The sequence below is a fragment of the Theropithecus gelada genome, chromosome 2 (genome assembly GCF_003255815.1).
Source record: "Theropithecus gelada isolate Dixy chromosome 2, Tgel_1.0, whole genome shotgun sequence".
NCBI classification, from domain to species: domain Eukaryota; kingdom Metazoa; phylum Chordata; class Mammalia; order Primates; family Cercopithecidae; genus Theropithecus; species Theropithecus gelada.
This window is the reverse complement of record NC_037669.1, coordinates 35,514,141-35,658,319: the sequence shown is the minus strand read 5'-3', so window position 1 is coordinate 35,658,319 and position 144,179 is coordinate 35,514,141. Positions and strand designations below refer to the sequence as shown.

At 39.0% G+C, this 144,179-nt stretch overlaps 1 protein-coding gene across 2 annotated transcripts; it reads right to left on the bottom strand.

The window, feature by feature from the left end:
- Nucleotides 1-23,495: 23,495 nt before the first annotated feature.
- Nucleotides 23,496-122,599, bottom strand: GAP43 (growth associated protein 43). 2 transcript variants are annotated; one of them, XM_025377436.1, is made up of 4 exons: nt 122,179-122,587; nt 80,547-80,941; nt 68,845-69,442; nt 23,496-24,197 (listed from the first exon to the last, which is right to left on the bottom strand). In XM_025377436.1, exons 2-4 carry the CDS (start codon nt 80,682-80,684, stop codon nt 24,109-24,111), a joined length of 825 nt encoding a protein of 274 aa, XP_025233221.1. In that variant the 5' UTR covers nt 80,685-80,941; nt 122,179-122,587; the 3' UTR covers nt 23,496-24,108. The 2 variants fall into 2 exon arrangements, with proteins under 2 accessions (XP_025233221.1, XP_025233222.1); XM_025377437.1 differs by lacking the exon at nt 80,547-80,941 and having other exon boundaries at nt 23,498-24,197; nt 122,179-122,599.
- Between the last annotated feature and the right edge of the window lie 21,580 nt (nt 122,600-144,179).

Here is a 144,179-nt window from a genome sequence, read left to right as displayed (position 1 = left end):
TCAAGTAGGGGACAACAAACATGTGTTCCTTCTCCTATGTTCAGGTATATAATAGCCCCTGCTTTTGCTAGGAGTCTCCCTCTAACAAAGGAGTAGTACTTTCTGGCATGCTTAGAAAGGCATGTGAAAAGGGTAAAGTTCCTCAGTCACAACTTAGAGGCTGGGAGAAGTATCTAGTGACTGTCTGTCCTAGGATCCCTCAGATAGTGACAGATCTGGAGAACAGTTGTCCAGCACAGGAAAGTAAGACAGAGAAGGCTGCGCCAGTGTCCAGGAGACAGTTAACCTCCTGGCCCTCAATGGTCAAGCATACCAGAGGCTCTGTGAGGATGATGGCATGAGCTGGTGCTTGCCCTGGGCACCCTCAGTCCTCCTGCTGGATCATCTGGTTAGTGGCTTCTGACTCCAAGGACCTTCATTCCCTGGGGCAGTGGGATTCCTTTGACATAAGGGAATGGTGATTCCAGTGATTCCTTTGACATAAGGGGCATGGACAAGGGGACAGCTTATTTCTATTCAGACAATCTTTTTTAAAGTGTCCTTGTAGACCACACTGAAAGCAAGCCCTATTAGGCATTCAATTTGCCCAGTCTTTCCCTTTTCCAGAGCCTCCAAAGTCTGCCTGCCAGAGGACCATGACTTCTTTATCTTATCTTCTTTTATCTCTTGTATCTAAGGTAGTACAAATGTTTAATAGGTTTTTGTGGATTCAATTGATGATGTCTTGAACTAGTACTAGTTTCTAGGCTCCTGTGGAGTACCTATAAAACAAAAATTGAGGCCAGATGTAGTGGCTCATGCTTGTAATCTCAGCATTTTAGGAGGCCAAGACAGGACAATGGCTTGAGCTCAGGAGTTTGAGGCCTGCCTGAGCAACATAGAGAGACCTCATCTCTACTGAGAATTGAAAAAATTAGCTGGGTGTGGTAGTGTATGATTGTAGCCCCAGCTACTCAGAAGACTGAGCCAAAATGATCACTTGAGCCGAGGAATTTGAGACTTCAGTGAGCCGTGATCATGCCACTGTACTCCAGCCTGGGTGGCAGAGCAGAACCCTGTCTCAGAAAAAAAAAAAAAAAAAGAAGAAGAAGAAGAAGAAGAAAGAAAGAAAAGGAAACAGATATTGAGCACGTATAAATTGGAGAAGTGAGTCCATCCAAGTTGCCCAGATCATAGCTTTAAAGCAGCAGATGAAGACTTGAACTTAGTAACACGCAGCATGATGTGATAGCTCCAATTTAGTGCTCACAAGGGTTATCTGGAGAAAAAGAGCAAAAGTAGGTGGGGACAACAACAACATGACTTTGCCTCTTCAGAAACATAATAAAACCCCTTTCCAGGGCAATCATTGATGCTGGTTAATGATCCCTATTTTTAAAAATTCTCTAGTAAAATGAGCTCTTCCTGTATCCTAATTCCTTTGAAAAAGATTCAACATAAGTGCAAGTGAGACTTAATTCTGTGTTATAAATGTTGACGTGAAGCTTGAAGGTTCGATGGCTTTATTTTGTTTTCAAGTTTGTATTTCTCATCTCATTTTTCTGTATCTCATCAAATTATACATGTATATACTATGTATATATACATTTTTATATATGTACCTGCATGCATATACTCATATATGTGTATATATGTACATAGATACATAGTGTTTTCTACTCCAAGCAACAAAACCATACCAATTTTCATTTCATTAAACACCCACTCTATTGTGGCATAACATAAATATATCCAGAGTAAATATTTAAAAATATTTGTTCAACATAGTTTGCTAATAGGAAAGAATTCATGTTCATTAAAATGTATAATTACTTTTACACCATATGCTCTTCTGATGTAAAATAAACTTAGAGTTTTTAAAGAGACACCTATGGCTTCAAAATTAGATTGCATAGACTATCCTGTTCTTCTAACCATAAAATGTGCTTTATGACTTTCGCTGAAAGTCTGGAGAGGGGAGAATTGTCATTGGTAACACCTAACCTCTGTTCCAACTTTAGTTGTATTTTACTACATGTTCCCTCTTCTGTAGACATAATGCTGCTGTCCTTCAGCATTTTTAGTTTGTGGATTCAATCTTGAAAAAATATTGGACGACAATCAGCTGCAGTTGGAGGCTCCCACTGAGAAGAATGAAAACGGTGAGTGAATCCTGCATCAGCAACTAAGGTATCTAGGTTCTCTCACTGGGACTGACTGGGAGATTGGCACAACCCAAGGAGAGCAGGGAAAAGCAGGGTAGAGTGACGGCCCATGCAGGAGCCGAATGGGGCAAGGGGACCTCCCACCCCCAACCAAGGGAGGTGTTGAGTAATTGTGCTGCCTCACCCAGGAAACCATGTTTTTTCCATGGATTTGTGCAACCTGTGCATCAGGAGATCCCCTTGTGAGCTCATGCCACTAGGTCTTTGGGTCCTAAGCACAGAGCAGTGCAGATTCTTGGTAGCTGCTTGGCTGGAGACTGCCTAAGACTACCCAGTTCCTAGGGGGATGGGTGGCTGTCATCACTGTGGTTACCTGCTGCCTAAGATGACTGAGCTCCCGATGGGAGGGACAGCAGCCATCACTGTAGCTCCAGTTGGCCATTTTCCCCTGCCAGTGCTGGGGAGACTGGGCGGTTTGGCCCCAGGAGGAATTTCCCACAGCACAGCACAGCTGTTGTGGCAGATTCGTCAGACTGCCTCTTTAAGCTCTACCAGGACCCATCCCTCCTCATCAGACAAGGCCTGGGAATTTCATCAACTACAGCCAGGGGTTTAGGGACAGAACTCTAATCTCCCTGGGATGGAGGCCTTGTGGGGAGAGACAACTGGAGTCTTCATGGATCAGTGGACTTAGTCTTTTCCCTTGCTGGCTCTGAGGAATCCAGGAAGTCTAGACAAGTGGGATTCTCCTAAGTGCAGAGCTCCCCCTCCACCAAGGGGCAGCCAGAGAGCTTCATTAAGCAGGTCCCTGATCTTGTGCTTCCTGACTGGGTGAGACCCCCCAGCAGGGGTTGCCAGACACCTTATACAGCAGCATTCCTGCTGGCATCAAGCTGGTGCCTCTCTGGGATGGAGCTCCCAGGGGAAGGAGCAGGCAGCCATCTTTGCTGCTCTGCAGCCTCCACTGGTGACACCTCCAGGTGTGGGAGGGACTCAGGCAAACAGGATCTAGAGTGGTCCCCCCAGCAAATCACAGCAACCCTACAGACGAGGGGCCAGACTGTTAAAAGAAAAACAAACAAACAGAAAGCAACAAAAACAACACCAGCAACAAAAAAGTACCCATGAAAACTCCATCCAAAGGTCAGCAACCTCAAAGATCAAAGGTAGATAAACTTGTGAAGATGTGAAGAATCGATGAAAAAACACACTGAAAACTCAAAATCCAGAGTTCCTCTTCTCTTCCAGATGATGACAACACGTCTCCAGCAAGGATCCAGAATTGGGCTGAGGCTGAGATGGATGAACTGGCAGAAGTAGGCTTCAAAATGTGGGTAATAATGAACTTTGATGAGCTAACAGAGTTTGTTCTATCCCAGTGCAAAGAAGTTAAGAACCATGGTAAAATATTAGAGGAATATAAATGACCTGATAGAACTGAAAAATACAACATGAGAACTTCACAGTGCAATCACAAGTATCAATAGCCGAATAGACCAAGCAGAGGAAAGAATATCAGAGCTTGGAGACTATCTTGCAAAAATAAGACAAGCAGACAAGATTAGAGAAAAAAGAATGAAAAGGAATGAACAAAACCTCCAAGAACTAAGGGATTATGTAAAAAGACTGAACCTGTAACTGATTAAGGTACCTGAAAGAGACAGGAAAAATGGAACCAAGTTGGAAAACATACTGCAGGATATCATCTAGGAGAACTTTCCCAACCTAGAAAGGCAGGTCAATCTTCAAATCCAGGAAACTCAGAGAACCCCAGTAAGATACTCCAAGAGAAGATCAACCCCAAGACACATAATCATCAGATTCTCCAAGGTCAAATGAAAACAAAAATGTTAAGGGCAGCCAGAGAGAAAGGCCAAGTCACCTACAAATGGAAGTCCATCAGACTAACAGCAGACCTTGCAATAGAAACCCTACAGGCCAGAATAGATTAGGGGCCAGTATTCAACATTCTTAAAGAAAATAATTTCCAACCCAGGATTTCATACCCAGCCTGTGAAGGAGAAATAAAGTCCTCTTCAAGCAAGCAAATGTTGAGGGACTTTCACACCACCAGGCCTGCCTTGCAAGAGCTCCTGAAGGAAGCACTAAATGTAGAAAGGAAAAATCATTACCAGCCACTATAAAAACAAACTGAAGTGCACAGACCAACATCACTATGAAGTAACTACATAAACAAGACTATAAAATAACCAGCTAGCATCATGATGACAGGATCAAATTCACATGTAACAATGTTAACTTTAAATGTAAATGGGCTAAATGCCCCAGTTAAAAGACACACAATGGCAAGTTGGATAAAGAGTCATGACTCATTGGTGTGCTGTGTTCAAGATACCCATCTCACATGCAAAGACACACATAGGCTCAAAATAAAGGGATGGAGGAAAATCTACTACACAAATGGAAAGCAGAAAAAAAAAAAACAGGGGTTGCAATCCTAGTTTCTTACAAAACAGATTTTAAACCAAGAAAGATCAAAAAAGACAAAGAAGGGTTCAATTCAACAAGAAGGGCTAACTATCCTAAATATATATGCACCCAATATAAGAGCACCCAGATTCATAAAACAAACTCTTAGAGACGTTAAAAGAGATTTAGACTCCCACACAATAATGATGAAGGATTTAACACTCCACTGTCAATAGTAGACAAATCATCAAGACAGAAAATTAACAAAGACATTCAGGATTGAACTCAGCTTAGTCAAGTGGACTTGACAGATATCTACAGAACTCTCCACCCAAAAACAATAGAATATACCTTTTTCTCAGTGCCACATGGCACTTACTCTAAAATTGATCATGTAATTGGAAGTAAAACATTCTTCAGCAAATGCAAAAGAACTGAAATAATAACAAACAGTCTCTCAGACCATGGAGCAATCAAATTAGAAGAAGATTAAGAAACTCACTCAAAACCACACAACTACATGGAATTTAAACAACCTTCTCCTGAATGATACCCGCTGGTGATACCCAGGCAAAAAGGGTCTAGAGTGGACCTCCAGCAAACTCCAACAGATCTCCTGGGTAAATCATGAAATTAAGGCAGAAATCAAGAAGTTCTTTGAAACCAATGAGAGCAAAGAAACAATGTACCAGAATCTCTGAGATGCAGATAAAGCAGTGTTAAGAGGAAAATTTATTGCACTAAATGCCCACATCAAAAAGCTAAAAAGATCTCCAATCTGCACCCTAACATCACAACTAAAAGAACTAGAGAACCAAGAGCAAACAAACCCCAAAGCTAGCAGAAGACAAAAAATATCCAAGATGAGAGCAGAACTGAAGGAGATAGAGATATAAAAGACTCTTCAAAAAATCAATGAATCTAGTAGCAGTTTTTTCAAAAATCTAATAATATGGATAGACTACTAGCTAGATTAATAAAGAAGAAAAGAGAGAAGAATCAAATAAACACAACAAAAAATGATAAAGGGAATATCACCACCGACCTGACAGAAATACAAACTACTATCAGATATTACTATAAACACCTCTAGGCAAATAAACTAGAAAATCCAGAAGAAATGGATAAATTCCTGGACACATACACCCTCCCAAGACTGAACCAGGAATAAGTTGAATTCCTTAATAGACCAATAAAAAGTTCTGAAATTGACACAGTAATAGTCTACCGACCAAAAAAAAAAACAAAACAAAAAAAACCAAACCCAGGACCAGACAGATTTACAGCTGAATTCTACCAGAACTACAAAGAGGAACTGGTACCATTTCTTCCAAAACTATTCCAAACATTTGGAAACAAGAGAATCCTCTCTTATTTTATGAGGTCAACATCATCATGATACCAAAACCTTGCAGAGATACAACAACAAAAAACTTCAGGCTAATAACCCTGATGAACATCAATGCAATAATCCTCAATAAAATACTGACAAACCGAATCCAGCAGCACATCAAAAAGCTTATCTACCACAGCCAAGTTGGCTTCACCCCTGAGATGCAAGGCTGGTTCAACATATGCAAACCAATAAACATAATACATCACATGAACAGAACCGAAGACAAAAGCCATGTGATTGGTCTGTTCCAAGATGGCCTAACAAGAACAGCTCCAGCCTGCAGCTCCCAGCATGATCAATGCAGAAGACGGGTGATTTCTGCATTTCCAGCTGAGGTACCTGGTTCATCTCATTGGGATTGGTTGGACAGTGGGTGCATCCCATGGAGGTGAGCCAAAGCAGGGTGAGGCATTGCCTCACCCGGGAAGTGCAAGGGGTCAGGGAATTTCCCTTTCCTAGCCAAGGGAAGCCATGACAGATGGTACCTGGAAAAATGGGACACTCCCACCCCAATACTGCACTTTTCCAATAGTTTTAGCAAACGGCATACCAGGAGATTATATCACACTCCTGGCTCAGCAGGTCCCATGCCCACGGAGCCTTGCTCACTGCTAGCACAGCAGTCTGAGATCCACCTGTGAGGCAGCAGCCTGGCAAGGGGAGGGACGTCCACCATTGCTGAGGCTTGAGTAGGTAAACAAAGCAGCCAGGGAAGCTCGAACTGGGTGGAACCCACCGCAGCTCAGCCAGACCTGCTGCCTCTGTAGACTCCACCACTGGGGGCAGGGCATAGCTGAACAAAATGCAGCAGAAACTTCTGCAGACTTAAGCGTCCATGTCTGACAGCTCTGAAGAGAGCAGTGGTTCTCCTAACATAGTGTTCAAGCTCGGACAATGGACAGACTGCCTCCTCAAGTGGGTCCCTGACCCCTGTGTAGTCTAACTGGGAGACACCTCCTAGTAGGGGCTGACTGACACCTCATACAGGAGGGTGCCCCTCTGGGATGAAGTTTCCAGAGGAAGGATCAGGCAGTGATATTTGCTGTTCTACAATATTTGCTGTTCTGCAGCCTCTGCTGGTGATACCCAGGCAGTGTCTGGAGTGGACCCCCAACAAACTCCAACAGATCTGCAGCTGAGGGACCTGACTGTTAGAAGGAAAACTGACAAACAGAAAAGAATAGCATCAACATCAACAAAAAGGACATCCACATCAAAACCCCATCTGTAGGTCACCAGCATCAAAGACCAAAAGCAGATAAAACCACAAAGATGGGAGAAACCAGAACAGAAAAGCTGAAAATTCTAAAAACCAAAGCACTTCTTTTCCTCCAAAGGATCATAGCTCCTCGCCAGCAATGGAACAAAGCTGGATGGAGAATAACTTTGACAAGCTGACAAAAGTGGGCTTCAGAAGGTCAGTAATAACGAACTTCTCTGAGCTAAAGGAGGATGTTCGAACCCATCACACAGAAGGTAAAAAACTTTGAAAAAAGATTAGAGGAATGGCTAACTAGAATAAACAGTGTAGAGAAGACCTTAAATGATTGGATGGAGCTGAAAACCATGGCACAAGAGTATGTGACGCATGCACAAGCTTCAATAGCCAATTCGATCAAGTGGAAGAAAGGGTATCATTGATTGAAGATCAAATCAATGAAATAAAGTGAGAAGAGAAGTTTAGAGAAAAAGAGTAAAAAGAAGCTAGGTGGGGTGGCTCATGCCTGTAATCCCAGCACTTTGGGAGGCCAAGGCTGGTGGATCACGAGGTCAGGAGATCAAGACCATCCTGGCTAATACGGTGAAACCCTGTCTCCACTAAATATACAAAAAATTATCCGAGTATGGTGACAGGTGCCTGTAGTCCCAGCTACTCAGGAGGCTGAGGCTGGAGAATGGCATGAACCCGGGAGGTTGAGCTTCCAGTGAGCCGAGATAGTGCCACTGCACTCCAGCCTGGGTGACAGAGTGAGACTCCATCTCAAAAAAAAAAAAAAAAAAAAAAGTAAAAAGAAATGAACAAAACCTCCAAGAAATATGGGACTATGTGAAAAGACAAAATCTATGTTTGACTGGTGTACTTGAAACTACTTGGAGAATGGAACCAAGTTGGCAAACACTCTTCAGGATATTATCCAGGAGAACTTCCTCAACCTAGCAAGGCAGGTCAACATTCAAATTCAGTGAATACAGAGAATACCATAAAGATATTCCTCGAGAAGAAAAACCCCAAGACACATAATTGTCAGATTTGCCAAGGTTGAAATGAAGGAAAAAATGTTAAGGGCAGCCAGAAAGAAAGGTCAGGTTGCCCACAAATGGAAGCCCATCAGACTAACAGTGGCTCTCTTGCCAGAAACTCTGCAAGCCAGAAGAGAGTGGGGGCCAATATTCAACATTTTTAAAGAAAAGAATTTTCAACCCAGAATTTCATATCCAGCCAAACTAAGCTTCATAAGTGAAGGAGACATAAAATCCTTTACAGACAAGCAAATGCTGAGACATTTTGTCACCACCGTGCCTGCCTTACAAGAGCTCCTGAAGGAAGCACTAAACATGGAAAGGAACAACCAGTACCAGCCACTGCAAAAACATGACAAATTGTAAAGACCATCGATGCTAGGAAGAAACTGCATCAACTAAAGGAAAAAGTAACCAGCTAACATAATAATGACAAGATCAAATTCACACATAACAATATTAACCTTAAATGTAAATGGGCTAAATGCCCCAATTAAAAGACACAGACTGGCAAATTGGAAAAAGAGTCAAGACCCATCAGTGTGCTGTATTCAGGGGACCCATTTCACATGCAGAGACACACATAGGCTCAAAATAAAGGGATGGAGGAAGATCTACCAAGAAAATAGAAAGAAAGAAAGAAAAAAAAAAGCAGGGGTTGCAATCTTAATATCTGATAAAACAGAATTTAAACCAACAAAGATCAAAAGAGACAAAGAAGGCCATTACATAATGGTAAAGGGATCAATTCAACAAGAAGAGCTAACTATCCTAAATATATATGCACCCAATACAGGGGCACCCAGATTCATAAAGCAAGTTCTTAGAGATCTACAAAGAGACTTAGACTCCCACACAATCATAATGGGTGACTTTAACACCCCATTGTCAATATTAAACAGATCAACAAGATAGAAGGTTAATAAGAATATGCAGGACTTGAACTCAGTTCTATGCCAAGCATACCTAATAGACATCTACAGAACTCTACAACCCAAATCAACGGAATATACATTCTTCTCAGCACCATATCACACTTATTCCAAAATTGACCACATATTTGGAAGTAAAGCACTCCTCAGCAAATGTAAAACAAAAGAAATCACAACAGTCTCTCAGACCATAGTGCAATCAAATTAGAACTAAGGATTAAGAAACTCACTCAAAACCGCTCAACTACATGGAAACTGAATAACCTGCTCCTGAATGACTACTGGGTACACAACGAAATGAAGGCAGAAATAAAGATGTTCTTTGAAACCAGTGAGAACAAAGACACAACGTACCAGAATGTCTGGACACATTTAAAGCAGTGTTTAGAGGGAAATTTATGACACTAAATGCCCACAGGAGAAAGCAAGAAAGATCTAAAATCAACACCCTAATGTCACAATTAAAAGAACTAGAGAAACGAGAGCAAACAAATTCAAAAGCTAGCAGAAGGCAAGAAATAACCAAGATCAGAGTAGAACTGAAGGAGATAGAGATACAAAAAAACCCTTCAAAAAATCAATGAATCCAGGAGCTAATTTTTTATAAAGTTCAACAAAATTGGTAGACCTCTAGCAAGTCTAATAAAGAAGCCAAGAGAGAAGAATCAAATAGAGGCAATAAAAAATGATAAAGGGGATATCACCGCCAATCCCACAGAAATACAAACTACCATCAGAGAATACTATAAACACCTCTATGCAAATAAACTAGAAAATCTAGAAAAATGGATAAATTCCTGGACACATACACCCTCCCGAGACTAAACCAGGAAGAAGTTGAATGTCTGAATAAACCAATAACACGTTCTGAAATTGAAGCAATAATTAATAGTCTACCAACCAAAAAAAGGCCAAGACCAGACAGATTCACAGCCGAATCTGCCAGAGGTACAAAGAGGAGCTGGTACCATTCCTTCTGAAACTATTCCAATCAATAGAAAAAAGAGGGAATCCTCCCTAACTCATTTTATGAGGCCAGCATCATCCTGATACCAAAGCCTAGCAGAGACACAGCAAAAAAAGAGAATTTTAGACCAATATCCCTGACGAACATCAATGCAAAAGTTCTCAATAAAATACTGGCAAACCAAATCCAATTCTCAATAAAATACTGGCAAACCAAATTTGAGCACATCAAAAAGCTTATCCACCACAATCAAGTTGGCTTTATTACTGGGTTGCAAGGCTGATTCAACACATGCAAATCAATAAACGTAATCCATCACATAAACAGAACCAATGACAAAAGCCACATGATTATCTCAATAGATGCAGAAAAGGCCTTCAACAAAATTCAACAGTCCTTCATGCTAAAAAATCTCAATAAACTAGGTATTGATGGAACGTATCTCAAAATAATAAGAGCTATATATGACAAACCCATAGCCAATATTCTGAATGAGGCAAAAACTGGAAGCATTCCCTTTGAAAACTGGCACAAGACAGGGATGCCCTGTCTCAACATAGTGTTGGAAGTTCTGGCCAGGGCAATCAGGCAGCAGAAAGAAATAAAGGGTATTCAATTAGGAAAAGAGGAAGTCAAACTGTCCCTGTCTGTAGGTGATGTGATGGTATATTTAGAAAATCCATCATCTCAGCCCAAAATCTCCTTAAGCTGATATGCAACTTCAGAAAAGTCTCAAGATACAAAATCAAAGTGCAAAAATCACAAACATTCCTATACACCAATAACAGGCAAACAGAGAGCCAAATCCTGAGTGAACTCCTAGTCACAATTGCTACAAAGAGAATAAAATACCTAGGAATCCAACTACAAGGGATGTGAAGGACCTCTTCAATGAGAACTACAAACCACTGCTCAATGAAATAAAAGAGGACACAAACAAATGGAAGAACATTCCATGCTCATGGTGAGCAAGAATCAACATCGTAAAAATGGCTATATTGCCCAAGGTAATTTATAGATTCAATGCCATCTCCATCAAGCTACCAATGACTTTCTTCACAGAATTGGGAAAACCTGCTTTAAAGTTCATATGTCTTAGCATTGCCAAGACAATCCTAAGCCAAAAGAACAAAGCTGGAGGCATCACACTGCCTGACTTCAAACTATACTACAAGGCTACAGTAACCAAAACAGCATGGTACTGGTACCAAAACAGAGATATACACCAATGGAACAGAACAGAGGCCTCAGAAATAACACCACACATCTACAACCATCTGATCTTTGACAAACCTGACAAAAACAAGCAATAGGGAAAGGATTCCCTGTTTAATAAATGGTGCTGGGAAAACTGGCTAGCCATATGTAGAAAGCTGAAACTGGATCCCTTCCTTACACCTTATACAAAAATTAATTCAAGATGGATTAAAGACTTAAATGTTGGACATAAAACCACAAAAAACCCTACAAGAAAACCTAGGCAATACCATTCAGGACATAGGCATGGGCAAGGACTTCATGACTAAAACACCAAAAGCAAATGACAACAAAAGCCAAAATAGACAAATTGAATATAATTAAACTAAAGAGTTTCTGCACAACAAAAGAAACGACCATCAGAGTGAACAGACAACCTCCAGAATGGGAGAAAATTTTTGCAATCCACCCATCTGACAAAGGGCTAATATCCAGAATCTATGAAGAACTTAAACAAATTTACAAGAAAAAAACAACCCTATCAAAATGTGGGCAAAGTATATGAACAGACACTCCTCAAAATAAGACATTTATGCAGCCAACAGACACTTGAAAAAATGCTCATCACACTGGTCATCAGAGAAATGCAAATCAAAACCACAATGAGATACCATCTCACACCAGTTAGAATGGTGATCACTAAAAAGTCAGGAAATAACAGATGCTGGAGAGGATGTGGAGAAAGAGGAATGCCTTTACACTGTTGATGAAACTAGTTCAACCATTGTGGAAGACAGTGGGTGATTCCTCAAGGATCTAGAACTAGAAATACCATTTGACCCAGCAATCCCATTACTGGGTATATACCCAAAAGATTGTAAACCATTCTACTACAAAGACACATGCACACGTATGTTTATTGTGGCACTATTCACAATAGCAGACTTGGAACCAACCCAAATGTCCATCAATGATAGACTGGATTAAGAAAATGTGGCACATATACACCATGGAATACTATGCAGTCATAAAAAGGATGAGTTCATCTCCTTTGCAGGGACATGGATGCAGCTGGAAACCCTCATTCTCAGCAAACTATCAAAAGGACAGAAAACCAAACACCACATGTTCTCACTCATAGGTTGGAATTGAACCATGAGAACACCTGGACACAGGGTGGGGAACATCACAACCTGGGGCCTGTCATGGGGTGGGGGGCAGGGGGAGGGATAGTATTAGGAGAAATACCTAATGTAAATGATGAGTTAATGGGTGCAGCAAACCAACATGGCACATGTATACCTGTGTAACAACCTGTACGTTGTGTGCATGTACCCTAGAACTTAAAGTATGATTTTTAAAAAAGGGGGAAAAAACCATGTGTTATCTCATTAGATGCAAAAAAGTGACTTCAATAGAATTAAAAATACCTTCATGTTAAAAACTCTCAATAAACTAGGTATTGATGGAACATACCTCAAACTAATAAGAACTATTTATAACAAACCCACATCCAATATCACACCGAATGAGCAAAACCTGGAAGCATTCCCCTTGAAAACTGGCATAAGACAAAGATGCCCTCTCTTACCACTCCAATTCAGCATAATATTGGAAGTTCTGGCAAGAGCAATCAGGCAAGAGAAAGAAATAAAGGGTATTCATATAAGAAGAAAGGAAACCAAACTGTCTCTATTTGCAGATGACATGATCCTATATCTACAAAACTCCATCCTCTCAGCCAAAAAGCTTCTTAAGCTGATGAGCAACTTCAGCAAAGTCTTGAAATAAAATATCAGTGTGCAAAAATCATAAATATTCCTATATACCAACAATAGACAAGCAGAGAACTAAATCACGAATGAACTCCCATTTACAATTGTTCCAAAGAGAATAAAGTAACTAGGAATATAGCTGACAAGGGAAATGAAGGACCTCTTCAAGAAGTACAAACCACTGCCCAAGGAAATCAGAGAGGACCCAAACAAATGGAAAAACATTCTATGCTCATGGAAAGAAAGAATCAATATTGTGATAAAGGCCATACTGCCCAAAGTAATTTATAGATTCAATGCTATTCCCATTAAATTACCATTGACATTCTTCACAGAATTAGAAAAAAAAAACTACTTTAAAATTCATATGGAACCGAAAAAGAGCCTGAACCACCAAGACAATCCTAAGCAAAAGGAAGAAACGCTAGAGGCATCACGCTACCTGACTTCAATCTATATTATGAGCCTACAGAAACCAAAACAGCATGGTACTGGTAGAAAAACAAACACATAGACCCATGGAACAGAATAAAGAACTCAGAAATAAGACCACACGTCTATAACCATCTGATTTTCAACAAACCTGTCAAAATCAAGCCATGGGGAAAGAATTCCCTATTTAATAAACGGTACTGAAAGAAAAGACTAGCCATTGCAGAAAATTGAAACTGGACCCCTTCTTTACACCTTCTACAAAAATTAACTCATGATGGATTAAAGACTTAAATATAAAACCCAGAACTATAAAAGCCTAGAAGAAAATCTAGGCAATATCATTCAGAACATAGACACTGGCAAAGATTTCATGACGAAAACTTCAAAAGCAATTGCTTGTTGCTTTTGTCAAGCAAAAATTGACAAATGGGATCTAACAGACAACCTCCAGAATGGGAGAAAATTTTTGCAATCTCTCCATCTGATAAAGGTCTAATATCCAGAATCTATAAGGAACTTAAAAAAAATTTACAAGAAACAAACAAACAAACAATATCATTTAAAAGTACATGAACAGACAAAGGACATGAACAGATACTCCTCAAAAGAAGACATTTATGGAGCTAACAAACATATGAAGAAAAGCTCAACATCATTGACCATTAGAGAAATGCCCATCAAAACCACGATGAAATACTGTCTCACACTAGTCAAAATGACAATTATTAAAAAGTCCAGAAACAACAGATGCAATAAGGCTGTGGAGAAATAGGAACACTTTTACACTGTTGGTGGGAATGTAAATTAGTTCAACCATTGTGGAAGACAGTGCGGTAATTCCTCAGAGACCTAGACCCAGAAATGCCATTTGACCCAGCGATCCCACTACTGGGTATATAACCAAAGGAATATAAATTATTCTATTATAAAAATACATGCACATGTATGTTCATTGCAGCACTATTCACAATAGCAAAGACATGGAATCAACTCAAATGTCCATCAATGATAGACTGGATAAAGAAAATGTGGTACAAATACACCATGGAATACTATGCAGCCATAAAAAAGGAACAAGATCATGTCCTTTTCAGGGACATAGATGGAGCTGGAAGCCATTATCCTCAGTAAACTAACAAAGGAATAGAAAACCAAACACCACATGTTGTCACTTGTAAGTGGAAGCCAAACAATGAGAACACATGGACACAGGGAGGAGAACAACACACACTGTGGCCTTTTGCAGGGGTCGGGGGAGCAAGGGGAGAGAGAGAATCAGGAAAAATAGCTAAAGCATGCTGGGCTTAATACCTAGGTGATGGGCTGATAGGTGCAGCAACACACTTACCATGGCACACGTTTATCTATGTAACAAAACTGCACATCCTGCACATGTATTCCAGAACTTAAAATAAAAGAAAATATAAATAACAGCAAAAAAAAGAAAATATATTATCAACCTAATGGGGGAGAAATGATGATATGCTATGCTCATTGCATTAGACAACAAATATTATTCTTATCCTACAAATATTGTGAAAATGTCCAGGAGCCAAGAAGTCAGGACCAGCTGGGTGGGAGCTTCCCTGGAGAGTCACTTATGCATAGAGGTTTACTGGGACTGGGGCAAACATGGAAAGGCTAATATATCATGAATCTTTTAAGTTGTAAATGACAGAAATACAACTTAAGCAAGCTTAAGCCAAAAAGGGTATCAACACACATTACCAAGAGTCCAAGAATAGTACTTACTTCAGGCATTGTTACATCTAGAGGACAAATGTTACCAGGTGTGTCTTTTTTCTTTTCTTGGAAAGGCTCTCTCCATGTGGTGAGCAAATAGCCATTCTCTATGGAAGACTCACATTCCCTTGTTTAGAAATCCTACCAAAATGAAAGGGGGGTTTTGTTTTGTTTGTTTGTTTGTTTTGCTAGCTTTGGCAGAAAGCTCCAAGGGAGAGCATGTCTCAAGTCATGTGTCTGTGCTTAAATCAATCATTGCACCAGGAGATGTGATGGTCTGATTGGCCAGACCTGGTTCTTGTATCTCTTCTATGTTGAGGGTGAGGAGAAGAATCAGAGTCGGCTCCACTGAAGCTAAATAGGATAGGAAGAGGTAACTTATCATCAGAGGAATGTGAAAAGATGCTGAGTTGGCCCGAACACAGATGCCTCCTGCTAAGGAATGTAACAAGACAGTACTCCATGGATGAATCTACAGTTAGAAAGAACGAGTTTTAAGGAGCAAGTAAAATACTTAAAATAAAAATTGTTCATTTCCCATTTATTGAGATCCTACTGGATGTCAGGAAGTGTCTTAAGAGCTAGAGATATAAACATAACAGGGAAAGTTCTTACTTTTGTAAAGCTTATATTCTAGTAATGGAAGATGGGTAAATAAAATAATTGAGTAAAGGATATAGTATTTTAAATAGAATTAAGGTCTACATCTATTTGAAATATTTTTATAGGAAGGGTAGTAGAAAATACTAATGGGGTGGTCTTTGAAGGCTTCAATGGAAAGGTAGTATTTGAGAAATGACCTGGAAAGTGCCATGTGAATATCTGTGGAAGAGCATTCCAACCAGGAAAAAAACAAAAAAAAAAAAGCAGAAAGGCAAAGGCAGGGATGAAGTAATGGAAAGCCAAAAATACAAAGTCAGGAGTGGAATAGACAAGGATAACAATGAGGTCATTGTGGTTGAATCTCTCGGCTGGTCGTTTAGTGAATGAATACAACTTAGATTCATGTGGTAGTTTGTTGCCCCAAGTTCATCATCAGGTATGATATGTGAAAGCGCTGAGTTCTCAGGGAAATATTTCTCCCTCTTGGACAAGGGGCCTGAGTTGTATCTTTGTACCCCTATGAAAAGTTTGTGAAGCCACAGGAAGGGAAAAAGAGGATAGAGACTAATAGACAAGAATTAGAAGTCATTTATTCATTCATCCATTTATTGAGTTTGGCCTGCTATTTTCAGATGCTTCTGGAGTACAGAACCAAATAGGACAAAATATCCCATGCCATGCCTAAGGAATTTACAGAGTACAGAACCACATAGGACAAAATATCCCATGCCATGCCTAAGGAATTTACAGTCCGGCAGGAGCCATCTAAGCAGACAGGGTGGGTTAAATCAAGGAGAAGAAGGCAGGATTCACAAGTCTAGGCTGGCAGTGTGGTTCAGAGGCAGGAGGTCAGAAAGTAGGCAAAGGCAGCACTGTCGAATCCTATTGGTGGCCTCTGATGCTAAGGCAAAGGCTGCTGTTGCCCTTCAGGTGGAGGTAATGGTTACAACCTTCACTGAATCTTGAGACTGCTAAAGCTGGAACAGGGGTGCTGCCTCCCTCATGCTGTCTCTCCATTTCCCCTTACTTAGTGAACACTCCAGTGTCCCTAGGCTGGAGATCCTGTGCTCATTTTACATACTCTAGGAAGAAAGGAGAAAGCATAGGGGAAGATAGAAAAAGAAAAACAGATGCCATTGTTCTTCCTTTCATTTCTATGCTTGTTCTATTTTTGCAATGTGGCAGAAAAAAATTTTTAAAGCATGTTTTCCCTCCTATGCTTCTTTTCTAATTCCAAGAGAGAGTTATATTCTTTTTACTTCTAAATGTAAAATGAAATAGCCATATTCTTCTCTATCGCTTAAATATAAATTTGCACCCATGGCGAGTTAATTAATTAGTACTTGTTTCCCACAACACTCCAATTTATAAAAGGTTCTACTTGATCAACTTCTTCAGGAGTACAATTTTTCTTTTTCTTTTAAACTTTTACTTTAAGTTCAGGTATACAAATGCAGGTTTGTTACATAGGTAAACTGGTGTCATGGAGATTTGTTGTACAGATTATTTCATCACCCAGGTATTAAGCCTAACATCCATTAGTTATTTTTTCCGGATCCTCTTTCTCCTCCCACCCTGTACCCTCCGAAAGGCCCCAGTGTGTGTTCCCCTCTATGTGTCCGTGTGTTCTCACATTTAGCTCCCACTTATAAGTGAAAACTTGTGGTATTTGTTTTTCTGTTCCTGTGTTAGTTTGCTAAGAATAATGGCCTCCAGCTCCATTCATGTCCCTCTGAAGATATGATCTCATTCTTTTTTATGGCTTCATAGTAAGAACACAATTTTTCAAATGATCACATCTAGTTTCATAACTGTACTCTTCCCAAGTGCAACCGTGAAGAGTGGTTGGCATTATAAATTGGTGCTTTGGTTTGATAGACCCAGTTTTATTCTTGTTTAGTATTTAATGTATTTTCAGAGGGTTTAGATAGATCATGAATTCTCATTTCTCCATAGCCCAAACCAGTTTCTAACCACTCCTTGTTGTCTGTATCTAGCTGTTTTGTAATCTATACTTTCTAAGTCAGTTTGGGCTGCAGTAACAAAAGTGCCTCAGATTAGGTGGCATATAAACAATAGAAATTTATTTTTCACAATTCTGGAGGCTGGAAGTCTAAGATCAGGGTGCTAGCATGGTCAAGTTCTGGTAAGGGCCCTCTTTCAGGTTGCAGAGGCCGCATCTTGCCTGTATCTCCACATGGAAGAAAGAGAGAGAAATCTCATGCCCCTTCCTCATTTAATAAGGGCACTAATTCCATCGGGGTTGGGGGGTGGTCTACCCTCGTGGTGTAATTACTGCCAAATGCTCCACCTCTACGTACCATCACATTGGAAATTAGGCTTCAACATACAAATTTTAAGAGGACACTAACAGTCAGTTCATAGCAATGGCTTCTCTAAAAAGCAGGGAAATTTCTTAGTTATCTTGTTAACTTTCTAGGAATATTAGATATTTAATTCCCAGGTCCGCATGCCCCATCTATTCTCAAACATTACAGTCCATGCGTGTCACTAAGACCTCACATAATCACAGCTGCCTAATGGTCCTCAGAAAATGTTTGGGAACCAATGATTCTACTATTCCCTTTGGGAGCAGCAGGGCCAGGATTGGGGTGAGGCAAGTTAAGGTTACTTGCCTTAAGTGCAAAATGTAAGGTTACATCAAAAAATTAGTAATCAAGATAGTATTGGGGCCGGGCACGATGGCTTACACCTGTAATCCTAGCACTTTGGGAGGCTGAGGCAGGCAGCACTTGAGGTCAGGAATTCGAGACCAGCCTGGCCAACTGGTGAAACCCCATCTCTACCAAAAATTACAAAAATTAGCTGGGTGTGGTGGCGAGCACCTGTAATCTCAGCTACTCAGGAGGCTGAGGCAGGAGAATTGCTTCAACCCATGAGATGGAGGTTGCAGTGAAGCGAGATCGCACCACTTCACTCCAGCCTGGGTGACAGAGTGAGAATGTCTCACCAGAACAAAAAAAAACAAAAAAAGGATTTGAATATAATATTTCAAAATTCAAAATTAATACCTATGGAAAAACAAAATACCAAAATTTTAAATAGAGACAGACTGTTTGCTTTATGATGATATTATTGTGCAATAGAATAAGTCCCTTCCACTCAGCCCTCAGTTTACTGGTCTGGCAAAGCAATACAGTCCACTAGTCAAACAGGAAGCATGTTTATGAGGGTTGACAACAGCACATCAACAGTTTGGGCAACACAGGGTTTTATATATAATCATGTTTTTGTTTGTAGATCTGTTTTTAACTTTCTCACTTTGTTCAAACTATGGGACAATACTTTGATAAGTGTATGCAAAAGGTCTTCAACTTACAATAGGTTGACGTACGATTTTTCAATTTTACAATGGGTTTATTGAAACATAAACCAATAAACCAATCATAAGTTAAAGAGCATTTGTATAAAGTTGCACATTTTTCCTTTTGTCTCAGGCTTCTGAGGCTTGGCATGACACTGGAAAGTCACAATGGAAACCACAAGATTTAAAGTCCTCTGTCTCTAATATGGTAATCTATATAAAAAGCGTTTAAAGTACTCATGTCCTTTGACCTAATTTTTCCATTTTTATGGATCTGGCTAATGAAATTATATTATAAACACATTATTAAAAATTTGCAGTTAAATGTCTAAAGTTATTTATAAAACTACAGGTATAACATGAGTCCATGTTTGTCTTAAATAGATAAGAGGATGATATATGGGAAGAGAGGAGGCAGTTAGGCAGGTAGACATATTATCTAAGGCTGAATCTTTAAATATAAATATGGCTTAATTCTGCATAGTAAACCTTGGATTATTTTTATCTTTTTCCTTATTTGTATTTTCTACCTTTCTATAATAAAACAGTATTGCTTGGATAATTAAACAAACAAATTAACTTAAAATTTCATTACAATTTATGTACTTCCATAGCCAGATCTTATATAATATGAGATTAACTGAAATTTTTCACTTCTATGGAGAGGCATCTCACTTCATTGAAAATGCACTTAGTAAGGTACATCTATAACACTAAACATGCTGTAATTACCAACCATGACACATACCTGTAAGAAAATAAATCAGGTAACCAATCTGCTGGAAAATGTACATTCAAAATGTCTCTGCCACCTTGATAATGTTCTCCAAGAGGATTTAATAACTCATCATTCTCATAGCTCAATCTTGTACTCATTCCTGATGATGGAATTTTTATCCATGAAGAAAGGGAAAAAAATGAGATTATAGCAGGGTAAATATGTGGCTGAAAATGGTGGCAGACATGGATGCGGGCCTTGCCTATATGACAGGCAGACATAGGCTTTGACCCCTCAGGAATAAAAATTAGGCCAGAGTTCTATCTAAAATTAAAGACGCTCATGTTTCTAATGCTCATTAGCTGACATTTATCTAGGAGGATCACCAATCATTGAGTTATTTTTATAACCAGCTTAACAGAAGCTGTGTTTCCATGACAACAGTCAATGTTGGGAAGGTAAAAAAAAGAAATTAATGGAACTTGTGGTGATCTTAATAATGCTGTATGGAACTTATTCATTAATCTGGTTTTCCTATTGTCTGGGCTTCCATGCCACTGCAGAACTAACTGGCTTCTAGGGGCTGTCTGACATTGGGAATAATGCATTTTCGAGAACGCCAAGTGCCTCTAACCCAGGTTACTGACAGAGTATTCTAATTCTTCTGTGATTTTTCTTTTGAACTGAGTATGGGGTGGAATCATTGTAAAAGAACCCTTAGATCACCACAAACTGACCAAGAAAAGTGCAGGATTGGTCGGCGCAAGAGGCACAAATTTTATCTTTATTCTCTTTTGAAATCCGCAGCAGCAGATTTGCTCTCATGAATTAAATGTTATGTGAAAAGAAAAAGAGGAATCAAGTTTCTTTCTAGATTTCTGACCTAAGCCACTGGGTAGATGATAGTGTAAAAGACAGGAAAATCAGCCAAATGTGAATTGGGTGATGGAGACAAAGAGTTCTATTTTAGAAATCCTTTTATCTTCAAAGAGACTTAAATTGTATTACATCATAACTGAACATTTTAGACACAAATAATACAGCTCAGTCAAAAGACCTTATTTCATACAGACAACGTGATGGTTTTGCTATCAATGAGATGTTGGGTCTGGAGCACACTATTGGAAAAAAATCACCTGTCAGTGTTGAGGTCTTTTTTACTTGTCCTCAACCTATTTTTTATTTTTCAAAGTAATCCAGATTTAGGTGTTTCAGAATCAACAACTTAGGTTGCTTTCTGAACAGAATTTAGAACCCATATGTTTCTGTGTCTTGAATGGCCTATGCATCCCAACTGCTCCCTGACTTTGTGTGTTGTCTGTAAGTGTGAGTCACGTTGTTTTGCGTTTAGTGTTAGGGCTGCAATGATTCTTGGTATGTCTTTTGGGAGCCTCTCTATCGTGTCTTAGAGGCTCTATTACGAGCCTCTCTAATGCGTATTCCTCCACCTTTACAATTCTATTAAGGAACCAAAAGTTTATAAATGAAATAAATTTAGATACTAATAAGTTAAAAAAAAAAATTCCCAACCCTAACACAAGTAATAAGACCACTAAACAGTATATATTAATATATGCCTAAAAGATCATACACTACTGTTTTCAGGATAAATGTGGATTCAGCAGAAGAAGTTTAGAATTGTGTTTTGAAGAAGCTGAATTTTTCCAAGCCATAGGAATGTTGCTTTCAGGTGTAGATATGAGAAAGGGATTATAGCATTTCTTACCAAAACACAAAAACAAAACAAAAACCTTTGAGGTAAAATAGAATTTTTAAAGCAGTATGTAGACAGATATGCTATGTGATATAACTTCAATCTATGAATGATCTTTTCAATAACTTATTCCACATCTGATGAGACTCTAAGCAGATCATGACTGAGCCCCAGACATTCTTGCTTCCAAGTCTTCCATGAAATTCAGACCAACTCAGAATGAAATCAAACTCTTAAACTATTTTAATATGTTATTGATACTTTCTAACTTTTTTCTTTAGAGTTGTTTCTCCCAGTGAAAATTCAACTTAGTGTCAGTGACCAAGGAAAGACCCTGTTGATTCAGTGAGGACTCATTTTTCATTTTTCACCTTTCTTTGATTAATTAAGCACTAGCTCTACACAAAGCTGAGCATAGTTACCAAGGTACAGGTTGAAACTCCGAGGATGACTTATTTCATTGATCTTCATTAGTATGAGGACTTTCTCTTTGACTTAGTTTTCTCTTCCTAGCTAGGAGGTTCTATCTGCAGATGAGGGTAGAAAGCTGAAGGGAACCCCCTGGCCATGCACGTCTATGAGAGGAGACTCAGGGCCAGAGCAGAACATGACATGTTCCGAATCTGCACCAGAATTGATTTAGAAAATGTAGGAATACAGAGCATAGATACTTCAGATATTGCTTTGTTTCTTATAAGAACTACTTACCTTCTAATAGAAGGCATTTTAAAAACTGAAACTGGAAAGAAATTTGAAATGGATGTGCAAAATGTATACCTTTTCTTTATATACTATCAACATCAGCAGTGATATCAACAATGATTATAACTAATCAAGAATCTCATAGCTGCCCTGTGTAGGAATTGTAAATTCAACATAAATTTATAAGCTGATAAAGATGCAATGGACTGGCTCAATACTTGGGTTAAAATAAATTAATTAAAACAAAAGCCTGGAGGTTTCCAAAAGTTGTAGACATTTCTATAATGAACGTATTTTTTATAGACAGGGTCACTTTAGGTTGCTTAGGCTGGACTTTAACTCCTGAGCTCAAGTTATCTTCCCACCTCAGCCTCCCAAGTAGCTGGGACTACAGGCATGTGCCACCTTGCCCAGTTCCTCTTTGTAATATTTATCTTAGTAAAACCTAGAATAACTTTTCATTGGATAAACTAAACTTCTCTTAAATAATGAAAATGCTCTGAGGTTATTTTAGTAAGAGTGAGTCTCAGTGTCCTTTTTTTCTTTTTTTTTCTTTCCAGATGGAGTCTCACTCTGTAGCCCAGTCTGGGGTGCAATGGTGCAATGTCAGCCTCAGCCTGCCGAGTGGCTGGGATTACAGGCACCCACCACCATGCCAGGCTAAGTTTTTGTATTTTTTTGTAGAGATGGGGTTTCACCATGTTGGATAGGCTGGTCATATATTAGTGTCTCTTGTGGGCTGAATTGTGCCCTGTCGCCCAAAGTTATATGTTGAAGCCTTAAGCCCCAGTACCTCAGAATGTGACCTCATTTAAAAATGAGGCCTTGGCAGAGGCAGTTAAGTTAAAGTGAGGTCATTAGGGTGGGTCCAATTTTGTATCACTAGTATCTTTGTAAAGTGGGGAAATTTGGACACAAAGAGAGGCATAAAGGGAAGCTGTGAAGAGGCACAGTTAAAAGATAGCCACACATAAGCCAAGGAGACAGGCCTGCAACAGATGTCTCCCTCGAGGGCTGGAGCTATTGGTCCTGACAACAGCCTTAGGCTTCATCTGTGTTTTCTTTATCAGGGTTGTTGGTCTCAAACTGAGAGGAGAGGAAAAAGATGAAATGTAAGACCCTAGCATGTCCAACCAACTAATGAGAAGGTAGAACAGAAACACAGAGCCGTTGGACCTTGATTACTCTCATGATTTATTAATATTCAGGTTGAAAAAGGAGCCTTAGAGCCGCAAGTTTACGCTAATTGGCACATTTGCTTTATTTATTTATTTTTAAAACAAACTGGGTTTTTTGAATTTTTTCCTTTTTGTTCATTCCATCACATTGAAAAGGAGGAAAACAAAAATGGTTTTGAATTCACTCGATATTTTGGACTCCTCAGATGAACGGAACATTGCACACACACTTGGAACAGAGAGAGAGAGAGAGAGGAAAGTGGACTCCCACAGGGCCACACGCACCAGATCAAATAACTTGGATACAGTGCAAGAATTTCCCAAAATGATTGAATCATCATTACCAAAAACTCGCCATAACAACACCAAGAAACAAAAAATGTTAAGCCACACTGTTTGACTTGGGATCTTTCCTGCTTTTTTTTTTTTTTTTTTTTTTTTTTAAATGTTTGCCACACAGAGAGAAAGAGGGCTAGTGGGTGGGAAAGGACAGACTCACAGACGTGAGCAGGACAGGAGGGGACTTTAGAGTGGAGCTGAGAAGAGGGTAGGGAGAGACAGGCTCAGGAGAGGGGAGGGTGGGGATGTGGAAAGCCATTTCTTGGAGTTCAGGCATGTTCTTGGTCAGCCTCGGGTTCCTCTTCTTTACCCTCATCCTGCCGGGCACTTTCCTTAGGTTTGGTTTCATCTACAGCTTCTGAGAAAGAAAACAAGATAGGGTGGGGGGAAAAGGAGAGAGTTAGTATTTTGTCTTATCTGTTCATACAATGGTGCAATGCATTTCTTCTTTTTATGTCATTTCATAACAGCATTAAGATTAAAAGATTATTAATATCCCAGTTAATATAAGTTCCAAGTTCAGAAGAGTTTACCTCAAGGAAGCTGTTCAGTGGCACCTATGGAAGAACTCAGGAGCAAAGGTATGTGAGTGACAAGGAGCCCACTTAACAACAGAAGGTACTGTGGTCGTTAATCTCTCAGCCTTACAATCGAGGTATCCACATACAGGATCTTCACATAGGGAATCAATGACAATCTTGTATTGCTGTTCTATTAGTGTCAGAAGAATTGTGACAGATAATTTATGTGGACCATCGAGCATCCATTCCAAATTTCTTACCACTCATTTCCAGTACTGGAAAGTGAAGTAGTTGAATTTTCAGCTCCTGCGGGACAGCGCTGGTCAATTCTAGAAGTAGAAGTCCCTAGAGAGGGCAGAGTTGGGTTTTGCCCTTCACATTCTTCTATTCCTGATCACTTGGACCTCAAACAATACATGGCACTGTAGCAGCTGCCTTGTGACCATGAAGACAAAAACTACACACTAAGGATGGTGGAGCAAAAAGAAAAACTCATCACTGAGTGACTGTACTAGTCCTAGATACCTTCCCTCAGAGACAAGTCACTAGCCTCTTTAAAGCATTGTAATATAATAGTTTTCAGTTTCTTGCAGCCAAGCACATTCCAACTGAATACACTTATCCATAGGGAAAGTACTGCTTTGCTTAACAAGGAGGATATCAAGTATTTTTGAAGAAAAATATTCCCTTGGTTTCCCGACAGTACTCAGTCAACGAGTTTAACACTACCTGATAGTTTACTAATATGCTAGCTTGTAGAAAAAGAATTCATTTGCTTTGAAACAACTTGTGTTGCCAAACAATCAACTCCCTGTGTCAGGGTCCCCCAAGACCACCCCTAGGTTCAGTGATTTGCTAGGAGGACTCATGGGACTCAGCATGCAGTCTGCTTCATAACTAAAATTTATTGCAGTGAAAGAACACAAAGCAAAGTAAGCAAAGCAAAAAGTTGCTCATAGGCAAAGTTTGGAGGAAACCAAACAAGTTTCTAAGAGTCTTCTCCCCATGGAGTCATCCAGGATGTGCTTAATTCTTTCAGCAATAAATTACCATAACACATGGAAGATGTCATCTATTAGGGAAGTTTAACTGAGTTTGCATTGGTAATTGGTCATGTAGGCACCCTCCACCTAGCAGGTACAAAATTCAGACTCCCAGAAGAAAAATAGTTGTTCGGCATAAACCACATTGTTTGTACTATGGTTTTAGGCACCTGGAACCACTCTTATCAGTTAAGGAATGATGAGAATCTTCTCAAAATCCAAGTTCCCAGATGCCAGCCAATGGTCAACTTTACAAACAAGCTTTTCTAAGGACAGCAGTCCCAGGCCTATTATATTAACTGTTTTTTTTTTTTTTTCCACCTCAATCCCTTATATTGGCGATGCCTGTGTCTTAAAATGAAGCTATTGTTATTGCTTGTCCTCCTCTTAACAGCTACTAGGTGCTAATTATTCTTGGAAAGCTAAACTGAAGTCCATGGAATTTTGTTAGGCTAACAAATTTGTGTTTAATTAGAAGACAATAGACAGTTTGAAAGCCCTTGAGCAAGGAATATAATACAGCTATGCTTTGAGGAGATTAAACTAGGAATATTAAATAAAATAGTTTTGCTGTATGTAGATGTTGAGATTAGATAAATGGGGTCATTAAGGAGACCATTAGAAGAACTCATCAAAATGTATGTCTCTTTTAAATCAGCCAGCTACATATTTACATTCAGATAAAGCTGAATGTTTATACCCACCATTATTAAACACATTTCTGGAATTTCTTCTCTGAAACATCTATCAAAAAACATTCTTTTAAAGCTCTTCAGTAGCAGAAATGCTTATTTTTTGAAAATAGGTTAGACTTTTAAAATCTAACTAGACTAGTCTGGTATATAAAGTAAGCAGCTACGATAGGTAACTTTACCTTATAATACTCACTTTTGACCAAGGTTTTAAAGTCTGACTTATTTTATAGGGTTCATAACTCACTATCAGCTATTCATAAAATATAGTTATTCTAGTGATGCTACCTACTACTACTCATAAGGTTTTTTTAAGGCTACGGCTTTCCAAAGTGACTATGATTACCTCTTGAACAACAGTGCACCTGTATAAGTTTTGCATGAAACTAACTCAATTCTGATCATTCTAATACTCTATGTATTCCTCAGGAATTATAAAAATTTTGGTGTGCTAATGAGTTATTTAATTTTCTACCAGAAGAAAGATTCCAGATTTATTTCAGCGAAGTTCTTCTAAAACAATCAGGAATTCTTTTGCTTATTTCCCCAACCCTGCTCAAACCTTTGGTATCACAAGTATGCCCAAGGTAGTTTACCATCCTTATCAGTTCCAAGAAGCAATGTTTTTAGTGCCCTTTTCTTTTTTCTTTTTTTTTTTTTTTTTGAGACGGAGTCTCGCTCTGTCGCCCAGACTGGAGTGCAGTGGCCGGATCTCAGCTCACTGCAAGCTCCGCCTCCTGGGTTCACGCCATTCTTCCGCCTCAGCCTCCCGAGTAGCTGGGACCACAGGCGCCCGCCACCTCGCCCGGCTAATTTTTTGTATTTTTTAGTAGAGACGGGGTTTCACCGTGTTAGCCAGCATGGTCTCGATCTCCTGACCTCGTGATCCGCCCGTCTTGGCCTCCCAAAGTGCTGGGATTACAGGGTTGAGCCACCGCGCCCGGCCTTTAGTGCCCTTTTCAAACTGCAAAATAAACATAATATTGGTTTACACAACCCAGAAACATATAGAAAGATAGTAGCTCTACGAGCAAGAGAAGACTTCAAATCTCTCCTACCAAAATAAAGATATGGGAGCTATTCTGTATGCTTAGAGGGAGATCAGGAAATGAGAGAAAAAGGGAAGTAGACCGGGAAAGGTGAGAAATGCATGCTTGTTGAATAAAGGGAACAAAACTCAAAAAATGCAGAAACAGAAACTTGAACATTCAGATGGTTCTAAGACTTTCTGTTCCCTTGTTGGAATACAATCAAGTTAAATCCTCCCAATTCTCTCACTTTCTCTGGTCATCCATTGCCTGGTCCTAGGACAAAAGATGAAATTTGGCACAAATCTGTTTATTATGACAGGAAATTATTGCTGTCTGTTCCCTATTGAGAGAGCTTCAATACATATTCATTTTCTCCAATCCTTCAAAGTATTTTAAATGTAAGTATTTATTAACTTATTTGTTCAATAAGTTCTTACTGGACACCTGCATTGTGCCAGCCATTCTTCTAGGTACTGAGAAAAAAAACAAAAAAACAAAAAAAGAAAAAGCAAAATCCTTGCTCTCCTTAAAGCCTTTCATAACATACCTTTAAAAGACAATAAAATTTGGGCTGGGTGTGGTGGCTCACACCTGTAATCCCAGCACTTTGGGAGGCTGAGATGGGTGGATCACCTGAGGTCAGGAGTTCGAGGCCAGCCTGGCCAAAACGGTGAAACCCCGTCTCTACTAAAAATATAAAAGTAGCTGGGCATAGTGGCACATGCCTGTAATCCCAGCTACTAGGAAGGCTGAAGCAGGAGAATAGCTTGAACTTGGGAGGTGGAGGTTGCAGTGAGCAGAGATCCTGTCTTTGCACTCTAGCCTGGGGAACAAGAGTGTAACTCTATCAAAAAAACAAATAAACAAAAAAAGACAATAAAATGTGTAATAATAGAATGTTACAAATGAATGGACCCTTTAAGATCATCCAGTCACCAAACCATGAACTCTTCAAGGGTAACAGCAGTACCTACTTCAGCTCAACCTTGAATCCCATGTCCAGCATAGAACCTAATTCAGGAAAGACCCTCAGTAAATATTTGTTGAGTGAAGGAATGACTGGACAGCCTCATTTTACAGGTGATGACACTGAAGTCTAGGTGCATAAAGGAACTTTCCCTAAATCATATGACTTGCTTATGACTAAGCCAGAACTAAAACTCAGGTCTATTTGTTCAGGTTTTCTGATTATATCAGGTGGCCAAACTCATTTTACCAATTCAGCACTAGAAACTAAGCAGCTAGGGTCCATAGGGTTTTAGTAACCTATAAAACTTCAGAGATTAAAAAATGGTTGGCTCCAAAGTATAAAATAAAAACCGTAAAATTAAAATTGATGAAGCTCGATTAGATGGCTACAAAAGGAAATGTTAGTTAGCTGGAACACATAAAACTCTCTATCTATCTATCTATCTATCTATCTATCTATCTATCTATCTATCTTTGTCTGAGATTAAAGTAATTTTTTACTTGATATTATTGAATATTAAGCAAAATATTTGCTTTGTTTTAAGTGAAGGGATGACTAGTTGGCAGAAAACAAAGTGGATCAAGTCAATGGATGCAGTGAAAGTTTTATAGACCACCAAGAAATTATGGGGAGGAAAATAAAACATGGACGGAGGAAACAATGTAAAGAAACAATCTTTTACAACTTCCAAAGTAAGATAAACTAAGAACTCATGATAACATTTTGTAAAAATTCTACATCCAAATGAGGGAACAATAGCCAGATATGGACAATATGCCTGCTCTAGCTAGCTCTACTTTGGTAGGAGACTGCATATGAGTTTGGGAAAGGTTTTAGCCTCTGACAAAGCAGAACTTATTATAAACAGAATCCAACTTTTGTATAAATAGGTCCATTTAAGCCTGAATACCAGAGGGAACATTTTGATATTGCTAGCTTATTCTCCCACTGATGTCAACCCTAGATAAATCATTGCAGTGATAAATCATGTTGACCGTTTAGTTTACATCTACATTTTCTTACCTGTTCTATTCAGCAGCTTAAAAAAAACTGCCTGGAAAGAATTATGAATTATGACTTACCTGGTCCTTTGTATAAAGTATTTAGCTATAGTTAACATTTTGGAGCTCTTACTATGTGCTTAGAATAGTGCGAAGTATACTTGTATCATTGCATTTGATTCTCACATCTACTTTAATCACCCCATTTCACAGCTGGGGAAACTGAGACAGAGGGAGACTGAAGGGTTTACCTAAGGCCACACTGTAAATTCCAACCTAGGACACAGTTATCACAGCAGCTCTTCCTTTAGTTGCTTTCCCTGGTTTTACCTTTGCCCAGAAAGAATGGGTGGTTCAGAGTGATAACTAAAGCAGGGAGTCCAGTCCACAGCTATGCAGGCCTGAAGCCCACAATATTTAAAAATTGTCCCATTAAAAGCAGCTAAAAATGAAAGGAAGAATCCTGATTAGTCTTCTGTAATATAAAATCTGGTCTTGGCACTTTCCAGCACTAATTACATGATTTGTAAATGCTAGAGATGAGTTAATATGTAATCTTTAGTATTTTGTGCAAAATCTTTGATCATCATGGTGAATGTCAAAGACAAATGAATGACTGAGGCCAGCTGGTCACTCCAATTACCATGATCCAATTAGAGTAAATAGTCACATTCCTCATCTAGCAGATCAACCTCCCTCTGAGACAGTTATTACTTAGGAAGAGGCTACAGAGGCTGAAAGATTGCAGTGTGATTTTCAACACCAAGTGACATAGAACAAGTGAGTAGAAGCAATGACCTGGAGCTGGCAAATGAAAGCCTGGAAGTGCTAGTGTGAGGGCTGAAATCCAGCAAGGTGAAGCATAGAATATGCTTGTTCTTTTTCAGTTTGCCTCTAAATAGTACTTTTACTTGTATTAAACATGAAAACCTAATATTAGTACTGTTATTTTGTTTAAGACATTACAGGGGCTGGGCGCGGTGGCTTAAGCCTGTAATCTCAGCACTTTGGGAGGCTGAGACGGGCAGATCACGAGGTCAGGAGATCGAGACCATCCTGGCTAACACGGTGAAACCCCGTCTCTACTAAAAAATACAAAAAAAAACTAGCCGGGCGAGGTGGCGGGTGCCTGTAGTCCCAGCTACTCGGGAGGCTGAGGCAGGAGAATGGCGTAAACCCAGGAGGCGGAGCTTGCAGTGAGCTGAGATCCAGCCACTGCACTCCAGCCTGGGCGACAGAGCAAGACTCTGTCTCAAAAAAAAAAAAAAAAAAAAGACATTACAGGAAAAACAAAAATGAGTCACAGTATTATGGACTAAATGTTTGTGTTCCTTCAAACTTCATATGTTGAAATTCTAACCCCCTAAGGTGATGGCACTAAGAGTAGGAATCTTTGGGAGGTAGTTAAATCATGAGGGTAGAGGACTCATGATTGGGATTAGTGTCTTTATGAAAGAGACAACAGAGAACTAGCTAGTCTCTTCCACCATGTGAGGACACAGCAAGGTACAGAGAAAGCTGGCCCTTAGCAGAATTTGTCTGTTGTTTACAAGCTGCCTAGTTTATGGCATTTTATTATAGCAGCCAAAGACACTTGGGCTATGTGTGTGTGTGTGTGTGTGTGTGCGCGTGCGTGCACATGTGTATGTATATAGCGACCACTGAATGAATTTCCTAAGGCTATTACTATTATATACCTAGTGATGGCTTCTCCCCAAATCCATCTTTACCAGGGAAAAATCAATCCCCCAAATCCGGTTCTATTATAAAACAGAATATGTCTAAAACAAAAACAATAAACAAAAACTGATTATGTGTTTTAGTTTTAGATTTAGTTTTAGTAGTTTAGGCTTTTTTTCCTTTTAGGGGAAAAAAGTTTTTTCAAGACATAAATTTTTCAAATGGAACATGGTCCTATTTTCGGGAGTAAATAACCTTATTTATATGAGAGGCTTAAGCTAGAGGCTCAAAAACTTGATTAAATTATTTAATTAAGTTGATTAAATACTCTTGCTGTGCCATGATTTAGTCTCAAAAATTATATTCAGTCATTTGGACGGATAATGTTAGAATCTGATAGAACAATGGCATTTTAGCCTTGACAAAAACATTGCTCTTCCAAGCCCAAAGACTGCTTAGAGATTACCACCACGTTCACTGGCAGCCTCCATGAATTTTGTCATTTCTGTGTTAACTTAAAAGGAGAAAGTTAACATCACAGAAAGTAAATTCATACATTATTGATGCATCGTAGTTCAAGGATCCTTCAGAAGGGAAGAAAGAAAATGTTTTCGTTCATTCATTTATTCATCCAGTGAAAGAAATTGAGTCTTACTATGTTCACACACTGCTCCATGAACTGCAAATATAGCAGTGGTGACACAGCAATGAAAACACAAAGCAAAAACCTCTACGTTCTTGGAATTTATATGCTAGCAAATTACTGTAACAATGTGTTGTTTATTGGAGAAAGAATGGTAAAGGAAAGAATAGCTAGATAAGAAGCACTCAGCCCTAAGGAGCATAATTTGTCCTGGGTAACTTCTCTTGGATTTGCAAAGCTGACTAACTTGAATGAATCTCAGAAATTTTGAAAAATGAAAAAACCATAGTAGTTTCCATATTCTTGATCCACAACCACAATTCCTAAGAAAGATCAAAACCACACTAAGACAGCAATAAAGATCTGAGTTATCTCTGCATGTGTTTGCAACAATGTAATGGTAGCCTTAAAAGACTCAGCGGATTAGGTGGACAATTTCACAGTGGTCCTTGAAAGATATATGCCAGACTTGCTCTCTGATTCTTGCTAAAATAGAGTCTGGAAGCAGTTCTTGCCTTTATGCATTCCATTCATTTCCTCGAAAGGGTGAGAATAGCATGTCGATGCATTCTGTTGGTGAGCAAATACCAGAAGCATATGCAGCAGCGGCTGCTTGTGTGCTCAGCCAGGCAGCCTGGTTGCAATGCTGCTGGAGGGATGGCGATGTTCCCAGCTGCCATTGCCTACGCTGAGCTCTAATGGCCCTGTTTTCTGGCTCCAGTCCAGGCCCCTCCACAGCCCTACATTACTGAAATTAGGTTGAGTGGATTTCCGAGTAAAACATTACCTCTTGGGACCTGCCCAGCTCTCCCCAGCCTTGTCAACATTGATTAAATAGAAGCTGCTATCATCCTGGGGCCATGCCCACAATTACTCTACCAATCACCAATGGGCTGGGTGTTTGCTTCCTTTCCCTTTTTATTTTCATCTTTCTTGAATATCAAGCATCATCACCTCAAAAGCTCAAAGGAAAGTAATAATAATAAAAAAAAATATTTGGCAGCTAACTCACATATGGCCCTTTTGTTGCTCACATAGTCTTTTTCTTTAGCTATATACCAGATGTCCATCTGGAGCCTGGATCATGGCTTTCAGTGGTCACTGTAATCCACATTTTGCTCATTTCATCACCATGTTTCACATTTTAAGTTTCTTTCAAAACACTGAGCCAGTATATTTCATTTTGATGTAAAGAGAATTATGCAAATAACCCCTCTGCCCCCATTCCTTCCTTACTTTCCAAGCACTTGAAAGAGAGAATAACCTTTTTGCTAATAACACTATATACTTAAGGATTTCAAAGAGTAACCAAGAAGAAAAATCAGAGGCAGCATGATGGGGTCCCAGCGACATCTGCCATATGTCATCTACATGTCTACTTTTTTCCTCAAGTTTAGGCCTAAGACCAAGCTGATTCCTATTCTAGCCTAGACTTTGCCACTAAGTAATCATATGACCCCAGAGAAGAATGCTTTCCCTTTCTTTGTCTCAGTTTCTTAATCTACACATAATGTGAATAATAATGCCTACCCTACCTTATCGTAGGTTGTTTGGAGCTTGAGGGGAGGTATTTGAAAGTGCTTTATAAAATCTAAAGTGCACAACGTAGTTTGTCGAGATTTTAATCCAATTTATGGGGTTTGAGATTTGCTGAATTTTAATCCAACCTTCAGGAAACGAAGGATTTGGGAAATTGACTCAACCTAATTCTAGCTGCCAAGTCTTGAGAGGGAAAAAGCAATTCTTCCCCTTCCCCCAAAAAAAACTTCTTTCCCAGACAGATGATTAAGATACTTTCTCCCCTAGAATGTTTCCATAAAGTCTGACTCTGATGAGAAAACAAAGATATGAGTGACTAATTAATTAGAGAGCAGTACTCAGAAAATAAAGATATGAGTGACTATTAATTAAAGACAGCTATTCTTATAAAAGCTACGACACAATATAATATTTCTAGTCTACAGAACAAAAGACAGTGTTTTTATCTGAATGGAGAAAAAACCCAGAGATATTTTTTTAAAAATTAAAACTAAAGCCAAAGAAGGTACAAGTTGACTAGCCTTGAAAACTTCTTAAAACATTATTTACAAAGAATGTCTACCAAATCATCAAAAATTAGTGTTCTCTCTTCTTCCCCAGCTAGAAATATGCAGAAACATCAATCATTTACATGGCTTGCCTACTTGCCCTCAATAATTTTTGGAATAAGATGAAGTAAAGATGTTAAGTTAAATGATGTTAACTTTATTTCTTACCATTACAACGAATAAGTCAACTTCTAAAGGTTGAAAATGAAAACAAGAAGTTAGGGGTATTTTCACTTTAGTATAACAGTCAAAACCACTCCTTCATTTCTGCTCCCAGCTAAATTACATGCTGAGCTGGCAGTGGAATCTGTGGGTCTATTGAGGCATTGCTTCATTGCTTCAGTTTGTTTGGGGGTGGGAGGGAAGAGGTAGAATGCAGAGTCAGCCTAAAGATAAACACTGATGGCTCCGATGGCACTGAGAAATTATGAGAAATGCCATGTCAAGAATAGAAAAGTAATGTGATAGTGAGTGTTGTTAACTAATAGTGATGATTAGAGGCATTTCAACCTAGGATTTTTTGTTTTCCTCCTTTCTGTAGAAGTGTGTGTGTGTGTGTGTGTGTGTGTGTGTGTGTGTGTGTATTTAGAACTGAAAAATCCCATGTGTGCCCAAACTTTATCATGGACTTCTAAAGACCTGAGTTTCAGGAGCTCTGTTCTCTCAGCATTTTCAAGTTCTTATGAGCTTGTCATAAATTGATTGCAAGTGGCCATTATCACAGTTGCAGTGTTGGCTCACAGCACTTGCCCTTCAAATAATTTCCTGAATTCTTTTTGAAATAAGGACTATTCTATTCTCCCAGGGGAATTCCAAATACATGTGTGCGAGTGCACACACACACACACACACACACACGACCATGAAGAATTTATAGCTTTATTTAAGAAGTTTGATATATGGTATAATCACAGAACCCTAAAGCTTGAAGGAACGTAAGAGATACTTTAACACTCAATTTCTTGATAAGAAAATTGAAGCTGTAGGAGATTAGGTAATTTCTCTATGGTCATAAAATTGAAAAAGGCAGCACTGTAATCCAGGACTCCTGACTCGTAGCCCAGTACTCTTTCCTTTATCTTACGATACTTTTCTAGGGGACTGGTGCAGATGACATTCAAAACCCAAAAACGTGCTTTATCTTTATGCTTTGACAGGCTGGATTCACTGAGACAATGAAGCTGATAGTTTGGTTTAATTATTTTACCAAACATAAAAATGGAAAAGAAGGAAAAAAAAAACCAAAAAAAACCAAACATAGGCTATATTCTTAAATAATTTGAGTAGACATAAATCGTAGAACCTAGGTTTCATTTTGGGAGGGTTCATTTTTAACAGAATTTTATTATTAACTATGTTTTTTTAACCCAGTTTTCACTATGAAGGGCATTAAATAATGAAAATTTTTTGCTATGAACTGTAACCATGGACACAAGCAAGAGGTTGAAGAGCTAATTGGTCTCAATAAAAAGAGTTTATATATCCTAGAAATTTGGTTCAAAACAATTTTTAATGAGTTTTTCAGAGATTTGAACTAAACCAAATTATAAAACAAAGACTGGAATAAGCAGAACCATCTCACTGAAATTCAACTATAGAAGTGCTTTTTTATATTGATCAATGACTCAGAAAAAGATTTTGTTATTCTCTTTCTTTAAATACTCCACAAATCAGTTTAAATCAGGTTTAAAACCAACAAATATGTTTTAAATATTTGAGTTAAAATATCTAAATTATTTTCAAACAAAATTTGAATTTAACACTTATTTCACTCAGTTCAAACTTCTCAATTTTCACAGCAAAAACTGGGTCAAGGTATAGCCTATGATATCTACAGAAAAAAAAAAGAGTAGGTGAATAATTTTTCTAGGTTGACTTAGAATGTGATTTCCTAGAAAGCAAACTTTTGGGAAACTTTTATTTTATATGGTAACCATAAGTTATCTACATTGCTTGGCACATTATAGTGAATCAGCATTTTAAATTGTAGTTCTCAAACCATACACATGAATCCGTGGGCACTACAGTGAACTCACAGGAGTGCCAATATATAGTTTTAAATTTGAGAGAAACTATCTGTTGGATACTGTGCAATATACTATTATTAAGCTCCTTGAACCTAACTACCTAATAAGCAGAGGTTTAGGAGTGCTGTGAAAAAGTTATCGACCCATAAACTGAAAAAGTTTGAAAACATCTGTTTAAAATTAACATTAAAATCAGTTGCTCATATATATATATGTATATGTTCATGTATACTTGAAAAATGCAGTAAAAATTGAGAATTCTGTTTGAGACTTTAATCTGCTATAAAGGACAGTTACAATATAACTGATTATCCAGTAATAACCTTTTTTCATATTAGCATTTTAAAAAGCTACTTAGTCAATGTTTGTACATCACCTTGAAAATCAAAAAGTGATTTATGATTTGGTTCATTAGCATATATTCTTTGACATAGGCCTTAGAGTGAAATAAGCACATTTATGCTATTGTTTTAGAACATGATCAATTTACCAACCTTTAATTCTAGGAGGTCAATGTTAATTGTATGTACTTAAATGTGTTTAACACTCTGAAAAGAAGTTTACAAGAAACACATCAGTAATTTCAACTCTACATCTCCCTGTTTTACTCCACAGGATCCCAGTTAAGAAGAATCCCAGCTAGGCAAAAAGCTGAGCTGGGATTTCAGTCTCCAGCCTTCACAAACTCAATTGCCTAAGAGGCCAGGCAGACAACATTAATGTGAAAATCTGGCCAAGGGTAAAATTGGCAGTGGGGTCTGTGGGGAACTGGAGAGTGCAGGTTTTGCCTAAAGGCATGAAAAAATGCTAAATAACTCTCCTTGGAAAAGCAAGAGGAGGCAGGGTGTCTGGAGTAAGACATGTAAATCTGTGGACTCTGACTTAAAATGAAAGAGGTTCCCATTAATCAAAATAAAAGACAGTCTCATACTTGCCTCCAAGAATTAACTGCAAATCTGGGGTTCTGAATGACAGTGCTGCTTTTTCTATTTTACTAAATTTAAACTATTGGCATTTAAGATTTTTCAGTGAAGTAAAAATAAATAATACCTGTTTCAGATTTTATAAATGTCCCACTAAGCAAAAAGAAATAGAAAAAAAAAAAAAAAAAGCGAGTTGTCAGTATCATCTGTCCCCTCACTTGCCACTCAAATATTCTACAACTCTACATCCATCCCTCCACATGCCTTTCAGATGTTCAACATTCCTTGTAGTAGATGCTGTTGATGCCCCTCTCAGATCTTCTTTACCAGGTCCATGCTCTCATCCCCCAGCTGCCGGAGGTGTTGGCTGCTAACAGCCCCACCTAACACGTGGGTAAGGGATAGAAAATAGGAGCCACCTCAACCTTGTTCCTGAGGGGTCATGCCCCTCTGCCTACTGTGACTCCACTCCAGTACCCTTGTTTTTGGACAAAACAACTGCTGTGGTGCAATTTGTGCTTCAGAGCTCTCTGTTGGATCAGGCTGAGACCACATTTCCCCCACACTCTCATCTTTGCCTGGTGTCTTCCTCTGCCCTGTCTTCTTTTCTCACTCTCTTATAAGTTACCACCAATAAATTACATTCACAAGAATTCCCTTCTTGGACTTCGATTATGGAGAACTGGACCAAAGATATCTCTTTAACCAAAAATTAAAAACTGGAGTTGGGAGGCAGACCAGCCAATGATTTCAGAGAAGGATGTAGTAAATCGTCAAGGTTGACTCATTTGGATATACTGCTTATAATTCCTATGACCCAGCTCAACTACATTTGCAACCTCCAAGCTTACACTAAACAGAATTCATCACTTCATTCTCATACGGAAGTTGTATGCCTTGCACTATATCACAGTTTGCGGTATCTTTTTAGTCTTCAGTTGACTGTGGACTAAATTCTCAAAAGAAAAGTATACATTTGTTGGTGTTTTAACTCCACAAAAGCAGAGATTTTTTTTTTTTAATTTTGTTCACCAATGAATAACAAATACCTGGAAACATGCCTGGAGAGTATGTTTCCAGGTACTTGGGATATGTGTGTGTGTATGTAGATAGATAGATAGACAGACAGATAGAGATATAGATATATATCTTGAATGCTTTGTGACATGTAGATGTCACCAAAGTAATTGAAGTAACCTCAATTACCTCAGGCAGAACATCTGTGGTCCTACAATGTTACCATGATCAAAGGAAATAGCAAAAGTTTGTAAATTTAAAAATATTGGATTATAAAAAGGAAACCCAATGCTATTCTGTTTCATAGCCATGAAAATCATTATCCCATCATTCTCCATTTTTTTGCTAACTTTAATTTTATACCTATCTTCTAATTTTATAACCAAGTATTCATATATAAAAACAAAATAAGAAATAGATATCTACTATAAGCATAACTATTTTTAGATGTACAGAGTAGTAGTTAAGAGAGTTGATTCTAGAGCCAGTGTGTTTATGTAAATTCTGTCTCTCAGGCTGAGTGCAGTGGCTCATGTCTGTAATCTCAGCACTTTGGGAGGTTGAGGCAAGAGGATCACTTAAGCCCAGGAGTTCAAGACCAGCCTAGGCAACATAAGGAGACCCAGCCTCTACAAATAATTTAAAAATTAGCTGGGTATGTATCTGTGGTCCCAGCTATTTGGGAGGCTGAGGTGAGAGGATCACTTGAGCCTGGGCAGTCAAGGCTGCAGTGAGCCACTGCACTCCAGCCTTGGTGACAGAGCAAGAACCTGTCTCAAATAAAAACAAATAAATAACAAACAAATAAATAAATAAAATCTACTTCTGACACTATGACCTTGAGTAAATTACTTAACCTCTCACTGCCTAAGTTTTCATAATATTGGTACCCACCTCACATGAGGTTGTTATGACAATTCAACATGTTCATTTAAACTCCATATAAATAAATGACATATTTAAGTAAGTGCTTCTAAGTGTTGGCCATTATAATATGACTAGAAGGAATCTAACATTGGTTAATGTTTACTATGTGCCAAGCATTGTGCTAAGAGGTTTCACATATAGGTAATCAATATGCATCTTCGCTGCTTTCCCATTTCTTCACAAGTAAAATAGGAATAAAAATATCTACCTCATAAACTTGTGATGAACATTAAATGACAATAAAATTTTAAAAATGCCACTTCTTTGCTCACATGAATGCGTAATAAATGAGTTATCTTCAACATTTTCCCCTCTAATTTATGCTTATCCAATCATAACTCACAGCCAAAGAGAAACTGTCTTCAAATATCCTGACAAAGAAAGAGAAGAGTCTCTCTGACTTGTAAAGTTTCTGCTTGTGGAGTGAAAAAAAAATAGTTTTTTGAAAAAGGCTTTGAAGTCAGGGACCAAAGTCCAAAAATGATCACAAAGGCAAAGGTGACCACTGGCCAAACTTGAAGGGCAGCAAAGAAGAAAGTCATGATTCAGTGATACAAGAATTAAAGCTGCTAAGCAGTAATGCCTTCAAGGGCAAAGACTTTTCTGACATCGATGGTATTTAAAAGCAGAACAACCTTCTCTATTTCACATCTAAAGAATAGCAGCCAGTTGATTAAACAAACAAAAACCTTATCTTTGAGCTTAGCTTCATTTGTAGAAAAACTATGTTTACCATACTGAATGAGTAAGAGGCCAAGTCGCAGCCTACCCCCAGCTGGGTAGTAAATCTTACATCCAATAGGCAAGTTACAGAGACAATGGCAATTCTCCAGGCTTAAGATATTCCATCCAACTTCAAGAAAAATTCCCTTGTTCAATCATAATGCTGGAATCCTATACTTGAAAAGGACCCTAAGATTTCTTTTTAATAATTGATCCCTTAAGTTTCAGGAAAATGGTAAGATGCAATGAGATTTTTCGGCTTTTTTGTGAGAAAGTTCTTCTCATTTCCAGGAAGTACTGAAGTTATTTGGGGACAGGCATATGATGAAGGAGAAATCCTTTGAGAAGACTGCGCTGATGGAGTTACTCTTTCTACTTATGCAAAACAATCTCTCGTTTCTGGACCTTCTCAAATAGGGAACCCAGAAGACTTTGAAGAATAAAGAATCCGAATGGGATAGGAAGTGGCTGTTCTCTTGAAAGATTTCTAGACAAAGAGATGTCATACTTCTTTTGGAATCTTGTTCAAACATGATTGAAGTTAGCACCGACCCCCACCCTCCACAAAGGATTTTCTATAATTCCTCCTGCTGCATTCTGGAGGAAGTTAATAATTTTCAAAAAATTATACCTCCTGTATTTGATGTTAATTATTTCGGTCCATACTTGAGAGGTGAGGAAAAATTAAACAGGCTAATCATGTTTATTGGTAACTTTTTATTGAATCCACTTTCTTAGCTTTTCCTTCTCACAGTTTTTCACATTCATTGAATGATTGCTTAGGCATTGTACCAGCCTTTTCAAAAATTTGGGTTTTTTATGTTTAGGTATTTCTATTATATCCATTGTTTTCCACAATGTCACCCTAGATCTCATCTAATGAGGTCAGTCATAAAAGTGTTACTGTAGTAATTCGTGTCTGCCAGACTTTGAGAAAGTTAATGAACTATCTTTCAGTTATACTGATTTCCATTTTAAAATTCAATAAATTATTTAAAATGTTTTAATATATGATGAGTTAATATTCTTTATTATAAAGTTGGTATTTCCAATATTTACCTTTAAAAGCAAAAGCAGACCTAGGTTTGCCAAATCCCATGATCTGGTATTTGATTAAATGATTTAATTATCTGACACCAGGGTTAAAATACAGAAACTAAAGCCAGACATAATTTTAGCTCTGTAAGAATGACACCAATAGTGACTACAGCTGCCTAAAAATATTTCCTATTTATATCTATTGCTTGGGTAACATTTAAATTTTTAAATAAAAGCACTGCATTTATGAGTCATATTCATTCAGCTCATGCCTTGCCACGGTTCGGCATGATGTGTTTGGGTAGTACTTGAGATTAGCCAGACAATTATTTATCTTTGTTGTTTAATTTTCCCTTATGGCTGTATCTACACAGCACAAAGCAAACTAGAGACTTGGCAGTTGTCTTGTTAATTTTATCAAAGCAAATGGTTAAGCCACATAAATCAGGACAAAAATACAAAATCTGTATATACTGTCACAGACTCAGCTTGTAGTTGTTCATGAAATTACAAAGTAACGGAAGCTGAAGGAGACCTTAGAGATTATCTGATTTCAGTTCCTTATTCTCTATGAGAAAAGCTAAAGATGAAGAGTTTTTGTGACTTGTCCAAAGACACACAGCTAATTAGAATTCAGCGATCCTCCATTAGATCATATTGCCTTTCATAGCCTTGGGGAATGAGTATATTACACTGCTTGATTTTAACTTGCATCTCTTCCCAGAGTCCTAAATGTACTGTATTACTCTACTCCTCTCTCTCGTCTTTCTTCCTTCCCTCCATTCCTATTTTCATTTGAAAAATGCAAGGTAATTCAATATAATTTTGCTTTAAGGCCTACCAAAAGTAATTTTAGATACTCCAGAAGCTTGCAGAATCATGGCTGAGGATTACTGTTTTATCAAATTCTAACATGTTATGTTCAAATTGTGGGAGGTGAAGTGGATATTTTATGCAGAAAGAAAATAAGTGGAGACCTCTAAAATTAGTAACTTAGGTTGAATAGTTAGCATTCGATTATGGTAGGCTTCATAGACTAAATGGCTTAAGAGTTACTGGAGAATGAAAATCCAGAGATAGCTAAAATTACTACAAATGCTGTCATATCTAAGAATTTAAGAGATCATTTCACTATCCTGAGGAAGAGGAAATAAAAGTGTAGCTAATTCTTCCCATCTACCACCCCCTTCACCACCAGTGCCAGCAGAATGTTAAAAAGCCAACTGTGAAGGTTTAACTCAGTTTGGGAGTTAATTTTTAAAATATTATGATAACAAAAAAGCCTTGTATTATATGCTTGCATGTGTGTAAATAAATGCAATCTCCATCTCTTACTGGGACAATTCATTTTGCAGTCATTGTGTGCCTTGGCTTCCTGGGGCCTGTCAAATTATGGCGCTGCTTTTGAGTAAAAAATTACTTTAGGAATCAATAGCACTCACTGGAACACAACCAGAACTATATTGAAAAAGTGATATTAGTATTTGTACTGATTTTTCATTCTTTAGTCAAAGATCTCCAAGCTCTTTACTTACTTTTAGTGGCAAAGAATGTTACAGATTTGACTATTTGGGAACACTGAAACAATAAACAGTTAAAGAACAAAGAGTCATGGAGAGTCCGTGTTTTTAGAGGATAGCACTATAGAGTCATGTACGCTCTGCCTATCATATAATACAGCCATTTGAAAAATCATCCTTCACTTTTCTCAACCCAATGTTTATTCCCTCTCCAATAAAGCCATTTTCCAAGACATACTTTACATCTAGAAACTGCCTCCTATTATCTACCTTATTTCAAAATCCTATTTATTTGAAAGCCATCAGAATACGTACAGAAACTTCAGAGTAGAAAGAGGTTGTGGAGATCCTCTAGCATTTCCCCACCTAATGCAGGAATCCCCTATGATACCCCAGGCAGATGGACAGCCTCTGCTTTAATAGGCATTCCAGCTCTTCTGTAAATTATTCAGATACGCAGCTGAAATCTACTCCCTCTAAGTTTCTATGGGGTTGTGTTGTCTGGAATAACACAGAACAAATATATCTCAAATATATTCTCTTGAACATGATAGCCCTTCAAAAAGGCAAAAAGTTACAAACATCTTATTTTCCTCTTCAATCATCAAACTTCACTAAATAATAAACTGGAATTGTGCCATCTTTTCCTCACCTCTCCTTCCTTATTTCTCTGTGAACTGAATTTTAGCTTTACCGTTTTTAATAAGTGTTCTCCTTGATTTCATAAATATATATATTCCCAATCCTAAGGCCTTTTCTCATTTACCATTATTCTTTATCTTTCCTTAAGTACTCTTTATTTTGACTGTTCACCTTTACCTGAGCATTGTACTCCAGAAAACAGGAACAATTAGGAAAGTCCCTTAGCCTTTTGCTTTCTTAAATCTCCCGCATCTTTTTGTACTCCAGGAAATGGTTAACCTTGAAGAACACTCTTCTCCATATGACTTGCGTTAGCTCTTTCTCAGGACTCCTGTAAGACTCAAGGATGATCCCCTTCTTTCCCTGTAACAAGTGCAAATATAGACCTTTCCCCTTTTGCCTGAACCTGATGACAAAAATAGATACAGATACTCTAACTTTCCATTCTTTGTCTCATGGATGTTTAGCTGAGATTAGAATTGCTTTTTCCTTTGAAATGAGCTACACAGAGAGAGAAACAAATCCTGTTATAGTTGACTAGACTTCCCTTGATTGCAAAACAACACAAAATCACCTCACCTATGACTTGTCTACTCCTTCCTATAAAAGTCTAATGGAAAACCACCCTGCCAAGACATGATCTTGAGACCTGGAGTCTCTTGCAAAAGATTAAGTAAAATCATCTCCTTAACTGTTGGTGCATTTTGGCTTTGACACCTTCTTAAAATATTCCTTTTTTTAAACTTCAATGAGCACTATATTCTGGATTTATTTCTGCTGTTTTCTAGATTTTCTTTTGCCATTCTGGGTCTAGTTTTTCTCTTTCTGTCCCCTAACATGACTGCAATCCAAGATTCAAGTCTACATTATCCTTGTAGACTCTGTACCAGAAAACTCATTCCCTCTAATGACTTCAATCCTGACCTCTATCCAGGTAACCACCTGATTTATATTACCACTGTCTTATCATTAATCCTTAAACATCACTGTAAGCATATTACTTTCTTTATCATGAAATCTTAACTCCTTGTCTCATATCCATCAAATTCCAAATTCTACTTCCAAATATTTATGTACAATCTTCACTCCACTCCTGGCTCCAATCCTGTATCTTTATTTGAGACATCACCTGACTATTATCAGTACAAATGTAACCAAATTGGCCTTAACATTCTCTCAGTGGTCCAAATTTAAAACCCTCTCTCCCAAATGCACCTATATCTGTTGATTCTTCTTTGTCAGAGGCACATCTCTCTAACTGAGGCCAAGAAATGGAAAGAAAAGATTTAAAAATAAGAATTGCACTAATACAATTGATGTTAAATATATCAGACTCAAAGAGAATTGAGTCTAGCAGTACTACTACAGTTTGGGCACGGAACCAGTAATAGCCAATGGGAGGAAGGACAGGTGTGGGGCGGGGAATGTCTGAGGTTTATGATTATGGGAAATAGTAAAATAGAAGGTCAACAGCAGAAGTAGTCAACATACATTAGAGGTTGGTAGAACACAGCAACTAAAAAAGTCCAACGTAAATCAACCATGGACATTTGGGGAAATCTGTCAGCCAACAATAGAGCCTCCTAATTACAGGTCCAAGAACAAGATTACCATCTCCAAGAGAATGGATGAGAATAAGACTAGGCCTCAGTCTTGGAGAAACCAGAAACTAAAAGAGATAAGATAGGAATGTAGGTAATGTAAACCAAGCAGAAGTCTAGTTAATGGAACTGTTCCCAAGTAAGAAACCAATTATTGGTGTGAACCATTTGACTTGGTGTTGAGTCAATTGTGTGTAGGGCTCTTTAAATGATCCTACCCCAGGAATAACAATGATACTGATTCCAAAGCCAGGTAAAGAACTCACCTGAAAGAGATGGTGAGTGGTGAGTGATCTTACAGAGGGGCCGAGAGGATATATAACAGTACGCCAAACTGGCATTTCAGGGGGTGGCAGAGAAGATACTAATATCAGAACAAGTAGAGTCATATCTTAACATGTCATTCTGTTCCCAAGGTGGACTTCTCCCAAACTTCTTCTCTGTTGTGGATAGTGGTAGCTAAAATAGTCATCTAAAGCTGATAGATCATAATATGAAAGGGAGAGGAGATGGTTGCTCCCCCAACAAATTATCTGACACTCTTGAGTCTGAAACAGGGAACATAACTTTCCTTGGGATTTAAGGAAAAGTGTACTAAATTTAAACATTTTGTCATAGTCTTACTGTCATTTGAGTGGGTCATGTTTGATGTCTGCCGTCAGTCTGATCTACATGTCCTTGTCATCACTGCTAATTCAGGTAGTAAATTTCTCAATGAGTAGTAAAGATAATTATAAACTCATCTGTGCCCTGAGGCATCCTGTATAATTATTGAGATCAAAAATGGGAAAATATTAGAGATAGAAAAAATAGAGTTAATTTTGTTTTCTGTGTTAGGTTTTCATGAGATTTCAGAGGGAGAATTAGTGAATTCAGGAAGGTGTAGCAATAAATTTGGGGTAAAGATGGTATAGAAAATATTTAGATGTGGAAGAAAATGAGAAAAAGACCTTTTCACTGAAGTTAACTTCAGTGTACATAATAATACAGAGAGAAATTCTATGGAGCATCAACCACTTACAGCCAAGACTAAAAGGAACACACATAGAGTTGAGCAAAGGTGGGCTTATTTACATGTTACAGCTAGGAAGACTCTATGCCATGGAGAATCATGAGGTGTCTCACAAGAAGGGATTAGAAAGGGCTTTATCTGGGCAGGTGTTAGGTGATTTGGAGGTGGTTTTAGGGAAAAAGAACTTTGCTCTGGATTGGAATGCTGTCACAAAACAGGAGTAATTTTATTTTTAGGCATCTCAATAAATATCATCTAGGAAGAGGCAGGAATAAAGTAAGCATCATTATTCATATTGGCCAGGCTGAGGAAATATTCAGACATTTTATGGTTTGGACAATGTGCATATTTAGTCTGCGTTCAGACATGATTACTATGGTGGTCTTGTTTTGTCCTGATCCATCACACAAAGTGCCCTTGTCTGATGCTGGTGTTCTGCAAAATTGTTTATATTAACAGGAGAACACTAAGGCTAACTTGTGAGCTCCAGGACAGCTCCTGGCTGTCGGAGGCTGCTTTTCTCTTTCTTGAGACAAATAAGGAACAGTTAAACTTGACTTTTCCAGATCTGAGGTGTCATTTAAGGCCCTTTCTTATACTTGCCTGTATCCCATTGCATAGTTTCCCATCTAGTAATACTACGGGCATGTAATTCCCCTGAGCATCATAGAAAGAGAAATTACATTGATTGCCCAGACACAGTGAAAAAAATTTTACCTCAACCCAGTGCCATCAGCTCAAGCTCTATCCTGAAAATGCTTTTACTGGCTCTTAAAGATGCATATGACTCCCAATGGACTAGTGGCACTGTTTCCTAATTTAAAATATTTTAATTAAATAAAATCCTTCTTAAAGGAGAAAGAGCAAACCAGATCAGAGTCTGTCACCTCGGTTGTCTTCTCACGGCACTGATATGACAAGACAGTAAGTTGGGGGTTTTCACCCTCTCTCTCATCCCCTCCTTCCTTTAATGGCCTGTCAAAAGGAAACTCCATCCAGTGTTGGCATTAATGCCTGCTGTAAATAAAAAGGAAATGGGAGGAAAGAGGAGGAGGGAAGAGAGGGGGTGTTTGATAGAAACTAGATTTGCAGCTCAATTGCAAGGCATCTCTCAGAGTGTCTAGACACCAGCTGCCTGGTTACCATGGAAACCCACTAACTTTGGCTGATGGGCTGAGTAGTAACGACTCTCAGGAGATCTGGGTGGGCGCATAGTGGTACGGGAAGAGGAAGGAAGGTTGGGAGTGATGGCACAGAGGGTGTTAGAGCAATATGGGAGAGAACAAGTAAAAACAAAATTCTCTTTGTGAGAGAGTGGCATTAACCCTGTTACTGTTTCTCACATGCACATCACACATGTGGTGACAAGGTACAAATCTGTCTTACTCAGCAGGTGTCAGGATGCAGCATGCTGAAGATGAATAGCGGAGGTAGAACGATTGTATTCTCATCAACCTCCTGCCAATGCCAAAGTACTTCCTCAGTAAACCAAATCTTTCCACAGTAGACAGACACAATCAACAATTGTCCACCTAAGATCAGGAGCAGGGATTTCCAATCCATGAGAATGGCTGCCACTTTTACAAGGACTCAGCAGTAAAGATGAAACGCAGCCTTTTATGCCTAAGGTGTCCTGCCTTCCTGCTCCTCCCATTTTCTCTTGTCATAGGTAAGGGTTGGGCAGCTGTTCCAACAATGGAGGATGGTGGTGGGAATGTTGAGGCTATGAGCAAGAAATGAAGGATTACCAGTTCAGGGCCAAGTCATTATGTGTACAAACATATTTTGTTCTCTTACTTACAAACAGATTCCTATTATCAGGAGTTCTGGTCCGTAGATTTTAAAGTTTTATAGTTGCTTGCTGTCACCCTGGTCCCTTCCCACTTTCCTTTGGGACTGGGATTTTTCAGGTAGCACAGACACTCCCACACCCTCACCTCTCTCGTCACCTAATTATGTGTTCATTTCCTCCCTCTACCCACACTTTTCCACTCCACTTTCTAAATTCCACCACATACAAACATAGCCCCAAAGACATAAGAAGCAGTCTTTTCTCACCAAAGATTGTCTACAGCTATACGAACTAAATTTGTTTGTCTCACAGTCTTCTGCCTTTATTCTTACCAACTACAGTTAGAATCTAAGAGAAGACCGTTTTACTGGAGTAATCTGAGTCAGAAAACTATTTTTTTTTTTTTTTTTTTTTTTTGAGACGGAGTCTCGCTGTGCTCCCAGGCTGGAATGCAGTGGCGTGATCTCGGCTCACTGCAAGCTCCGCCTCCCAGGTTCACGCCATTCTCCCGCCTCAGCCTCCCAAGTAGCTGAGACTACAGGCGCCCGCCACCACGCCCGGCTAGTTTTTTGTATTTTTAGTAGAGACGGGGTTTCACCATGTTAGCCAGGATAGTCTCGATCTCCTGACCTCGTGATCCACCCGCCTCGGCCTCCCAAAGTGCTGGGATTACAGGCTTGAGCCACCGCGCCCGGCCCAGAAAACTATTTTCTAATTGTGCAAAGCTAATGGATGATATGGGACTTAATCCTTGGACTCTGATCATGACCATCAGAACTGATTTTATACACACACACACACACACACACACACACACACATTCTGTGAATTTTTATGCAGTGGTTCCTTTGAAGAAATGCTCCAGTATGGAAAATCCCTCCAATCACATTGAATTATAATCAATATGTAAGCAAATTTAGCATACTAAAAAAGGGTTACTAATAGGTAAATGCTGAGTTAACTATAATTTATATGTGGAAAATTTTAATCTGCCAGAGACTCTTTGTTAGACATTAAAGTTTCTATGATTTTGATTTGATGATTCAACATAAAAGAAAGGCAGCTCACTGCTAAGCAAAAGTGTGTTTTGCCATCTATTTCCAGTCTGGGCAGAATTCCCAGTGGTTTTGAATTTGCTAAAATGGTTCTCTGCTTTTAGAGATATATCCTTTGCATTGAAAGATAAAACAATTTCCTCCCTGTGGCCTGGACTCCGTGTAGGGAGGGCTTGTGAAGCAGTGAGGCTACAACAAGGAGCTGGTGCCCTGATGCCACAGACACAACCTAGTTATAGTTGCTGTCCAGCGACCACCATCTTCCAGTCATTAGGAGGATGGCATTACATGTAAGAACTCTATGAGTCACCAAAGAATGTACAGGGACAAAGGAAGGTGAGGAAACATGTGCTTAGGTGGTGGAGAGGAAGTTCCTTCAGAACTGCCTAATACATGTGCTTGGTATCTTCACTCATCGAAAGAATTGATATTTATTGAACATTTACTGCTTGTTCTAGTTGCTGAGAATACCATAATGTACGAAATAATAATAAAACCAAAAATACCCTGTCTTCATGAAGCTTATATTATTGTTATAAATAAATAAATGTAATGTATAATATATTAGACGGCAGTAAGCGCTATGAAAATAACAAAATTGACTGGGTGTGGTGGCTCACGACTGTAATCCCAGCACTTTGGGAGGCTGAGGTGGGTGGATCACTTGAGGTCGGGAGTTCGAGACCATCGTGACAAATATGGTGGAACCCCGTCTCCACTAAAAATACAAAAATTAGCCGGGTGTGGTGGGTGCCTGTAGTCCCAGCTACTCAGGAGGCTGAGGCAGGAGAATCACTTGAACCCAGGAGGTGGAGGTTGCAGTGAGCTGAGATTGCACCACTACACTCTAGCCTGGGCAACAAGGGTGAGACTTTGTCTAAAAAAAAAAAAACGAAAACCAACCAACAAACAAAAAAAAATCCTGAAAATAACAACATTGGGAAAGAGAAGGGCAAATGCTGGGATAAGGGTGGGGTGACAATATTAAACAAAGAGAAAGTTGCTTTGAGAAGGTGATATCTGAACAGATAGCTGAAGATGGTTAGAGGGTGAACTCTACAAATTTCTAGAGTAGGGAGGTTTTGAGGCAGAGGGAACAGTAAGTTGCAAATTCCCTAGACATGAGCATACCTGTTTGTTGGGGTGGGGGTGGGGGGCAGCAAGGAAATCAGTATTGCTAGAAAAGACCAAAAAATGGAGAGTAACAGGAGAGGAAATCCAAGTGCTGACCTGGACATGGAGCTTTGAGGCCACTTTAAGGACTTGACTTTTACTGAAGTGAGATGGGTGCTAGAAAAAGTGAGATGTGCTGAGATTCTGGATATACATTGAAGGTGGAGTCAATAAGACTTGCTCATAGATTTAATGTTGTCAAGGGAAAATTAAGGAATAATTTTAAGACATATGGCCTAAGTATCAGGAAATGATGGACTTGTCATTTCCTGAGATGGGAAAGACTGGAGAAGGAGTAAGTTCAGAGAAAAAAGACAGAAGTTTGGTTTTCAAGGATTCAGTTTGAGGTATTGATTAGATATACAAGTTGAGATTTAGAGTAAGCAGTTGTCTCAAGTGGGGAAAGAGGTCTGGGCTATAGATGGGAGACTGGGGCTTATCACATGGTAGACAGTATTTAAACCCATGGGCTCGGGGAGATCACCAAAGACATAAATGTAAATGAAAAAAAAGAGAATGTAGATGAGAGAAGAGGAGAGGACATCCAAGAACTAAGCTGTGGGGTAACTCAACATTTAGAAATCAGGGAAATAAAAAAGGAAGGAAATCAGGAAACTGAACGGGATTAGCCAGTGGGTTGGCAAAAATAATCAGAATAGGTAAAATCCTGGAAAAGCAGTCATGAAAGTGTTTCAAAGAGTGGAAAGTGATCAACTATGTGATGCTGTTGTTAGGTCAAAGATGAGGCCTTAGAATTGGCCATTAGGTTCTGGCAATGTGGAGGTCATATGTGAGTTTGGCTAAAGTTGTTTCACTGGATGGGGAGTGGGGGAAGTGGGTAGGAGGTAGATGTGATTGTTGTGGATTAAAAGCAGAATAGGAAGAAACAAATTGGAGGGAGTATAGACAACTCCGGTTGAGAACACGGACTCAGGAGCTAGACTGCCTGAGTTTGAATGTGTTTCCCAAATGTGATACCTCAGGCATGTTATGTGTTCTCTGTACTTTGAGTTCTCCGTCTATAAACTGGGGTGTACTTACCTCATAGGGTTGCTGCGTATGGATGACACACGTAAAATGCTTAGATTATATGCTCACTAAGTATTAAATAAAGCAATCCATATTGTCACTTCTCTTAATTCTTAAAAAGTTGGGGGTCCTTGGAAACAAGTTCTGTTTTCACTTCTGGAGACTAAAATAATAAAAAATGTTATTTGAGAAACTGTGATGAAACTTCTGGAAATGTTGGTCTATTTTAACAGTGCTTTATGACAGACTTGCATTGAACCACCTCAAGGGTGTGTCACATTCCATTTTCCAGTTAGTCTAAGGTTCCAGTTTTACAAAGCACAGTCTAAGGATCCAGAGTATTTAATGCATTTAAGGTTTTCCAAGCACTAATATTCTTTAACTCTGAAAGATCCTAAAATTTTTCTTTTCTGATCACATTGAACTTCTGTGGTAGTTTATGTAAAGCACTTTGAAATCTACAATATTCAAAAGTGTTAAGGCACTGATATTTCCATGCTATAAAAACAGTTCAACTGGCATTCTGTCAAACAGAAGTCTTTATCAACGAACACTTCTGCACTACAATAAAAATTCATGTTTGTATAATGATCCTGAAGCATTTTATGACTGTGATTACTATACTTCTAATGTTGTGTATGTTTTATTATATCCCAGATCTTTCCCATTGGAAATCCAATCATGACATGGATAGCAATTATTAATCAAAATATTTGATAAACCAGAATGTTTCATTCCCCAGTTAACATCGGATAGCACAAAATTTACTGTAAATGTGCTGTTCCTTTTCTATCTTGAGGATACCCATGTTGAATAATAAAAAATAATACATAAAGGGAGCAGAAATGAGACTCCGATATACTCACTAGCCCCGTGGCCTAAGATAAGTCATTTAAGTTCTCTTGCTTCTGTTTCCTCATTTGTAAAAAAGGAGCAGTGATACCCCTCATCACAGGATCATTGTGAAGCTTAAACAAGAAACTCCATGTGGAGCTTTTAGCAGAAAGCCTGGCACGAGATAAGTAAATGTTATCTGTATTTTGATCATCATCGGTATTATTGTTGCTATTGTGATTATTCTATGGTGAGGGCCTAATAAGTGAAGCCAAACCAAAGACTGAGTAATTCAAAGCTATCAAATATGCATTAGGTTGGCTTCACATTTTAATTAAGGCTTGAGTTAATATTAGAAATATAGAGTCACCATTGTCTTTGTGAGGAAGCCCCGATTAATTATAGAAGCTCAATAAACATACAGGGCGTGTGATATATTCATATGGATTTATTCCAGATAGATGGCTTTGGGGTAGAGCTGGAAAAACAAGCTTTGCTTCGATTTCTAAGCTGCCTGTAACAGCAGCCGCAGCCACTCAGGGCTTCAAGAGACGCTCTCACAGCCTCCTGAATGACTGCTCCCCCCCGCCCCCCTGCAAGTGACAGGGGGACAAATGGCTGCTGTCTCACCACACATCTCCTCTTCCCATCTCCTCCACCCTCCGCCAGCCCACCGGGCACGTGCCAACAATGAGCTGCCTGCCTCACTGGGATGCTCAGCTCCATTAATAAGCCCTGGAAGGCTGATAATTGGGAATTCGTGGAGCCTGCAGTCTTTCAATAAGCCAGGTTGTTATGGAAACCAAAGGCAGACCTTCATGTCCATATTATTGATCCTAAACAAAATAAAATAAAATAAAAGTGAGGAGTTGGAAAGGATCGTCTCAATCCATCCTCTCCCCTGCCCCGCCCCAGCCCCCACCATTTTATTTTAGAAGTTCACTACCAATTTGCACACATGAGAATTCACAACTCTTCTCTCTTTTGGTTTCCTTCTTAGCACTCCCCAACCCCTTTCTTAATAACAACTGAATGTTTTTTCACCTCTAGCAGAAAAATCAGCTGAGCAGGGTACCAAAGGCACACCAGAATAGACACTCTAAATCGAATTTAACACCATAGCATTAATGCTGTTTATTTGAGCCAAGAAAATCAGCAATGAATATCAATGTGCTTTCCTCACCATTAAAATAATAATAATAATAATTCAACAGGATTTTTTAAATGGCCCCAGAGTCTCCCGTGGCTCCTACTATATATTGCTCTGTAGCAAGATGGCCAAGCCACCACCCGAGATGAGTCGCTGCGTGTGTTGAAAGCAGGGCCCAGCTCTCAAACCGCGGGAGGAAAGGGGGTGGCATTTTCTTGGACTACTTTTAAAAATTAGCTGACAACCTTCTTACAATAAAAGCCCAATTACTCCTTTTGGTTAATAAATTCAGGCATGATGCAAAGAAGACACCTGACAGGGAGGCCTGGAGAGAACACTAAATGAATCCAGCCTGGAGGCTGTGGTGGACCCGGAATCTCCACCTCGGTTTCTACGTTGAAAAGACGAGGACACCATTGTTTCCTGATGAGCTTCCCATTTCATCCCAGCAGAGGGCACCAGTGTAATTCTGTTCCCAGCTGTGGAGGCTAAGTGGAAGGCAGGCACGTCAGGCGTCACTCTCCGGAAAGAAATGACCTCAGGCAAACTGCATAGCAGTGCAACAGGAACAACTATTGTGATTGGGTCCTATTTTGAAGTTAATCCTACATCAATTTTGATTTTTTGGTCCTTCATATATGACCAAAAACTCAGTCTAGAAGTAGATAAAGTCATTTTAACAAATAAGCTGAAATAATATTAATAGTCTTTGAACTGAATTCATTAAGTGTGCACTGTGCTTTGCGTACGCTTCATAGAGACATCAGGGACATTCCGGGAGCAAAAACAATATGGTGAAGTAAAAACTTTAACCACCTTCTATTTGCTGTTGGACCAAGACTGAAAACTTCTGACCACTTCAAGGTCTAACATGCCCTACCTTCTCCTCACTGGCACAAACTACTACCGCTGGTATCCTCACCAATGCTTCATCATAATGCTCACTTCTTTTCTTCAGACCCTACCCACTATCGTAGCCTCTGAATTCCTTTGCCACAACTACAGACTGCAGTTTGCAAGCACTCACAAACTTATTTTGTTCTGTATTGGTCCGGAGTCTTTTTTGTTTGTTTTCTTTTAAGAGCCTTACTTTTCTCCCCATCCAGACTGTAACTTTCGTGACAACAGATATTCACTTTTATAATCTACATCCCTCACAATGCCTGTGTGGAATTTATACATATTAATAAGTACAAATTAATTGAATGACAGTAGAATACAGTCCTTGAGACATCTGGGTTTATTTATCTCCTCTATTCTGATGTTAACCCATTGTGGGACTATGGCCAGATCATGCAACTGAATCCCAGAACATGCTTCATTGTTCATTAGAACACAGGCACACACAACTTCTCCTGGAGGTTGTTCGAGCATAGTGGATCATATTTTTGTGCAGTGGTCCCAGTAGAGTATCTGACGAAAGACAAGGTCATTTCGCCAAGAATATCATCCATATGCACACACAGTATAATATTTTGCAAATAATCTTAGGAGATTAAAGAACCCTCCTGAAGCCCATCCGGTTCCCAGACGTAGGCAATTTTTAAGTTTCCTTTTAGGTCTAAGACTGTAGGATTGAAATCCAAGATGTGACAAGTTATAGCTGGTATCTACCTGGAAAGAGTGTGTTAGCTATTTCCCTTAAGGTATCCCAACGTTTTCTATTGAATCCCTAGATTGCAGTTTCTGAGGGACCAATTACATGAAGCCCAAATTAAACCCAACATCACTACCTGGTGGCCTTGGCTGACTTCCAGGCTCAATCATTACTGATAATGTAAGAACTTGGTAATGTTGCTGAGCTACAAGGTAGGCCAAATAGAATAGTCTCTGACTCCCAGAGGAGACTGCAAATCATTATGTGTCTCTCTTGCTGGCCATAAATCATGTCCTATTTGCACATTAATTTCCTTCATAAAACCAAGTGTAGTACCAAAGAAAAAAAAGTTTCCCAATAACTTCAGCTGAAAGGAACAGGAACAATGGTGACTTTCTATTAGGCACTTACTATGTGTTCAATAAAATACCATAATAGACACTTTTTATGCATGATCTATTTAATACTGACAACCACCAAGTTCAGCAATAAAGATATTTTATTTCACGATGACAAAGCTGATGTTGAGTTAATGGCATAGAGCTGGTTAGGGACTGGACCTTTGATTCAAACATAGATAGGTCTGATTCCAAGACCTCTCTGATATTTTTCCTGCACTGCAGGCCTCCAAGCAAGAGATTTGGCTAAATTCATGGTTGTTGCAATTTTGTCTATTGTTGCAGTATCCATTGGATAATACATTTATCTTTTGTATTACTTTGAATACAAAATAATACTTTGAAATACTTTACTTTGGGTCACCAAGAAATCATTGTTCTCTTTATTTGCTGGATGAAATAATTTCTTCCACTATTCTACCTGCAGGAAGATGACAGATTATCCATGCTTTTACCATCTTCAATTTTAAGATTTGCCCAGAGGATCTTCATATGGGGAGAGAAGAGTATGAAGATGAGAAGTGATTATTTCAGATTATCAGAAAAAAACTAAGGCAAAATTATATTAATTGAGGACCTACTCTATACCTGATTCTTTAAATATGTTACCTCATTAAATCCTCACCACAACTGTTTAAGGGTAACATTTTAATCTCCATCTTATAGATGAAGACATTGAAGGTTATACAAATCATTAAAACCATGCAGTGAGGAAGCTGGGGTTGAACTCAGAACTGTCCAGTTCCAAGACTGTTTCTCTATGAGGTGTTCAAAGTTAAAAATGTTTCTGAAACATGCCTTGTAATCTGAAACTTCGCAGCGAAATAGGCCTACATTTAAAATCGTGACATTTTCTTTTCCTCTCTGGAAGCAAGCAGAGACAACATCTCCTGGTTTGTTGAGGCAGCGCTGGCTAGGGACTGAAGCTGCAGAAGGGCTCAGACAATGATGGGCAGGGGGTGGAGGGGGTCTCTCCTAGGGGAGCTGTGCCCCATCTGCCACTTAGATCTGCTCAAAGAGAGAAAATCCATTTGCCAAGGAACCCTTTAGGGCCTGCTGTTTGTGAAGCCAAGAACAGAGAGCGCTAGTGCTGGAAGATCCTGTAAAACCATCTTCTTTTACCAGCAAGGAAAGTAAATTGGCCTTGGCCATGGCCAGAGAGCTTGTCAGAAACAGAGCTACAAGAAAACCATGGCCACCTCTTGGTACTCAGCTCAATCAGTGCCTTCCCCTGCTCTTCAGCGCCCCTCTAGTCCTGTTTCTTCCACACCTCTTGCTTTCTCGCCTATTACCCCTTCTTTCTCTTTTCTACCCTCTATTCTTTCTCCACTTTCCCCTTGCTTATTCTTTCTGCCTCCCCTGATCGATTTCTGGTTCCCTTCTGCTTTTATCCTCCCACTTTTTTTCTCCATTTTCTATCCCATTACTCTTCCCTCTTATTCTCCCTTTTCTCCATAGGAAATGAAGAATTTCTATCCACATCCCTACCTTGTTCCTCCTAAGGGCCCATCTTCCTTTTTCACATTCTGACCAATTTTCCTTCTGAATCAAATACCCTCATTCAAACTCAGAGTGTCTGGGTGCCTGGGAAATATTTAGAAATGGGTCACAGAAAAGAAGTTGCTGATGTATAAAATTCCAAAGAACTGGGCTGCAAGCAATAAAAATGGACACTTGCCTGAAAAACTCTTAGCTTTTCTTGTGGGACTTCAAATTTTAAAAATTAAATGGTTCTTTCCTTTTCAAGCTGTTTATGAAAAGAAATCTCTCCATAGGTGCAATCCATATTATTGGCCAGTCAGTGGATGTCTATTGAGAGCCTTCTATGTGCTGTGCTCTTATTCTGAGCACTGGGGCTACCACGCAGTCTTCAAGAAATGAAAAGTCTACTGAGAGGGAGAGAAACTGAGGACAACACAGATAAACACAGTCATCTTAGGCACTAAGAATGCCATGGAGAAAATAAATTGGGTAATGTGATATAACTGTTGGCACTGGTAGGGGTAGTGCTGTTCTGACCAAATGATCAGGGAAGTCTTCTCTGAGTAAGGGACATTCAAATGGAGACCTGAGTGCCAAGAGGCAAGGGCTAAGAGGTGACCATGGGAAGCTCAAGGGAGAAAGCAAGTGCAAAGGCCCTGGGACAGGAGTAAGCTGTATGCATTCAAGAGACCTTAAGAAAGCTATCAGGGCTAGAGAATGGGGAAGAAGGGCAGAGTAGAAGGACATCTGATCAGAAAGCTAACACATGAGATCACATGAGGCCTCCTAGGCTGTAGAAATAAGTTAGATTGTATTCAGGTTGCAAAAAGCAGGCAAGCATTGGGAGGTTTTATGTGGGGCTTTGATATGGACAGGTATAAATTCATAGCTTTGTATGAGTGATTTTTCAAGTAGTCCCCTCAAACCCTAAGCCTACAGTGAGCATGGCATCTTGGGACCTATCCCTTTTACCCAGTTGAGTTGTGTCACTTGTGATGTTAATCACTGAAGAGGCATTGAGGATGTCAGTCCGTGGAGTTAAATAAGAATTGGCCCCATTGCCCATGCATGTTTCCCTTTGGGGCACTTGCTTCAACAGAGGCACCAACAGCTATCGTCCACTAGGGCTAAGGAGTGGCAGAAAGAAAGGCAACAGATTTTTTAGAATTTTTGAGATTGATTTTGGCCTTTAACCTTCTAGAAATATTATTTTTGTGGGTATTTCAAAATTGTATAGAATTTTTTAAGCTGTATCCCATCAGAAGGAATGCATTATTTATACAATTATGTTGCACACTGGAGTAGAACTAAAAAGTATTACTGCATTATTAGCCTATTTTTTAAGTTAAAGACCCAGTACCCATGGATATAATAATTTTAATAATTTGGGGCCAGGTGCAGTGGCTTATGCCTATAATCCCAGCACTTTGGGAGGCCGAGGAGGGTGGATCACTTGAGGCCAGGAGTTTGAGACCTGATGAAACCAACATGGCGAAACCCCGTCTCTACCAAAAATCCAAAAAATTAGCCAGGCATGGTGGCACATCCCTGTAATCCCAGCTACTCGGAAGGCTGAGGCAGGAGAATCGGTTGAACCCAGGAGGCGGAGGTTGCGGTGAGCCAAGATTGCGCCACTGCACTCCAGTCTGGGTGATAGAGTGAGACTCCATCTCAAAAATAAATAAATAAATAATAAAATAATTTGGTTAGTAACCCTGGGTGAGTCATTCAAATTCCACTTGTTTATGATTTATACTACAAGTCAAATTTTAGAATTTGAGCAGTATCTGTTTATGAAATAAACAATTCAAGCTAAATACAGAGTGGGTGCCTGCCTGAAAAGATGAGTTTTGAATTATGTTGAGTTTTAATCTTGCCAAGATTGAAGACCTTTTGAATTTGGCCTTAAGCTTAAAACAGTAATTTTTAATTATTATTAGTTAGAATGTCAAATCAAAGTTTAACCAAGATCAAGAAATAGTTTGGTAGAGGTGTAAGGGATTGTGAGATAGGACTCCAATCCTTGTTAACCTGGCCTCTGCAAAACAACCCAAATTCCCAGAAACTACTGCTGAGATGCTGCTCCATGGAATTCCAGGCTCCAGCAACACAGCTCAAAGTTCACTGATTGAGGATTCTAGAAAATAAATTTTCTTTGGGACTACTATTTGTAAAATATCATTTAGAGAACAAATTCTGCATGGTTTTAATACCAATGGAACTAAAATTAAATGGAACAGTGCTTAGTTACCTAAAACCATGGTTAGAAGTTACCTAAGACCAGTCCTATCTGCAACTAAAAAATAGGACTGTAATATGAATCAATTTTCTGTTGACCTTATAAGTAATACACGGAATCTACTATATCATCAATATGGGTGCAGTTATCCATACTCATTGTAAAGATCAGCTTAGAGTACAGTAAATGAGATCGACTGGCACTGACTATTTTGTTTCTGTCCACATGTACACAATAAATAGCTGAGAAATTTCTTAAATGTGCATTTTTCAAACTGTACTTCAGGGCTCAGAAATGATCCACTTAGAGGGTAGGGACAGATGCAAAAAAAAAAAATAGGGATTTCTGGGCATTTTCAGTCATCTCCACTTTCCCCTATCATTCTCAACCAAAGCAGCTCTCCTTTGGGGTTTAGTGTATATATTTTAAACTCATTTGAGCAAAGAGTGCCTAGGCTAACAATTTTGAAAATGTCTGCCTTCAGCAGTTAGTCACTCATCTGATTCTACCTCTGTGAAGGCATTGTTTCACAATGTTCCTCCTAGCACTGAAAGCATCTTTCTCACTAAAAATTAGTATGAGGGAAGGAAATAGTCAATTCTTCCTCTGCATTAAATGTGAAATGGTTGTAAATCAATCTGAACCCTGAAATCATCTCTGAAAAACCAGCTGAGAAGAACTATTGCCTCCATCAACATGTCTATTTTTAAATTTTCCTTCTTTTCTCATGAAAGAACATAATAATTTTCAAACTATGTTAATCATGAGAAAGAGGTTGTAAGAAAATTCTAAAATTTAATATTTTGGGTTCCAAGATTTGAGAATTTTATATCTGATAATTACTTTTTACTCATGTTTAAAGTTCCTAAGTATCCATTTTATTATAACCTCATAAATGTAATAAATTATGCACTTTCCTTTAAAAAAGATAAAAAGCCTTTCAATGCATTAAAAAGATACAGCTCAGATCAAATTTTGAGGACAATGTACGAATTCCTTCAGTAGCAATTGTTTTTCTAATTGAATATAAGAATACCAATTCTAAACTTTACTTTTTTTCCTTAACCTTTAACAAATGTACAATGCTCAACAGAAAAGACTGAATGTTGAAAATACTTCTCATGTGATCACATATATATGTACATAACTATGTGGTTTTACAAATGGATATTTATATGCTTTTATACTGATACGTTATTTGGAAGTTGATAATTACTATTCCTAGTATTTTAGAATTATCAAAATAAAATTAATCAAATTGCTAAAATATAATTATTTGGGGTATGCTGGAGCTGACTAACATTGGCTGCTGAGAGCAAGATATTAGCACCTCTTCCCAACTGCTTATTTGGAAATAACACATTAGTAGCCTGAAATCAGCTAGGATGGGAGTATTTATACCATAGAAATTGGCAAAAACTACAAATCAAAGCTTTTAGAGTTTTGTTTCATTTTTTGGAGAGCCAGTTTAGCAGCACGCCGCTGCAGATATCTGATAAAATCATAATGAATGGTTTACACCTTGGTGGCAAGAAAAATAAAACTAACATATCTTCCAATAGGGGCCAGGTTCTCTTATGAATCTATTATAATTAAACCACGAGTATCAAAAGAAGAGGAAGGAGGAAATCAAAAATCTTCTACCACTGGTTTTCCTTCTAAAAGGATTTGATTACACCAATGGGGAGAATGCTGAAACCACATTACTGAACTCTGTGCTTTCTTAGCCCTTTAAACTGGAATAGAATTTCACAAAGTGGGGCACTTTCTGTCTTTTTACCAGATACATGAGGGTGACTTTAAGTTGCAGTTTTTGTGTGGGGAAGAATTCTTTCAGCCTCCCACGGCAATGTCCCTCATGGTCTGTAATCTGAATAGCCCACAGGCTGTACACAAATTACATTTGCACTAAGGAGTGGGAAAGCCTGTTTACTGGTCTGTGTCCCAGCACTGTTGGTTTGGGAACACATTAACAATTCACCCTATAGTGGAGCAACAGCAGGTTCAGTAGACTCTTACACACCTTGCAAAGATTACTTAATTGTGTCAGATGAGGAAAAGAAGCCAAGGAACCTGGCAGATCATTTCTTCCCTGGGTGTTCCTGTCACACACTGGCAAGGGCCACCCACAGGTCATTCATGTGGCTGGAGTGAAATTAATCACCTGCTTTCAGTAGGAAGCAGCCTTGACTTCCTCTAGTTCTCAATATGTTTCTGAATATAATGCAAAATGCTCACACTGGTCTATGAAGCCCTAAATGGTTTGAATTCTGGCAACCTCAGGGATGACATGGGCCTGAGTAACAATGGAACTTTCCAGTGAGCTTCCTTATTCATTTTCCTGGGTCAGTTTAGGATTTTCTCTACGGCATAATATTATTCATTCAAATTATTGTCATAATGCAATAATAAACAACAGGAAATGCAATAATAAACAACACAGACATGAAGCTACTTTTTCCACTGAAGGTTAAAAAGCTGCTGCAAAATTATGACCTGAATCAATTTATTTATATGTGTGTGTTAATTTGAATGAAAGGTGGTTTCTGAAATTTTTAAATAAACGATATCCCTTTTCATTGGATGTATTTTATCCTTTAAGATTCAGTTGAGGCAACCTCTACACCAAGAACTCTTCCTGGATAACGTTCCCCTAATTAGCCAAACCAGGGTTTTAATTTTTAGGCACTATAAATTTCATCTTAGATAACTTTAGTCCCAACTCCTAGCTCTCCCCAACCCACTGTTGGTTCACAAACATACCCTGATTACATGACCAGCCGAGAAAGGACCATTACTCTTCCCACACACCCTCAGAGAGACGAGGGGTGTTCCTGGAGCCATTTTCTACTTCTTTTGGGCCTGAAGGGTGACGAAAATGTGGAACTTACCATTCTTCCAGATTTTCCCTATAGTCTAAATTCTTGGGCAGCCCTTTCCCTACACATTGAATGTGAGTGTATACATATGTGCCTGGAAATTGGCAGAAGGGTATACTACAGGCATGGATACAGTGCTTAAACATACCTAAATTATATTCTTCACTTTGTCACACACCATAGAAGAGAACATTTTTTCCAAGGCTACAGAAATGTTCATCTCCACTTTATCTGAGAGACACACACATTCATCATGCCCCAGTAAGGAGGGATCATTTTAGGTAAATGGCTTCTTGTTTCTATTCTAAATTCCAAAAGATTCTACTAACTCATACTGGAAAAACAAAATAAAACAGGGTAGCCTTCAAAAGTTATTTCACGTGTATGTGCCACCAGGATAGAACATTTATGTTGAGTATGATTTACAAAGAAAGGCAAAAAACCTTCCTAGAATACTTTCTTCCCCTGAAGATATGTTAAGAACTACAATTTCCCTTCCAAGTAGAGGGGTGTGAGATGATCAACCTGAAATATTTTAATTCTCATAATCCTCTAATTTGTGATTTGGAGATTACAAATTAGTGGGAGGATTGCTGAGTAATCACATCTAACTTGTATATCTTCCATACTACCTTTTCTCAGGACATTTGATAGCCCAATTCACACACTTAGGCCTGTTAGCCAATTTCACTAATCGTCAAAGATCCAACTACTGTGAATGTAGAGTTAAAAAAAAAAAAAACAAGAATTGGAAGAGGCTTGTACTAGCTTGTCTATATAATACTTTATGTTTTAATGACAGTCTACTGACGAAATTTTAAAAAGCTTATCAGATGTCTATCAGATGTATCCATTGCTCTACATAAGCATCCAAGGTTTTATTAAACCTTGAAGCTGTTTAATTACTTTAATGAAATAAAAGCATATAGAAATACACTGATATTGAATTAAGTGTAAGATGGAAGTGAAACTGCTGATAGCAAATGATGGCTGTCTATAGGCTATAGCCACTGTAGCTATTACAGCTAGAGTTTTCCATCCAGAGACAGGGTTAGGAGGATTATAAATCAGGAGTCCAGTCATATCAGAAAACATCATTTTCAACTCTTTATATTCAATCTCAAGTGTAAGATGGGGTTACAAACCTCTACTGAGATATTCTTGCTGTCTTCTGGGTCTCTAGTCTAATAACAAACTTTCTTAGAATTGACTCTTCCTAGATTCTTTGCCCCTCTATCTAAACCTCTCTACTATCAACCCCATCCCTTAAGCCCATTATCTAATAGTTAAGAAAATAAAGGACTATGGAAAAGTGAGGATGGTTGGCTAAGAAGCCCTATATCCCCCACTTCAAAGATGCCTCCCTGGTCTACCATTGCAAGATTGTCGTGTGTGTGTGTGTGTGTGTGTGTGTGTGTGTGTGTGTGCGTGCGCACGCGTGCACATGTATGTAGAGAAAAATGAACAATATTTTATGAATGTGTATTAATATCTGAATAATAGTCTATATTTTAAGAAATATTAATTTTTAGTTCCAAATATAGTTTCACAACTTTAAAATTGGGGGAGGGGGCCAGGCGCGGTGGCTCAAGCCTGTAATCCCAGCACTTTGGGAGGCCGAGACGGGCGGATCACGAGGTCAGGAGATCGAGACCATCCTGGCTAACACAGTGAAACCCCGTCTCTACTAAGAAATACAAAAAACTAGCCGGGCGAGGTGGCGGGCGCCTGTAGTCCCAGCTACTCGGGAGGCTGAGGCAGGAGAATGGCGGGAACCCGGGAGGCGGAGCTTGCAGTGAGCTGAGATCCGGCCACTGCACTCCAGCCTGGGCTACAGAGCGAGACTACGTCTCAAAAAAAAAAAAAAAAAAAAAAAAAAATTGGGGGAGGAACATGTCTTTCTGTTTTTCAGCTTCTTTTATGAGGTGATAGTAACAATTTAATATAAGCTATGAAAGAATGAATGAATGGCCTCAATAATTTGAGTTCTGTGACTCTGTAACACATTCCTTCATCTTGTCTTTTTTCTACTTACTCTTTTTAACTAAAGAGTTAATGAAAGGGCCAGGCGCAGTGGCTCACACCTGTAATCCCAGCGAGGCCTAGGCAGGCAGATCACCTGAGGTCAGGAGTTAGAGACCAGCCTGGCCAATATGGCGAAATCCCATCTCTACTAAAAATACAAAAATTAGCCGGGCATGGTGGCGGGCACCTGTAATCCCAGCTACTAGGGAGGCTGAGACCGGAGAATCACTAGAACCCAGGAGACAGAGGTTACAGTGAGCCAAGATCGTGCCACTGTACTCCAGCCTAGGCAACAGAGCGAGACTCTATCTCAAAAAAAAAAAAAAAAAAAAAAAAAAAAAAAAAAAGTTAATGATTGCTCTCTAATTTGTCTCTTCTATTAAATTCTTTAATATTTTAGTTATAAAGGTACCAGATCCTTTGGAAATGCTCTTGCAAAGGGGGGTAGACCTAAACAAGAATATAAAAATGATACTAATTCTGATAAGCTAAACTTAGGGTAACAATTGCCTACAATAAATAAAATGACTTTCATCTGATTAAGATATTAAAATTTCAATTTTTAATTTTCAGATCCTCCTGGAATAACTGATGTATTTGATGGAGTCAGTAATACACCTGTTAGGAACAATCAATTTCAACTGATCTTTATAGCTCTCTCAGGTCTAATAAAACAGTCCTTGGAGTGTTTTTTGAAATAAGAATCTAAGACTCAGAACTAGTTTAATATCCCCAATAATTCTGGGGTGATAGGGCTGTGAGGGAATTATGATCAGGAATTTTGGTAGTTACTAGATACCCATCTGTAAATGCTATCCCTAATAATTCCCAGAGAAGAGTCTGGAGTATCCAATTATCCAAAGGAGAGATGTTCTTATATTATAACACATTGCTGGGGTCCTTAGACATTTCTCTTCTCTTTGTTTCTTCCAGAATATCACTTGGATAAGTGTCAGCATTCAGCATGTGACCTCTCAGACTCTCAGGGTTAGGCTTCTAGTTCAACATTGCTAGCTGTCAACAATGATTAAGTGCCATAGTCTCTCTAAAGCTAAGATTTCTCCTTGTAAAAAGGAAAGGGAAAATTACACTATTACGTTACTACCACAGAGTGGTTATGATGATTAAATGGAACAATCCCCACATAGCACTCAGCACAGTACCTGGCAGTTAATAAATGCTCATTAAGTGCCACCTATTATTAGACTTTTATATTTTAACTCTTGAAAGAAAACCTTAAAAACCAACTATTGTAGTCCCTTTTCCTGAGGATGACACAAATGAGGTCCAGAGAAGCAATAATTCTCCTAAAATCTCTCATCTTGTTGGTAGAAATATTGAGACTAGAACCCTGGTCTCTTTATTTCAGTTTAAAGATCTTTTACCCTTATTATATTACAGGGCAGGTAGGACAGAGAATGTCCTTGTAAGGTCCTTGTTGGTATTTTCCAATAGCATCAGATCATCACAACAGCTAAGAAAAAAAGAAAATGAAGAAACTGAGATAAAGCATAACACCTTAATAGAAAGAACTGTAGGGCTACAGTGAAGGTGAGGATTTAGAGTTCTATCAGTTTGACCCTTGTTTTGTCACTGGCTGTATGTGTGGCCAGAATACCCACTTACTTTGTCCCTATTCTTGGAATATAAAAATAGAAAGAAAAATGCTATCAAATGACATTGGGCTGTTGTCAAGAAAAGCCAATAAAAATGATTACTCTAGCAAAATGAAAGTGCTCCATGAAAGCTTAATAATCAACAGTATTTAAGAGGTATACCACTATCTGACAGGGTGCCATGTTTTATAAACAGCATTTATGGACTTCCACAACCAAAATTTTCATTCTTTGTGAGCTGTGTATAAATTCAGGAAGTGGTTGAAACCACATTTCAAATCAAAACTGCTCATGAGGCACCCTGCCAAATAAGTGTAAATATCCTTGGAACGTCTCACATCTAACACACAGCTTGGTAGAAGTGGACCTATCTTTTGGAAAGCTGAAAAATAGATGGTTACCTTGGACCTTAGGGAAACTATTGTTCTGGGAAACATAAATAATTTTTAATCCAGAAATATGAGCTGGGTATTTCATTTTCTTACAAATAATTATCATTCTAGAAATTATAAATTTTGCTTCCATTCTCTTCGTTAATCATTTGAGTATCAGGACACACATTCTATAAAACATTTTTATAGTAAGTAGTAGACTGCATCTTGGCCCCTGAAGCACTGCTTCATTCATATTTTGTCCAAAGTGCATTGGTAGAGAGAATACCCCATACCAATTGCAGAATTTAATTGAGATTATAAATATGATTGTTTTCAATGTCATTCCCTGAATTTCACACTACCCCACTATCAAGTAAGAATTCATTAAGGTCAAAAGACTATATCTTGTTTTTGTTTTGTTTTGGTTTTTCTGAGACAGGGTCTCACTCTGTCACCCAGGTTAGAGTGCAGTGGCACACAGTCATGGCTCACTGCAGCCTTGATCTCCTGGGCTCTGGTGATCTTCCTGCCTTAGCCTCCAGAGTAGCTTGGACTACACCACCACACTCTGCTAATTTTTTCTATCATCTGTAGAGATGGGGTCTCCTTCTGTTGCCCAGGCTGGTCTCAAACTCCTAGACTCAAGTCCTCCTGCCTCGGTCTCCCAAAGTGCTAGGATTACAGGCATGAGCCACTGCATGAGGCCAAAGGATCATATCTTACTCATCTTGGTGACCCGAATACCTAGCACAGAAGAAAGTTAACATAAAGAGAAGGGGAAAAAAAAGGAAGAATAGAATAAAAGGAGAGAGAATGGGAAGGAAGGAGGGAGGAAGGAAGGATAAAAAAGAGGAGGAAGAGAGGTAGGGAGACACTAAGTTAATTTTTCTATTCAGGGAATGGCAAAAGGAAATTCCTCCCTCTTTTCTTGATCATTACTGATGGCATCAATTTGCAAGATGTACTGAGACCATGAAAATACAATGCAGCCAAGATCAACATGCAGAACATATGAAGTCACTCAGAACTCCACTTCCAACTAGCATCAGTCAAGGACCCTGTGGCAGTCACCCAATCAATATCACTGATTGATAGCCTTCTGGATAGGTTACCTTGGTAGTACCACATCACTGAATATGACCACAGTAGAGTCCTCTATTGGGGAAAATCAATAGGCTACCATGGAGAAGAGGAGACATAACAGAGAATTCCTTCACTGAGAGCCAGTGAGCACAGTGGCACTGCTCGGCAGGGGACCCCAAGGACATAATCATTAAAGGGGGCTTGAAAGTTCTCTACTCATGGCTGAATGGGGCAGTGTCCCACAGATGTTTTAAATCCTCCTCTCCCTCTAAAGGAATCATTATCAGAGGTGCACTGAAATGTTTTGGTTCAAGGCACATAAAGAGCCGGGCAGGCAGAGTGGCAAAGTAGGGCGAGGGGGACATACTTGGAGAATTTAAAACAATGACAATAATCAACCAACCTCAAAGATCAAAATACAAATGACATCCTCCCATAACAAACAGGTTGGTAGTAAGTAGTAAAAGAAGTAAAATAAATAACATTTATAATTCCTGCAACGTTTCCATAGGTATTAAAGTAACAATCATATCTGATCTAAAATTTTTAAGCCTGATACTGACAGAAATTATTTTCTTGGATTCTCTCTTTGTACCTATTTTGCCCCTTACCCTATTGCACCCTCTTAGACTGTCTGTCCATGCCCCTCCAGGCAGCTGTAGAATCCTAAAGTAACCCATGGTAGCCACACATTTCCAAACAGTACAGCCCAGTGGAAAATGCTGCTACTTTAACCCAGGTTAAAATGAAATACAGTGGAAGAAAGAGGAAATGCAGTACAGGGCACCGGGGAATTTGGACCTGATATGATGTGATAGATAACCTTGTCATCTCTACCTTCTGTGATCCCATGAGATTCATCACAGCGGGGTAATTTGTGCTTGTCACATAGAGCAGGCAAGGCTAATAGATACCTCAATCCAGAAAGAAACGACAGGCAGCATTTCTGAATCTAACCAAGAGGACAATACCTACCCAACTCTAAGAAATAATGTAAATTGCCCTTTGTGATTACCTTCAAGTTGAACTTCATCTATTTTTTCAATCACCTTTGAATGCACACGATAAAGTCTGATTAACTAAGATATTTTTCAGTCAGAAACTGTAACATTTAGGGCAGAGAAGAGTGCTGTTTGCTTTCACTGGCCAGACACATTTTTAATCAAATAAATGAACAGAATAAGCAAATATGCAAGAGAAATATATAAATGAGTGAACAAATTATTATCTATAATTTAAATTTCATCAATTTATATTCACTATTTGACATTTGTTGACAACTTACTACATAAAATATTTCATTAATTCATTTGGAGTTATCATAACCTGAAAAATAATAAAACTTAATTTCTTTTAAAATATATATTAGACTTCTTACTGATTCAAGAAATCCTTCTATCAACCCAAATCATAAGCATATACCTAAAATAACATCATGTCTCTGTTTCTCACAACTTTAGAAATCCCAGTTAAAAAATATGGTCTGTGCCATGTCAGATCTGTTCTGTATTTAAAAGCATGATTAATTTCTAAGATTTATGAAAATGACACATTACGTAACTTGTCTATATGCAAAGTGATTTCCAGACATTATATCTGAGGCTCAAAGCTTAAATCTAAAGAAAAGTAGTTAAGTTTTGCTTTGCTGAGTAAATTAAAACTCACACCCCACTTTTTATCACATGCCTTACCTTTTCCAGGGAAAAATTCCCATCTTCTAAACCTCAATGTCTGGCCCCTGGGACAGTTGTGTGGTTAGAATAAAGATTCAAAATGAAAAGAAGCATATGATTTATCCAGAGCTGGAATATGCTAATAACAATGTTAATTAATATTATCTGGCATCTTATTCACAGAAATTTAGGGATAAGATGAAAGAAGTGTAGACCTAAAATATCTAGAATACCACCTACCATATTGTAGTATCTGATTTTGGAGAAATGTATATCAAAGTAAATGTCCAATCATTACTTTCTCAATCTGATGGTCAGATATCAAAACATTTCTCAGACCATTCCCATGGAATAGTTTTTCTCCCAAGGAGCACACTGTGGCTCAGTCCGTATTTGGACTGTTGGATGACAAACATCATTGGTTAAACCGAGGCGCTTCCAAAGGAGTAAACCCAATCTTTTAAATGGACGTAGAAGAAACTTTATCTTTGAGGATCTTTGGGGCTGGAAAGTATTTATGGGTCATATTAGACTAGAGAAAGATCATGGAAACTGTTGGCCTCCTTTACCACTGTGGATGTGTTGGAGATGAGGGAAGGATCTAGTCTCCAGGGACAAAGCTCTGTTGAATTTATCTTGCTCTGGGAATATTCTATTCCAATTCTGCACAATTGAGCAGTAATAGTGAAAACACTCCAACTTTCAAGTTACAGTTCCAAACTGAAGAGAATCCAGTACCTTTTTGTAATCATAGGAACCCTCAATTATTTATGCATATTGTAGAAAGTTGTGTCTTCAATAATAAAATGATTATTTATGTTTGACTTCACAACATATTCTGTATTTGGGGTTTTTCTTTTGTTTTTGGCAACATCGACAGACTTATTTTCCCAATTATGTTTGACCCCAATTAATGTTACAATTAACATTCTCTCAGCATACCCACATATACACACACTACTCACCAACTGATGGTGGAGAGAATGCCCAGAAACATAATGTGAGATAGGGAAGGGTGGTCTGAGATTATACATTTGCTGCCAGCAATTCACACACTAGATAATCTGGATCAAGAAGAGGATGGCTGTATTTATACCAGGCATTTTCCAGAGCCAAATAATCACATTAGCTAATTCCCATCCATATAATATATGTAGCCTCAGTAATTACTTATTAAACTAAGTCTATCAGCACACAGAATACTTTTTTAAAGCAGATTTATCTAGTTTGACTGCATATGTCTATCCAATTAAGATAATTGCCAGATCTTTCTAGTACTGGCTGCTACATAGACCTGCCTGAGTCCTCTCTCAGGCATGGAGATATTTGGGAATGTAACCTTAGCTCTTAGTCCTGCCACTTTGGGAAATTAAGCACAGCTTCCCTTGATTTCTGGAAAACACCTTCTAGACTTTTTCCTCTCCCTTGATGACCCAGGTGGCCTGGCCTTCCGAATAGCAACTCCCCTCCCCATCCACCCATTGCATCTGACCCTCGCGGTTGCTCACCTATGTTCTCTTCGGCTTGGCTGCTCTCCCCAGTCTCCGTTGGAGGCTGGGCTGTTGCCTTGGCAGCAGCATCCTCTGCAGCAGGGGTGGTGGCAGCAGCAGCAGTGACAGCAGCAGGCACATCGGCTTGTTTAGGCTCCTCCTTGGCTGGGGCATCTTCGGCCTTGGAGGACGGCGAGTTATCAGTGGAAGCTTTAGTGGCACTTTCTGTCTCAGCTGAGCCGGCCTTCTCCTCTGAGGATGCAGGAGCCTGAGGGGCTGCCTGCTCTGTGGCAGCATCACCCTCTCCCTTCTTCTCCTCGGAAGGAGTTTCTCCTGCTTTGCCGGGTTCATCAGGCTTGGAGCCAGTGGCTGGGGCTGCTTCGGTAGCAGTGGTGCCTTCTCCCTTCTTCTCCACCCCATCGGCAACAGGGGCTTCATCCTTCTTATTGGCTTCAGCCTCAGCAGCTTGAGCATCATCCTTCTTCTCTCCTTTGAGCTTTTTCCTCGTTATGTGTCCACGGAAGCTAGCCTGAATTTTGGTCGCGGCCTTATGAGCTTTATCTTCTGGTTTGATACCATCTTGTTCAATCTTTTGGTCCTCATCATTTTTTTCAACCTTTGTGGAGAAAAGAGGGGAAAAAAAGGAGAGGGCTCCAGTGATGTTCTTCTCCTTTAAATCTCAGCATTCAACAAATATTTATTAAGTGATTTCTTTTGTGCCAGGCACTGTTTGTGGAGTTAAGAATTCAACAGTACTCTGGAAGTTCAAGTCAAGCCTCATCTTTTCCCCACAGTATTGTATGAGAAAAGTAATGTCCTTTGGACCTTCCAGAATCACTGGCAACTTTTTTTTTTTTTTTGAGATAGAGTCTCAGTCTGTCACCCAGGCTGGAGTGCAATGGCATGATCTTGGCTCACCATAACCTCCGCCTCCCAGGTTCAAGCAATTATCCTGCCTCGACCTCCCAAATAGCTGGGATTACAGGAATGTGCCACCACACCCAACTAAGTTTTGTATTTTGTAGAGACAGGGTTTCACCATGTTGGCCAAGCTGGTCTCAAACTCCTGACCTCAGGTGATCCACCCACCTCTGCCTCCCAAAGTGCTAGAATTACAGGTGTGAGCCACTGCATCCGGCCACTGGCATTATTGTCTATGTATTTCCTTTCCCCAGCTCAATGTTGCTCCACGTCAAACTTAAACCAGCCTTTTTTTTTAGATGTACTTTGACAACTCAAATCACATTTACAGGCTGGGTACAGTGGTTCACACTTGTAATCCAAGCACCTTGAGAAGTGAAGGCAGGAGGAACTTGAGCCCAGGAGTTCGAGACCATCCCTGGCAACATAGTGAGACCCCATCTCTACAGAGCTGGGTGTGGTGGCATGCACCAGTGGTCCTGGCTACTCAGGAGGCTGAGGCAGGAGGCTCACTTGAGCCTGCAAGGTAGAGGCTGCGTGAGCTGTTGTTGTGTCACTGCACTTCAGCCTTGGTAACAGAGTAAGACCCTGTCTCAAAAAGCAAACAAACCAGAAACAGAAACAAAACACGAATCACATTCACCCCAGGTTTTTATCACAGACCTCTGAAAGATACAGGGTTTTCAGGGTTTTTGAGAAGGACTTTGTATAAAACTTTATGGCTTAAAAAAATAGTATGCAAAAGTCTACTTTCCCCCCAAGTTTTAAGCCTGATAAGGAAATTAATAAATTCAAGACAAAGAGTATAGTAAAAGTTTAAACCATAAATCCCATCAGGATTTTATGCAAAATGCAAATGAGTTCCACGTCTTTAGGGGATTTGTTCAGAATGTGACAACTTACAATGCTGGTCACAAAATAACGTCTAACTTTCTCTTGCATGTGGTCCAACATTAATAATAAACATACCAAACCTTCAAAATCTGAATAAAAAAAGACTATTATTCCTGAATTTTAAAAAATGATGGGAAACACTGTTTCTCCTTTTGAAAAAGCAACATATATTCACTAAGTCACAATTCCTTATTCCCAAAGCAATTGGGAACCTAAAATGTGTTCATATTATCATCAATAGAGCCATCTTAGTACTAAGAGACTAGCATATAGAATTTTACCTTTTGATGGCAACATTTGTAGCTTAATGTATGCTGCAAATGACTATTTTCCACATGAAAATTAAATCAGAGGATAGGAATAGCAGGTATGGTCATAGAAAGAATTGTGTAGGCAAGTACACAAAATTCTATCCAGTTCCATTGTTTACCATGGTGCCCCAACATGCCTACTGATAGTCTCCATTCTTAAATTTCTTTAACTTTCGAGCATTGAACTTTTGTTCACTTTTGTGAACACTGTTCTAGCAGAAATAATAGCAAAGAACAGCATAGCAACTTTCCCTCAAAAGACCACTAATAAAAGAGTGTTTATCATGTAACATGTTCGGAGCCTGTTCTCAATCTTGGATTGGCCTTGACCTTTGCTCCATTTTAGGAGGTAAGCTAATATAGAACCACTCAGGACAAGTTTTCCACCTGTCAAACCAGCTCTGCCCCACTGACCCAGCTCCTGCTAATCATGATGTGGGACTGTTAGACATTCTTTGGACAAGCATACAGACCTGTTGCTGCATACGACCATCAACATACCAGTGGATACACAAAAGTATTTTTGAAAAAGAGATACATGTAAGAGTAAAAGCAGGTTTGATAATTTTCTCAGTCAAATTCAAGTCAACTTTTCCTTCTTCCTTAGTTAACCATGCATGTATATACACGAAGATTAAAGGAGTAAGTGAAAAGCACTTTGGAGAGGCCCGTGCTGCTCCCTCCTCCACTACTCAGTTCTCTGATGTACTATCACCTTCTCGCTACCCTGCTGCTCTTGATGACACCTACTGGGATGAGCACAGCCCAATCTGAGACACGGGAGCAGCTGTCCCTGCCAGGAGCTCCCTGCTCAGAGATGGAAGCATAACCCTGTAAAATTAACAGTTGTGAATGGAGCATGGAGCCAAGATGTTGATAATTTATTTTACTCTATCTTGAGTCTTCTGAATGAAGCACCATCTTATATGTTAGGACACCTGCACTTGGGTATTGATGCCAACTGGTTCTTTAATACAAATACTGTTCTTTGTGAAAGTAGACAAGTCAATTGTTTCAGAAGGGGCAGGTGTCCACAAAAGGCTCCCTAGTGACTCAAGAAAACTAAAATTTTAGATCTCTGTCTTTTCTTTATGAACATAAGGCATAGGGGGATGAAACTCTTGAAAATCTGGAAATCACAAAGAGAAGGAAGCTGAGAGTCTACATGATATAAAGAAAGAAATTACATGGATAAAAAAAGGGCTCTCAATTTTCTCTCTCCTCCTCTCTCTCTCTCTCTCTCAATTTTTTAAAGCATCTGCAACTCAGATTTTCTAAAAAATCAGAAATTAAGCTTCTGAACACAGAATCTATGACTAGGGTGACAAGATTGTGAGACAAACCTCACCTAAACAACCCAGAAGTATAAGAAATTCAAGGGAAGCAGGAGTGAGCAGAATGGGGGAGAATCATGAAAAACAAGAGTTAGGAGAGAGAGGGGAAGACAGTCTTATAACAGCCAGGTACCCAAATAAGTGACTATCCCCAAAAAGATGCTCAAAGTACTCCACAGGCATGTAGCTCATCCTGGAGAAACTGCTGGACTTCATCATTAGAGATTTAGGAAAACTAAATTTTACAGATTAGTTGTGGGGGAAAAAAAGACAATTAATAGAAGTTTTTCCAGATAGCAGTAAAGAAACAGACCCAGGGAAAGGAAAGGAAAGGCAGGAGAGAGGAAGAAAGGGAAGGGGGGAGGAGATGAAGAAATGAAAGAAGAGGGGGGAGGAAAGGGAAGGAAAGAAACCAGGCTAAGAAGAGGGCAGACTTCAGTGACGGAACAGAGACATCCATAAATAAAAATACTTTAAGGTAAAACTGGGTTCAAAGCTAGACAGCACTGGATTGTGTTTGTGTGTCTTTCTTTTGTATTTCTAATTGATTCTATTAATACTCCTTAAATTACAGGTTATTTCCTGGTAAAATTCTTTTCACAGTACAGTATAAAGGAAAGTGGACTGGGAGTGTATTTTGTTGTGTATTTTGTTAAAGAGAAAAAGAACATTTCCCAAAACTGGCTATGTGGAGTAGCCCCAGGTTCTGAGAACACTTCGACCCTTTCCCCACTAGAAATAGAAGAGCTTACTTAAGATGAAGGACATTCAAGCCCAGAGAAACCAGAGACTACTCAGCACATTCAGCACAATACTTTCACTTTCCAAAAGGGGCAGCCCTGGCTCTGAAAAGTTAAGTGACTTGCCTAAATTCACAGAGCAAGTGAGGGAGGCAGCGGCCCAGCTTGTATTCGACCTCAACTCTTCTCCCCTCCCACCTACCTTCAAGTCCAATTTTATTGCATGACTGACCTGGAATAGCTTGGACTTACTTGTAGTAGATAATCCACAAGGCTTCACGTCAGCATTTTCATTCATTTATTCATTTAAAAATATTCAGTGCCTCTGTGAAGCACTGTACAAATGCTACTGAATGGAAGGATACTGTGTCTACCCATATAGAATCCTTTTGAAAATACACTTAAACCACACCATAGTACTTTAACAATCAGTTACTTCCCAGGAATTTGCAGTAGACACCTGATCTTACACTCATCTTTTCAAGTGAGGACAACACTCTAAAACTGTGAGTTACAGATGAAATGTCCAGAAAAAGAATCCTGGTATCTAAATGGCTAAAAAGTCAGCTCATAAATGTCACTAAAGATAGATTTATTTTTTAAACTAAGCCTTACCACAAATAAGCTTTGTAATGAACTCAAATGTTTCTGAGGGAATTTCAAAGTTATTTAATTTTTACACAGAATTGTTGATATCTACGAATTAAGTAAAGAGGACATTCCAATGCAGTACATTAGAGGTAGGAAGGGTGTCATTATGAGTTACCGTAAGTTTTTCAGGAATCTTTATTGTTATGGCTTAATAGTTCTTTGATTTGTTTGAGAGCTCTGCAATTTATGATGTCTTAAAGGAAACCAAGGTATAGAACATCCCTACTTTTTAAACAAACATTAAAATCTCAGATGAATATTGGTTGGAAAATGAAGAGTACCATTATACTAACTTGTTGACACTAATGAAATTTCTAAATCCATTAGACGAATAAACAATAATTTTAACTGATATTTAAAAATTACAGATAAGAAAGCCAGAAATAAGAAGTAATTACTTAAATATCCAACATTGTTGCTCTGGTCTTCTTTTCCTTTGGGGAAAGGAGGAATGGACAACTTAAGATTTATTCTAAAATGTCCAAATGTTTGCATTCAACATGTTACAAAAGAGCTCTAGGCAAAAATCCATGAATGGCTAACTTTCAGAACTAAAAATAACATCATCCATTCATCTGGGATACCTCAATGCATTTCACTTTTCCCCATTATCATAGGAACGCCTCAACCTTCCAAGCAAATTAAAACTTGGCCCTGTATCTACTTCTGCTAGCTATAAATAATACTATTATAATACTTAAATTTTTAAAAAACAGGATTGAATTTTAAATGTATTACAAATCATTGATGTACACAAATTCTTCTTTCTGAGAACATCTTTAGTAAACCAAAATATAACCATTTGATCAAGCAAAGTTATTTTTGAGAACAAACTTGAAAGGCCGGAGATATCCTAAGCAATATTTTTTTAAACATCCTGTAGTTTTCATGCCTATCAGAATCTTGTACAGCCTGTAAAGGAACCAGAATAAAGCGCTGATAAATATAAATGAAATCTAGGAAGTACCTACTTATGGCTCACTCTATTTTTTTATTAATAATTTATTGAGGTGAAATTCACATAACAAAATTTCACTCTATTTTTAAGCATCATTGATACCATGGCAATTGACTTTAGGGAAAATGTGCAAGTATTAAAGTAGTTCACAGTGGAGCTTCTGTACTTTCTTTAAACCTAGACAAAGATCAAAAACACAGTAAAATATCCCTTATGGAGGAGAGAGAGGACGGTGGGCCAGCCTCCTCCAGTTCTATAGATGGAATGTCACTGCAGGTTTCGGTGCAGGTGTAAGGAAGAAAGTGTCCTTTAAAAAGATGAAAAGGCACAGCGGGCATACACCGGATCCCTCAACATGAAGTCTGGTTTGAAGACCTAACTAAGGGATGAGGAGAATGGGGAGCAGGATGCACAGAGAAGCAATGAAACTGTAAAAGGAAACAAAATGTCTCATATTGGAAACTGCGGTAGTAATGTTAACTTTTCAAATAAGAGCTGGTGATCAAAAGCTGGGTCTTCAGTCCACTTTAATGTATTATTTATTCAACATGTACAATCCACCTGCTTCCAAAATAATATGAGGTTATATCTTCAACATAGTATAAAGCATTATCAGAGTAGAACTCAGTTTCCACTCTGAAAAGTTATGTTTTATTTTATTTTATATATCTATAACCCTATTATGTCCCACAAAGACATAGAAGAGGCAAATAACATATTGCAATTTATGTCTTCAAACAGAAAAAAACTCAGCCTTTGAGAAGTACCTTGCCTATTTTACTCACAGCTGAATGCCCAGTTTCTAGAATGGTGCCTGGCACAAAGTAGATGCTCAATTAATATTTGTTGGATGAATCCAAAATCTGAGCATCTCTATTAGTGCCATTTCAGAAAGATAGTGATAGATGAAGAAATCTGGATTCGATTTTGTCAATTTTGTTAAAATCCTTCACTTCTCTGGTGGAATTCAAGAGCATCTGACTACAACAGGTATATGATTCCCCAATTATAGAAATTAGTAAGCAGAGGTTTAACAAGGAGAGAAATAGCAAAACTGTAGAAATGCCATTGATCATAATAATAAACAAGCACTTGAAAATAATAATACATCTAAGATAAAGACAACTGATTTATATTTATCTATTGACTTGTTAGAGTCATATCAATAAAACTATTTTTCCTGTGTGTCTGTTTACTTTTTCTTTCTTTCTTTCTTTTTAGACAGGGTCTCTCTCTGTCACCTAGACTGGAGTGCAGTGGCACTATCTCAGATGACTGCTGCAGCCTCGACTTCCCAAGCTCAAGCAATCCTTCCACTTCAGTCTCTCAAGTAGCTGGGACTACAGGCATGTGCCACCATGCCCAGCTAATTTTTGTATTTTTTGTAAAGATGGACAACATTTCACCATGTTGCCCAGGCTGGTCTCAAACTCCTGGACTCAAGCCATCTTCCTGCCTCAGCCTCCCAAATTACAGTGGGAGGGATTACAGTGTGAGGCACTGCTCCCTGCTTATATGCTTTTTCACTAGCAAAACTGGTGAAAATGGCCGGGTGCAGTGGCTCATACCCCTAATCACAGCACTTTGGGAGGCTAAGGCGGGCAGATCACCTGAGGTTGGGAGTTTGAGACCAGCCTGACCAACATGGAGAAACTCTGTCTCTATTAAACAAACAAAATTAGCCAGGTGTGGTGGTGCATGCCTGTAATCCCAGCTACTCGGGAGGCTGAGGCAGGAGAATTGCTTGAACCCAGGAGGTAGAGGTTGCTATGAGCTGAGATCACGCCATTGCTCTCCAGCCTGGGCAACAAGAGCAAAACTCTGTCTCAAATAAATAAATAAAATTGATGAAAATATTCATGGGAGATTGCTGGAGAATCTCTGCTCCCCTCTATTTACATTTAATCTGTGTATTGCTCTCCAAGGCTTAAGGGGAGTGGGCTGGGAATAACTAGTCCCTTAGTTATTCAAGAAAGGAAGTCTCCTTCCTTAAACTGGGGTTGGAAGGGCCCAGTGTTGTGACGAGGCACATTAATCATGCTGGTCATGTACCAAGGCACAAGCCAGACAGAATAACTTGACTAAACTCGTCTAGAAAACTTTGGGGTATAGCAGACATAGGTATAAGTCATGTAACTGAATCAAGGGTCAAAATCTCTGAGACTCAGGAAAATACCTACGGGAAGTCAGCCCTGGGAGGAAGCATCTCCACTCTTGAGCAGCGGGAGCAAACCCTCTAATGAACACTGCCCATTGCAGAAGCACACGTTGACTCCCTCAAGAAATGACAGGCTCAAAGGACAGAAGGGCTGGCAAAGTGAGGGGGACACTAGACTCTGCTCTCAGAGAGGTTGCTATGCCTTTAGCAGCCACTGTGAGCTAGAAACAAAAGGGTGGAACTCCCCACCACTCAGGCAAAAAGGCTATCACAGACCAGTCCATGAGAGGGACTGTGAGGCCTCTTCTGCTAGCAACTGAAGACAGAAGAAGAGCTGCAGGAAGCCAATGCATCAAGAAAAAGACAGAAAAGCAGTCTACCAGCAGACAAACTCCTGTACTACCACCTGCGGCAAATCCTTCCCAGTTGAGAGACCCCAAGAGCAAAGCACATGCCAATCTCCTGAAGATGGTCAGAGCTCACCAGCAGGAAGAGAGCCCCAGAGTCCAGGGAACTTAGCATAAAACAATCTTCCTTCCAGGTAAGACACTGTGAAGTGTCTTTTGTTGGATACTTAAAAATGTGAGATGCAATAAGATAAGTATTTACTTAAATTACTATAGTCTTCCTACTATAACAAATAATGATTGTTCATCTATTTTTTCTTAATTAAACCCCCTTCACAAGTTACAGTCTGACTCAGTAGGTACTTGAGACATTTTGTTCAATGAACAAATGAACGAGAGACTTTTCTCACCCACTCTACCACACACCCTTCTTCAAATATTGTCACTCGGTCCACTTCTCTGTCTTTTCCCTCTTAGTTCTTATGATCATCTGCCATATGTTTTTATTTTATTACTAACTGAATCTTCCCTTGGACTATAAACAATCTGAGAGCAGAACTTTATCTGGTTTTCACAATCTTCTAAGCTTCAGTGGCTAAAATACTACTGGCACATAGTTGATACTAAAAAAAAAAAAAGTTATTTTTAGTTGCTGCATGACCACATGCCACACTGCGTTGGAGCTCAGAGAGTATAAATGGGCAGCACTCAGCTCACTGGCTGGGTGTTCTCGCTCCAGGTTACTCATGCTGGAGCCTTCATCAAGCCACTCTCCAGCTGTCATTCTCCTTTCTCTTCTTACATGTATAAGTGCACAGTATGTACATTTAGTATTTCAATTCAATCCTCATCATGATCATGTGAGGAACACATCACTGTGCCTGTTTTATAATCAACACAGATGAGGAACCAGGAAGGAGCCCAGTGTCATCCAGCTTCTGAATGACAAAGCCCACGCTTAGTCCTCCTCCCATAAAAGTTAATATTCCCTGGTGCTTAAGAGCATAGGCTGTGGAGTTAAGACATGTGTAAGTTTAAATTCCTGCTCTGCCAGTTACTTGGTAGATCCTGACCTTGGGCAAGTCAGTTTTAGGTTCCTCATCTGTAGGCTGGGGGAATAATAAAACTATCCCATTGGGCTGATAAGAGAATCAAATGAGTTAATGTACATAAAGCACCCAGCACAGTCTCTGACACTTTGTACATACTCAGAAAGGGGTGGCTGCTACCATTATTCTCATCATAGTTATTGCCATCACCATTATTCTCTCAGAGTAATTTCTGCATCATCATGACACTAAGTTAAGGCATGTTGATGAGATAAATATCAGAGGAGATTTGGTCACGAGACTGTATTCATCTCGATGGTTGTAGGTATTATCACTCAGAGAGTGGAAAAGCTGTTTCTTAACTCTACAGTACTACTGAGCTATCTATTCTCAAAGAGATAAGCAGAAAACCATGTAAAATGTGCCACAATACTCAACTCTGTTCTTTCTTATCTTGGGAAGGGGGAAGATCTGTTTACATTGTCAAAGTAAAATCACAGTCCCACTCCACTATCACCTGACACACACCAACTGATTCTTTCTCAGTGTCAGAATGCATGCTAAAAGTCTGGTTGGTGGGAGATAGAAGGAATTTAAGACCCCATTTGCCAAAGGCTGTGGTGGGGGGAAATGACAGTGGTTTAAATTTAAGCATTATAGGTTATGAAGTACTTTCAACTTAAAATGGTTCCTCTGAGAACTATAATGAAGAAGGCTAAACAAGTGTGCCATCCCCTTTAAAAAAATAAGGAAACACAGATTGTGGAAAGCCTCACAATTAGTAGAATGGGTCTTAAACTTAGCCCTCCATTCTCTTACATTTTAAGGAAGCTAATAGAAAATTCAATCTAAGAATTCAACACTAAATACTTGAAAAGTATTACTGAATAAGTAGCAACCCTAATATCAGCTCTAGGACTACTTGAAGTAGTTTTAATGAGCAAAATTGGTCTATATTTCAGATATTCTGAAGGGGGTGGCTCCAGAATCTCTGTGTAGGAGGCATTCGGGGAAAGAACACATTTGCAAGGGAGAGCTGAGTGATTTTTCTTAAAACTGTACTTGGATAGCAAGCATACTGCTTTTTGAAGTATACCTATTTATTTGAGGGAGGTCTATGGGATGATTTTGCAGGGACAGTGCTATCTATCAGCAGCAACTTGTACACACCTTAACATTCTATAATAATCACCAGGTGAGTAATTATCCTTGTAGAACAGTATTTGAGAAATCTAAAAAAAAAAAAAAAAAAGAGCAAGTACATTTCTGCATTTTCCCTTGATTCTAGAAGGTATGTTGTTATATTCTTCCACTTGTAGAAGAAAATAACTGAATGCCCTTTTTTCGGGACTGGGGTGGAAGCGGATTGTATCAGGTACAAGGCATGTAGTTTGAGCATGCATAGACTTCCATTTTAATTAGATTTCTGTCCCCAAGCTGCTGGACAGTTTAAGGAAAAATACGCAGTCTTCTAGAAAAATCTTTAACTATTAATTTTGGATCTAAGTTTGTTCTGGTTGCTTATGTTGCTATTGTCCTTGTTCTTATTTTCTTGACACCCTCTTGATTTTTGGCACTGAATTCTCTCTCGATGATCAGTCATTGACACTCATTGATTACTTGTTACCTGGCATGGTTTTGGGGTCAAAAGATCAGAGTTTGAATCCTGGCTCATTCATTGCTTAAACGTATGACCTGGGATAAATTACTTAATTTCTCTAAATTTCAGTTTTCTCATCCCCTGTATTAGAATCCTAGTACCTATTGTGCAGAATTTTTTTGAGGCTGAAAGAAAATAGTATTTGTAAAATGCCGGGAAGAAGACAATACAAGTGAAGTAAAAACTGCTACTTTCTGGAGACTGGGGAGTGAGTGAATTACATGGTAAATATTTTATAGTTTTTATATATTTTATAGTAAATATTTTATAGTTTTCTTTTATAGCTCCATAGAGGGATGTTTCAGTGATATGCACACTTAAAAAAATAATAAATGCCTCCCACCAACACATATAAAAAAGTGACCTTTAAAAGTAATGACAAAATACCTTCATATGCTTGGAGAACATAAAAATAATAACAAATTTTAAAATTATATGTCAAGCACCCTTCTAAGCACTTTTATATGATATAGACACACCCCTAAACATATTTATAACATATAGTTTTTATATTAACTAATTCAATTCTAAGAACAAAACTATGCAATGGGTACTATTATCTTATAAATGAAAGACTAAGTAGAAGGACATTAGTTAAGTAATTAAGTAAATTGCTTAAAGTCATACAGCTAGTAAGTGTCAGAGCCAGGTTTTAAACCTAAAATACTTGTATAGGTTACATGTGAGGTAAAATTACCCTGGAAAGCCAGAAAGTCAAGAAGCCAAGTGAATGAGGACTAGGCCAATCTGCTCTCTGAAGGTTTTTCCTCAAGTCTCCCAGGCAAGGTAAAAAGTGGAGTGCAGGGTGGGATAACTCAGAGCAGGACTTTGTCATCGTCAGTGTCTGCCAATGCTGGCCTAGTTCACTGTCTAAAAGACTAGGCTGCAGAGTTGTCACTCCAATTTTATCTTCCTGTTTTGAGATCTCTTTACAATAGAAAAGTAGAAATAAATTTTTTAAGCAAGGGCTGAGGTGTTATGACCTCGTCACCTAGGTGATGCTGTGACTCGTTTTCCTTGTGAAGATTTTGACAGGGAAAATTCACACTTGAGATGTTGAAAACATCCCAGAGACCAGGTTCCCTTTTAATTCTGAAAGCGAGAGAGAAAAATACCAGAGAGCAAGGAAAGCAATACTGGGAGAAGAGGGAGGGAGAGGGCATCAGGTCAGGAACTATGGCTATTTAATAAATGAGAAAAGCAAATGAATGGACTAGAGTCAGACTTATGCATTCTTATCAGAAGGAAGGGGTTGAGCAGGTGGTAAAGAGAAGGTTCTGCAATTTATTCCTGAGTGTGAGGATTTAAATTCAGCCTGAGTTCCTGAATTAAACATTGCTTTTTACTTGAACCAACTATTCCTGTTCCTTTTTTCACAATCATAGTGAGGTATATAAGGAAATCCATTTAGAGCTGTTTCATGCACGCCATACAAATTGCTCTGAATCGAATGATACTCAAAAAGTATCATATTATTTATGCAGCAAAGGTTGTGGGGAAAATGTTGTATATGTTCGATGACTGTGTAGTTCATGGTACAAAGCACCAGCACACCTCCCAAACCCTTTGGAGCCATCAAAGAAAGAAAATTCCCTTTTATTTGGTTTGGAAAGCTGGCAAGCAAATTTTACAACTCCTGAATTAATTTATATGAACCTGCATTCAGTGATTAATAATAATCTAATCTTTGAATGAAAGAATTTGGCTAAATTGGATAAAAATAGGGAGATACTGTCTAATTCTGCGGTCTTGAGGTCAACGAAAATAACTTTCCACTTGATATATACACTACTATGAGATGTGCCATCACCCTCTTATAAGTGACATCACACGGCCCAAAGGGATGTACAGAGCACCAAATTAGTGAAACTCCAACAATGGGGAACTTTACAGATGTGTTGCTGCATGGTGGAGACTCTCCTGAGTTCAAGAGGTGATGTCGTCACTCTTACCGGGATTCTGATTTACTCATCAGAAACCAAGGATTCCCCATATTACTGTATCAGCTTAGTATTATACCCAAGACTAGGAAAGTTGATTCCCAGAAAAATCCAGTATCCAACTCTCCCTGTGGTTTGCAATTTGACAGTTCCTAGGTAGAAAATTCCCTAATTTCTCCCCAAGCCTAATTTGCAATTCAAAGTCATATCAAAGCCCAGTAAGCTGAACCAAAGTGGCCTGATACCTCTGCAGCCTCTGGTAAATGAGTATGCATCTGTGTGACTATGCCATGATATGGAAGCACCCAAGAAACATACAACAGAAGATTTAAATCACTGCAGAGAATCAAGGCAATAACAGAGGTAGCTGGTGGCAATAGTGCAGTGGGTATGCAGGGAGGACCTAGACAAAGATTCTCCTTTTACCAAATGTCAGAAATTCTACCTAGGAGTACTGTTCTCATATTTTAAGGTTTAAAACTGACAAGAAAAGCTAACACTATAACATTCACTCTAAGAAGCTCTCCTCCTTAGTCTGTCTTCCACTCTGTGCAACATATTTTATCAGAGTAAGCTAAAATAGAATTGTGGTTTCATTAAAATATGCCCTTCCCCTTCCCCTCAACCCCCACCAAAAACAAACTTTAGACATTCCCATTGCTTATCAAGCTAAGAAGATATTCATTGCTTTGGCATTTAAGAAATTCATGAAATGGTCCCAATCTGCCCTTGCCACTTCTCTTGTGAGCACGCTCTGTGGTTTGCAATTTGACAGCTCCTAGGTAAAAAAAAAAAAAAAGCCCTAGCTTCTCCCCAGGCCAAACTTGCAATTCGAAGTCATATCAAAGCTCAGTGGGCTTGACAAACCAAAGCTAAGTCAAACCACCCTTCCAAAGCAGGCAAGCTGCAGAAAACCGAGAAATGGGTGACACTGAAGTTTGCCTGCCTTAGAAGAACCTCTGCCCAGTTATATCTTAGTGGCTTGCTCAACTCAGATGCTGCACAAAGGCACTTAGAGCTAAATCTAGACATCACATGCAGAAGTGCAGGACAGAAGACAGTGTTGAAAAAAAAGCACAAAAAACTCGCTGGGTTCCAGTGGAAGCGCCAGGCCGGTGAGCTAGCAGCATGCCAGCTGCACTCCCAGCTGCAAGGGAGTGCAATAAGCTGCAGCTGGGAGGACACTTGTGGAGGGAAAAAGAGTTTTTTTAACCATCTGAGTTCAGTAAATTGCTTATGTGTGACAGAAACATTTTGTGGAACCAAGTTAAATGATGCTAAGTCACTAGACAAAGGATCGCACCCTCCAGCTCAAGACACCTGTCTCTAGGGACTATTTCTAACAATATCTCAGATCTGGATGAAGACAAGGCACTGAAAGGTATCCAGATTAGCTAAGGGAGCACAGTGACCTGGTAACAGAAACAAAAAGGGCTTCTTAAATCCCCAGGGCTGGCCGGGCGCGGTGGCTCAAGCCTGTAATCCCAGCACTTTGGGAGGCCGAGGCGGGTGGATCACGAGGTCAGGAGATCGAGACTATCCTGGCTAACATGGTGAAACCCCGTCTCTACTAAAAATACAAAAAATTAGCCGGGCACGGTGGCGGGCGCCTGTAGTCCCAGCTACTTGGGAGGCTGAGGCGGGAGAATGGCGTGAACCCGGGAGGCGGAGCTTGCAGTGAGCCGAGATCAGCCACTGCACTCCAGCCTGGGAGACACAGTGAGACTCCGTCTCAAAAAAAAAAAAATCCCCAGGGCTGTTCCCTCAGCAAGAAGGAAAGGCAAGGAGGAAAGATGCTGTCTACAGCCTAGCCGTTCCACATGTGGACCAGCAACATCTGCACTAAGGGCAGTTTGGGCTGGCCATGCAGACTGTTGCCGCGCCCAGGCCCACTGAACCAGGATCTGCATTTTAATAAATCTTTTGCACATTCAAAGATGAAATACACTGGCCCACAACACTCAGACTAAACACACCCATTCTGAGAAATCTACAGTTCTTTTTGAACATCTCTTTAAATGAAAAGTTTCAGACAGTTTCAGAGGTGCCTCTATTATAAAATTCAGAGAAATAATTAGCAGCAAGAAATAATTAGCAGCAAGGCGGCCAGGCCTGACATATCCCAACCTGACTCCGACTTTATGAAAGTCTCTTCACTTCTCTGGGCCTGTTTCTTTGTCTGTACATTAAGGGAGTTGACTAGGAGATTTAAGACAGACATTCAAAGTGTAAGTTTGAATTGTGTGCAAATGTATATGTGTTCCGTTTCCCTACTTCCCTAGAAAAGAAACATCTAAGAAGTTATCTGTGATCTTATTCTAGTATCTGGAATGGACAGTGTCTCCCCCACACTTTGGCCTGTATTGTCACTTATCTTCTAAAATTTTACATATATATGTGAAATTACATATATATAAGTAATTATATGTATACAATTACTGGAAATTTTGGAATACGTATACAACATGAGGATCACCAAACTGAGAGAGCACAAAACTTCTCCGCTGGCCAGCCTCCCATGCGGCAAGACCCTTGACTCCGCACAGTTCAGGATGACTTGACCGGCATGCTTCTATGAACTGCTAAATAAACCACCTCGACAGGAAAGCAGACACCTTTCTCTAGGCACCTAATTCCTACACTCTCAGAATGCAGTAACAAACCCTTCATGATTCAGCAAAAATCTAAACATTCCCCCAAGCCTCTGCGATGAAAAAGTGAAAGATTCTAAAGAAATGCCTTCCTTCACAAATTTTAAAGCCAAGTTTTCAGCTGTGTTGAAAATCTGAATGGAACTCACTGTCCTAGTTGCGGGGGAGGGGGCTGCTAAAAATAAATAAATAAGATATGCGAATCACTGTTATCCTCTACCACAGTTGGCTTCAACCTATTTAAAGAGGAAAAGAGGTCAGTAAACTGAGAGGGAAGGTTCTAACCCTCATGAGCTTCCTACACTCATCACTGGCAGATGCAGTATTGTCTCTCCACTGCCCGTCTACACTCGTTGGTCTCAGTTGTTCAGTCATCAGCTTTTAGGGATGGCGACCCATTCTGACCCTAAGAAGCTTGCTGCCTGACACCTTGCCGCTCTTCCCTTTTCTCTCTCTCTCTCTAATGTTTTATTTTCATTTTTGGCTCCCCTTTCATGTGGACCTGAAGCCACTTACAGCCTGTGACAAAGCCCATCACATCGTGGTGTTCAATGTTCATTCACATTATTGAATGAATGAACAAATGCATGCTGGTGCCATGTGTTTCCAAGCGAAGAGGAAATCTCACACCAAGTCTAAATTTGGCCACGTCTACAATCATTTCACTTCTTTCCACCTGTTTCATTTACCCTCTTCCCCTGAAAAAGAAACTTGTGTGTAATTGTCTGTAGAACCTACATTTCATAGTGAGAAATGGAAAGTTCAAATGAAAAAGCTTAGAAAACTTTTCAAAAATTGTAATAATCATGAAGGGCCATTGTTTTCCAAATGGAGTCTCTGACCTTGACTCCTTAGCTGTTTTTCTTTCCTGTGCTGTCTTCTAAAGACAGGGTATTGCTGTTTAGTTTCCAAAGGTCCGCTTTTGCTGACAAAGAAACCTTCCTGCCGGCCGCTCTTCCTCTCCCTTGGCCCTGCTAGAGAAAGAGGCGCACAGTCCGAGGAATGCTAAAGTGCCTTTTGCCGCCTCCAAGCAAGGAAAAACTGGGCGGGACGAGAAGGTTACTTCCAATTGACCCAGCTTTCTCTCCTCTTCCCCACCCGCTGCTTAACCTTGGCTGACCCAGGGCTGCTCAGTCCGCGGAAGCCGGCTGCAGTGGCTGCTGCGGGTGGGAGGTGAAGGCCAGCGGGCCAAGAAGGGCGAAGGCGAGAGCCCGGTGCATCGCCCCTGGGTGCCCTCCTCCCGTGGAGAGACCTGGGGCTCTGGGCTGACGCTTTTGTTCTCCAAGAAGCAATTATCTCCCAAACAAGAGATTGTGGAGGTTCGTTAAAATGAAAGCGAACTCCCGGGTGTTCGGGGAGCACGAGGCCTCTCCGGAGTTCTGCAGAGTTGGAGGAGGGGCCTCGCGGACTGCGAGCACCCGGTGGCTGCCTCTGGGGGTCGCTCCGGGCAGCGGGCGGAGGCCGCGCCACGCCCTGCGGTCCCCAGGGTCTCTGCGGCCGAGGCCACGCCCGCAGCACGGCCCCGAGCCCGCGCGGCGGGGGCGCAGAGAGCCGCTGACTGACGGCAGCCGGGGGTAAACAAAGAGATGAGATCACACTCTGAGCCGCCGAGGGAACGCCTAAAGAAGGCAGAAAATGAGACGCGAAGAGGGGCTCATGGAGTCAGAACGCAGAAGGCGGGGCAGGAAGGCCAAGGCAGAGAAACGAAGCCCTGACTTGGAGAAGGGAAACCAGACAGTTTGTAAGTCCAAGAGTAAGAAGCAAAGTGGGGAGAAGGAAGACAAGCCAGAACTAGCCCTACTTAGGGGGGAAAAAAAAGTTTGCTTCAACCCTGACCTCTCCTCTGCAGCCCGTCACGTTGTTCTCTAAACTCCCACGATTTGTGTCAGTTCTTTAAATCGTATTTTGTTTTGTTTGAGTCTGGGTCTAAGGATGAGCTTCAGAGTATCCCTGAAGTAGTATGCAGTATATTTAGTTTATATGATTATTTCAGTGTTGAATGTTCATAGCTTTTCTATATGTCGAAGGTACGTAATACCCTAAAGAAGGTTAACTGTTACTAGGCCACACCATTAGGGAAAAGAAAAAACAAATAGAAAACACCTAACATGGAAATGTTACCAAGGATGAGGAATTTAGTAATACTTTGTCTCTTTGGTTAATCAGATTAATACCAGTCATCCAATCAAAATAAACGTTTTTGGCTGGGTACGGTGGCTCACGTCTGTAATCCCAGAACTTTGGGAGGCGGAGGTGGGGAGGATTGCTTGAGCTCAAGAGTTCGAGACTAACCTGGACAACATAAGGCAATTGTGTCTACAAAATATATTATTATATATATGTTATAAATATGTGTATATATAAATATATATATAAAAGCCAGGTGTGGTGTTGCACACCTGTGGTCCCATCTACTCAGGAAGCTGACAGGTTGGAGGATCCCTTGAACCCAGAGGTCAACGCTGCAGTGAGCCATGATGATGCCACTGCACTCCAGCCTGGGCGACAGAGTGGAGACCCTGTCTCAAAAAACAGACAAGCAAAGATAAACATTTTGAAGGCAAGAGGCCAAAGGCAAATACGTTTTTAGTTAAGGGAAGACTGAAGATTGGATTATGAAAGACCAAGGGGTAGGGAAGAGAAGCCTGCCAGGTGCTGCCCTGAGGTATGGGCTGGATGGTAGAGAAAAAGAACTCCTGGGCCTTTCTTTTGGTTTTGCCTGGGGCTCCTTCAGGTAAGTCACCAAAGGAGCAAGGCCAAATCTCATTACATAAGATTATTTACTAGAAATCTAAGACTAATTTGTTCTAGGGCCATACTTGTACCTGATAGCTTCTCACCCAACTGTAAGTTGATTGAGGGCAGTGACCTTATCTGGTTTGTCATTTTAACAGCAGCTCCTAGCATAGTCTGTGGGACTTAGTAGGTACTGAAAAAATATTTGCGAAAGAAATTAATGAATTAACAAGTGAAAGACAGTCTTCTCCCCACCTCCCCATAAACTGATCAACACCCAAGAGGCCCTGGATCAGTTTCACCATCTGGTGGTAACTATGGGTAGTTGACACATTCTCACCCAGTGTTCCTTTCTTCCGCCTGTGGGTGAACACACACCCAAGCAGTCTTTCTCCTTAGACCCAAGCAGCTCACCTCTCCTACACTTCCACTTTAGCTCATCACCTGCTCACATAAGCCACTCATTTCCTCTTTTATTCTCTCTTTATCTGTTTTATCTTTGCCCTTTCCCCACATGGTGTTTCTTCCAACCTTTGCCCATCATGAGAAATAATTTTCTCCATACCTCTTTTCATTTATCTTGAGAATCTCATTCTGACACAAAAGTAACTAATACAAAAGAGTTTTGCTATAATTTTCATTCTCAGTACTGTTGAGGGAGCCTAGCACAATACTTGTAGACTAGAAAAGGGAAATTATATATACACACAAATATGTGTGTATATAGTTTTTTATATATTTGCATTTTGAATGAAGTTATATATGAAGAAATGGTTCTATTACACTCCAAAGCCCAGTAACATTATTTTCTTCTATGTTTCCATTACAAACACATAGAATTTCAGTTACATTTTGGATCAATCTGAGTTTTACAGACAGGTCTGGAAATTTTAGGATATTTCTGTAGGGAAAGTGTTTTATGTTTCAAGTTTAACAATTTATTTTTAAAATACAATCAATTTTTTACTAGGAAATGGCTTGTTTTTCTAAGAAACTTCTCTAAGGGGCTGTTCCACTGATACTCACACTTTTACTTTCTGAGAACAATGGAAAGATAACATTACTATTACTACAGAATCAAAGTTTAGGTAGATTACATAATTTTCTCCCAACCAGATTTCGGATTAGCAGAAAAAAGTCCTCTTTTACCTAGATCAGGGGTTCCCCACTCTCAGTATACATATTTACACTAAAGAGGCTTGTTTAAATCCGATTCATAGGTTCAACTTTCAGAGATGCTGATTGAGGGAGCCTGGTATAAAGAGCCCAAACTGTATTTTAGTAAATGTGCTACTGTATTTTAGTAAATGTGCTAGTGGGCTGCATCTGTGGTCCTTAGACCTGAACCACAGTCCTGTTTGGAAACAGCTTCCTTGATCTTATTTCAAACATTTCAGAATTTTCTATTTCTACCCTATTACCTCTTTACTTTCAAGTCATGTGGATACCCAGCAGCCGCTATCCCACACAAATGACCAAGAAACGCTATTCTAAATTCCAGCATGCACAGACCCACTGAACATAAGACACAAGGCCTAGAAGAGACCATCACACCATGTCATTTCATAGCCATTGAAACTGAGACCAAGAGAGTTAGTCAGTAGAGCCCCAGATAGATCTGGGGCTACCCTCACCACCTTCTGTGTTTTTGTTTAAGTCCCCAGGGCATGGAGTATGAGACGGCTGAATTTTGGACAAAGTAGATAACTGAATTAGATCATTAGTGTCAAAGGCATGCTTTGGACTAAGGCATGTGGCAGGTCTCAATTTATTAACCTTCCATCCCAGGCCTGAAAAATCCAGATTAGCAGACTAGACTGTTCCTGTTGTATTTCAATCATTCATGCCTTGGTCCTCCTGGGTAGTTCGTGTGGAATTATAAAAGCATAGCTTGAAAAAACTAGATTATGCTTTTCTGTCCCAGAAGCAAAATCCCCCAGTTTTGCATAATGTCATTGAATATTATAATATTCAGTGTAAATGCAAATTAACTTTCAGTGTTTTATCACATTTACTAAGTTATGAAATACATATTGGTCTTATGCAAAGTTTTGGTACATGTGAAGGTACAGATAGCCCAGTTCAGGAGAAATGCCATCCTTTAGGCAGACACTAGATCCCTGTATATAATATTCTGCACATATTTGACATAATTTAAGAGAATTATACAGAGAGAAGATAGTGAAGCTTATAGTGATATGCATATTTGCAATAACAGACCTGTTCAATAGCTATTCTAATACAATAAACTGACGTTAGTGTTATGTTTTAAATTTTAGGGATAATACTGATTACCGTATAGTCACATAAATATATATTCTGGGGAAAAGCAAGTATCTACAACAAAATAAATTCATTAGTAGAAAGGATTTCATCTAATTATGTGCAAGGTAACATTGACTTTTTAAATAAGGAACCATTGACTCTAGTTTCAGGAACCCTAATCCCTGCCAGACCCTTCAGCAATGAGTTTAGAAATATTCTGGTGTTCACAGATCAAGAATTTGACCACCTTGATGCAACCTGACCTCACTAAAGTTTAGTTCATATCTAAGTTACACAGATCTCAGAGGTGTGTGGGGCATGAGAAGTTTCCTAATCCTTCCCTCTACTCAATACGTATTTCTTTCCTGGAAAACTTTATAATTGAAGATTTTTACTACTTTCTTTAGATGTGGAGATTTGCCCAATATCACTAGAAATTTTTACATATACCAAAACATCTGAATCATTTCCTAGGTGTCTCTGGACTTCCCTGCTAGATGCCACCCCATGAATTTCCATATTCTTTAAATGTCACCTCACTCAGCAATAGATACTAAGGAGACCTCTGCACAGAATGTTACAGCTGCACTGTACTGTGTACATTTCTGGAAAATGGACTTGGTATTATTTTCCCCCAAGAAACCACCAATTTACACATCTGTTCTTTGCAGCAGTGGATATAATTATCATGATGCTGTTTATAGGAACATGACCCTCTGAAGGGGCACTGGCTAAACATCTGTAAACAGGGATAAACATACTGTGTTTCTTTCTCAAGCAATTGGAGTAATTTTTGCTGGAGGGGAAAAAAAGCCATCTTTTGTCCAGCCAACGTTTGGCAGGATTCGCCTTTCTGAAAGTGTGACTGTGTGTGATTCGTTATGCCCCAGGAAGGCGGATTTACTGAAGCACTCTTTTGACTCAGGAACATAGTGTTCAATTAAAACAGGGCTTTAAAAAAAAAAGACTGCTAAGAGAGGTGAGCTGAAGTAGCATTGGGTCTGCTCATCTTTTCCTCAGATCTTCCTGGGATGAGCTGGGCTCTTCAGTAAGGACCATTTGTATTTTCTAAGTATCTTTCTCCAGAGAAGAACTTTTCAGATAAACTCTCCTCCTTTGCTGTTTCATCTACTGGATAAGTGGACAAGTATGTGACTTGCTTAAGTTTATATTGAAATTGAATAGAATAGTCAATATTTGAATCACTTGGTACTTTATTCTGAGCACCAGGCAATTGTGTTTTATACATATTGTGGCCAACTGATAAATTAAAGTGAAAACAATTGAAATACGGATGTATTTTTTATACCACAGCAGAAAACTTCAAATCTGTGAGAGTCAACTGAATTGAATTTTTCAGCCTTAAAAGAGGCAAAATCATCCTATCACAGAAGGAATGCATAAATGCCTATAGACAGTGGATTTGATGTTGGGGGAGTGGGAAGGGGAGATGTGGAGACCAGTATTTTCTCCCTACTCTTGATCCACGTATTGTAGAAAATGTTCATTAGGGCTCAATTTTTTTTTTTTTTAATTTCATATGTTAAGTATCTGAAAAGTGATACATGAATCTGTCTTTCATAGGAAAATTCATTAAACATGAACAAGGCAAAGTGTTATTTTTAATATAATAGCAATATCTACATTTGGATGGAATTACTCAAACTCTAGGGCCAGTGCAGAGTGGGGACTTCAGAGATAAGGCCCAGAGGCAAGATTAGAAAACCTAACATACAACCAGGATTAGGAAGCAGGTGGCAAGTCTCTAAACAAGGGATTTGAACCAGATGGCCAAGTCTTTTTCAACTCATTAATTCTAAGAATCTATAAACTTAGTCTTGGGAGAAATAAAAGTTTAGGAGGCAGAGGTTACCCTTGGTGAAATAGTGGTATTTCACTCTGCCACACAAAGTGGAGGCAGACACCATTCTTCAAAAACTTTTTCTAGTCTCCTTTGACATTGGAAAAATTACCCTTTTGTTTATTTTATTTTATTTTTAAGACAGAGTCTCACTCTGTCACCCAGGCTGGAGTGCAGTGGCAAGAGCTCAACTCACTGCAACCTCCGCCTCCTAGGTTCAAGCGATTCTCATGCATCATCCTCCCGAGTAGCTGGGATTACAGGCATGCACCACCACACCCGGCTAATTTTTTTGTAATTTTAGTAGAGACAGGGTTTCACCATGTTGGCCAAGCTGGTCTTGAACTCCTGACTTCAAGTCATCTGCCCCCCTCAGCCTCCCAAAGTGCTGGGATTACAGGTATGAGCCACCGCACCCAGCCCAGTACCTCATATTTTGGGCAAAAAGACAAAAATTTATATGCCCTGTTGTCAGTATTCTCCCAGATGAGGTATAGAAACCCAGTCTTGAAGTTTTAGCTCAGCCTTACCTCTCATTTGAGTGTCTGCTTAGTCTAACCTAACTAGATCCTTCAACTTGCCTTATAATTTCTTTGGCTGGTAACTTCCTCTTTCAGAAGTTCTGAATAGCAGAACACATTCAGTTGCAGGGGTGTATAAAATTGTACAGAATCCACTGTTAATAAGTTATAGAAATTCTCCTGTCAGTACATTTAGTAGCTACTGTTTGTCTCAAGATGGTGGTCTGAACCAAAATTACACTTCATATCTATTCATTTTCATCAAAATCTGTCAAGCCTTTCAAAAATTACCACAGTGAGAAGTATATGGAAGATATTAGGAACTTAGCTGAGACATCTTAATAAAAATAATTTATTGAACACCGCATAGGAGGCTGGGTGCAGAGGCTCATGCCTGTAATCCCAGTGCTTTGTGAGGCTGGCGTGGGAGGATCACTTGAGCTTAGGAGTTTGAGACCAGCCTGGGCAAGAGCGAGAGCCTGTCTCTGCAAAAAAGTTTGTAAATTATCTGGGCATGGTGGCACATGCCTGCAGTCCCAGTCACTCGGGAAGCTGAAGTGGGAGAATTGCTTGATCCCAGAAGTTGAGGCTGCAGTGAGTTATGATGGTGCCACCACTGCACTTAAGCCTGGACAACAAGCAAGACTCTGTCTCACACACACACACACACACACACACACACACAAAAGAGTGCTGGATAAGAATCATCAGGAATACGGGAATACAGAGATGGAGAAAATACAATTCTTTCCCTCAAAATAATTACTGTTTACATATGGTAACAACAAATGAAAGAATTCAATAAATAATACAAAAGATAGTATCTTCAGAATTAAATGAGCGGCACAGTTTATTTGTGGAGAATTCAAAGGGAAAGATGGATTTTGGGGAAAGGTGATGGACTCAGTTTCAATGGTGAAGGTTTGGAAGGAACTAGACACCTGGTAAGCAACTAGAAGCATCTCAGTACAGGAAATATAAACTTGAGTGTCTTATGAGAAGGTGATAGTTGAAGCTATGGAGGTGGAAGAAAATTCTAATGGAGAGAATTAAAAATAAAAGATCAGAAAAACTAAGATTGTGTTTTTGTATCGCCTCTATTTAGAAGACAGAGGAGAAATAAAGCCAGCTTAGAGGAGGGGAGTAACAATTGAAGAGCGCCAGAACAGGGGCCAAGAGTAGAGAGGATCCTAAGAAGGGGTGTTCAGCAGAGTCAATGCAAAAATGTTAAGTGAAGGCTGAGAATTTGCAAATGCAAATTACAAGGCCACCAGGGACCTCAGGGAAAGCAATTTTCGAACAGTGGGAGAGGGAGGGAAGAACAGATTACATGTGTTTAAGAAAAGCATGGGCCAGATAAAAATGGAGGAAATTACTATATTCTTTTGAGGTGTTTATCAGAAAAAGGAAATAGAGAAACTACAACCTTCTATTTCTATGTTGGTAAATAAAATGGAATGCAGCAAGAGGAAAGAAAAATATAGAAACGTACATATGAACTGAGTTTAGGATAGATTTTTCTCTTGATGCCAAGGTTAGGCAACAAGTGAGGGTTCAAAGTTGACTCCCTCTCATCCTAGATAACTGGTAGTAAAATTTATCCTGCCAAATGAACAAAAAAATTCATACAACAAATTAAAAACAAATGATATACTTTTCAAACACTTAACTTTTCAAACAACAGGTCTTTCGTATGTGCATGAGTTTGCATGCATATGTGTGTGTGTGTGTGAGAGAGAGAGAGAGAGAGAGAGGGAGACTTGACTTCATTTAGCAAGAAACTCATAATGTTACAGAACCCCACCTCCAATGACCGTGCTTTACTGAGGGCCTCCTGGCATATGGGTTCCAAACAATAAAAGGTTTCTCGGTGTGACAGAATTGGATTTTACTTTCTTTATTATTATTATTGTTATTTTTTTTTCCAGACAAGGTCTCTCCCAGAGTGGAATGCAATGGTACCATCACAGCTCACTGTGGCCTCCATCTCCTAGGTTTAAACAATCCTCCCACCTCAGCCTCCCAAGTAGCTGGAACTACAGAGGCATGCCACAATGCCCAGATAATTTTTTGATTTTTTTTTTTTTTTTGGAGAGACAAGGTCTCACTATCGAGGCTGGTATGGAACTCCTGGGCTCAAAAAAATCCTCCCACCTTGGCCTGCCAAAGTGCTGAGATTACAGGCGAGAGCCACCATGCCTGTCCAGATTTTACTTTCTTCCACACACCTTTTCCTTCCCTTTTAATATTTAGAAGGAGTAAGACTAGAGTAAGAAATGGTGACTTGTAAAAATAATAGTTATATATCAAAGTTATGCTACTAGAGATGGTTATGTTAGCAAGAAAGCACCTGTGGATCTTCCACATGTGCAGATTCTAGTGCTGACTAGTGTCTGCAGAATCTAGTGCTGAGTCTCTAGGGTAGAGCTCAGTGCAATGTGCAGAACCATTAAGATCTAATGTCCCCACTCAAGTCGAAGATGGAAGTGGGATTGGGGAGAAGGAGGAACAGAAGAATAGGAAATGGTATGGCAGGGAAAGAGAAAAGAAACAGGGCTCACAGAGAGAAGGGGATCCCATATGGCTACCCCAAATAAACTCTTAATGGACTGAAAGGTAATTTCAGTATAAAAAATACATGGTTTACATTCTTCTGAAACTTCATGTGTGCACATAATAAGTACTGAGGTTTTCTTCTGGGTTGTAGGTATACTATAGTGCCCTCCCTGATATTTTGGACCTAACCAAGAGCTTATGCTGGTGTATGCTGGGATAAGTTGCACTCTTTACCATAGAAATACACCCAGTGAAGGGAGCCCTGTGAGGGATGTGAAGAGAAAAATAACCACAGGATGAGAGACAATGTAGCTTCCCGCTAGGTTCCTAAATTAGTCAGTGTTTTAAAGATGGCTCCACCTCCAACAAGGCACTCACTCCTGGACGTTTGCAAGCATCATAATCATCTGAGGACCTTGTGAATGAAGTGTCTCCTCCAGAGATCATTTTAAAAACCTTCTCCAGGAGACACTGTCAGGTGATCCACAGAACACTTGGGAAAATGTTGCCTAATTCATTCCTGTCAGTTAGTAAACTCCCCTGAAGGTTTTTGCTTTCCCATTTTTACTCTGAACAGCCAACCAAGGTTCTTCACTAAGGGAAAAAAGAGGGGAGGGTTTCAGGATTTTCTTTTTCTTTTTCTTTTTCTTTTTTTTTTTTAGAGACGGGGTCTCACTATGTTGCTCAGACTGGTCTTGAACTCCTGGCCTCAAGCAATTCTCCTGCTTCACCCGACCGAGCAGCTGGGATTAAAGGTGGGAGTCATCACATGCAGCATCAACATTCAGGATTTTGACAGGATCCCCTGAATATAAACCATCCCATTTCTTGTCCTCTTCTTTTTCCTTTCTGTTTCAAAGCTATATCATTTTTCCACAAGGAACTCTGCTGAGATCTCAACATTTGAACTTATCCCTTCTCTAATGTCACATTGATTTCTTCTGTTACCCTTTCAGTCTTCCCTTCTCTATTATTCCCTTTGCTTTAACACAGGTTTCTCCCCACCTTGAAAAATAGCACCTTTTCATTACAATCACATTTCTCTTTCTCCATTCAACACTGATATGGTTTGAATGTTTGTGTCTTTTTAAAATTCAAGTTGAAACTTAATCCCTAATGCAATAGTATTAAGAGGTGGGGCCTTTCGGAGGTGATTAGGTCAAGAGGTCTCAGCAAGTGTCCTCATTAAAAGTATTGAGAAAGTGAATTTATTCCTTGTTGTCCTGCCATGTGAGGATGCAGCAGTAAAGCACCATCTTGGAGACAGAGACCAGGTCTTTACTAGACACCAAACCTGCCGGTGCCTGGATCAGCATACAGAACTGTGAGAAATAAATTTCTATTACTAATAACCAATCTGTGATTATTTTTGTAGCAGCAGGAATTGACTGAGAGAAATACCGAATTTCTAGATTTGTGGTCTATGCCGGTTATCTGTATTTCTTCCACTTCAATCCTCTTCTAAGCCTTTGAAATCTGGCTTTCATCCTCACTACTCTACAAAACTACCCACTTGGAGGTTATCAATGGTCTCTTTATTCCTATATTCAATGGTCTATTCTCCATTCTCATCCTTCTTAATCACTCTGATTTAATAGTACTGACCATTTATTTTAGAGCTTTCTTTTTGTTGGCTTCCCTGATCCCATATGCTTTTACTAACTTCTCTTTCTTTTTCTCTTAATGAAGTATCTTCTGCTATTGAAGGGTGAGTAAGCCCTTCTCTCAGCTCTTTTCTTTCTAACCCTTCCTCAACTAATGCCATGAAGATGAATAAGTTCTCAATCAGTCTTTGAGTCATTTGCCCCCTGTACCCTCTGCCTCCACTTCCGGACCTTCAGTTAGTCATTTCTTTCTGGACGTTTTCCTCATGCTGGCCATGCTGGAAATAAAAATCATTGTCTTCCTCACCAAATCAGTTCTTTCTTTTATCAGTTCTGTGAATAGCCCATCCATTCCAGTAAATCTAAGCTAGAAATATTATAATCATATTTATTTCTCCACCCATCATAGGGCAAGTTAGGGGGATTCTCCTGGCTTATAGGGTGCAATAGGTTGGAAATGGGACAATGAAATTCAATGCTGAAGATGGTGTCCACGGATAGAGAACAGAGCAGGAGATAGAGTCCAGTGGATAGAGGAGTCCCAGTCCCAGAGGCAAGGACAGCATATCAGATAGGGTCTACCTAAAGGAGTCAGAAGCAGAAAAGAAGGTTGAGGTATACAGCCAGCAGTCCAAGAATTAGGGAAATAAAAATGGAATGCAAGTAGATCTGCAGAAGGGCCCAGTGTATTGCATAAAAGAAGGATTACTTCCATGACGAGCCTTGTCATACCGTCATACAGCCTAGACTACAAGACAACTGGTTAGCCAAACTGAAAGGGTCATGGACCACATGTATTGGCAGAGACTTTTCTTCATGTGTCATAGGCACTGAAAATGACCCATTTTTCTTCAAAAGATCTGCAATTCATTTGACATTTATATTTCAATTATGAACACTCTAGTCCATGGTTTCATTTTCCCTTCCATACACGTTTCAAATGATAACCTCTTAACTTGCTTCCTGCCTCCAGTCTCCCATGCAATCCTACATGCACAGGTGCCATAAATGCTTTTTACATCACTTTGCTCCCCTAGCCAAAAGCTGCCAATGGCACAAATTTCTTGCCCTATCATGTTGGGTTTTGTTTTGTTTTTTTCTTTATTTGGCTATGGTTTATTAGGATGGTCTCCTCAAGGCTCCATGACCATGCCCCATGTTATCCCACTTCTCTGGAATGCCTTCTCCTCTCCCTTCATACTGGGCACTCTCCTAGTTTTTTCCCTCTTTAAAGCTTTCACTTTCCCCCGCCTCCTCCTGTGAATCCTGAGCTTTTATAGTACTTGTATACTTTAATTACAAACTGCCTTGTTTTGTTATTTTTATGAGTGTTATTCCTTAATTTGTACATATTTCTTAAATATCAGCCTTCCTTCTTCTCTGTTTTAGTTCCCACTGCTATTAAAAAACAAAACAAACATAAACTGGGTAACAGTAGTTAACGACAGAAATTTATTTCTCACCATTCCAGAGGATGGGAAGTCCAAGATCAAAGTGCTGGCAGATTCAGTGTCTAGTGAGGGCCTGCCTTCTGTGTAATAGACCGAGCCTTCTCATGTTCTCACATGGCAGAAGGGTTAAGGAAGCTCTATGGGGTCTCTTTAAAACGGCACTAATCCCATTCATGAGGGCTTCACTCTCATGACCTAATCACCTTCCAAAGTCCTCACCTCCTAACACTATCACACTGAGGATGAGGATTTCAACAGAGGAAATGTGAGGGGAACAAACATTCAAATCATAGCACCCTCCTTGTTGGTGGGATTTGTATCCCTCTGCCCCCAACACAATGCCCCATGCTACCTCTAATAGACTTTGGTTCATTGTACGGATTCAGGAAATACATGTTGGTTGTTTAGTTTCCTGAAAAGAGATACTTAACATATAAAGTGGAGTGAGAAGAGGGATTCTGACACATATTTTATATTAAGACTCATTTGCAATCTGGTGCCAAATCGCAAATGAGTCTTAATGGAGAGGTCTCTTGTGGTTGGGGTCCATTCTAATTATGTCGCCTCCAAAAGAAATGACAATCTACTAACTTAGAGCACTGCAAATATTTCTGAGGGTTCATATTTAATTCAAGATATCCAAAGGGCTTTCCCTCTTTTGTCTTAGATTACTTCTGCTTTCCTCTATTTCTTCAGTATGATTTGAAGTTCTCTCTCTCTCTTTTTCTCTTTCATTAGAACCCTTCTGAGCCCCCACCTATCCTATAAGGCAATATTGCCTATCTGGCTTATCCCTGAATCCTTGTCATATTACCAAGATGCACTGTGCAAAGTTTAAATGCTGTGATCTTGAGGTCTTATTCTTCAGCTACTATCCTTGACCAAAAGGCACTGGTTAATTGAGTCTTTCTGGGATCCAATAAATCGAGAAAAATTTCTAACACAGTAGTAATTAGTTGTACAAGCAAAGCAAACCTAGGAAATGACAGCTTTGGAAGTTTCCACTGTGCATATAAACAGTTGGCATAAGCAGAATTGCTTGCAGGAAAAAAATCTTTATAGGTCACAAATGTTGGACAGATTGGTGGCCTAGGCCAGACAATCTGTTTATCTAAGGCTGACTTACCCTTGGCACTGAGTTTCTGGATCCTGACAGTGAAAGAATAATAGGAGGTTCTTAGATCATGGTTTAAGAATAATCTTGGCAAGAGGCATAATCCAATATGGTTTAGTTATAGGAGTAAATTTAAAATTTTAAAAGTTAGTCCAACACTTAATTTTTTAAAATTATTATTAAACCAAAGTTCCAATAAGTGACAATTGACCATTATCTTAAACCCAAACTAGAAATCTCAAAAATCCCTAAAATTCCGGAGTTAGAGTTTTGTGTCTGCCTATGTTTGCATGCTACTTTACTTTTTATTTTATGAGACCTTGAAATGCCTTACATCTTGCCACAGACAATGCTGAAAAGCCTTAAGAAATATTTTTCTGGGGATATTTCTAAGCATTTTACAGATATAGTCATTTCATTTTCTCTCTTAATATTTATTCCAATGCTTGATTTGTGTATGCAAACAAAACTAAACTGAGTTAAGTTTTCATTCAATAAAAAGAAAGAGTGTTCTAAAATATATTAAGAGGTTTGGGGACTTTTAGATCATTTTTGTTTTGTTTTTCTGTCACGAAGATACTAGTATTTACTGGGTTACAAATATGAAAATTTAGTATTTCGCTTCCATCTCTGGATAGCACAAAGAATGACCAGGTACAGTGAAGTCTGACAGAAACCAAAACAAGAAGATAAGGTGAAAGAGTTCACTAAGTTAACTGTTCAGCACTTCCACTCTGATTCTTCTCTGATCCCTGCATCTGACTTCTTGCATGAGGGGTAGACAAGAGTTGATTGGGCCTCACTACTTTGAGTGAAGGCTAATTTGCTTTTACTCACTTGAGAAGTGTTGTATTAAATGACTAGCATCAACACAAAAAATATTGGAGATACTGCACCAAAGCCTGAACTCCAACCTAACAAGGATGTCATGGAAAATAATTAATGAATCCTGTAAAGGGAATGGACATATTTGATTCATATATTTATCTACATCCTTTAATTTATAGTAGGCACTAAATAAAGATTTCCTAATGAATAAATGAATAACTCATAGATAAGATGCCTTCTGAATTTCTTCTAAATCTTGAGATACCATGAAAGCAATAGATGATCTGTTGATAAAAATGATACAGGGGCCAACAATACATACACTTTAAAGTCGTTTCTCCTTGGAGAAAGATAAAAGACTGAATAGCTTTGGCCGGGCACGGTGGCTCACACCTGTAATCCCAGCACTTTGGGAGGCCGAGGCGGGCGGATCACAAGGTCAGGAGATCTAGACCATCCTGGCTAACACAGTGAAAGCCCGTCTTTACTAAAAATACAAAAAATTAGCCGGGCTTGGTGGCAGGTGCCTGTAGTCCCAGCTACTTGGGAGGCTGAGGCAGGAGAATGGCGTGAACCCGGGAGGCAGAGCTGGCAGTGAGCCGAGATCGTGCCACTGCACTCTAGCCTGGGTGATGGAGCGAGACTCCGTCTCAAAAAAAAAAAAAAAAAAGATCGAATAGCTTCTTTAGGCTCCTGGCCTCAACAAGACTGTTAGATGGATTCAGACATGCTGAAGTTACCTTACATTAGCAGAGCTATGACCTCACTTCTATCTGGAACAAAACCTCTGATGATCCAGCTTTGAGAATGCCAGGGGCATTGGGTTTTGATTTGAGATCAGGTTATAACCACAGAACCCAGTGTCTGACATTGTGCCACTTGCCATTATACATTTTATCCTTCAGTTCCCACAAATCAAATTTTCTTCTGGAATGTTTTCAGAGATTCATTTTTTAAAATTTCTCTATTTATAAATCACTGATGCTGAGAAAAGAAATATGCAGCATTTTAGCTACAACCACAACTATGTGGATTCACAGCATACTCAGTAATACTCAGTAACCATAAAGGATTTTTCTTTTTGCATTGAAACTTAAATCTTTTCTAGAAGATCTTGCTATTTTTATCTTGGAATGTTTTTTGCCATGTTGACTCTTTGAAGATTAACCGGGAATGCAAACAGGGCATGGAATGGATGTTCTATCTTATTCAGTGCTTAGAATGCCTCATGGTAACTGACTTATTGCTACAGGTTTCTTATCCTTTTTTCAACCAGTGTTTGAACTCCTCCCACTCTCACCCATTCATCACCCTGATAGTCCTGTCCAAAAACTATCAGGTAAAATACAATAATCACTCAAAGCCAGATGGTGCCAGTGGCAAAGCAAGCATTTCCCCTACAGTGCCTGCAATAAATAAATAATACAGTTACACTTGACAATTTAATGAGTATAAATTTACCACAGCAGGACAATCCTCCCCAAATAGTTAAACAATTAAAATATAAAAGGAGAAACAAATAGGCATTTTGTAGTGGTGAGCAGGACCAAATTCTTCTTTCCTCACTCTTGGGAAATCCACTGCATCACACACCTTAGACTGACAGCTAGGCTGAAAGAAATACATGGGTTACTGCTGGTTCAGATTAAGGAACAGAAATCAGGAAGGATGTGGAGGGAGGTGGAAATGGATGCATTAGCTGTAGCACGTGTTTAGCTTATTCTTATTATTACATCTGAACATAATTTAAGTGCATTCATATATTCATAAAATAAATATTTGTTGAGTACCTGATGTATACCAGGCACTGTACTAGGTTCCAGGAAATATAAGCCACCAAAAGAGTATTGGAGCTCTCACGGAGTTTACATACCACTGGTGCCAGCAGATTATAATAAGTATTTTGAGTAGATACAAGGGTTGTAGAAAATAAAATGAAAGAGAACAAAAGAGGACAGATAAGGAGTGTTAGGGTGGGTGGCCATTTTGCATAGGGTAATGAGAGAACTTCTCCTTGATAAGATTTAAACAGGTGAGTTTGAGTAGAATCCTGAAGAGGTAAGGAAGCTACTCATGTGAATATGTTGCAACAAAGTATTTCAGGGAGACAGAACAGTGAGTACAAAGCTCCCAGACTATTGCAATAATCCAGGTGAAAAATACTAGCAGCTTGCACCTGATTTCTGAGTACAGGGTTACATCAGTAAGATTTTTCAGTGCAAGCAATAGAACTTGAAATGGAGTAGGATAATATCAGAGAGTTCACAGTATTAATGGAAAGGCTAGAGAAACAGGCTCAAAAATTAGGCAGGAACCAAGTGAAGGTGGACCCGGGAAACACAGTCAAGGCAAAACCACCAACTGATTAGAACATGGGTCCATAGATACCATAGCCACAGACAGTGGATACCACCATCACTGAAGATAATTTGTAACTGCCAATTGCATCTTTACGTCATTCCTTGAAGATACAAAGTGGCTGAGTCTAGGTATTGAGATGTCTACATTTCAACTCCTTGAAAATGATGAGCCTCTCTGGTTTCTAAGTAGAGGCAGCCTGAAAATTTTATTCAACCTTTATCAGCCACATCTTTAAGATAAGGCTAATTATGTCTCTGAGTTCTAAGACTGCAAGAAACAACGTATATTAGCATTAAAAAGTGTTGAGAGCATAGGACATGCAAAGTTTAAGTCAGTGGCATTAATAACTCATTTGCCAATTGTATGTTCATTGAACTTCAGATGTGTATGCATACATTCACACAAACACACACATATACCCCCAAAATCCAGAAACTAGTCCTTTAAGAATCACCACAAAAAGCTATTTAGATATATGATTCACTTAATGTAGATAAAATATCATCTTCAACAGTAGCATCAATGATAACGAGTAATAACTAATGTTAAGCGCTTACTATTTGGCAGGCATAATTATAAGTATTGTAGGTGTATTAACACATTTAATTCTTAAAAATCTTTTGGAGTTGTGTTACTTAAGTCTGTAGATCTATGGATGTTCTATTATTTATAAAATTTATCCCTCAAACCTCTGAGGCTTGTTGATAGTCGCATCTATACAAGAAGAAACATTAGTGTAAGCCTATACTGGGAAATATTCTTGAACAATTAGGAAAATACTACCTGAGATTAAGTAAAATTATTTAAGAGCACATTCTAGAATACAGACTTTTAAATTGACACACATATGTCTACCACACTATACTATGAGCTAATTCAGGGTAAAGAGTGTTTCTTTAAAAAAAAAAAAAAAAAAAATTCTGTATTTCCAGTACCCGGCATAGTTCTTGGCTCGTGGTAGATTACTAATAAATGTTTTTTGAATGAATAAAGGATTTTCATATAATATTAGAGGAGATATTGTCTCTAAAATTGGTCTTGGTGATACAGTCTAATTGAAAAATAAGTAAGAGTCAAAAGGTAGAAAACAAAAAAATAACTTCCAAGTCTTCATTTGTAAAAGAACCCTGTTTAATGCTGAATCACATAAATGCTGAGTTAACTTTAGAAAATTTAGGCATACGTACATCTAGGAGTTGGGAGTATGGTCTTCTTTCACTCCTCTGAAAAGAGTAGCACTGACATGGGAAGAAATTCCATCTTAGCCGTTTCGAGTTGAATGGCCTTGAGCATAGAACCTCCTAACATCTGCACCATGAAGGACAGGCTGTAGATCAGTGTTTCAAAACTGCTCCCCAGTCTTCAACAGGGGGTTTCAGAGGAGAGAGGAGGGAGCTGACCAGACAGATCTCTGGGCCACCAAACTCTGCTTTAGTGGCAACACCTTTTTATCTGTTTTACATTATTGGATTCTGAGAAACATTTCAATCTGGGTCAAAAAGATGCTGTGGTTAAATAAATACAAGATAAAAGAAAAACAAACTAGGTAATTCCTAAGCTTTCTTTAGCTCTACTAGTCAGTGATAATTATCACCATCAGGTATAAAGACAAAGAAGGTGACAACTTTTCCTTTGGAGCTTGAATAAAAATTTAGTAGCTTTAACTGTGGACCCAGTATGTGCAAGTATTGCATAGTGCCTTGTGAAATCTAAAACAGAGGAAACCTCAGGAATGAGCCTTTTAGCAGTCTCTAGGGAAACAGGAAAGCGTTGTGTGTGTGTGTGTATATATATATATATATATAATATATGCACAAAACATAAATGCACTCTTTCTCTCTCTCTCTCTATATATATGTGTGTGTGTTTTTATATATATGTGTGTGTGTATATATATATGTACACCCCTATGTGTGTATGTATACACATACACACACACACGCACGCACACACATAGACAATATGAGAAAAGGGGAATTGCTAAGGAGGTTACTATAGTGAATGCCATATGGAACCAGGTAGGGAATGAGGAAATGTTTTAAATGATTTTATGAAGAAGGTGATTTTTCAACAGAATTTTTGAAGGCAGAACGTGGTTTGGTAGAATGGAAGAAAAAACATTTCAGGGCCAGATGTGGTAGCTCTCGCTTGTAATCCCAGCACTTTGGAAGGCCAAGAGGATTGCTTGAGCCCAGGAGCTCAAGACCAGCCTGGGCAATGTAGTAAAATCTCTCTCTCTTTTTTTTTTTTTAAAGAAACAGAATAAAGCAAGAAAGAGAGAGAGAAAGAGAAACGGAAGGAAGGAAGGAAGGAAGGAAGGAAGGAAGGAAGGAAGGAAGGAAGGAAGGAAGGAAGGAGAGGAGGAANAGGAAGGAAGGAAGGAAGGAAGGAAGGAAGGAAGGAAGGAAGGAAGGAGAGGAGGAAGGGAGGGAGGGAGGGAGGCAGGCAGACAAGAAAGAAAGCAAGAAAGCAGAAAGCAAGAAAGCAGAGAGCAAGAAAGCAAGCAAGCAAGCAAGAAAGAAAAGTCAAGCAAGGATTTCAGGTGGAGAAAATAGTACCAGTTTTATTGTTAGGTGGTGATAAAAGTTCATACATAGAGAGAGGGCCCAGTAAACATCATTATTCCTTAATCTCCGATCTTCTTGTGCCAACATAGACCTGACCTCTTACCCTTCACTGGAATCCAAGGGAAACCCCCTTCTTAGTTCCAGAGAATTTGGAAGAAATTTGGTTTAATCAGAGTAACCCAGACTTGTTGAGTATTCTTGGAATATCATATAATTACTGGCAATTTGAATTTACAGTGGACTGACACTGCAGTGTCTCTGGGTATACATCAATTGAGGAGTCCAGAGCCTTCAGGTGGAAATTGTATTCCACTCTGTCAACATATACTTTGTTGAGTAAACAGCCTAATAGAAAAGCCAGTGAAAACTGGAAGCAAAGGAATGTATGACCAGATAAGTGGAATAGAAAATGTAAAAGCTACAGTGTGTGATCTCAGACAAATTACTTAACCTCTCTCATTCACAGTTTGCTTCTAAAATTTTCTTTTCTCAATTCTGTACCCCAAAGGGTACATGCAGACAATTTTGGAAATTACTGGTATAGTGAAAAGAAATAGGCTTTAAAATGTAATGTCTTCATGAGACTAAAAATACCACCCCTCATAGAAGTATAGTTAAGAATAAATGGGCCCGGCACGGTGGTTTTAAAAAAAAAAAAAAAAAAGAAAGAAAAGAAAAAAGAAAATGAATTATCTTCCAGAAAAGGCTCTAAGTGGTTTTACCCATGACTGATGGGTCTCTCAAAATTCTACCATATCCCATCAAATCAATGTCTTCAATATTGAATACTTGCCTGTCTTACCTGCTTTCTTGGCAACCCAAACTACTCATGCATCTTCTTCACTTTTGACATAATTAAAATTTTTAAAGTACAATGGAAAAAAAGTGACATTTTTTTTTCAGCTAAAGGGCACTTCACCTTGCTTTCCTTATGATCATCCATTCTCTAAACAGAAAAATTATATTCTTTTGGTCCTTCCTAAATTTTATTTTTGAGTGAGCACTATCCCAACCTACAAGTGAGATGTATTTCCAAAGTTTATTTTCCAAGATACCAGTTTGAAACTTAGACTAACATTTCCTGGAAAAAAAAAAAAAAAAATTCAAGAGAGTGTTTAAGTTTCCCATCTAGACTTCAAAGAGGTTTGTTTATTTATTTATTTATTTATTTATTTATTTATTTTATTTTATTTTATTTTTTTGAGACGGAGTCTCGCTCTGTCCCCCAGGCTGGAGTGCAGTGGCCGGATCTCAGCTCACTGCAAGCTCCACCTCCCGGGTTCACGCCATTCTCCTGCCTCAGCCTCCCGAGTAGCTGGGACTACAGGCGCCCGCCACCGCTCCCGGCTAATTTTTGTATTTTTTTAGTAGAGACGGGGTTTCACGTGTTAGCCAGGATGGTCTCGATCTCCTCACCTCGTGATCCGCCTGTCTCGGCCTCCCAAAGTGCTGGGATTACAGGCTTGAGCCACCGCGCCCGGCCCAAAGAGGTATATTTAATTCCTGTGTTATTTAGCTTCACTTCAAAAAGATCTAGCTACCTAATGTTCATGGACCATTCTTTTCCCTTCTTGATTCTCTTAAATATTCTTGCAAAGGGAACAGATTTAATTGGAGATATTTTTCCCTCACCAGAATTATAAGGGGAAGCCCATTCCTTCCGAGATCCCTCCCCCAGTAATTCAATTTTTGTGTGTAGGAGATATAAGTTAGGTGTTGAGAAGTCATTGATTTTTTCTGGTCGTTTGTTCTTTTATTTCCTTATAGAAAAATTTACTAGTATTTATCCTGTGTTTATTGGTTTGGGGATAGATATAATAACATCAGACAGATGGATACTTCCCCCGTAATAAAGGGGGACAAGAAAAAATAGCAATAACTAAGCGTTATTATACATAGTTTTTTTTAACTAGAGAAGGTAAGAGACAGTGTACATGCAACTATAAATCATATTATTGACAAAGGAGAAGATCTGAAACTTCACTAGGATTCCTGTGGGAGGAGTACCAGAAGATACAAGCTTTAAATGTGAAGAAAGGCCAAGCTTCCTAAGCACCAAGTTTAGGAAACAGAATAATTGGCTAAAATGATATAGCTGTATATTTTACAGTGAATACTCATCCTTAGCCTAGATAATAAGAAGTTTATAGTGTCAAGGATGGCTATCTTTCTGACTACTAAAGTATCTCTCTATAAAATGGTGACCGTTATTTGCTGAAGTAACCAGCTGGTATCAGTTGAGTGAAATCCAAGTCTGTATGGTCTTAGCTCTGTGTGAAATATCTATTAGCTGCCCAATTATGGGCTGTGCCAGAAGTGAACAGTTTCCATGACTGATCATTGTAAGCTGGTCAACCTTTGCCTTAGTCCTAACCTTTGCCTTAGTCCTAACCAAATTTTGCCATCTCATACTACTCACTGGACACTGGTATTTGTTCATTCTTGTAGACTGCATTTATTGAACTCGAATTTAATGAGAAATCATAGTGTGCAAAACATTCAACTAGATCTATACACGGACATAATGCCTCCCTGAAAGGAGCTCCTGGTATAGCAGAAGAGATAGACATATACATGAATATATATAATAAAGTCTGTTGAATGTTGTAATAGAGGTATGTACTAGACATAATGAAGGCACGAAAGGAAGGATAATTGTATCAGACTGGAGGATCAGAGAGTCTCCATAAAGAAGAAAACAACTGCAGCCACATCATAGAAATAAACAGGAAATGTGTCATGTAGAAAAGGAGAGGAAGGAAGACATTACAGACAAAAGGAACAGTGTTTAGAAAGGGAGAAAGGATGAAATAATATGGGTCATTCCATGAAATAACACAATTGCAATAGAGTCTGGAATGTGAAGAGGGGTGGGTTTTAAAGCTTGAAGAGATAGGCAGTGACCAGAATATTGAAAAGTAAATACTTAAAAAAAAAAAAATCGGATTGAGAGCAATCCCAAAAAGATTTTTAAAAAGTGTGATGTGTTAGAGAGTGACTTGGACACCATTCAGATGGGAAGGCTTCTCAAGTAAAGAGCCAGAGAAAGAGTATTCTGTGGACAGGGAGCAACACATGTAAAGGCCTTGTAGAATGAACATGTTTTATGTGTTTTGAAAACTAAAAAGAGGCCAACAGACTTTGTGACCAAGAGATGCATGGTTGTTAAGCAGAAGCTAGAAAGGGAGGCAAAGCCTGGATAATGTAGGATTTCTTAGGCCTTGTAATGAGTTTGGTTTTGATTCTAAGTGGAATGGGATGCCATCAAAGATTTTTAAATAGGGGAGATACACAATCTTATAGACACTTTTCAAAAGACCACTCTGGCTGCTGAGGGAAGGATTGTAAAGGGTTTAGGGTAGAAGAAGGTGATTATAGGGGGAGGATATTGCGTTAGTCTCCATGAAAAATGGCTGTGTTACAGCTGACTGGAGATGGAGTGGATAGAGTCAAGACATATTTCTTTCTTTTGTTTATTTATATTTTTACTATGCTCCCATCTTGCATGAATGATGTATTTTTGAGAGGAGGAAAGAAAGGAAGGAATGAAAAGGTTTTTTATTTATTTGGTTTTCACTTATAGAAACCAAAGAATAGTAGCATCCAATGAAAAAAAGAAGATATAAGGAAGAAATGAAGGGTTCTGTTTCTGAATTACATGACTAGATAAGAAAGGGGAAGAGATTTGGGAACACGACATAGTGACTTACTTTTAAGACCTGTTGAGATTGGGGTTCCTGTGGGTCAGAAAAATATTTCCCAGAGACAGTAAGATATAAAGCTCTAGAGCTGAGGAAATAGGTTTGGATGGAGAGCCTGGAGAATTTGAGATTCACTAGTCCAAGTGAGACTTATGGGCACAAATTAGATTATTCATGGAGCTTGTGTTGAGTAAGAAAGTGCAAGTATAAGGACAAAACGCTGAATAACACCAACTTTTCAGAGGTTGGTAGAAAAGAGAAGCCAAGCAGGGGAAAAAAGTGCAACCAAAGGTATAGATGGGAAAAGCCAGCAGAAACAAATGTTATGAAAGCCAAGAAAATAAAGAGATTCAAGAAGCAAGGTATGTTTCATGTGTTTCATGATGTCAAATGTCCCAGAGAGGTAATGTAAGATAGTTCCACTTGTCTTTCTGAGAAATTATTTGACTTGTACATTCCCTTAGAGTCTAATACAGAGCTTATTACAGAGTAGATACAATATGTTTATTGAGTCATGCACTATACTGGATATCTTACCCTTAAACAGTTTGCAAACCAGTTGGGGGAATCAGGTACGTAAAAAGGCAAACGGATGGCTAAGGCTCTGTTTGGTGAATGTCAAAGCAAGGGGACAGGTAGTATGTGCTGCAAAAGATCTAAGAGGCAGAACGGGTCATGGAAGACTGTGTTAATCAGGAAAGCCCTTACAAATGAGATAAGTCTTGATTCAGGACCCGGAGTTTAGGTGAGATTGAGCTAGGCCCAAAAGGGGACTTTTCAAGTAGTGGCAGTAACAATGAATAAAAGTATAGGAAAATTAATACTTAAATTTATACTAAGTCTGGGTGGGACAGAATATCCAAGTAAAAGATGCATTTTGTTATAGAACTGTTCGTTAAAAGTTGGAAAGCCTTAGAGATGATTTCATTCAATACTTTCGTTTTACGTAAAAGGAAATGACAACTGAGAGAGACTAAATTTATTTAAATTCACAAGCCTAGTCCATGCCAGAGCCAGTAGGAGATAAGACAAGAATAGGAGATTGGTAATAGATCCTAAGGAGCCTTGAAACACAACTGTAAGTAAATAAATTAGAATTAACCTTGGAAATAAAGAGAAAGCATTGAAATTTGGGAAAAGGGGGAATTAAACATAAGATTAGCCAGCAGGCGATATGTAGAGGTGATACTGAAAATAGAGAATTTTGGTAACTGTCCAGCCCTGTTTTCACCTGGAGTTTCTCATCTGAACCACAGAACACGAAAATGAGTGATATTTTCTCTTCTTCCAAGGATGGTATATAACTGGTACCCATCTAGATGTACAAGAGAGGGATTAATTCTTTACATACATATGGACATTAGGGCCCTAGGGCTTTAAGGGTTGCGTTTGGCTGTCTTCTGGAATGCTGGTTAAGAAAGGCTGGCAGAAGATGAAAAGAGCATATGTGAAATACATTACAAAAAGAATTTGGTAACTGATAGTATGACTTTTATAAGGGAAGGAGAGTAATTAGTTATTTCTGTTATGAGCTGGAAAACTGAAAATATGCTGGGATCTCTAAAAGATATTGTTAAGAGTAGGGGAGTAGAAAGTCTAATTTGCAAAGAAGATAATTAGTTTAACATGACACTTTTTGAGGGAACCACAAAGAGCAAAAGGAAAAATAGTATTTTTAATGTTTGAAGACCTCGAATAGTGGGAAAGTTAATTTTCCTATTGGTATTCCTATGGTTCTTATGGTTTGATTCTTTATAGATGGAGTTTTAGTATATACCCAAGTTGAGCAAAAGTAACAATTTTGGTAAGATATGATTAATAAAATAGACTTAAGTATGTACACAAACCAATCAGTTTCCAATGACACGGGAACGATAACACAGGAGAACGGTAGAAGCTTGCAGGAAAACCATTCATTGCTGAAAGATTTGGTCTAGCATAAGATACGGCAGTAACTATGACGACAAAATTGGCAGTTCTCTTTTTAGCTAAGAATCAATAGTTTCCTTTCACTAAGTGAAGATAAAAACTGAATTGGGTCCTAAGTTTGATTATGCATATTTAAGCATACTAGTGCTCATACTTTTTTTTCTTTTCTTTTCATTCCTAATCCTGCAGAGTATTTCTTGGATTCTTTTCTGAATATTGTTTCTCTTGGGCTTATTGTGTTTTCCAGATGATGTTCAGAAGTGAGGTCTGAACCATCTGTGATCATTAATGATCCCAGGACAGTTTTTACTAGAAGGTTATGGCCCAATTCCAAACTGAGTAATTTTATTTTATAACTCTAGACTCCTTCTCCCTTTTCAATTATAGAAATCCTCATTTCCTCCTCCATACTGTTTTCACTCAAGAGGTGTAAGGTACAAAGTTTAAGATGGAAGAAAGAATGTGTAAGCAAGGAAGTCTTGTCCTTAGGTTTTCTATACAGTTCTCCAGTTAATTGTCCATCATTATGGATGCACAAATCTGGCTGAGTTATCAAAAAGCTATCACCCTGTGTCTTTCAACCAAAGGCAATCAAAGCCCTGAGGCACACTGAATTAAGAGGATTATCGTGAAAGACTTTTTCAAATGAATATTTAATACCAACCTGAGTTCTCCAGAGTAACTTTCCCAGGTGATAGAGAAAACAATTTCCTTCTCTTTCATTAGGATAAACAAGTCCCTGAGAGTTAAGGAAATATTGCAAATGGTGCATTTCAGGGGGAAAAAAAAATGACGTTTGAATAAATCAAACTCCCAGTTTGGATTTTACTGAAGAAAGAATTGGTATTTTTTAAGTAAGACAATATCATTCTCCCTTATGAAGTCTCTTAGTCCTTCCCACCTCTCAAATAAAATATTACTTTTTAAAATTGATTTAAAGAGAAAAGACCGAAATGCAATGTCCACGCAAAATATAACTCAATGCTTATTCCTTTCCCCACTGGAATGTTAGTAAGAGTCTGGACAACCAAAGTGGGCTACCCTCAGTACAACATGGACCTATAAATCTAGACGCAAGTTAATTATTTAGAAACTGGGGAATTTTTATTTTTATTTATTTATTTTTGAGGCAGGGTCTCACTCTGTCACCCAAGCTGGAGTGCAGTGGTGTGATCCCAGCTCACTGCAGCTTATACCTCCCAGGCTGAAGCGATCCTTCTTCATCAGCCTTTAGAGTAGTTGGGACCACAGGTATGCACCACCCACCCAGCTAATTCTTTGATTTTTTGCAGAAACAACGTTTCACTATGTTTCCCAGGCTGGTCTCGAACTCCTGAGTAATCTTCCAGTCTCACCCTCCCGAATTTCTGGGATTACAAGCATGCACCACTATATCCAGTCAATTTTTTTCTTTCTTTCCTTTTTAGGTAAATAATGAGACAATTGCCTCTATTAAAATTTGTGTAGACCTGTAGAATACATCCTTTGGAAACAGCTGTTATCGGAACTAGTTTGGCCATTAAGAGGAATTTAATTCTCAGCTTATATTCCAACCTGATAAATTGGTTCTGGAATCAAAGCTAAGTAAGAATAGGAAGAGGATATGCATCCTCACAGGTTCTAGTCAAGCCTAGTTATGCTGACTAAGAAGTTCTGCAGCCACTTAAGAAAAGCAACCGATTTCTGAGTTTGCTTAACCTTTGGAGATCATTTTGTGTATTATTATTTATTATTATTATTATTTTGAGACGGAGTCTTGCTCTGTCACCCAGGCTGGAATGTAGTGTCGCGATCTCGGCTCACTGCAAGTTCCGCCTCCCGGGTTCACGCCATTCTCCTGCCTCAGCCTCCAGAGTAGCTGGGACGACAGGCGCCTGCCACCGCGCCCGGCTAATTTTTTTTTTCTTTTTTTTTGTATTTTTAGTAGAGATGGGGTTTCATTGTATTAGCCAGGATGATCTCGATCTCCTGACCTCATGATCCACCCGCCTTGGCCTCCCAGAGTGCTGGGATTACAGGGCGTGAGCCACCGCGCCCGGCCTGTTTATTTTTTTTCTTTGCCTTATCTAGCTCTTTTATCTAGTCATTAATGAAAATATATTAGGGTCTTTCCAACTTTCATTTAAAAATAACATTTTTGAATAGTTATTGGAACTGGAATTATAAATAAAGGATGTAAGGCTAATTACCGATATTCTACATTTAGAGCAAACTGGTGCATATGGAGACAACAGCTCAATATTTTACAAAGTGCCAATTTGCTAAAAATAGATAAATGTGGTTATTATTGCTGGAATTAATTCAAGAACATTCAAAATGAGATGACTAATGTCAAGGAGTAGCATTTCTGTAATATAAATCCAATTGAGCTGTTTTACACCCATGATGGTCCAATATTTTTGCAGAAACTAGATCTCACAACCTGAAAAAGAGATTTTACACCATTTCAAATTAGCAAGAATATATGGTAGCTAGTATTCCTCCTAGACAGGTGGCACCTGCCAGAGTTAAGCCTCAGGAGGATGGTGAAAACCCAGTGTCTGTCATCTCCATAACTGAAACCAGTAGGGAGATTTGCTCTGGCCTTTCTTTTTTACGTGTGTAAGCTCATAAGTTCAGTTATCTGTGCGGTTACTACTTCCTTTTAGAGCCATCAGTGACAATAACCCTACCAATAATATGTAATACAGACCAAATTGAAAATAACTAAAAGGAAAAATGAATAGTCCACCACATTTGAGATAAGTTCCTCCTGACTCGGGTAGCTAACCCACATGTGGACTATGTGAACATAGAGGTATATATGCAGAAGACTAATTCTCAACCAACTTACCCTCTCACTAGATTTACAAGTGTGGGCTTACCAAAATTGTCTCTAACCTATGTCACCCAGCCTTTTTTCCAATCAGAGATATTGGCCCTGTGGCAGTAACTAGGTGACCCAAGCAGAACCAATAAAATTCATTCATCCTCATTCTATCTCTCTCTGTCTCTCTCCCTGTCTCTCTCTCCCTTTGTCTGTCTCTTTCTTATCTCTCTTTTTCTCTCTCATCATCTAGAATTTAGAATTATAGTGGGGGTTGTTAATAACTGAGTCTTTTTTTGATGCAGGGCCCTATAAATAGTTTATGAATTCCTGTTATTGAAATTCTACCCTGGTTCCCACAGGCATGGTTGTTCAACTTATTAATTTCCTATGATCCCTACTTTTTTTTTCCCAATGAATTCCTTTTATAGACTCTGAAAGTTGGTTTTGGATACTTGTTCTCAATCAAAAAACCCATATATAATAGAAGTATTGTGTTCTGAGACAGAAGAAGAAAGAAAGAGGGAGTAAGGGATGTAGCTAGAGTGAAAGATTAAAGGTGATACTCACTGTTAACCAACTATAAGTATAATTAAATAAATCATTATTTTCTTCTGGACACAGGTTTATTTTCAAATTTCTAGTTAACACACCTTTCTATTGCAGTCTACACGAGCCCTTTGTATACAAGTATTTTGGCAAAATATGTACGATACTAAATTTTTTATGCTAAACCTTTGGTTTCTAGGAAAAATAGAATCTCTTAGAGTAATTTGATCCAGTTATTATACTTTAAAATATTTCTAAATGTTAGTCATATGTGCTTCCCCCAACCAAACTGTATCTACGTTTTCAGTCTCCCAACCAGCATTGCATTTTCTCTCCACTCTTCTGCCTGATTGGGCCCTCATGTGATGGATATGAGCACAGCATGGCTGGTCATCCAGTGCAGAGAACCCTATGTAGAGGTGAAGTGGGGGTGGGTATAGAGGGGGAGGCAGCAAACTTAGCAAATGAAGTAAAGAGATCTAAATATGAGGAAAAGATGAAAACAGAGAAAGATAAAAAGAAAAACAGTGGGTATTTCTAATCATTTGAAGTAATCCTTGGGTCTTATAACACTTTGAGTATTGGCTTATCTAAATTCTGTCACTGAAGTTTTCAAAGAAAATAATAAAGAGATACTATGTTCCCATCCATTAGCATGGTTAATATTTACTCTGAGCTGGGCGTGGTAGCTCACGCCTGTAATCCCAACACTTTGAGAGGCGAAGGTGGTGGATCACTTGAGCTCAGGAGTTCAAGACCAGCCTGGGCAACATGGTGAAACCTTGTCTCTACTAAAAATACAAAAATAAGCCAGATGTGGTGGCATGCACCTGTAGTCCCAGCTACTTGACATGCTGAGACAGGAGAATTGCTTGAACCTGGGAGGTGGAGGTTGCAGTGAGTCAAGATCACACCACTGCACTCCAGTCTGGATGACAGCAAGACTCCGTCTTAAAAAAAAAAAAAAAAATTTACTCTGTAGAGTATGGGAGTCAGGTGGAAATGGGGAATGTGTGTATTCTATACAGAGAGCAAGAGTACTCCTTGTTTGCTTAGAGCTATGAATACTTTAGTGTTCGATCTATGAAACTCCGTAATTAATAATAGCTTATATTTCAAAAACACATTGTTTGCAAAACACTTTTATTATAATCTCTTCATTTGAGACTCACACCAACCTACTTTTTAAAAAAAAACAGGTAAGACAGGATTTGGAGGGTTCTTTTTATGTACCCACTACACAGATGAATAGACTAGTCTCAGAAAGGTTGAATTACTTACCCAACATCACATGACAAGCAATTGGCAGAACCAGGTCTAGAACCCAAGGAAAGGGTTTATTCCACTACAAAGACATGAAACAGGACATTAAACAAACAACATCTAAGAAAATAAGATCTGTAAATAATTAAGGATAGGAAATCTGGAAGATCACATTCCCATGCTAAACCTGAATGACTGCAAGTGTGTCTCTCTGATCTAAGCAAACGGGAGTGGGAACTGAACTTTGACTACGTCCACCTTGTGAGGGGGACCAATAGAGCTGAACTTGCATTTACACAAAGCCCACTCTGAACAGGTAAACAGAAGTGGTCATCTGTCCCAAAACATCTCCCCTAATGACCCATCATGATGCTCCCACCCTTCCTACATTTATTCCTTCAACAAATATTTATTGAGAATCTAAGATGTGCCAGACATAGCTTAAAATGCCTGTTTTGTCTATAAATACTTTTTAGAAAGTCTGAAGAAACACACTTTTTCTTAAAGTTCTCCTTCCATAGCCTCACCCACTAAACACTAGCATGAACTGGTATTACTTAATCAGAAAAACTCTACCTGGGTCTGACAGGAGGAGAAAATAATAGAAAAACTCAATGCCAAAGAGATTGGGAGCAGTAAGCAAGATATCAAGTGAGGGTATGGCAATTGACAAATACTACTGAACCTTACCAGTTGAAGACAAACTTCACTAACAAATTATTTAGTCTTTCTGCTGTTCTCAAGGACATGCCAATTCAGTCAGAGAAAATACACTACTTAGTGTCTGGCAAGAGTGTTTTCATGGAAAACAGTGGTTGCGATATGTTCCATGCTGGGTACAATAGGCCTACTTCAGAACCCAAGTCCCTTCAGTCTATTTAAGCCTAAGAAAAATCCAATTCATCTGATATTAACATTCATTTAACAGTCATTTGAGGGACTACTTACCACTTACCCTCCCTGTACTTCCAATCATGATTTCTCTTTGTGAAATATTATTATGTGGATACTTCAGAGGGAAGAAAAGAAATCCAAATGAAGGTAAAATTAATTTTTGAGCACACACACCTAAGCACAGGCCAGCACTACATGCATTTAAAGAAAAAAAAATCTTGCTACTCTTAGTTGATTTATTTCATGGATCACACAGATTGATTTACGGTCTATTTGTAATAGTTGTGAAGCAAAGCAGTGAGTGTAAGTACTTGGAGCCTCAAAGGAAGGGCACGTGAAGATCCAGGGTTGTGGTAACCAGAGAAGGTGGGGCTATAATGCTGGTTGTTGGATGAGGAGGACATGGAGGGGAGACAGTGCCAGCTATGAGAGTTCAGAGAAATACAGTCTATAAATGGGTTCATTTTGTAGCTGCTTTTATTAAAAACTGATGGCTTCATGTCTATAAGTGAATAACAAGAATCACTAATGATCAGTTCCACTTTAAAATTTCATGCCAAGACATTTTTTAAAAAAATCTCCTAGTGATTCTGTCCATGTAGATATGCTATAGCTTGTGAAAATACTATAAACCTGGTTCCATATAGATTTAGCAAACAGATTATTCATGGTTAACATGAGCTATTTTATGTACCATGTATTATGGTAGAGATAAAACAATAATTATGTTTTCATCCTTTTCCCCAAGAAGCTAACAGTGTGGACCCCAGTATGTGAAAAATAAATGTCAAATAGTGCAATAAGTGATAATAGAGATAGTACAAAATATAGCATGAGCAAAGAGAAGGTAGAAGAAAACTTAATTAGGAAGGTTAAGAATGGCTTCAAAGAGCTAACTCTTACAGGGAAAGTGGGAATATTTCAGGCGGAGAGGGAAGCATAATATGGGCAGAGAGTAGAGTACAAGCGACGGCACCAAGGCCTGAAATCTTGGCATGGTATCATCAGGTGAAAAAACAAAAAAGGCAGGGGTGAGGGTTGGAGTTTGGCACTAGAAAAGCAGGCAAAACTAGATTATGTCATTCATGCTGAAGAGTTTATATTTTAACAAGGAAAATAACAAAACCAGATTTGCATCATGTAAAGATAGCTACGGTGTTATTTGCAAGGTAAACTAAAGAACAATGTGGTGGTAGAACTCCACGTAGAAAGTTACTGCTTTTGTCTAGATGAGTAGTCATGAAAAGTCTGAGCCAGGTTATTTATATAAACAGGGTAGAAAAGCAGAGGATTTATTCAATCTTTTAAACAAGAATCAAAGGATTTAGAAACTGGATATAGGAGTTGAAATAAAATACGTTCAGTATTACTCTCAGGTTCCTAGAGCTCTGAGGCTGGATGGACAGTGTCAGAGCAATAAGTATAGTGAGGAAGATCACGTGTGATACAAAACAGAAGACACTGAGTTTGGTTTTGTACCTAATAAACTTGAGTGTCTCTGAAATGAAGCACTTAGACCAAGATAACTATGGATCAGAAGCTAAAAACAGATATCTGGTCTACAGATCTGGAAATCACACAGGTGGCTAAAGATTTGGACGTAGATGACATGATGAGATCACCTAGGATTAGTGAGTCAAATGAGAAGAGTGGAATGAATCAAGATTATGATCCAGGAGATCATAGATTTGGGGAGGTGGGTGAAGAGAGCAAGAGAAGCCTATAAGGAGACTGAGCAGGGTCTTATCTGAGAGGGAGAATAAGGAGAGCTATTCATATCATGCAGGCCCAGTAAGGGGACAGTTTCAGGAAGAAGGATGGCCAACAACACAAAATGCCAAAGAGACATTAAATAAGATGTGCAATGAAGGGTCACTGGATGTGGCATCCTTTCAGAATATGTTTTTCAGTGAAATTATGAAAACCAAAGCCAAATTAAACTAGAAGGAATAGTGAATGGGGAGTGAACAAGAGGAGAAACTGAGGGTGGAGAGTACTTGGAACTTTGTTCTAAAGGGAGAGTGAGAGCACTATAGAGATGGGGACATAGAGTCAGGAGGGGATCTTTTAATAGATGAGGCAAAAGCATATTCATAAGCTATAAGGAAAGGAGCCAGTGCAGCACGAGAAGATGAAATCTCAAGAGAGAGCAGGGCATGAAGGAGTGGGGTTCTCGGGAAAACACGGCGCGGGGAGGAGCAACAGCACAAGCAGAAGGCTCAACTAAGACTAGAAGGAACTCATCTCTAACAGAGAAAAGTAGACATAGCAGGCACTGGATCATCCTGCAAAGCTGGGGGCGCTAAGACAAGCCTCACACTGCAAAACTTGGGGAGAAAAAAATTTCTTATATTGATCTTTGTTTTCACATCAAGTATGTTTAAGCCCTACAAAAATCCTTAAGGTAAGCAAGGTGTTCCTGTGTGTTTGGTTTTTGATTTTTACTCTTCATTTTACAGAAGGAAACTGAAGCCCAAGGTGATGTGATTCATTCAAATCACAGTCAGTAAGTGGCTTCCACTAAGGACTCACAGTATAATATTCTTCCCAACACTTCTGAAAATGTTATGAAGATTTATTACAAAGGTACAAAAGCGACTTCAGAAATTCAAAAGGGAGAATTCCTGCATGAAATCACTTCTTTGGTTTGCAACAGCCACTGCTTGGTTGCCCTAATGCCTTTATTAATACTAATAGGGAAGTGAATAGTTAAATGCTGCTGTACCTTCTCTTGAGATGACCTGGTTATGTGCATTCTTTGAACTATTAATAGAAGAAGACTTGTCTTACTTTATCAATATGATTGGTTAATATGTATGCTCTATTCTTGCCTGAAAGAACACCAGTACCCTTCCTCATGGGGCCAGGTAAAAGTCTGAAGTCTGTGGATTAATTCAGCCCCAGGCATAACACTGGCAATTTCACTGACAGAGGCAAAGGAGACCCCAAACCACTCTCCCTCTCAGTGAACAGGAGTACTGCCCTTTAGCGTGAAACATCAAAGGAGGGTTCTGTAGTTTTGCCAGCTCAGCAAGAAAGAAAATTAACTCTGCATTTTCTTATTCCAGTTGCCTCAGCATGGGTTGGTAGGGGAGGGGGGTGGGGAAAGAGAGTCACACAGACTCTGTCAGCAGGAGAGATCAGGGCTCATTGTGTATGCACCCTGGCCTGGGTTAGAAGGAATTATAGAGTCACCAGAAATGAACACTTTCTAGACTCACCATGAATTTTCTAAGGTTCTCTGCAAGTCCAGATAATTTGGCAAAAAAGAAAAGAAGAAGAAGAAAGAAAGAAAGAGAGAGAGAGAAAGAAAGGAAATGCCCTTCAAATGTTTTTTCTGTTTAAATTTGGAAACCTGTGGTGAAAATCACTATTAAAAAAAAAAAAAAGAACAAGAAGCTTCAATTATATTAAATAAAATGGTTCAGTTTAATTAATTCACTAAGTCCCTGGGTGACACTGGGTGTGGCTCAGAGAGATTTGGGAGGAATCCAATTTATCACTAGGAAGAATCGCCTGCACCAAGCAGCAAGGCAGCATCCTTCCATACCTTCCCAACACTGCAAGGAAAAGGCACAGAGAGGTCGGAATTCTAAACCACAGATCACACTCTCAGAGATAAGATTTATTTGTTGCATAAGGGAAAAAGCAGATGTTGGCATGGATGGGGGGCTGGGGAGTAGAGGGACTACTTGCTTGCATGAAATTCTTTACACTTCAATTACAAACTAAAGTCATTATTTTTCAACAAAAGAAACACCTCATAGTTTTCTTGCTTTGTAGACATAGCTCACACCTTGCCAAGTTTTTAATCATCTGCAATACACGTGGCAATTAAGCTATTTAAAGTAAACCCCAAGATATTTGAATATCATAAGGCAATACAATCTTAGGGATTCTTTTATTTTATTCCTCGTTTGCCCACTCCTTTACCATATTCTCGTCTCTACCCCATTCTTATTCTCTTCTTCCTGCTATAATAATCTATAGTGATAACTAATGGCTAATATAGATCATTTATGCTTTCTTCTCACCCACTGGCAATGTATTCCAACTTAGAAATCCAAGGTTGCTTCTTTATGCCGCTCAAGTGGAAGAGGAAGGAAGTGCAAGCCCTTCAGCCCCCTCCCACGTTTCTGCTGGATTTTATGGGTGTGGCAGAGCTTAGACCTTTGCAGGTTTTTGCCCTTGTTTTATTCCCTGTTAAGTACTAAGATGATGAATAGTTGCCAGCAGAAGGATGGACACCACTGGATTTTGTCATAAATGATATAGAGTTTCATCCACAAGCAGGCAACCTGCGTGAGACTTAAGTACTCATGCTACATAAATGCCAGTGAGTGTAGTGTGAGCCCACGCCCTGAATACACCATTTCCTGTAGTCTGATTGAATGGTATCCTAAATACTGGCTAATGTGAATGATACACAACAGTGGTATATAAGAGACATGAGCATTTCACACAGAAGTACACATTTATAAAATGCATGAGCAAACAGGACAATTTCTATACCTTTAATTTTCTCTTGAATATAAATGATGCTAAAACACAGGGAGGCATGTGGAAACCACACTTACACATGCAACTGTAGCATATGAAGTATGTGGATGCTGTATGCATTTACATGAGAATTTCTGCAACTCTAAACACACAATTTTATCTTCATCACTTTGCACATCAGAGTAAATGCTTGAGGCTGTTGCTGAAATAGAGCCCCAGGGAAGGCAGTTGTCTTCATTTTGGGAAGGGAATTCCTTTAGCTCTAATTCCTTTTCTAAAAATCATACATGATTTCCTTTATTAAAGGAGATGTATGTATACTCGCATGCGTACACATAGGGTGAGAACAAATTTTGAACCTGAATATTTTTCTTTCCAAAATCAAAGCTTTTTAAGTGGATAGCTTTGGCTTACTTAGTGCTCTACCTTCCTAAATTTTATTTCCCCAGCTCACCAGTGAAATAACCTCAGGACTTTTCTTTGACAGTGTTCTTAACCCAGACACCTGTATTTATTACATTTATATATTAAAATGAAGGAGGACACGGAGAGAAAATGCCCTGGTTTGATAAAATGAGCCAATGGAAGCATCAATCTCTGTAACCATAGGGCAGTTTCAGGAGATGCTGCAAATACTGCCCCCCACTCAATCCCCCACTATCCGACGTTTCCCCCAAATAGCCCCACACAATCCAGGATGTCTGCTACTTTATTTATTTATTTATGCCAAACCTCTACTCCCATTGCTCTGACATTCTGCTCATTCTGCTTCAGTCTCCCTTCCTCTTCCTGCTCCTTCTCCTTCATCCTCACTCCCCACCCTTCCTTCCAGGGCGCTGGCTAAATGTGCTAAGCTGGCAGGCTGTTTCTTCTCCACTCTCTTCCACCCCCTTCGGATTCAGAGAGTATTACAAATTGCCCAATTTCCAATACCTGCACTGGAAATTATACCCAAATTCCATCTCTTGCACCCCACCCCTAAGGCAATCAGTCTGCAAAGGGCTTCTTTGACCAAGATTGCTCCCACCACACCCCCACCCCCACCCCAGTCAAGCACACGCACACACTCACCCATATCCCACACCCATTTTTCTCCTTAACCTTCGCCAAAATCACTCAAATGCATTCCAACAAATGTTTGAAAGCTTCTTTTGGAGACTGTCATGGCATGGTCGGTTGCTGCGGAATACCACACTCGTCATTCCTTCCCACTCTCACCCCAGTCAAGTTTCTAAAATGTCTTTCAAGAAATAAGCGAGCAATTGAAATGGCTGTAAAACCTGGGCAGTGGGGGAGGGAAGGAGGGGCTCTGATTCTTCCTAATCTTGGATGTGTCCCTCTTCCTGATGAAAATGAGTCACCATACTTATTATCCAGGATGTTAGCCTGTCTCTGGTCACTGACAATCCCAGGAAAGAAGCAAGGGAAGGGGAGAAGAGACAAGACCTGGTTTCCAACAGGTAACACCCGGCTGTCTTTCCCATCCCATCCGAGCTCCTAGGGGCGTGGTCCACCCTCTCCTCCGACCAGCTGGTGCACAATCGGCTGCTGATCTTAAGGAAGGGGATTTTCCCCTTCTGCATGGCCAATTTCTCCCCCAGCCCCAGTTGTCTTAGCTTCTCTTAAAAAAAAAAAAAAATCTATCAAATCATAGTTTCATTCATTCATTGAAAAATAAATAAATAAACAAATAAGACCTGCACGTTTTTCCATAAATACCTGCGCCCCTTCGAAGCTCATGCATGTACGAAATAAGGCATCTTCCGCAGCACATGTGAGAAAATTGTATGACAGAGAGGTAATACTCAGTCCTGCATATTATTTCCTCAACCCTGCTTTTTGCAAATAATATAAAGAATTGCCTCCCCATCTTGTAGGTAGAGCCCACATCATCTCCCCCACACCTCTTTCTACGTCCACACCCTCAAGACCAGAGACCTCAAACGCTGAGCATTCACTAATAAGCAAAAAAAAAAAAAAAAAAAAAAAATATTTCTAGCCGAACAGGCATGTTTTTTCTACCCTCACCCTAATTAGTAGCAGCATTCCAAAACCGGAGCATGAAAGACAGAAAAGAATAAAAGCTGGGATGCAACCATCAGTTACCATATGCTAAGGAAGCGCGAGCACCATGGCCAGAGCAGAAGCAGTAAAAAAATTGTTTGCCTTTACAGGGAAATACTGTACTCTGGTTATTCCACAACAGCAAGAAGTAAAAATCTTTAGCTCTACCTGTTTGGTTCTTCTCATACAGCACAGCATGGTTGTCTCGTCCCTTGCCTTCTTCCTGCCTTCTCTCCTTTCCTTCTCTCTCTTTCTTATTCCCCCCCTCTCCACCTCTTTTCTGCTCGCTTGCTCACTCGCTCTCTCGCGCTAGCGCGCTCGCTCTCCCTCCCTCCCTCTCTCTCCCTCACACACACCAGGGCAGTTAGCAGCAACTGTAAGGTCCACAGCTATTGCTCATCGCACATGCTCGCTCGCTCTCTCTAGCACGCGCTCTCTCTCTGGTGCTCTCTCTCCGCTGTCCTCTCTTCTCTTCCCTCTCTTCTCCTTTTTTCTCCTCCCCCCCAGTATCTGTCTGTCTGTCTTTTTCTTCCCTCTCTCTCCGTCTCTTTCTCGGAATTGTTCGCTAGCCTTCAGTGACTAATCACTTCCCCCAGCCCCTACCCCCATTCTAGACAGTCACCCCCTCCCAGTCCCCTGCCAGCCTCATGAATATTTAAACACCTCCAATCTGGACCCAATTACCCACCGACTTTTCCACTGCATTGAGAGGGTAATGGGGTGGGGGCAGAGAAGGATATTCCAGTCAATCCAGGAGATATGATAGAGCATGTTTTAGGGAAGAGGGGCTTGAGGAATCCTTGTATTTCTTTAAGAACTCTTCTCCTCTTTTCCTAGTATTATAAAAGCAAAGAACAACTATTTCTAAAGAGGAATTGCAGTCAGTCCTATACAATATAAGTCATATCTGCCATTACATTTTATGCATAGTTAATAATTATGGAGGTTAATTTCCCTCAAAAAATGAAATAAGATGTAACTATCATACACTGTTTATATATTCTTCTCAGTATACATATAACCTGAAATAAATACAAAGCTTAGATATGCACAAGCATATTTTATGTATGTTCCAATATCCTGGAAAAAATCCACATAAATATATTGCATTTTAAACATTCTAAGCACTAGAGCTCAGAAATAATAAATAATGTTTAAGAATTGGCATCCATATATAAAATCACATGGTAGTTTTTTTTTTTTCTTAATGCACATATACCTGTTTGTAAAATGTGGTTTCTTCTAATTTTACTGAAAAACCTGAGCACATTGAAACAGGTCTGTGTAATATTGACGGTGATCAAAATGATATTTTACAATGTGGGCATGATAGATTAAAGTGAATCCATCTGAGATGAGAAGAAACGATATGTCATGAAGCCTACTTCTTGAATTTGTTCTATGGCCTTTCATAATTTTGGGGGAGGAACATGTGACTCTTAAAGTGTGTATAGCACAATTTTTAGTTATTTATTGTTGAATGAGTTTGAGTGTGTTACTGAAGCTCTTTGCACCTAATTTTCTCATCTTTAAAATGGAGATAATAATGCAAACCTTGCCAACATGTTTTGAGGACTAAATGATATAACGCATGCAAAGCACAACAGAGTCTCTCTGAGTGTATAGGAGGTTTACTCCAGAGACTGTACTTTTCTGAAACTCGGGTGACATTTGCAAGTGAATATCTCAAAGAAGTTTTAAAACTATTTCTTGTTGTTCATTAGTGATGACAAGTACCCCTAATTAAACAGCTCTTATTCTTCACAGTCCCTCCTAGACATAAACCTAGTTAATAAGTGGCAACTAGGCAGCTTACTATTGGGCATATTTCAGGATTGCTGAGCTCAATAAGTGCTTAGTACATTTTAACATAATTTCAGGTGTATCTATTTCAAAGTGAACTATCTCAGGTACCTGGGGATGATGATGGTGATACCCAGGAGGTGATACTTCAAATTAGCCTTAATTATTCCTCAGTAGTCTTCCTGAGAATGGCCCGCTTCAGATCCAGCTGACTTGGTCTTTCATTCTTCCAGTTTGCTTCCTAGTTTTCATATTTTATGATTAAAAAACAGAATTAGTTTCTGAGTTTAATAATTTTTAATGTTACAATGAGCCCAGTTTTGAAAGCCCAGCTGCTTTCAGAACAGCCTTCCAGGATTTTAAGTGATAGAAGAGGACAAAGAGTAGGTGAGAAATGGCTCCTACCAGAAACATTCCAATTGCAGATTAGGAACACCCTACCTAGCCTGCTAGTGACTAAAGAGTAATGAAGAGAGGAGGCAGAGAAGGTGGGAATTTGGGATGATGGAGAAGAAATTGCTCCTTTTGGCGTTTAAACAGGATAACTTCATCGATAAGGCCATTTCATTAACTGTGTGGCTAAACTTAAACAGTGAGATTAACTCCTTTCCCTTTCAATGTACTCACCTCAGCCATCCCATTTATATTTTTTCCCCTTTATTTATGTGAAGGAAATTTGGAAACAAAGTGGCATAATGAAGTTAAACAAGCTGGGGCTTAAAACTGGGCACAAGCATTGATGAAATTTGTGACTAAATATGTGAAACCACTTAGCTCAGGATCAGCTTCCTCATCAGTTTACATGCGTTATTTTATCTAATACTCAAAATGAGGTAGGCACAAGCAGTAACCCCATTTTGATGGGGATGCCAAAGCTAAGGAAAGTTAAGTGCCTTGACTAAGTCACAGAACTAATAAGTAGTAAAGCTAGGACTCTAAAAGGCTCTTAACCACTAGGCTACATCAGTCACCACTCAATAGGCCTCTACTCATCATTACTTCTGGTCCTTAAGAGATTAAACTACATAGTGGAAGTTTTAATGCTGAAATGAAATCAGCATTCAATGTTGAAATGAAATCAGCAAGATCCATCTTTTAGGCCCGACTCTTACCTCAAGAGCCATGGAGAACAAGCTAATATTTTCATATAATAGAGAGCCCTCCACGTATTTCTGACGAAATGTCTGCTCCTTCAACTACCCTCAGGTATCTCAGTGTGTAAGGTTCTCACCATTTTTTGATGCCTTCCGCTGGACGTACTACAATCTATCAAGGAACCTTTAAAAATTACCTCCCAATTTGGGAGCCTAAGATTCCAAATTTAATTTGCATAACACGGAATCAATTCTAATGCATCTTTTTCTCTAAACATTGACGGTTATGGGTGGCAAAAGAATAAGGAAGAGAAAGCACAAACTGCTCTGAGCTTTGCAAAAATATATAAAAAATAAAATAACCGATGTCCCGATTTTTGCCAAGCAACAACACAATAGACCTACTAATCCTTGTACTCTTATAACTAATCCTAGAAAATGCATAGGCTTAAACCCCATGACTAACCCTTTTACAATTTTAGATTAGCAAATTAACTCATAAGACTATCAATTAACTTCCTGACTATAGGTTAGACAATAGTAACAGTCTAGAAAAAGATAAAGAGTGGTAGAGGCCAGGTCCCAGTTCCACGCTCAGATCTCTTTGAAATTTATACTAAAGTGATACTGCTTGTATAATGAACCCAGAAGTCACTGGTCTTTACTAAGGGCTCTGTCAAATAGTTTACCATTTTAGGATTATGGCTGGTACTTGAGAGAAGATAATGTCATCAATTCAGGTAGAAAATATGTTAGTCTTATTTCTCCCTTTTTTAAAATTTTATTTTATTCTGAGACAAGTTTTCACTCTGTCACCCAGGCTGGAGTGCAGTGGTACAAACATAGCTCACCACAACCTTGAAATCCTGGGCTCAAGCAATCTTCTACCTCAGCCTTCTGAGTAACTAGAACTAAAACTACACATCACCACTCCTGGCTAATTTTTTTTATTTTTTATTTTTGCAGAGTTCTCATTATGTTGCCTAGACTGGTCTCACACTGCTGGCTTCAAGCAATCCTCTTACCTCGGCCTCCTCTCTTATTTTTTTAGTGTCTAATCTAAGCCTCTTACTTGCTGCATTAGTTTTCTAGCATTGCCGTAACAAAATAGCACAGACTGGGTGGTCTAAACAACCAAAATGTAATTTCTCACAGTTCTGAAGGCTAGAAGTCCAAGATCAGGCTGCTGGCAGAGTTGGTTTCCTCTGAGAGTCCTAAAGGAATGTTCTTTCCAAACCTCTTTCCTGCACTTGCAGCTGGCTGCCCTCTGCTGCCTCTGCCTATGGTATGGTTGTCACTCTGTGTGCATGTGCACCCCTACTGTCTGTCCCTGTGTATCCTAAGCTCTCCTTCATAGGGACACCAATCAAATTGGATTAGGGCCCACACCTATGGCCTCATTTCACCTTAATTTTCTCTTTAAAGGGTCACATTAAAGATCTCCAAATACAGTCACATCTTAAGGTACTGGGAGTTAGGTTTCAACATATGAATTTGCAAATAAGGGGGACATAATTCATCTCAAACACCTGCTTTCTCTGTCCATGCTTGCTGTTTTCACTCATTTAATCTACAGTTTCTATGTTGCAAAAATCATTCTGCCCTCAAGGAAAGTCACACATATGTGAAAAGAAAACCAAACACTGTGTGTACAAAATATGATTCAATGTCAAATTGTTTGATAAGCATTCAAAATAGGAGACAAATCACTGTAGACTATGATGGGCCTTTCGTTTCAGGATTAGGATTTGAAAGAATAGAGAAGACATACGAGTTTTAGACAAGGGAAAGGGATCACATTAGAAAAGACAAAATGCACAAATATTCACTGCATGATCAAGGGACTGGAAGGATACAGAAGTGGGGGAAGCTGTAAAGGATACTGGCAGGAGACAATGTTGAAAACGTAGGTTAAAACCAGATTAACAGGGATCTTCAAGATCAGGCTAAGGGGATATGTTGGTTTCCTAGGCCTGCGGTAACAAATTTGGTAGCTTAAAACAGCAGAAAATTACTTTCTCACATTTCTGAAAACCTGAAGTCTGAAATCAGTTGGCAGGGTTTGTTCCCTCTGGAGGCTTTGAGGGAGGATACCTTCCAGATCTTTCTCTTAGCTTCTCGTGGCTGTGGTCAATCTTTGGTGTTGCTTGTTTTGAAGAAACATCACTCCAATCTCTGCCTTCATCTCCATAAGAACTTCCCCTCTCTGGATCCCTGTGTCTTTCCCTTTTCTTCTTCTTCTTTTTTTTTTTTTTTTTTTTTGAGACAGAGTCTTGCTCTGTCACTCGGGCTGAAGTACAATGGCGAGATCTTGGTTCATTGCAACTTCTGCTTCCCAGGTTCAAGTGATTTTCCTGCCCTAGCCTCCTGAGTAGCTGACACTACAGACGTGTGCCACCATGGCTGGCTAATTTTTGTATTTTTAGTAGAGTATTAGTTTTGCCATCTTGGCCAGACTGGTCTCAAACTCCTGACCTCAGGTGATCCACCCGCTTTGGCCTCCCAAAGTGCTTGGATTACAGGCGTGAACCACTGTGCCCAGCCCCATCTTTCCCTTTTTCAGAAAGACATCTGTCATCAAATTTAGGGCCCTCCCTAAATCCAAGATGATCTCATCTTGATATCCTCAACTTCATTACAAATTACCTACAAAGACTTTTTTTTTCCCCAAGTAAGTTCACATTCAGTGGTACCAGGAATTAGGACTTGGACATAGCTTTTTGGGAGACGCAAGTCACCCCACTACGAGGTATTAGACCTCAGATTTATGAATGGGGACATTTTAAAGAATGCCTCTGGTAACGTATAGTATAAAATGGTGAGAAAGATAAACTGGGGTCCTGTTAAGAAAAACAGGCCGGGCGCGGTGGCTCAAGCCTGTAATCCCAGCACTTTGGGAGGCCGAGACGGGCGGATCACGAGGTCAGGAGATCGAGACCATCCTGGCTAACACGGTGAAACCCCGTCTCTACTAAAAATACAAAAACTTAGCCGGGCGTGGCGGCGGGCGCCTGTAGTCCCAGCTACTCGGGAGGCTGAGGCAGGAGAATGGCGTGAACCCGGGAGGCGGAGCTTGCAGTGAGCTGAGATCCGGCCACTGCACTCCAGCCTGGGTGACAGAGCGAGACTCCGTCTCAAAAAAAAAAAAAGAAAAACATAGAATTGTTCTAATGCTATATCTGGGAGGAACCATGGAAGAAAAAGTGAACTGTCACCTGTTAAGTGCCTAGTGTGTTCCATATACCACATATTTTGTGCTTTACATATTTTGTTTCTTTTATCTCACAGGAGAATATCTAGGAGGGAGAGAAGAATGCAAAAACCAAAAATTGTGCAGAGATTGAACCTAGACAGCCTGGAAAATGAGAATTAAAAAAGTCGGAAAGGGACCTGGTTTTGTGAGAAAGGTGATGAGTCAAGCTTGAAAGTGTTCATTTTATGAAAGCATTGACACATTCAAGAGTAATACAGGATCAGATGGTAAGAAACAAGAGTCAGAATTGTCTTTCTACGGGTCATTGTTGGAGCCATCAAAGGGAATTCATTTTGTGAGCTACAGTGTGCTATAGAAATCAGAGGACCAAAGAATGAACTTTGAGAAATGTTCAGGATTCAGGAACTCAAAGACAGGATCAAGAAAAGAAGCCATCATGGGGGTAAACTAGAGGTAACAATAGCCTAAAAAATGCTTGAGAAAGTTCCTTGCCTTTATCCTCTTAAAATGTCATTTATAAATTCAATTGACTTGTCATTTAAATACCTGCATAAGTAAGTAAACCAGGTGTGATTTTATAAGTATCCATAGTGAGAACTATTCAAGGAATGACACACGTCTTTCCAGAGGAAAGGATCGTTCTACATTGTGCTGTCTCAAGATGTTATTTTTAAACATCCTGAACGGAAATATTGAAATTCAAAAACCATAACCATAACAATAGCTGGTCAGAAAACAATATATCATCAAGACCCAAGATGTAAAGTAGGACAACATGGAGGTGCACTGACATTAAACTAACATCCTCTTACCTAAAAAGTAACAAAACAAAAAACAAAACAAAGAAAACTCCAAATTAAAATCTTTACTTTTCAGTGGTGAGAGTCATACAGCACTTGGTTTCCACACCTTCTCAGTTATAGTGGGGCATTTTCTACAGCAGAAGATGCCTCATGTGTGTTTACCAGGTGAAGAAGCAACAGCAGCAGAAATCACAAAATTAGATCCTTGCTCTATACAGATCAAGCTGCAACAATAATTATATCTAGGAGTGTACTGGGAAATCTTCAATACTCCTGTGGACTTTTAAATACTTTTTAACAGCATTCAGGGCTCAGATGACCTTGGTTTGGGGCACATTTCTCAAGGTCTGTTAGCACCAAACCACCCTAAATATGGATTACTCATGTTTGCCCTGTTCCATGGCTTGGCATTCAGCGGTACAACATTAAATAAAATCTCTCTCAGACAGGAACTTTAGAACTAGGTATTCATCTACTTGCTGTGAATACACACAGATGGCTCATAGATACCCCAATCTCAAACTAAAACTCAACTTGGCCTCTTGGCTGCCAGCTTGTTCCTTTCCCTGTATTCCCAGTATTAGTAAAGCGCCCCATGATTCATCATTCACCCTAGTCAGCATCACCTCCTCCTACTCCATGACAACCACACTCCACAACCAACCAGTTTTCATTTCCTCCTAAATGTTCTGCCCATCTTTATCTCTGAAATATTCTTTTTTAAGTCTTTCTTCTTCAATTCCTCTAACACAGGCCTTCAGCATTTCTGGCCAAGATTATTGCAATAACATTCTAATTGGTTTTGCTATTTTTGTATTTACCCACCATTTAGTTCTACCTTCAACACTGCACCCAGATGGATCTATCTAAAATGAAAATCAAACAACACCCTTCCCCTTCCTAAAATCCCTCTGTGGATCCCTGTGCCATAATTAGTCTGTCTCAAACTTTCAGCGCACAAAAGAACTGCCTGAGGAACTTGCTAAAAATGCAGATTCTCTGGAGCTCTTTAACAGATCATTGGACTCGGTAGATGAGAGGAAGTGCTCTGAATCTGCAATGTGTATAGTTATCATTTGGGGATAAGGTTAGAACAGTGATACTTGGATCACACTTTGAGAAAGAATGGTCTGAGGGACAAAGCTTAAGCTCGAATTCATGACTCCTGATACTGTTCTGACAGTATCTTCTACCTCTCCCCATTTTACACTTTATAATGTAATGAAGAAATCATTCAATGAACACCCCATCTTGTTTCCATTCTTGAAGCCATTCTGTTCCGTATACTTAGAAAAATTTACCCACTTCATATGAGTCTTGAAAACTCAGTAACCAGACAAATAGTAAATTTCCCTGAGCAGCCTTCACTGAACGCCCAGAAGAGACTTGCTCACCTCCTCTGGGTCCCATAACATGCAGGATACAGTATTTTATTGGCACTTACCACACTAATATTATTTACTGTCCTCACTCAGATGTAAGTTCATTGTTTGCAGGGGCCCTCTCTTATTCATCTTTTTACTCCTAGCACCTGGTCTGGTGGCTGGCACATAACAGGTACTCAGCAAACATTTTCTGACTGGACCTGGATTGTTGTTCTGAGATGATGCTGCCAGGCAGAGCTTGCCAAAAGCTTTCAGGCAGACATGGCTGCATCTGGTTCCAAGGAGAGGCTTGCCTCTATGATATGATGTCACCATATTAATTAGGTTGATAGCATTTCAGTATGTCCTCACTGCCAGGATTCACCCTGCTTCCTGTAGGCAGACAAGATTTCTGAAGCCAAGATCTGGCTGATTTAGGGGACCCTCCAAATCTCTACCCATCTTTCCAGACTTGTCTCAAGTCCTTTCAAAGTTCCTCCTTCCAGCACACCATGGAGGCTGCCTGAATTTCTCAATAGCCAATATTCCAGAACAAAGAAATCTTAATGAGGGAGCCCTGTGCTGGTGGCATGGGAAGAGAAGATTTTTGTCTATGTAGCCCATAAGTTAAGACTTAACCTGTCACTCAGCTCCAGAGGAAGTTTATGATTGAGTGAACAAATCTAACTCATGGCTTACTAGTGCATTAAGCAGGTAAGGTGAAAAATTCCATTAAATTACACCAACTTCCACCACCAACACACCATCACAGGCTGAAATCAAAACATTCCATTGGACTTAGTCATTGAAGTAGCCACAGAACTTTTTGCATACCTCTTTTGTATTCCCCCTTCGGTATTGTGACAATTTGTTTACAAGCCTGTATCCTGCCTAAAATGCACATTTCTCGATGGCAAGCACCACGTCTCAATTTTTAAATTTGTTTTACATTTGTTTTTAATTTAAACAATTTAAATGCCAATATGTTGGTGTTTCCAGCAGAGAGATATATGGACCTTATTGGACTTAAAGAGTATATGATTTGGAGGGGTCCTTCTTCAAGAAAAAGAATATGAGTTAAGTATGAAATTAATACTTATGTAGAATAAGGAAAGAAATCACAAGTTATATATTTTTAAACATTGATATCTATCACAAACATCACAACATTCAGAAAAATAAATGTATTATTTTCTTTTTTAAATTTATTTTAATTTTGCATTCTGGGATACATGTGCAGGATGTGCAGGTTTGTTACATAGGTAAAGGTGTGTGCCATGGTGGTTTGCTGCACCTATCAATCCATCACCTAGGTTTTAAGGCCCGCATGCATTAACTATTTATCCTGATCCTCTCCTTCCCACTCCCCTTCTCCCAACAAGCCCCAGTGTGTGTTTTCTCCTTCCTGTTTCCATGTGCTCTCATTGTTTAGCTCCAAATTATAAGTGAGAACATGCAGTGTTTTGTTTTCTGTTTCTGCATCAGTTTGCTGAGGATAATGGCTTCCAGCTCCATCTATGTCCCTGCAAAGGACATGATCTTGTTCCTTTATATGGATGCATAGTATTCCACAGTGTATATGTATCATATTTTCTCTATTCAGTCTATCATTGATGGGCATTTGGGTTGATTCCATGTTTTTGTTATTGTGAACAGTGCTGCAATGAACATATGCATGCATGTATCTTTATAATAGAATGATTTATATTCCTTTGGGTATATGCCCAGTAATGGGACTGCTGGGTCAAATGATATTTCTGGTTCTAGGTCTTTGAAGAATCACCACACTATCTTCCACAATGGTTGAATTGAACTAATTTACATTCCCACCAACAGTGTAAAAGTGTTTCAATTTATCCACAGCCTCACCAGCATCTGTTGTTTCTTGACTTTTTTTTTTTGTTTTTTAAGAGATAGAGTCTCACTCTGTTGCCCATGCTGGAGTACAGTGGTATAATCTCGGCTCACTGCAAGCTCTGCCTCCTGGGTTCATGCCATTCTCCTGCCTCAGCCTCCTGAGTAGGTGGGACTACAGGCACCCGCCACCACGTCCAGCTAATTTTTTGTATTTTTACTACAGACGGGGTTTCATCCTGTTAGCCAGGATGGTCTCAATCTCCTGACCTCATGATCCGCCCACCTTGGCCTCCCCAGGTGCTAGGATTACAGGTGTGAGCAACCACGCCCAGCCTCTTGACTTTTTAATAATCGCCAATCTGACTGGCATGTGATGGTATCTCATTGTGGTTTTAATTTGTATTTCTCTGATGATCAGTGATGTTGAGCTTTTTTTCATATGTTTGTGGGCCACATAAATGTCTTCTTTTGAGAAGTGTCTGTTCATGCATTTTGCCCACTTTTAGTGTTTTTTTTTTTTTTCTTGTGAATGTATTTATGTTCTTTGTAGATTCTGGATGACCTTTGTTAGATGAGTGGATTGCAAAAATTTTCTCCCATTCTGTTGGCTGTCCACTTTTATGGTAGTTTCTTTTGCTGTGTAACAGCTTTTTAGTTTAATTAGATCCCATTTGTCAATTTTTTGCTTTTATTACAATTGCTTTTGGCAATTACATCATGAAATATTTGCCTGTGCCTATATCCTGAATGATATTGTTTAGATTATCTTCTAGGGTTTTTATAGTTTTTAGTTTTACTTTAAGTCTTTAATCCATCTTCAGTTAATTTTTGTATATGGTATAAGGAAGGGGTCCAGTTTCAATTTTCTGCGTGTGGCTAGCCAGTTTTCCCAGCCCCATTTGTTAACTGTCTCTGTTTGCAAATGACATGGTCCTATATCTAGAAAACCCCATCCTGTCAGCCCAAAGCTTCTTAAGCTGATAAGCAACTTCAGTGAAGTCTCAGGATACAAAATCAATGTGCAAAAATCACTAGCATTTCTATATAGCAACAATAGACAAGCAGAGAGCCAAATCACGAATGAACTCCCATTCACAATTGCTACAAAGAGAATAAAATACCTAGGAATACAGCTAACAAGGGAAGTGAAAGACCTCTTCAAGGAGAGCTACAAACCATTGCTCAAGGAAATCAGAGAGGACACACAAAGGCAAAACATTCCATGCTCATGGATAGAAAGAATCAATATGATGAAAACGGCCAGACTGCCCAAAGTAAAATGGCCTTACTGCCCAAGGTAATTTATAGATTCAATGCTATTCCCATTAAATTATAATACCATTGACATTTTTCACAGAATTAGAAAGAAACTACTTTAAAATTCATATGGAACCAGAAAAAGAGCCCGCATAGCCAAGACAACCTTAAGCAAAAAGAACAAAGCTGGAGCATTATGCTACCTGACTTCAAACTATACTCCAAAGCTACAGTAACCAAAACAGCATGGTGCTGGTAGAAAAACAAACACATAGACCAATGGAACAGAATAGAGATCTCAGAAATAAGACCACACATCTACAACTATCTGATCTTTGACAAACCTTACAAAAACAAGCAATGGGGAAAGGGATCCTTATTTAAGAAATGTAATATTTTCTAAAAACTGCCTGGCAGATCTCTGTAATCATTTTTTTTTCATTTTTAGCTCTCTGCTCTTCAACAACCTCTTTATGTGAAAATGACTTTGTAATATAATTTTTTTACGGGAGAATGGAAAGATAATCCAGTATTTCCTCTAAAATAGTTGGATTTGATTTTACTGTTGAGAGTTGGGAGTCTTAAAACAGGAGACTTCATGTACAGATGTATTTGTTGTGTAGGGCACTAGCAGTAATACAAAAACACATGAATTCTGAGAAATTCTATTTCAAACAATTGCTATTGAAAGAGGAAAATATGTATGTTTATAGTTGTATACACAGCATTATCAAACTTATTTCTGATAAAAATAACTTTGATTTTTATCAGGTTTTGATAGGAACTGAATTATCCCACTCACAATTTGACACAGGTAATGATCAGAAGAATTTCTCCCAGACCAGCTTCTGGCTTCATACATTTCAAACTTTGATTCTCATCTTTACTATGCATTTCAGGTGCCAGGTGACATATGACATGCTTATATTGTAATTCAACCTCTGGTCCTGCCCTTCTGGTCACAATGCCCAGTGAGTTGGCATATTGCATTACTTGAAGCCATTCCTACACCAGGATGACTGGCAATAACTTAACTCTACATAAAAGTCCCTAGTTGCAACATAAATATATCCCATTAAACCCAATCTGCATGTAATACCAATACAATTCCTCATCTTAGCTGATTTCCTAAATTTCCTACAGCCACTCAACACAACCTGACCTGAGGGGATATATTGCAGAGGGGAAGTTTAAACAGAAAGAGATAGCAGTCTTAATGGATTGCTATTAAAATATTTTGCTATTTCAAATATTATACAAAAGCAGAACCATGGACACATGGTCCATTCAAGTGAGAAGCTCTGAAGCTTAGGCCACATTAGTTTCTTGGTTAATGTGATTCTGGCCTCTTGGATTGAACACAGAGCTATTGAATCTTCAAGAAACAATTCATTATTAAAGAAAAACAGGAGGGAGGGAGAAAGGAAGAGATAATGAAGAAAACTGGAGAATAAGGTAAAAAAAAGGAGGGAGGAAGGCTGGTTTAGCTAAATTTCAAACACTAGTTTTCAGAATACCAAATTGTTTCAATCTGCTGTTGTTATTTTGTTCTGCACAGACTCGGCTAGATTTCTCACCATGTCCACTCATATCCTGCATTTGTCCCACTCTAAATTTTCTTCTGGAATACACATGGTTTGGAGAAATGATAAAACACAGCCTTTCTGGTGGGCTTTAAACATGAAGCTCTCCATTTGGGTTCCATTAAATGCTAACTGTCATCACACAGGGTATCAGAGAGGTGTTTTTCTTCAAAACCCATATCCCTAAATGCATCACCTTTTATCTTATCTTGTCTTATGATACCTCTTTTACTATAACACCTTATGATACCTCTTTCTAAAATACACTATTTTCTACAGACTGGGGAAGTGTTGGGAGGTTTCATATATTACAAAATTTATAGTTGTACGGTAAAATAAATTTCAGATATATAGCATCATTTTACTTAATTTGCTTTCTTGCCTTGAGGCACAGATACATTTCACTGATTTCAACCCTCATTCAAAGAGGGAAGTTCGTTCTGTAATTTAATCCTTTGGGTTATTGTTCCCTTTCCCCACCCTTCTATAATTCTGTCAAGCCAAAAACTGAGCTTTTTAACTTAACAACCTTGGTCTTTTTATGCCTGAAATCCATCTACCCTTCTCCTTTAAATGAAAATTCTTCATAGTGGAGGTATCAGAAACACACCTAGAATGTCTAATGTAACCCATCCACAGAATTTTCTGAACAAACTTCTCCATTTTCTCTCCTTAAAGGGCTGGGATAAACATTTGCAATAATCTTCATTCGATCTTCCTTTAAATTGCTTCTAGTACCTATTAGTTACTCCAAAATTATTTTGCTGGTTTTCAGTTCTTTACTTCCAAGTTCTCTACATCAACTTCTCTATTCCTTTGTTCATCTAAAAATCCCAAACTTCTCTAAAATTCAACCAAACACGTCACCATTAAGGCCTTTCAAAATTTTTTGTTGATAAAAAAGGTCCCTCACTGAACTTCTAAGACAATGTTAGCTATCTATACTGCACTATACAGCTGATTCTTGAACAACAGGGGTTTGAACTGTATAGATTCACTTTACACAGATTTTCTTCCACCTCTGCCAGCCACCCCTGAGAGAGCAAGACTGTTGCTCCTTCTTCCTTATCTTCCTCATTCTATTCAACATGAAGATGATGGGGATAATGATGATTCATTCCACTTAATGAAAAGTAAATATATTTTCTCTTTCTTAAGATTTTTAAATAACATTTTCTTTTCTCTAGCTTACTTTAAGACTACAATATATACTACATATGCAAAATATATGTTAATTAACTGTTTATGTTATTGATAAAGCTTCTGGTCAACTGCACGGTGTTAGCAATTAAGGTTTAGGGGAGCCAAAAGTTATACTAGAATTTTCAGCTGGGTGGGAGGTCAGCACTCCTAATCCCCATGTTGTTCAAGGGTCAACTGTATTTTGATCCATACCATAGTCTCCCTAATCCACATATGAATGTTGAGTATAAGAGGGTGATTTTATACATACATTAATTATATTTTTAATTCATTTCTTTAGACTATACAGCATTGGAAGGTTACAATTTTTGAAGTTGGAGCTCAAAAACATCTTCTTGTCTATTTTCCTACCACTAACTAGTTACTCTGAAGTTTTATTTTTTCTTTTAATCAAGGAAGTCTCTCATTAGTTTTGTCATTCTCATTCCTAATATCTGATATATTAGGAGTGTCTTTCCTTCATGTTAGCAAATTGTCATCTTTTGGACCTCCATCAGAGTGGATGTGTTTAATGGTCTGAATGACAATGAGGATATGGGCTCCCTCTTAATAAGCTTTGAAAAATTAGCTTCACAGAAATTTATCTCTGCTTAACTTCAATCATTTGCATTGCATGTGCTGCACTTCAAAGATTCCAGGTTAGACAATACCTATAAGATCATCCACACAGCTCCCCATTTGATGTTACCAAATGTTAAAACATCCTGTGCTTGAAGGAAAGCATATTACTTCCAAAGCTTTTCATTTTTAACTTTTAACAACTGTTGAGATTCTTTCCTATAAAAACTGATGTTTGTCTCCATATAAGGTTCACCTGTTTAGTCCTGTTTGGATGCCTTGGGGCCACCAACAATAATATTACTTGCACATATTATTTCAGCAAGTGGTTTAATACAAATCCTGCATCCTCCCCAAGTCTTCGGTATGCTACACATCTCTTGAGCTAGTCTTCATTTTACAAGATTTTGAGTCTCCTCATTTTGGATACTCTCCTATCTTTTTTGAACACACTATAATTTATCTATATCCTTGAAAATGTAGGATCCATAACTAATAATTATATTTGAGGTGAGAAAGGATGAGATGGGAAAAGTGAGTAAATCACTGCCATAATTAATATTAAATATTAATATATCACAGAACTTTAAGAGCTCCGTTCTGTCTCTTTCTCTCTCTCTCTCTCTCTCTCTCTCTGTGTGTGTGTCTCACCATCATACCAATTAATTGTGAAATTATTAAGTGGTATGGGCTGCTAAATGTTTAACGACTGGCTCTCAGGGGGAAGGAGAAGGTATTATTTGTAACATTTTTCAATTTCCATGATGTAAACATTCCCACCATGACATATTTCAAGCCACCAATGAGCATCATTAAATGCAGAGCTGGAAAATGATGCACAGCATAACATTATATAGTACGTCTACCATACAGATAAAACAGACATAAATAATCGCAAGAGAATAGATAATAATAATGAAGAAGTGATGCATTTTCAGTATTTATCATTGTTTTAATATAATTATTTAATTTTGTGTTCATAAAATTTAATTTGTAATAATGACTGTTTACCAACTGGCTTTCAAAATTCTTGAAAACTTAACAATTGGCTCATAAAAAAATGACCATATTGCCAAAGGCAATCTACAAAGTCAATGCAATTCCCATCAAAATACCACCATCATTCTTCACAGAACTAGAGAAAACAATCCTAAAATTCTTATGGAACCAAAAAAGAGCCCACATAGCCAAAGCAAGACTAAGCAAAAAGAACAAATCTGGAGACATTATGTTACCCGACTTCAAACTATACTATAAGGTCATAGTCACCAAAATAGGACAAGTACTGGTATAAAAATAGGCACATAGACCAATGGAACAGAATAGATAACCCAGAAATAAAGCCAAATATTCACAGTCAACTGATCTTTGACAAAGCAAACAAAAACATAAACTGAGGAAAGGACACCCTATTTAACAAATGGTGCTAGGATAATTGGCAAGCCACGTGTAGAAGAATGAAACTGGATCCTCATCTCTCACCTTATATAAAAATCAACTCAAGATGGATCAAAGACTTAAATCTAAGACCTGAAACCATAAAAATTCTAGAAGATGACATTGGAAAAACCCTTCTAGACATTGATTCAGGCAAAGACTTCATGACCAAGAACTCAAAAGCAAAGGCAACAAAAACAAAGATAAATAGATGGGACTTAAACTAAAAAGCTTCTGCAGAACAAAAGAAATAATCAAAGGAGTAAACAGACAACCCACAGAGTGGGAGAAAATCTTTGCTATCTACACATCTGACAAATGACTAATATCCAGAATTTACAAGCAACTCAATCAAATCAGCAAGAAAAATACAAACAATCCCATCAGAAAGTGGGCTAATGACTTGAATAGACAGTTCTCAAACCAAGATCAGTAGATGGCCAACAAACATATGAAAAAAGGCTCAACATCACTGATTATCAAGGAAATGCAAATCAAAACCACAATGTGATGCTACCTCACTCTTACCAAGAATGGTCATAATAAAAAAAAAAAATCAAAAAATGAGATGTTGGCATGGATGTAGTGAAAAGGAAACACTTTTACAGTGTTGGTGGGAAAGTAAACTAGTTCAATCACTATGGGAAATAGTGCGGAGATTCCACACTATTTAAGTAGATCTACCATTTGATCCAGCAATCCTGCTCCTGGGTATCTACCTAGAGGAAAAAAAGTCATTATACAAAAAAGATACTCACACATGCATGTCCATAGCAGCATAATTTGCAATTGCAAAAATATGGAACCAGTCCAAATGCCCATCAATCAATGAGTGGGTAAAGAAAATGTGGTATACCATGGAATACTACTCAGCCATAAAAAGGAAAAACATAATGGCAATTTCAGCAACCTAGATGGAATTGGAGACCATTATTCTAAGTGAAGTAACTCAGGAATGGAAACCAAACATTGTACGTTCTCACTCATAAGTGGGAGCTAAGCTATGAGGATGCAAAGGCATAAAAATGATACAATGGACTCTAGGGACTCAGAGGGAAGGTTGAGGGGGGTGAGAGATAAAATGCTACACTTTGGGTACAGTGTACACTGTTTGGGTGATGGGTGCACCAAAATCTCAGAAATCACCACTAAAGAACTGATTCATGTTAGCAAACACCACCTGTTCCCCAAAAACCTACTGAAATAAATAAATTTAAGAAAAAATTGGCTCACAAAAGCCCATACTACCATGTCTAGAATACCACTAATTTACTCCAACTAGAATATCAAAACATTTTTTATACCATCTTGAACTTTTCAGTTCTATTATAGTTTTGTTTCATTGTTTTCACCAGGATAGAATATTGGATATATATTCTTGTTTATTTTTATCTTCTTAGATAAAACCAATCATTTCACTCTGTCAATATTCTTTAAATCTTAATTCTGTCATCCCAGATCTCCATCATCTTTGTCCCTTCTGGCTTGTTTGTACACATTTAATGAGCAAGCCTTATATTTTCCTACCCAAGGTATTGAATTTTTCAAAAAACAAAAACAAAAAAACCTTACAGGACAGAGCCAAGGACAGAATCCTTGGCCAGGCAAATAGAATTCTCCCTCCACACAAACATCAAATCATTAATCAACATTGATTCAGCAAGGTATTTTGCCTACTGAAATGCCTTTTTATCTAGTCCAAATTTCTTTCTTCACCTTGTGCATAAGACTCTGGAAACATTATTTATTAAGTGAATAACTGAGTCCCAAATCCCTCACTTAATTCCTTCTGATGTCAGAGGAAAAGGTTACATTCCCCCATGAAAAGCTGATCACACTCTCCAGGATGCATCAATTATGCCTCCTCTCATCTCTCTTTTCAACCTGCCTCTCCTACCTCCACTTTCTAGCATATAAACATAACATATAAGCTGTGTCTGAAAATATTTTTTTTCTCCACTCTGTCTTTTATCCCATTTGGCATATTGCAGATTTCAGTTTTTTCCACTCTCCTTGGGCTTACTATTCCATCTGTCCCCCTTTATTCTCAGCAGATGACTAATACCATGACCCTGCTCCCACTTACAAAGTAGATGCATTCAGGCAGGGACTCCACCCATTTGCTGCTTTGCCACCTTCAGACTTATCAGCACCCGAACCTGGCCAAGTGGAGGTGGAAGTTTCCCCTCCATATTTGGAATATCATCTTCTCACAGTAATTCCTCAGAGACATTGGTTCTCCTATCCCATCTCTTATATCATCACCCTCTTTTCAACTGAATCTTTAGCCTCATCCTTTAGATGGCTCTAGCCTCTTTCTTCTCTTTATAAGTACAACATTATCCTTCAACTCTAGTTCTCCATCTTACTGTACTCCTTTGCCCACCATCTGCACTTGTTCACCCCATCTTCAACTCTCAGCTCTCAGCAATTTGCCTTTTGGGTTCACCACTACATTGGTTCACCAGGAAGTTCATAGTTGCAACACACACACAAATACATACATATGGACCCTTATTATTTCTTACCTTATATGACTTCTCTGAAGCTTCAAGACTAACCACTCCTGTTTTGTTTGGCTTTTTCTTTAATTTTCTCTTACCTTTGTTTCAATGACACCTTACTCTCCTAATTTTCTTTCTCCATCACTGGATGCCTTCCCTTTCTTTTTGTCAGGTTTCTCTTCCTCAGTCTCCACTTGCCTGGGCATTCTCAGCAATCCCCACAGCTTCCACCACCACCACATCTTTGGGTATGACTCTAAATTCTCTATTTTCAGCCTAGACCTTGTTGGAATTTTGCTTCAAATGTAGATCTCCATATGCATGATTCATTCTCCCAAAATGAACATTTTTTTCTTCCCCCTGCATCCTCTCACCAAAATATGCACCTCTTCCTGCAATCCCTATTCTTGTTTATAGGACTACCACTCACCCACTTGCCCAAGCCAGAAATATCCTGGAAACCTCTCTCTTTCTCTTCACCCACGTTCAATAAGTCACGAAACCTTCTAGATGTCAATACTTTAAATTCTCATTTTTTTGTCAGATTTTTTAATGGTAGTTTTCCAATTACTTCCCCTGCCTGTAGTCTCACTTTGTTAATCTTTCCTCTACTTACAACCAGAATCAGCTTTCTGAAACAAACCTGCCAGATCATGGTCCTCCTCTACTTAATACCCCGCAGTGGCTCTCAGTTCATGTCAGAAACATGTCCAAATGCCTCATCATCACGTAACCTGTCTGCCTACCTCTCCAATGACATCCCTAAATATCTAATTTACTGCATGTTCTGAATATATCTCTGCTTAATTATTTCTATGTCTTTATACACACTGATTTCAATTCACAGAATAATTTTCCCCATTGTTTAGTGATTGAATTCTCATTTTTTTCCGAGTAACAGCTAAAACCAACTCTCCTCTGTGAAAAATGACATTCCTCATACCACCATTTCTTATATGTTACAATTCTTTCTTGTACAGGCCACTGTCAAGTATTTATCACATGTTGACAGTATTTATTTACCTGCCTATTTTCATCACTAGAGGGGAACTAAAAAAGTAACCAATTTGTGAAAGGAAGGAATTAAATTGTATTTATCTTTGTATCTCCAGTTCTTAGCACATGGCCCATCACATCTTAAGTCACTCAGTAAATCTTCAGTGAACGAATGACTTTCCTTTATTTAATACATTATATCCCATTCAAAGAAAGAAATATAGAAACTAGCATGATTTGCTCTTGGTGAACAGAGGCTGGTTCTTTGGGATTAGTACTTTTTTCTCTATTCTCAAAACATAACTGCAATATTCAACTCTAGATTAATGAACCAATAATAAATTCATTAGTTTTATGAATAAACATTTTTCTCCTCATTTTAATTTTTTGAAAACAGAAATAAAATTTGCTTAAACCCAACTCCCTTGCACCAGAAATGCTACTTATACTCTGCCATTTATATAAGACTCATAACTGTTGGGTAAAATTTTTTGGAGTGTATGTGTGTATGTGCAAAACCAGGCATAGAACGGATGTACCAGGAAGGCTTTAAAGCTATAAGTAACTGAACCCAATTAATAATGACTTAAAAAATTAAGAATTGAAGCAGGGCACAATGGGGTGCATCTGTAGTCTCTGCTACTCAAGAGGCTGAGACAGGAATATCATTTAAGCCCAGGAGTTTGAGTCCAGTGTGGGCAACATAGCAAAACCTTGTTTCTTAGAGAAAAAAAAATTAAAAATAAATAAATAAAAATAAGAGTTGAACATTATTCCGTAATAAGCAGCATGGCGGTAAGTAGTTGCTTGCATTTATTCATCTCATGGATGGCATCGTTAGGGACCCAAGCTCTTTACTTTTGTATGCTCGGACATCTTTAACCATTTTGTGTGTGTGTGTGCCTTCCCCCTTTCTGCCTTCCTCCCATCCTTTGGGTGTTGTCTCTGATGGTGAAATGGCTGCTGCAGCTCCAGGTATTACAGATGTTTTTTAGGCAGGTAAGAGAGGAAGTGGGAGTACCAATACATGGCCCTTTTGTAAAAAAGTAACAACTTCCCCAGAATCCTCCCAGCAGTCTACTCTGTGCTGCATTGGTCAGAATTGAGTTGAATGATCATACCTGGACAGCAGGGAGGTTGGAAAAGTAAGTATCTTGCTTTTCCCCCGACTGTGTTCATAGCTGAAGGAAAGCAAGAGAGAGGGGGTTGGAAAACAGCTCCTGGTTGCCATAGGGGATAAGATCAGGTGTCACTCTCTAATCATCGCTCTGTTTCCAAGTTAGAATTGATTTTCATCTTACATTACTCTACTGCTTTCTTAATTCAAAATTTTTATGGAACTTGTCTTTGAATAGTTTGGACATGGATTCTACTATTTTTCTTACCTGTGTAACGTCTATTTGAATAATATTATCCCTGATATATTCACTGGCATTTTTATAGTCCAAATACTAATATTTTCTACCTGTCTTCTAAGCACTTTAGGTCCATTTATATTATTTTGTCTTCAATAAGTTAAATTTTAATACAATTTACAAATTTCACTGTGTGCTGCATACTCCCTTCTAGATCATGAATATAACACTAAATAGAACCAAATCAGAATGTATAATATTGACCTTTATGTCATCCTAACAGGAACATTTCTCACCAACTTTATGAATGCTCATTTTACAATTTCTTCACTTTTCTAAACCAAATATTAAGCCTTTCTGTAGAATAAATGAAGATCAAAACCAAATGGAACTTCTGGCATTGTGCTCCAACAGCTTTTACTTTGTAGTTCAGATAACTGAGACTGGAAAATTAAAAACAACTAGTTAGTGTCTGAAATAATGCTAGAAACTGGTTTCTGGGCCTCCAGTTTGATGTTACTTCTAGTAGGTTGAGGTATGAAGGGGTTTGGTATAGGAAAGATGTCAGATATTAGAAGCATCAGACTAGTGGAGCAGAAGCCAAGGAGATGAAACTATAATGTTACTTCCCGAAATGGCAAGGACAAAGCCCAGCTGAAAAACACGGAGGAAGTTCAGGCATGGTTCAGGCAATCTTGGACACTAGGTCCAATGTGGTAGGACAGAGCACAGCAGTGGGTGAGCCCTTGGGAGCCAGGCAGGTGGCAGTCATGGTTCTGGGAGATGTGCCCATATGTTGCAGAATCCCCTCCAGAAGGATGAGTTCAGGCAAAGCTCCAGTTCCTGGGGTGGAGTGCTGACAGGTGCCAGGTGGGGTCCAGGCTCTAGCCAGATATACTACAGTGCAGAATTGGGCTCTGGGAATAGGAAGATGGATGCCTGTCTCATGATAACTGGTCACAAACCAAAAAGAAGTACGTTAAGCAGAAGTAAGATAACACAGCCAAGGCTAATTATCAGGGGGAGAGCTCTAACATGGGCTACAAGGACACCTACGATTCACCCTGCAATTACAGTTTTCGGGTTAAACGGGCAGGAAAAGACAGTTGTAAGTCATGAAAAAACCCCTAACAGTCATAGA

What these genes read in the sequence shown, in the direction of transcription:
- GAP43 (XM_025377436.1), bottom strand. Translation starts at nt 80,684, where the DNA reads ATGACAAAGTCCTGCTCTGAGTTATCCCACCCTGCACTCCACTTTTTA. An exon ending in TGACTTTCTGGCTTTCCAGG is followed by an intron (nt 69,443 to 80,546) that starts GTAATTTTACCT and finishes TTCTCCACAAAG; the next exon opens with GTTGAAAAAAATGATGAGGA. An exon ending in CCAAGCCGAAGAGAACATAG is followed by an intron (nt 24,198 to 68,844) that starts GTGAGCAACCGC and finishes TTTCTTTCTCAG; the next exon opens with AAGCTGTAGATGAAACCAAA.